General features: G+C 41.6%; 1 protein-coding gene across 2 annotated transcripts; it reads left to right on the top strand.

Annotated features, from left to right (window-relative positions):
* The first annotated feature begins 86,458 nt into the window (after window positions 1-86,458).
* On the top strand, window positions 86,459-143,963 carry pcdh7a (protocadherin 7a). Of its 2 annotated transcripts, XM_033624453.2 has the most exons (6): window positions 86,459-86,916; window positions 87,058-89,012; window positions 90,762-91,938; window positions 98,685-99,467; window positions 136,269-136,470; window positions 139,776-143,963. In XM_033624453.2, the coding sequence occupies exons 2-6, from the start codon at window positions 87,589-87,591 to the stop codon at window positions 140,312-140,314; spliced, it is 4,125 nt and encodes a 1,374-aa protein (XP_033480344.1). In that variant the 5' UTR covers window positions 86,459-86,916; window positions 87,058-87,588; the 3' UTR covers window positions 140,315-143,963. The 2 variants fall into 2 exon arrangements, with proteins under 2 accessions (XP_033480344.1, XP_033480343.1); XM_033624452.2 differs by having other exon boundaries at window positions 86,459-89,012.
* Window positions 143,964-144,179: the final 216 nt, after the last annotated feature.

Here is a 144,179-nt window from a genome sequence, read left to right as displayed (position 1 = left end):
TTTATCAATCAGTTTTTTTTAGCAAAAATGTAAAAAAAAATAGAGAAAATGAATTAAAAAAATACTGAGATCTCAGAAAATAAAGTGCAAATAAAAGGTGTCACTCCTCGGGACTGAGCCTGTTCTACCACACTGGTATCCACACTGTGATCCCATTGAACCAAGAGCCTCCATGCAGCATGGCGGTGATGCGGGTTGCAGTTGAACCAAGAGCCTCCATGCAGCATGGCGTATCTCAGTATCATTAAACATTTGTTAGCTATTCTGACTGTTTTTTTTCCTATATACCAAAGCAGGATGACACTGCTAACAGAGCTAACAGACCGCTAACTCACCAGAATAGTCCAGAAAGATCGGGAAACACTCGTCCGAATTGCTCCCGTGATCAGTCTCACTTCTACCAGGTGCTACCAGGTGAGCTACCAGAGGCAATTGAATTCATGCAGGGAAGTGCGTGCGTGTGTGTGTGTGTGTGTGTGTGTGTGTGTGTGTGTGTGTGTGCTTCATCATCATATTTTTGCTTCATATTTGTGTTTGCTCATTGTTTCATGTTTCATTTAATTGAATGCATGCACCAATGTTTCTGCAGATATGGTGAGTAAGTGAGTGAGTGAGTGAGTGAGTAAAGCCAGCAGGAAGGCTTAAAAGTGTGATGGCAATGGTGTGAGTGTGATTTGATTCACATTAGAATTGAAATTCATATAAGATTGTGTAAAAATGGATTCTTATACTCCAACAATATTTTTCCTCATTACATTTACAGTGATGCCAGGGTGCTTTGGGTGCACAAGAAAATCAAGTGTATCTGCTGTCTATGATGGTATACAGGAGGAAAAATCAATTCAATCAGCCGTATCTTAGATGAAGGCAAAAGTTTGGACTCATTTTGGATTTAATTATCTCCCAAAAAATCTGAAGCTTGGCAAGATTTTTAAAATATGCAGATTTTAGCAGGCGCTATTGTCAGGTTTTTAGTTCATTGTGCACTACAGCAGGAAGGATTTTCTCTTGTTTTTTATTAAATGTAACTGGCAGTTAAACTAAACCAGGGGTAGGCAACCTGTGGCTCCGGAGCCACATGTGGCTCTTTAGCCCCTGTCCAGTGGCTCCTTGAGCCTTTGAGAAAAGAATTCTATGGAAATTCATTCTATGAATCCAAATGTTGCTAAACCTCGATAGCAGTGGCTGGTTAGCTAGGGATGCCAAATCCAAAAAAGTAAATTGAATAAAATAGAGAATGTAGTAGTGCGTGGACAGATTTGTTTGCTCTCACTGCCAGCTCTGCAAAATTTAAGTACCAAATAATCATTCCCTGAACTAAACCATCTTCATCAAAGTTACTGTCTTATCAAGGTATTTATAAATATGTTTACTGTTTAGGTTTAAGATAAGATAATAATGATAATAATATATTTTATTTATACTTTCTCAATACTCAAGGTCAGTTTACAGGCAAAGATAGAGAAAATAACAAAAAGTCAATGAGGTCAGGAATAAAGTAAGATAAAATTACAAATAAATAACAACAGCAAAACAAGTTTACAGTGGATACAATTCTGTGTAAATTATGGATGTGTGTGGCTAGGTGAATGGGAGTCAAACTGAATAGGTTATTTGAAAGAGGAGAGTTTTGAGATCATAGTTTGGGTCAAAAAGGCAACTTTACTAAGGCTAGAGGCCTTCATCATCATGGTGATAATTAACAATAGGTTAAAGGAGCTGTATGCGACATTCAAAGCATATCTATGATTCAGAGTCAGGGGTTAAATCTCTGTACATGGTTCTCAACGTGAAGGTAGCTGAGTGGACAACTAGCAGCTAACAGTGCTCCATAAACAGCACTAACAATGGCAGCAGAGTTGACAGAGCTATCAGTAGTACTGGTAGCTGCGTTGTCTGAAAGGCCATAAATACTAGCCCCCAGGAGGTAAACGTTATTCGACAGAGGAACAGACATCAATACAACACTAGTCCATACCCATTGAGTGCACAGTTGCCCACGCACATGTAACCTTTTCCTCAGTCTACTCGGGTTCTATCAGGTCCTGTCTATTCACTAGGTTCGGGTAAGGAGATTGGCGGTAGCATTGAGCATTAAAGCAACTGATTTCCAACCCACACAACATGTAACACAGGATGTAGTTTAAACGTTTATGTTCAGGTATTCAGTTTCCTTTCTTCAACTTAGAACGTTCAGTTTCCACACATTGAGCGGTTCTTTTTTCACATCAAATGAAATTAAATTCACAGTATGAACTGAAAATTACCTGACCGGTACCGGTGTATTAAGAAAGTAAAGACAAAAAAAAAAAAAAAAAAGGTAAAAAAAAAAAAAAAAAATGTTTCTTTCCCTTTTAATGTGTTAAATTGTCCTTTTTATTCCCGGTTTTCCGTTGTTTACTCAGTTTATTTATTGTCTTCCAGGGTCCTCCAATGAGAAACAGGTTTTTTTCCTTTATCAATCAGTTTTTTTTAGCAAAAATGTAAAAAAAAATAGAGAAAATGAATTAAAAAAATACTGAGATCTCAGAAAATAAAGTGCAAATAAAAGGTGTCACTCCTCGGGACTGAGCCTGTTCTACCACACTGGTATCCACACTGTGATCCCATTGAACCAAGAGCCTCCATGCAGCATGGCGGTGATGCGGGTTGCAGTTGAACCAAGAGCCTCCATGCAGCATGGCGTATCTCAGTATCATTAAACATTTGTTAGCTATTCTGACTGTTTTTTTTCCTATATACCAAAGCAGGATGACACTGCTAACAGAGCTAACAGACCGCTAACTCACCAGAATAGTCCAGAAAGATCGGGAAACACTCGTCCGAATTGCTCCCGTGATCAGTCTCACTTCTACCAGGTGCTACCAAGTGAGTTTCGCTTCACACTCCCGTTTCTAACGACAGTTCTATCACACTTCAACACAAAATATCATCACATTTAGTCACCGAAGAGGACTCTTTGCTCTGCGGCTGCACAAGGTTTCCCTTTTTTCCTCCTTTTTTTCTCTGTCCCTCATTTCGCACACACGGAGAGCTGCAGGTGATGCGTTCAGGTAAGCTCAGAAATTTCACTACCTGGCGAGAAACAACTACGATGCATTCAAAAAACATTCAAAGGGTTCTGGAAATCACAGTGCAATAAATTTAACAGGGTTACACACAGTTTCACATGGTGTGTGTTTGGGATACAGGTCATAGGAAATTGTAGATTAAATAGTCAACTGAACCCATTAAGAAGATCAAGTTAGTGGACTAAAATTGTACATTAGTAGTTGAGGTAGCACGCTGAAAGGCAGATAGTTAAAGTGTTTAATAAAACTGTGGCCACAGGGGGAGCCACAGCGATCAGTCGCATTTTTGCCATTTTTTTCTGTTGTTATAGAAAGTATATATATAGTATATTATATAGTTGCCAATTAGAGTTAAATTTCTCCAGTCACCTTGAGGCGTCCTGTTCTACATATCTACCAAGTTCAGTAAAAATCGATATGGTGATTAGGCCTAGATAAGAAATTAGCTCTCTAGCGCCCCCATTTTGTTTGATGGGGTCAATAATGGAGGGGTCCCCTCAGATTATGTGTGGTCATATGCCTACAAAGTTGCGTGGTGATCGGTGAAACTCTTGAGATGTTATACACCTTTATGTGATGAGCCACGCCCTCCGCAATATTCATTGCCTTATAGAAGCTCAGTTTTAGTAAGTTTTCCAACTTTTGCCAAGAGGGAACTTTAGATATTGGTCCCTAGATTATGTTCACCGAATTTCATGCAGATCGGTCAAACTTCCTAGGAAGAGATCGATTTTAAATGTTTTTCAAAAAAATCAAAATGTAAATTTGTTCCTCATGAGGAGAGGCATCTCTGTGCAAAGTTTCATGTCTCTACGACATACGGGGCATGAGATATGCCCATTCAAAGTTTGCAATTTCAATCAGTTGCTATAGCGCCCCCCTTTGGCCAATTGATGTAATATTGCTTCATTCGCATCCTCCCATGACCCTCTACCACTGTGCCAAATTTCACATGGATTGACCAAGTCAGTGAGGAGAAAAACATGGAACAGACACACACACACACCCACAGACAGAGTTTTCTTCATTATATAGTAAGATTGCTGTTCAGTACATAGGGTGCAGTAAATTCTCGGATGCTGTAAAACAAGCATCGTTGCGAGAGCAAATGATGCCGACCTTTAAGTCCAGTGTGGGGCCCAAAAAGACTTTTTCCCATAGACTTACACTGTGAACGAGATGTCTGTAAATCAGGGGATAATGTTTTGGCGTGCCACAACCCTGATGACTCTATACTACCAATAAAGGCAAAAATGCCCAAAATAATCTTAAAAAAACTTGTTCAGGATCAGGATTTGATCCATTTTGAGAGTCTAGATGACGCACACAATTGGGGTGCCCAGTAGCTCAGTAGGTAGAGCAAGCGCCCCATGTGCAAAGGCAACGTCACGCCCACAACAGCCGCGGACTTGACCCCAGCCCATGGCCCTTTACTGCATGTTTCTTTCCCCCCTTCACACTTGAAACTGTCCTCTCGTTAAAGGCAAAAGGCCCCCCAAAAAAGTCTTTAGAAAAAGTCAAAGCACAATTAAATCAATTTATCCCCATTCAAGTTAGCGGAGGGCAAAACATGATGTCAGCCACTTGGCCAGCAGAAGTCGCTAGTGACTTGCTGTATGGGCCCCATGATGCAAAAGACCTTGGTAATTTCATACCTAGGAAGGCAACCTTTTTTGGCTTCATGGGACACTGAGCAACTTTCATAGGTATGAACGATGCCCTGCCTCTGACACCGTGTTCCTCTCTTTACACATCGATGGTTCTCGCTCTTTTAGCTGGCCAGCCCTGGACTGAACACTGCGCCACTTGAAGAGAGAGTGAAGATGTTCTCACATGATCATTGTCTGTTCCTCCAAATCATTGCATCTGAGAAAGGTGCGCTTGCCTTGACAATTCAGCAGTGTGTGCGCAGGAACATGGACAGAGGGAGAGAGATGGCGATGGAGGCAGTGTGAGAGAAAGAGAAGAGGTCAGTCCTATTCATAGAAACCAGACCTGTGGTGATGTGCCAGAGCAGTCAAGTGGTTAAATCCTCAGCCTCTGGAACCACACTAGAACTCTACTGGCTAAACACTGAGTGTCCTCCCTGATTTTCTTCCTTGTCCTTTCCAGCCATCAGAATAACTAACACCTGCTGTACTACAGGTAAGGACACTGCTTACCAAAACAAAAACCAGGCCATTAAAATGTGTCCCCTTGGAGAAAACTCAGTGTGGGTGCATTATATTAACATGGTGTCCCTTATTAGCAGTGTGACGCTGCCGCTGAAGCAGTGTTACACAAGCTGGGCTATTGCTTGGAATTTAAAGTTAGGTCTTAAGCCTCAGCATGACACAACAAATATGTGTTGTTACCACTGCGGCTCGCTGCTTTGAACCTTATCAAAAAGCCCTCTGTGTATCAGAGTGCATTTTGAAATGACCAGAAATGACTACAAACTGTTCAGTATGCAATCAGAAGAGATATTTCTGAAACAGAGACATTTTGGTAGTAGAGTTGTTCTCTTTCTCCCTCTGTCTCACTCTTTTTAGAGTCCTTGAGACAGTTTAAAGGAGAGTGTGTTATCTCCTGCAGAGCGAGAGGGGGAGATGCTTCTCACTACACCCGTTCTCACATACCTGCCCTGTTTGCAGATAGATAGAAGCGTCTCTGTGTGTGTATCAGTGTGTGTGTGTGTGTGTGTGTGCAATGTGCTCAGGCATGTCTATCTGACTTTCAGCGTATTTAAAGATTGAAAATGAGTCGTTGCTTTGAGGAATGTCTCCAAGGGTGAATGTGCAAGTGGGCAGGCGCACACACAAGATAATTCAGTCTTCTACAGCAGGAAAAGTGTCATAACAAATTAAATTCACCAGAGGCAGAAACTCCTGGGCTCAATTTCAACTCAATCCTAAATCCATGAAGGAATATGTAAATATATGCGCCACACACAGAAATATTACAATGCTACACTGCTCCATCTAGTTGCAAATATACTCGCATCCAGCATCAAAGTGCTTTTAATGCAGCAACCCAATTAGTGTGTGATACCAATAATCGGAAAGCACTGCAGTCATGTTAAGTTTACCATACCACACACAAGATTGTACTTACAAATTCACAGCGGCCCTTTTATGCCCTTTTGTACTTGTTAGCTGTACAACTGCTGCACTTTGAACATTGTTACTCAAGCAGATGGAGACAAATCTTGGAGATGCCAACCCAGCTGCCAGAGAAAATGTTGGCATTGAAAGTTTCTGAAAAACATGGATATAGTACGTTTGCACATTATTATGATACGTTGAAATGTTATGTTTCAACAATGCTGTGGTCAGGTTAGCTTTAGGCACAAAAACACTGCTTATGGTTAGTTAAAGCTCATTTCTATGGCTTACAGTACCCGGTTTGGAGGGCACAGTCCCTTCATGAAAAGCAGTGTTGTCACCACTTTGCATGCCTCTATGTTGGCAGGAAAAACAATGATGTCCCTGCAAAAGACAAGTGCTTTTCATGCCACTATCCCATCAGGAAAAGCAGCGATGTCTCTGTAAAAAACATTTTTTGCAGGATGGGCAGCAATGATGCTCTCAAAAACAAAGGCTTTTCATGCCGCTATCCCAGCAGCATTGGCACTGATTTATATTATACATATATATATATGGGTGCTCAAAACAGAGCTATATAACTGCACTAACATAATTAAACTTAACTACATGGCTGCAAACGGACAATAACAACCCTTTCTAGCAAAATATAGCTGCAGCAGTTTTATTTTGGAAGAAGGTTGTTCAAAAAAAGCAAAACGAGTTAAGTGGCAGCTATTAAATTTTCTCTCAGGAGAAGCTGAACTGGCTAATAAACATCAGCAGGAAAAGCAGAGCAGGACTGGAAAGGTCAGGAGGCCACATAAGGTGGCTCTGTACACACAACAAACAGCTCTGTCCTTGGTCCTGAAATTTTAGCGACGGTCTCCATACACTGCAGTCAGACCTCTCCTGGCCTGGAGCAAACAAAATATTTATCAATCAATTTATCACTAACAATACACACCATGAAATACACTGAAAAGTAATTATCTGTGCTACTGATTTTTTTTAGTAAAAAGGCTCACATGAACATAAATCACAGGCCAAGTGCACAAATCAACACAGACACCCCCGTGGCTGTGGGACACCGCTGCTCTAATACGCTCATACAGAATGCAACATGACATTGTGGGCTACAAGAAGCCCGCTTATTAATAATCCAAACAAGTTATGACAGGCTACCTCAAGTCGTCACACATGCACAGAAACCATCCAAGCACACAAAGTAAAATACAATCAATTACCCATCAAAACATAGCCTCACACAGCTACTGAATAAATTGGATTTGCTTTTCACTCACCATTGACGGAACTTATTTAAGAGGAAAGTGTCGCTCCTTGCAGCTGTGCGCTTTGACCTTTAACAAGTAGCCATGCTCTTTTTTCTCTCAAAGGTGCTTTGGTGCCATACTGTGATTGGCTAGTAAAAGGGGATTTATGGTTGTGCGCAGACCCTGTGCACGTAGCCTACGCACGTCGCCTATGCAGTTGTGAACATTTTTACTTCTGCAGTGGTGTGTCTGTCGCTCTGCAGTTACACCTCCAAAACACTAGTCGGCGGCAGAGGTTTCTGTGAAGTGCTGTAAAGTTTAGTTGATTCAAAACACACATTAAATATGGCTTAATAGAGACAATTTCAAACAGAAGTACACAAATCAGCTTCCCTACAACTCACAGCATTCACAAACACTAGTGTTAATCCAGACACATGTTCCCCACAAATACAACATGCTAACGGTATTAGCACAAGCCTATGGCATTTTACATTGTATAAATTAGCCTAGCAACAACCTGATCTCACAGAAATACGTGAAATGACCACGACCTCTTAACACCGCATTCCGTGATGGCAGCACATAATGGGTTGAAATTACGCACTGCCACCACGAAAACAATGCCAATGTAAAGTCAATTAGGGTCCTCTCCCGTGGTGGACACACGGATTCCCTGATTCAATCACGTCACGTCAACCTCATTTTCCTCAATGATATCTTTAACATTCCTGTATACACACAAAAACGCGGAAGTGTTCTTGATATTAAAACGGCAAATACATTCCCCTGTTATAATTTCCCACCAATAATAATAATAATAATGATAATAACGTGATAGTTTGGCTGTTCTAGATATTTGTTATAGCCTATTCAAATATTCAATCACAAAAACGCCGTTTCTAGAGAACTTGCTAAAATATCTGAAATGAACCATCACGCCTACTTTTTCTTAACATACGTATTTCATCTAGGTGCAGTGTCATTACTAGTTCAGCTTTACTAGACATTTGATATACTCGGTAGATGTATCTTTTTACGACCCTGTTTTACAACAAGCCGCAAAAAACCTACCGTCCCAAAAACGCCGTTTTTAGAGTACTACGATTAGCCAATATCCTTGCTTTTTTTCTTAACATAGTCCCTCTAGGTGCCGTGTAATAACTACTTCGGCTTTAATAGACATTAGATTTATTCAGTAGATCTAACTTTTTACAACCCTATTTTACATGCCGCAAACGAACCTACTGTCCCAAGAACGCCGTTTCTAGTGTATTAGCTAAAATATCAAAAATTAGCCGACATCTTTACTTTTTCTTACCATAGTTCATCTAGGTGGAGTGTAATAACTAGTTCGGCTTTACTTGATATTAGATATATTCAGTAGATATAGCTTTTTACAACCCTATTTAGAGCCCTACTTTGCAAATCAGAAGAACTACAACTATGTTGCTGATATGTATCAAACTGCATGGCGCAGTCCCAGGGAATTGTAGTTTTTTTAAAAATCTAAGTGTTTTTCCCAGATTTGGAAGTTGTAAATATTGAATTGAGAATACACTGTGGACTTTAAGGGGATGGTAAACACATTTGTGAAATCAGATTTTAAATATCTAATTTCTAAATGGGTGAAAATTAATTTTATCCATATTTTATCCATATCTGACAGCACCCACAGTTGTTGACTACACTCACATGATAGCTGAGGTCAAGAGCTCTCTATAACAGTTGGTCCCATGTCTGTACCCCCTTTCGTTGTTGAGTTATAAGCCCTCAAACATGCACTGAGGTCAAGGTTCAAAGGTCAATGGCTGAAAGCAGGAGCCATGTAGAATCTTCATACTGACATACAGTACAGGCCAAAAGTTTGGACACACCTTCTCATTCAATGCGTTTTCTTTATTTTCATGACTATTTACATTGTAGATTCTCACTGAAGGCATCAAAACTATGAATGAACACATGTGGAGTTATGTACTTAACAAAAAAAGGTGAAATAACTGAAAACATGTTTTATATTCTAGTTTCTTCAAAATAGCCACCCTTTGCTCTGATTACTGCTTTGCACACTCTTGGCATTCTCTCCATGAGCTTCAAGAGGTAGTCACCTGAAATGGTTTTCCAACAGTCTTGAAGGAGTTCCCAGAGGTGTTTAGCACTTGTTGGCCCCTTTGCCTTCACTCTGCGGTCCAGCTCACCCCAAACCATCTCGATTGGGTTCAGGTCCGGTGACTGTGGAGGCCAGGTCATCTGCCGCAGCACTCCATCACTCTCCTTCTTGGTCAAATAGCCCTTACACAGCATGGAGGTGTGTTTGGGGTCATTGTCCTGTTGAAAAATAAATGATCGTCCAACTAAACGCAAACCGGATGGGATGGCATGTCGCTGCAGGATGCTGTGGTAGCCATGCTGGTTCAGTGTGCCTTCAATTTTGAATAAATCCCCAACAGTGTCAAAAGCAAAACACCCCCACACCATCACACCTCCTCCTCCATGCTTCACAGTGGGAACCAGGCATGTGGAATCCATCCGTTCACCTTTTCTGCGTCTCACAAAGACACGGCGGTCGGAACCAAAGATCTCAAATTTGGACTCATCAGACCAAAGCACAGATTTCCACTGGTCTAATGTCCATTCCTTGTGTTTCTTGGCCCAAACAAATCTCTTCTGCTTGTTGCCTCTCCTTAGCAGGCTGGTGACTCAGATGAACTTATCCTCAGAAGCAGAGGTGACTCTTGGTCTTCCTTTCCTGGGTCGGTCCTCATGTGTGCCAGTTTTGTTGTAGCGCTTGATGGTTTTTGCGACTCCACTTGGGGACACATTTAAAGTTTTTGCAATTTTCCGGACTGACTGACCTTCATTTCTTAAAGCAATGATGGCCACTTGTTTTTCTTTAGTTAGCTGATTGGTTCTTGCCATAATATGAATTTTAACAGTTGTCCAATAGGGCTGTCGGCTGTGTATTAACCTGACTTCTGCACAACACAACTGATGGTCCCAACCCCATTGATAAAGCAAGAAATTCCACTAATTAACCCTGATAAGGCACACCTGTGAAGTGGAAACCATTTCAGGTGACTACCTCTTGAAGCTCATGGAGAGAATGCCAAGAGTGTGCAAAGCAGTAATCAGAGCAAAGGGTGGCTATTTTGAAGAAACTAGAATATAAAACATGTTTTCAGTTATTTCACCTTTTTTTGTTAAGTACATAACTCCACATGTGTTCATTCATAGTTTTGATGCCTTCAGTGAGAATCTACAATGTAAATAGTCATGAAAATAAAGAAAACGCATTGAATGAGAAGGTGTGTCCAAACTTTTGGCCTGTACTGTATGTCACTCTCCAGGTTGAGACCTTTCCAATGATGTATTTGGTTTAGCTCTACGACAAAGTATAGATTTTTTCATTTTTTGGACACAAGCCATGCCAGGTGTAGTTTCAGAGAGCACTTTGAAGGCCTCGTGTATAAAATGAGTTTTGTTTGTTTCTTTGCTTGTTTTTATCTTTTTTACTGTAGATAGTTACTAAAATGAGTCATCCTCAGACAATACAATACTACTAAAAAGTAAAACCAATAATAACAATAATGAAATAAGCAAAAATAATATTAAAATCATATTGAAATGTTAAAATCTATTTACAGAGTGGAATGGTAGCCTAATAGATAACTTAGATAATATTTATTATTGTTTAGACACTTTATTATTGCTTAGATATTATTTAGCCTATTATTGTATTTACTTTTAGCATGTTCTACTTTTGAGTAATTTCCGAGAAGTTATGATAAAAAAAAATTAAAAATTACAGACTATAGGAGACAACCTCTTCAATGTCTCACGTCAATTAATTAACATTATTTGTCAGCTTTTTATAATGCCTTTTTTTTTTTTTTTTGCTGCTGTCTCCAGTTGAGAGTGGTGATTTGCTAAATACATTCTACAATAATAATTAGATTAACATTTGGTCTATAATATTGTTGGCTATATTACGGATTTTAATTAAAAAAAATGGAAGAATAAAAGAAAAAAACACCGAAATAATTACTTTTTTTTATTGATACTCCTCTCTGACACACACACACACGCACACACATTGAACACGCGATTGAATGAATGAATGAATGAATGAATGAACATTGGAAGTGGTTCAGCCGCAGTCCCGCCGGCTGGCACGGTCACATTGAGATTACATTTGTTTTTTATTACTAACAAAATGTTTTATATTGACCGTATGAATGGTTTTGTTTTCAAATAAATATTTGGAAATGAAAATATACTTTGGTGTACTTTTACAGAGTTTTGCAATATGTATATAGCCTACCTGTATCAAAATGTATAATTTTCAGCAGCGGTTTGTGTGACAGCTGCCACGGTCGGACGTATAACCAGCGGGGCAGCCGCTGGTTCTGTGGCGCTGGCTTGGGGTCCACTCTCCCCTGGTGGAGTGGAGGGTGGCCGGGTTGCCAGGGGCAGACGGCTCCATGTGATGGTGTTTCCTCTCTGGTTCTTCCGTGCTCAGCCTTATTTTTATCTTCTTATTTATTTATTTATTTATTAGTGGCGTTTGGATTCAGTTACGGCAGACGGATGGCAATCTGAAATGGAATGAAGCCCACAGACAGCGGACAGCAGCTACAAAACAGTAGTGGAACGCGCCCCATCCGCCCACAGCACACTGCTCTTAAAGCCCTATGCTATCAAAAGCTGGCAAAATACATTTATTTTATTTTATGGCCTTGACATTAACCTGTCATATTGTTGAGTTATCAATCACGCTTCTGCGTTTTTGTGTGTATACAGGAATGTTAAAGATATCATTGAGGAAAATGAGGTTGACGTGACGTGATTGAATCAGGGAATCCGTGTGTCCACCACGGGAGAGGACCCTAATTGACTTTACATTGGCATTGTTTTCATGGTGGCAGCACGTAATTTCAACCGGTGTTAAGAGGTCGTGGTCATTTCACGTATTTCTGTGAGATCAGGTTGCCTAGCAACTAGGGATCTTTTCCTCTTCTCTTCCTCTTCTCCCAAAACCAGGGACAACAGCAACATTTAACAAAGATAACGGCACACAATTCAGCTCCATTACAACTCACAAAGTTCACTGACAACACAACTATCCTGTACTAAACTCGTTTTTAAAACAAATACAAAATGCTAGTATTAGCACAAGCCTAGGGCATTTTACATTGTATCGATTAGCCTAGCGGCTGGCAATCTTTCCTTCTTCTCATATAAAGCCAGGGACAACAGCAACGTTAAGTTCACTGACAACACAACTGTCCTGTAATAAACACGTTTTTAAAACAAATACAAAATTCTAACGTTATTTAGCACAAGCCTATGGCATTTTATATTGTATAAATTAGCCTAGCAATGAGCGGAGATTTCCTCTTCTTATGTGAAACCTGGATAAATCCCGAAGTATAAATCCCTGAAGGATAAATCACACACAAGACTTAAAATGCTATTTTAGTGGAGGCTTTACTGTCTTCACAATTTATTGTTTCTTATCTGTGAACTCAAAGTAAATACAAGCTCTGTTTCCACTGAGGGAAATGGTGTCAGTATACAGCGACAGACAGGAGGTCTGCGTCACTGTGACGCGTCCAATTCTGGGGAGGTGCACCTTAGGCTACAGTGTCGGTTATGGCGTAGGCTCTGTGTCGACATGGAGCCTATGCCATAGCTACAGCGTTGATTAAACGCAGAACCATAAAATGCGTGTAAGTAGGTTGGGACAAGTGGAATAAAGGCTTCAGCTTTTCTGACATTGATTTTAGACTGTGTGTGTACTCAGCCTTCTCTGTGGGTGCTTGGGCTCCGAAGCACCTACAGAATCGTGGCTGCTATGCCTCACAGGAAAAGTAGGGATGTTACGGTAAAAAACAAATGCTTTCCATGCCCAAAAGGGCACTGGCCATTTTGTTTGTTGGTCTCAAACAGTGGTCTGCAGCTTGGCAGGCTTCTCACCTAGGTGTCACACCATCCGCCTCCTGATGACTATAAGCCTATAAATTATGTCGCTGTAGAAACACTGATATGATATGCATGAAGCGTACAAACATATTTGTGGTATGCAGAAACTACCACATGCTGTTTTGTTGTCAGCTGGATGTCTAAATATATATATGTCTTATGAAATGAATTAGGTTTTCATGAATAAAAAGCAAATGGATTCAAAAGTAAGCTTGTTAATTTGGCTATATTGCTGCATGTTGATATGCCACCTTTGGATAAGTAAATTAGGGAGCTGTCAGTTTTCCCTCCAGGTTAAAAGACACAAGATGAGATGCCATCTCCTTATTATGTAGTAGCTGTGCATTGTTGGGTTTTGAATGCATTAAGCACAATTCCAATGAAGTCTTAAATCATTGCCGTATCATGTTTTCTTAATGACATGAAAAGCTGTCCCCGCTCCCATCTCCATTAATGGAGCAGGCGTGCTCAGATAAAACGTGACGGCGTTCACAATGCAGGAGTGATAAATCTCCGTGAAGGTGGGGAGTCACACTGATGCCACAAACCCAATACAACTGATTAAGCTCACGCTCAATCAGGCACATGTAGACAGGCACACGTGCGCACACACAAACGTGTAGAGCACATGTACAAGAAACACACGCATAAGTAAATGAAACTATAAACACACACAGATCAACAGGCATAAATCCTTACTAATTCCCATTTGTGCTTGTGTTGTGTTCACTGCCCCTGCCCACATTTTCAATCTACTAGCTGCGTGCTGTAAATTGTCAGTTAATCATTCATTGTTAATTGGTAATTAAGCACTAAGATAACACTTGCTGTTTAAAATGTGATTGATATAATTGATGGCATGAATCAAAACCGTGTGTGTGTGCATGTGTGTAAGTGTCAGTGTAGAATTATAACCTGTTCAGCCATCACCGAATGACAGAAGAGCTCGGTGTCTTTGCTCTAATGTTTGTCATGGAGATGAAAAAACAAAGGAAGAAAGAAAAATTAAAGGGGATATTAATGTTTAACACAATGAGAAAATAGTGACAGATTCTGAGACTGATTGGAGGAGTAAATTCAAATTAAAGAGAGGGGTAGGGAGGTAGAGGAGAAACAAGGAGATGGGTGGTTTGAGGACAAAAAGAAGAAGAAGCGGTGATAACAGAGAGGAAAGATAGAAGGACGAGCGGGGGGGTGGGGGGGCGCGGAGAGAAGAAATGAGGGGAGTTCAGCTAAAAGATAAAAAGTGCTGCAACACTTAAAGAGGCAGCCACTGAGCTCAGTCATATTTTAACCATTTTCAGCAGCTGGCGGAAGAAGTGGGTAATTAGCATGAGCGGTGATAGCCACTGTGACTGAGAAGATGACAAAAATAACAACAGAAGCAGAAATTATAAAAGGCAGACTTAGTGTACTGGCTACATTGTGTGATTGACAAGTGCCTGGGACCTGCAGTGCAGCAGAGCACAGGAGCAACACCTATACCAAGCCAGCAGACAGTCTTCAGCTAGTAGACAGTAGTTAATGGTGGCTCTAAGTAATTTCCCTCAAAGGGAGGGAGGCAAGCAGTGGCAGCAATAATAAATAATCCCAAGCTTTGTTAAGTCAAGCAAGGCTGGGTAATTGGTGTGATGTTAATATTTTATAAGCCAGTAAAGGCATCTAAAGTGACCAATGATAGCCACAAGTGCCACTGAAACAGATGGGTCAAATGTGTTCTGGAGGGTATGAAAATGAGGAAAATGTTTCTTCGAAAATGAGAAAGAATTAGGAATAAAATGCAAATGAGGACGTTGTTTCGCTGTTCTTCTTTCAGTGGGATGCACAACAATGGATTTGAACGGATACAAAAGATTAAAATGTTTTTCTCCTTTTAAATATTCAAGGTATTTTCTTCTGTGAAAACTGGCAAGAAGTTAAAACAGTGAGCCTTACAGGTAACTGTTTAATTATTCTAACTTCGGTTGAAAAGTCAAAGTCAAAGCAGTTATAGCAGAAGTACAGGAATAGTAACTTGTTCTTACCAAACTAACCCAAGGTAACTTTTAATGATTTATACATTTAAAGCGAACCTATTATGCTTATCTGTATTTTTTGTCTTACAATGGAGAATATTATATTAAATGTGGCCTAAATTTCAAATAATGAGGTAAATGTATGAAGAATGAATAAAATTTCATAGCCTAAACTGCTAAATGAAGCTGCTAATGTCTGGGAAACATGTAAAATTGGTTGTCAATGTTCTAAATTTCTCCTTGTTTTCAGCAAAGGTTCTTGCTGGAACAGGACGGGCTGTGTTTGGATGCTTTTATTGGGTATTTTTCAGGGTAGAAAGAGCAGCTGTTCTCCAATATAGTTGTTCCCTGGCTGCACACTGCTAATGTAGATGTAGCCACATGCTAATGTCAGGGTAACATGTCGGTGAAGATTGTCAGTCATCCAGGTCATGGTAATCCTAAGTGCTAATTTCGTAGGCAACTGGACTTGCTTGCGTTTCTTGAAGACGTTTTGCGTCTTATCCAAGAAGCTTCTTCTGTTCTAAATGACTGGTACAAAGTTGCAGGCTATGAACCCTGTGTGGGTGGGAACCCTTGCAGAGTCGTAGGGGTCACGTAAGCTCTTAGTTTCAGAGTCGTTAAGGTCACAATGTGAATCGTTGACCCACCTGGCCACCATGTGAGTTGTTAGGGTCAGGTGGAACCAGGGGTGAATGGATGTGAAGTCGTTTGGGGAGGGATCCCAAGACTGCATTGTAGGTGGGGGATAAGTATTGTCGTAAACCACCCCTCTGTTTAACGATGGTCGTTCCAGCTTGACGTAGATGGCTTCTTTTACTCCTCTTTCAAACCATCTTTCCTCCCTGGCCAAGATGTGCACATTGCTGTCCTCAAAGGAGTGTCCCTTCTCCTGTAGATGTAAGTGGACATCTGAGTCTTGACCCGAGGAGCTGGCTCTCCTGTGCTGTGTCATGCGCTTGTTGCTTGTCAGGGTAACATGTAATTTTCGTTGCTAATGTTGTTGATTTCTTCCAAGTTTCAGATCTTATTCCTACTGAGACATATCTGGTTGTGTTTAGAAGCATTTAATATTGAATGGCTGCAGTGGCAATACAGAGATGCTGGGCCTTTCTCAAACCACCCTGTACACCCTCTCCCTACCCACTTTCACTCCATTTCCATTTCCGCACTGAGGGCCATCCCAAACCAACTGGTGAGGAGTGGGGGTGAGTATAAAACCCTCTGATGGCGAGCCTGCATTGATGGTGAGTTACTGACCTGTGCTATGCCATATTGTGTTTGTCATGGAAGACACTATGTACAAATTAAGTTCCGCAAGTACCCTCGCCAGCTGAACCTGCCTAAACAAAGACAGAAATATATACGCTTATAAAGTCGTTAACTTTCTAAAGGTCACATTGTATTTAGGATCAAATATATCCTTCTCTAGTCTCTAGAAAACAGTCTCATTCATTTGATTGTAGCGCTGTATATTTACAAGAAATGTTACAGCTGGGATAGGCTTCAGCCCCCTTGTGACTTCTAACAGGATAAAAGGTTGCTAAGGGGTTAATACAGGTATTCCACCACAGACAGTATGATGTGAACATGTTCTAGTAAAAACCTCAAATACAAGTATGAACCAAAAAATTTGCAGAATTGGTCGTCTTTACATAGAAAAAAACTTTATTGTAAAAAATATACTGATTTAATTCTCTCACTAAATTAGTATGTAGGACAAAATGAGAATTGTGGTCTAGAAATTTAGGGGAAAAAAGCATTTTATCTACAAATCATAGTCTGAGAAGGAAATTTAGCTCTTATGCTTAAGACTATCTCAGCAACAATTTAACCAACTTTGCGAACACCCACACCCTGAGATATTTGATTTTCTGTGTACAAAAACAGTCGCTAATTGGACAGATACAGACACAAAGAGCACCACCTCTGCACAGCGCACAGGAGACAATGAGGCTGTTAACTGAAATGAGTAAGGATCCCACTGATGGAGCTCTGAAGCCTCAGTAGTGACAGACGCCTGTTAAGCAATTGGAGTCAAACATGCAGACGCAACCCTACAACACACACACACACACACACACATTTGCTCATCTCCTGACACTCAAAACACTCATCTGACACTCAAACGCTGCCGACTGACAGCCAAGACACGCTTCTCTGACAGATCAAACCTGATTTACAATGCATGCGTGCCGTGTGTGTGTGGGTGTGTGCATGGGTGTATGCGTGTGTGTGTGTCACTCTGTGAGGAAGAGACGAGCAGAGGGAGTTAGGGGTCAGAATTGTAAATTTAAAAGTGTCACATATCATGCCATTTATCTGTCCTGCACCCCCATCACACACACACACAGCGTATCCACCTCTACCCCTCCCAGCCATTCATTCCAATCCTCGGGATAATCAATCAGCTCCTTCTGTCTTGTTTTGTTTCGTTTCTCTTGTTCCCTTCCATTTGTGGACTGCATCACTGTCGTCCCCTCGTTGTTACACAATGGAGTCAGTCCCAGAGACAATCTGTCCCCACAACCAGATGAATTACAGTATGTGACACCACTGTGCTTCGGCAGTCCCTAAACATAGACTGACAACATAGTCTTCTTAAAATTGTAAAATGTAACGCTACCTGACCTAACTTTTTAATAGATACAATGAGATGGTGTTTGTTAGGAATGAATCTGCAAAATGTTTAATGATAACCAATGACATTTGTTTTCCTTACGTCTGCTCTTTGCAACTAGGGCAAAGTAAGCATTTTAATAGTTGAAGGCATACTATGCAGGATTATCTAAAAAAAATAATGTGTAGACTCTACAAAAGTAATCCCTTTCAATCATCAGTTATGATGCACTTGAAGTGTGTGGCGGTGTATTAATCTGCAGAGACTCTGCCCTCTGATGGTACTTTTTTATTTTATTCTTATTTTAGGTTGTTCCTGCACACAGCATGCAGGTGAGGTTTGGGCTTTATAGAAAGGTAGCCTTAAGATCTTAAGCAGCATGAATCCAAGAGGAAAGTATGAAAATTGCGGACACAGCACTAAGAAAAAAAAAAAACAGAAATACAGAGAGGTAAAAAGTCCAAATAGAGTGGATCTGGGGTTAGCTTTTACTGTTGCTGATGATACCTATATAAACAGTAACCAACAATTTTACATTGTATATCTTAACATTTAGGTAACTAAAAGCACTCTTGGTTAAATGTTGAGAAAAAAAAGTAAAAAATAAAAAAGTATGGCATTTTGGGGGAAAAACGTATTTTCTTCCATTTTGAGATCTACACTGGTTTAGCACTATATGATGCTGTTGGAGTCAAAATAGACAGTTAATCATAACAGACTACTGGCATTTAATGTTTTAATAATTCAGTGCTTTGTTTTTTTTTTCTCTCATTTCCCACATTTATTGTTATAATCCTTGAGTGTGAAGGAAAGAAGGTGCAAAGAACTGAGAGACAGGTACATTACAGACAGCAGAATTGTCAGGGACTGAACTTGTGAGTTGCATTTAGAGGTTGTGTCCCGACAGACTCCCACATTTCCTGCAAAAGTTCGGCAAAGTGTCACAAGAGCCTTGTTTGTGCAACATACTCAGTCCCCTATTACTCAGAAGTTACAGTCTTGTCTCTACTTATTTTTTTCCCCTGACTTTGATGCCGTTATAAATATTTCCACATAATTTGCCTCAAATGGCCAACTGTGAGAAAAATAATCTGTGAAAATCAGTTGGTGTCTGAAATCTTGCACACTCAACTGTAATTCCCCAGCAGACCTCACAGTCACAGATGCACAACAACACCGCAAGCTAATGGCTGTTACACATCGCTGTGTATAGGGGGATTTGTGGAACTGTGACAAGGATCAGACCATGTTTCAGACGGAGTCATACACATTTAGAATTCGATTCATCACAAGCCATGCTTCCACTTGAAAAGATGCAATCCGTGGGTGGTGTCTGAGCTTATGACTAAAATATGAAGCAAGAGTGTTCAAATAGATGATTAGAGGAAAGAATTAATATATTTCTTTAATACAACATACCTTGTATGCCATAATGTGGATCATTCACTGTGCACAAACATGCCGTGGTAAATGGGATGTTAAATGTTCAAAAAGTGCATTGGGCCCGTTCCCTTGAGTCTTTTATGATATTTCACGGCTCATCATCTGGCAACACCACTTGACTTTCTACTGTATGCTTAATGCCTGCAGGAACACTTACAACGTCTTTGTGTTTGAATTTCTAAGAGGCAAGGGTAGAAGGCTGAATTGAGTTAATGCATGAATGTACAAGTGTATGTGCATAGGCTTGAGTAGGGTGTGACTGTGCTGCGGCAGTGCGGTTGAATGTGTTTGTGTGTGTCTGTGGCATGCAAAGCGAAGATGAGAGGCAGAGGTGATGCATGTTTTCCTTTTGGCTGAGGATCTCTGCCTTTAGGGGAATTCCCTCGGCAGCACCCCCTCATTGAAGCCCTGAGGCCACATTTCTCTCTCTCTCACACCCACACACACACACACACACACACACACACTGTTCATATAAGACATGTGTGCACACACACATCGCAGTGCATAAATCCAAACACACACTACAACCCAGACACATAAACATACTTTCCTCCTACTTTTCATACTATTTACTTTTCATATTCTGTTTCAATACTGGGAAACATACTGAAAAAAACTGGATTCGGAGGAGAAATGAGGGTGTGTTTGGGTGACGAAGAAATAAATAAATCCATTCCTAATTATTCTGGAGATCCGGCTAAGCATCAAATATGTGACAGACAGGTGTCAAACTTGGCATTCTTTGACAGCCGACCTCTGTGACAGCTCACATATTCACACAAAGGTTTCAGTATGCTGATCTGACTCTAATTGTTTGGGGGTAGACTTTCTAATATGAGTCATCACGACCTTTGAGACACAAACACACGCCTGCTCATGCTTAATAATTTCTCCTACATGATATGTTTATATATTGCTTTGCCAAATATGCTTTGGGAGAAATATGATTACTGCCAGACTTACTTTCACTGGCAACATTTTTTCCCTCCTAGAATGAGTAATATTCCTACTGCATAGGGAGGGGTAGATAGATGTTACACAAAGCAGGCTTTTGACATTGGATCTGGGGATTGCATCCTGCATCATAGGTGTTGTTAGCATGGAATAAACAAACAAGATATATCATGTTAATTAGCAAGCTTTTAGGAGAGCCAGGTTAGCTGTGTCTCCCTGCTTCCAATCTTTGTGCTAAGCTAAACTATCTTGGTTGCAACTTGAGCAAAAATCTCCCGGGCTGAAAATTTAAGTTTACGTAGGAGTGTCAAAAACTGCAGTTCCTTGAATGGCCACTTGAGGCTGCCTCAAAGCAAGTCAGTTCCTGTAAACACCCATCTTAAAATGTCTAGCTTTACAGCAGAAATAAACATATTTACAGTCTGGTACAAAACCTCACCCATTTACATTCTATCAAGGCTTAAGTTGGCACAAAGGATGTAGCTGTTCTGACAATGCCCTACCACGGCAACAATTTGGGGTAAGTAACATAACCATGGTTTAACCCAGATTCACAGTATATAGGCGTAGTTGTAGGCCTAGCTGTTGGTATGTCAGTGTGTTTTCAGTTCATCAAAGTTAATTGTAACATCTTGGTTGCCTACTATAGCCTTGTTCAGAGTTTAGTTGTACTAAATGAGCCTCCAGTGAGTCAGCTATCCAGTTTCTCTGGTAAGTACACTTTGTATTAAAGGTTTTAAGCCTGATTTTTGCTAGCAAAAATTAAGATTAGCATTAGCATGATCCCAGTTTACCATAGCTGTAAATGCACCGTACTAACCAAGCTAGCAGCTAACATTAGGGTTATCTCTATCTTCTTGTCCAAATAGGGTCAATTCTGGCCCCAAAAGTCAAAGACCAAGGCCAAAACTCGAGGCTTCAAATAGGAGCTCATTAAACCAATGGGTGATGTCATCGTAGCGACATCCATTATTTATACAACCTATACTGTAGCTTCATTTCCAGAAAAGACCTCCACTGATTTATAATATAATAATAATATAATTTTACAAGTCTGTTCACAGGTCTTTAGAAATAGTGCTGCATAGACTTATATTTAAATATATAAAGCCTGTTGTGGCTCTAGAGAGAGAGTTGCACCAAATCTGATAAATTGCCTCAAATTATGCCACTAGAGTCAGATGGGGTTGAAGACTACAAATTTGAAAATGACATAAATCATAGTGGTGTGAAATTGGAAAGAAATGAGCTTACCAGATATCTGTAGCCCTCTCTTCATCTCCGATGAGGCTAGATTAGCCAGTACTAGCATAACACACCTGTTATCAGCTGTTGAGTTGTATTGTGGGTAAAGTTGGCACCAGGTTTTGACAAGGAATAACGTGTGGAATTAAGAAAAGACAGTTTGTCTGATTTATGCTGCATCAATTTTTACTTTTTATTTATTTAAAGGCCTCACTGCAAACTGTAATAGCAGTAGAGACTCAGACAAATTTGAAACAAACCTAAAAGCACAATGCAAATATTTGGCTAAGCATTTTATTAAGACTGGTTTTTATGTTTGATGTTCTTATTGCATAGTTCCAGACACTCCAGTTTCAATGCCTGTCTATCTATAATTGCAACACTAACAGCAGCCTCTTATCTCTGCTTACAGAGGTCACTACATGCAAAAGCTGTTAATCCTTGACAAGGATAAAAACAGAAGGGTTCAGAAGAGACCAAAAACAAAAGGCTAGCAACAAGAAATTAAAACTGTTGATGTATATTCATGTTCGGAAATAAGAGACATAAGTATTTCAATTTTAACAGCTACTGAATTCATAGCATTTAAATATTTTACCTTGAAAACAATGTATCTGAATATATATTTTTTTCTGAATTCACCCCCTTGTTTATTCATGTCCAAAAAGTCATGTTTATATCAAAAATAGAGAAAAAAAGAAAGAAAAATACATTCAGGTTGCTCAGATTTGATTGGTCAAATTCATATCTAAAAAATTAAGTTGCAAAAAGTCAAATTGAACATATACACAGATATAGTACAATCTGCAATTGCTTGTATTTGGACCCACCTGCAGCACACAGGAAGCCAGGAACAGTTGGTAATGACATTTAATGTCACAACTCAGCAGATACAGGGCAAGCACGCAGCTCACAGTACAGTTCAACACTCCAGCAAAGTCTTGGACAGCCTGCTTGGTCCAGCAAGCTGAACCAAGCTGATAAACAGTGGAGTGGGCAGAGATGTTAGCCCAGAAACACACACTCACAGTTCAATAACGGGCAAGCATACTCTGAAGGAGCAGGCAAGAGACATATTAATGAAGGCCAAAGATCCGGAATCAAGTAAGCAAATAGTCCAAACCTGAGACTTGAACTTTGGACTTTGGATGTGAGTTTTTGAACATTGAAAAATATCTTCAAATTTGGCTTTTGAAATTGAAAATGAAGAAATTTCATGTTTTAATTTCAAAAAGGTGAATTACGAACAAATAAATTCAGATTTATGGTTTTCAAAGTATTATATTTCAATTTTATTAATTCAGTGGCTCTTAAGATTCAAGTACTTAAATCTCCAATTTGATTCAATAGAAACTGGCATGAAACTTTGCTATTCCTTTATCCAAACTATGTGGCCTAGTCAATGCTGTTGTTAGAACTACAGCATCTCAACTCCTAACAAGAGAAAAGCAAACTGAAAGGGAAAAAAAAGCTTCTTGCCCCTACAGAAACACCACACTGTTACACAATGAATATTGTGGTGTTGTATTTGAAAGTTTTCTACTTACAAATATTTACAAGTGTCAAGATTACAGCCTCAAGCAGAGAAATACCTACACACATATCACAGATCTCTCATCTACAGCTTCACGCTGTGACTTAGCAACACACAATATTCTCTGTCAAACTAGTTCACAACACTGAAGAGCTCTTGGCACTCAAGCTGGGATGAAAAGTGAAGCCTCGGTGGGGTAGCTGTCTCCTGGTTTTTATACAGGGTGTGAGATGACGTCACTGTTTTTCACGTGATACCACCTTACAGCTAATGAAATGATAGAAATATGACATCAGGAGGAAACAAAAAATATCTTGAAAAAGTTGGGCGCATGAGATTAGTGGCGTTCCCGGGGAACTTTTCATAGGGGTGGTCAGATGGGTCCACTGTAAATCCTGGGGTGGCACACCAAGACCAAAAGCAACTGAATCTGAGGAATTCTTCTATTCAGTTTTGGTATATAGGTTTCTTATTTTACAGTTAGTAGTTTATTAACAGTTAATTGTCCTTTTCTTTAAAAAGGCAAACATTTAGCTTTAATTTGAAGCAGTGCATTGAACCCCATCCTTTGTTTGGTATGCATTTTTTTTTCTCTTAGCTATTTGGTATTAGTGGGATCTGATAAGTCTAAAAAAATAATCATTGTCTTTAAATAGTAATTGCTTTTTGAAAAATATGATGTCCTCATATGAGAACATTTTAAGTATTCACAAGTGTGTAATAAAGTATAAAACTGTAAATTTCAATCCCCAAACATCGTTCTGTAAAAACAAAATTCAATGTTTTGTAACTCTATGGGTTAGGGGTCACTGTTTAGGTCTAAAACTATTCAAAACTGTTCTTTTCAATGCCTGAACATGGCTGTGCAAAACAAAATTGCAAATAATGCATCTAAAAACCTTGTTAACTTCTACATCTGTAGACAAACTGAGTAGAGATGGCTGCTTTTTCACATGCACGAGTGGGCTTACTACCATTTGATGGTGCATAAAAGTGTCCACAAATGAGGACATCAGTTCTAAGTTATGCAGAATAAAGAATAAGGTGCAGGAAACTCCAAATGTAATGTCCTCATAAGAGGACACATGGTCACAGGAGAGAAAGGAACAAACCATTTACTGGGAACAAGTAAGGGCGGCACGGCGGTGCAGTGGTTGGCATTGTTACCTCACAACAAGAGGGCTCCCTGTTAGGGATTGCAGGGGGGCAGTGGTTCGAACCCATGGTGAGGAGTTTTAACCCAGGGTGTGGGAGCCCTTCTGTGCAGAGTTTGCATGTTCTCCCCGTGTCAGCATGGGTTTTCTCCAGATACTCCAGCTTCCTCCCACAGTCCAAAGACATGCAGGTTAATTGGCGACTCTAAGTTGTCCGTAGGTGTGAATGTGAGCAGGAATGTTTGTCTGTCTCTATGTGTCAGCCCTGCTATAGTCTGGTGACCTGTCCAGGGTGTACCCCGCCTCTCGTCCACTGTCAGCTGGGATAGGCTCCAGCCCCCCCTGCAACCACTAACAGGATAAGTTGTTTAGAGGAGATTTGTAGGTACCCATTGAACCTATTTTCATTCAGCTATCTTCACGTGAGTGTTAAGGGACCCTTTTGAAAAAGTCCATGCCAGTTGTTTTCTTGGCAGAATTTAGCAAAAAAATGGAGCATTATTTAGCCCCCTGCCTGACAAGCTATGCTGACATGGTTGGTACCAATGGATGCCTTAGGCTGTCTAGTTACACAAGATACTACTACCTTTGTGATAAAATGAGTGGACCACAGCCTCTTAAAGACAGTAATGTTGGTCTCCAATTATTTTAGCCAGGGGGGACCAGTGGAGGGCCAGCAATTGTATCATGTTGGCCATAGCCCCTCCCATCCCTCTTTGGGGGCTCCACTACTTTAGATCCATCAATGATTTGTGTGACACACTGGGCAGTCAACGATGTGTGGACATTGTAATTTGAGGTCCCTAACACATATGCACATGTTGTTGTTTTTTCTTCTTAGAGCAGGATCTGTCTAATAAAAGTCACACGGACTTCAAAGGAATATTCTGTTTGTCTGGACAGTTTCAGGCTCATTAATCCTGTGCGTCACAGCCTTCTTTCCAACAAAAAAAAAGAAAAATAGGCAGTTCATGTTTTATTCCTGAGATGCATTACGAAGCAAACACTGCTGTGTCACAAGATACACAGTGAATTTAAAACATAAAGTACTATAGAATGACTGAAATAGCATGGGATTGATGCAATCATGTAAACTACTCCACCAAACATTATTATTTATCCCTGTCTAATTAACTGTTAAAAAAAAATCACACCCTCTGCATCTAGCTGCAGATTTGTGGTGCTGTGTATTCACAGCATGTCATTCTGCACTTTCCAGAAAAACAGTATGGTTCCCTGGAGAAGCTTGCACGATTAAAATGGGGCCCTTTAAGCCAAATTGTGATCTGGTCGTAATGAGCAAAAAGACATGTCAGGCGGGTTGGGGGTGTATGCATGTGAAAAATGCAAGATGAAAGTAGAAAAAAATCATATTGCCTTTATTGCTACTGACTTTATGTTCTGCTAATAAGTACTTTGAAATGCAAACCATAACTTATGGTCTGTTTTATTTTAAAAAACAACATTTCAGTCATAAATCCTGAGTGGCTGGAAACTTAATAACCTAGTTTCAACTAGTGATGCAGAAAAAGTTTCAAGTAGAAGGTATAGCCTACAACATGATCCTGAAAAATCTGCTTTGTTTATACACTGCTCAGAAATAGTGTGGGCTGTTTCTAAGCTTGCTTTATTGCTGTTATCAATATTTTATTATGTCTCAGACACAGAAATAAAAATCTCAAATTATTTCCGCCAATTGACCTGAGAACGAGGACGCCACATTGCCATGGTGTGCCAGCAAATATATTGATTCACCCATTTCCTCGGAGCGTGAGCGAAACCATTGTCCTGACTCCTGTGGTTCACTGGGTCTGACTAATGTGAAAGATACTTACAAATGGGAAAAAAAGCACAGATCTGGTGTAAGACAGAACTCTATACATAATCATCGAGAAGAATCAGCACCATTACTCACTAATTAGTTGCTTGGATGAGAATTAGATGCAGGATAACACAGACTGCAAACTGTGTTGACACAGAACACAGAGCCAAGCAATCCGTGGTGATTCTTGTTGTGGTTGTTAGAATATTCATCAGCATCTTCTGTACAGAAAAATAGCCTCCATGCATGTTACTCATCTAGTGAAACAGTTCGACGTGACTTGTTTTCGCTATAAGGGAATTGTTCACTGAATATTTTTCATTTTTCTCCCGTTTGTAAACACATTAAAAAGGGATGTTTTAGACCATTGGTCTGGGTATGTTTATGATATAAATGTGAAGATATGTGGATTCACATTGTGTGTATGGGAGTGCGTTTACGTGTGCATGCAAGTGTGTGTAAGTGCAGTGTATTTGCATGTGAGTGTTTGCTCAGGCTGAGAGATCAGCCTATATTTCTGTCTTCGTCTATTCCCAGAGCTCTGAACAAAGACTGTTAGCAGCCCAGATCAAAACAGGCGTCAATTCCTTTAGCCTGACATTGTATGTGTGTGCATGCGTATCTGAGTGTGTTTTTGGGTGCGTGAGCATGTCTCTGTGTGTGTTTGTGTGCAGGCATGTGTGCGCACAGTTGTCCATGCATGTTGTGCCGTCATGCCTGCTTGCCTGACCGGCCGTGTTCTTTTCAAAATACATATTCAGCACTTTGCTCTTTTTTTTCTTCTCCTCTTTTCGCTTCTCTCCCCTGTTCTCTCCATTTTAGGGTGTTATTAGATAGGACAACTCTTGCCGTCGGCAATTCTCCTCTCAGCACTCTACATCCAAAGGCATGTGGGTTTTGGAAACCAGTGTGTGTGTGTGTGTGTGAGAGAGTAGGTACTTGCGCCTGCTGTGTGTATTAGTGGCAATGTACCAATACCTTTGTGTCTGTGCATGTGCTTGCACATCGCTGCTGTATGTACAGTAGTCTTTGTAAAGGCTGCAGAAATAGAAAGTGTGTTTTCTAAAATCTGCTCATTTAAGGTCAGTATTACATTCCCCTCTTTCTCCTCCTCTCTGTATCCCTCCATCCCCCATTTTGCATTATGGCTCTCATCAAAATGACAGGAGGCCCACTTTCACTTTGACCCCCGTCTCTCTCTCTCTCTCTCTCAACACACACACACACACACACACACACACACACACACACACACGTTCAAGCTCTCACACATAGACCCAGACACAGCCGAGCATGGTGTAAGAGCCTAGGGGCTCCATCTATTAAAGTTCCATCCATCATCACATATAATTTTAATAGGGGAGGAATAAAAAGATGCTTATGTAGCTAAATGAGAAATTTCTGAAACCTGCATGCTGGAGTCTAAGCCTGCCTCAGAACCTCTATAAGCACTTCAATGCATGCATACGGAAACACACTGAACAAGGTCAATGTGCTCAGCCAATTACGGCTCATGAGATGCTGCTTTCTGTCATGTGTGCGTATAGTCTCAGCAGTGTGTGACATGATTACATGAGTATGTAAGGTTTTCTGCAGCTCCCTAGGGGCATATGCCACAATGCATGCATTCAGTGTGTTTTGATCTCCCATTTACTTTTCCACTTCTTTTCACTGTGTTTGTCACCCTTCTCCGTCACTGTGTCCTCTGGGCATGATGGTCGTAGTTATCAGGGTAAACTGCCTCTCAGTTCATGTTTTGCAGCGGGGGATGAGGCAGCACCAGACAGGGTCATCATATATTTATTCAGTTCAAGTCAAATCAATTCAGGTCAAGTTCTATCTGTCATTTAATGCTTAAAATATTTCACTATGGCTATTTTATAATTGAGTCATAATTTCTGATGTTGCTATGGTAATTTCCTTTAAATTAAGGCATGCACCCTATTTGCACCAACCCCCCAGCTGACAGGTAGCCTACACAGTTTGCTTGCGTGGTGGGTGGAGTACTGAAAATGTGTACTCATGTAAAAGCACAATTAATCCCATAAAACCTGACTTGGTTGGAAGTGAAAATTGTCATTTGAGAAACCTGCTCATGTAAAAGCAAAGAAGTACCTGAATAAATTACTCAAAAGTACAGGTTACTTTTGTACACAAGTGTGGGCCAGTGCAAAGTAAAGAAAAAAAACAGCACTTGTTAATAAAACTTTTTTCAATTGGTTAATAATCCTAACCCCTTTTGATGAGGAATAATAAAATCAAAAAGCCAACAGACCACAAGCTACAAGATGGGTTAATGTTAATGATCATAACAAAAAAGATTAACATTACTCATAAAAAAAATATATGTTAACCAGCTAACTACATTTCACCTACAGTTTGTGCAACTTCACTGTACTTGCGGAGTTTTTAAAAGTGATGTCAGTGTTTTCTAGAAGGCACAGCATCACTTCATCATGTAACTGCTGTCCTTTTTAGATTTTGATATAAAAAGAATGGCACTAGATGTGGCATGGGATGGCATGGCTTCCTCCAGAAAAGCTGTTAGACCGGTGTGGCTTTTTTATTTTTATTTTTATTTTAATTTTTTTATAGGGGCCAGCAACAGACGTTGTTTTGATTTTAATGCTAATTAAATTAAATTAAATTAAATGCTAGATTTGGTGTGTATTCATGATTAATGGGGGTCAAAACCAGATTTTTCACAGACTCCCCAAAAAGCTAGAAACAGCCGAACTAGCTGTTGAGATGCAGCTGTCATGGGGAGAGGAGCAGCATGCTGCCAAGGACAAAATGTGATGGACAGATCTCATTGCAGCCTTAAGTCCCACAGGGGATGAAGAGAGGTAAATAAATCAGTAAGTGGTTAACATTAGAAATATGATTTGAGCTGTTGCAGAGTTTTAACTCCTCATAGTTAATGTAAAATTATCATCTGCTCACTCACTAACGTTACCACTAACCTCATTGATTTGGGTTGAATTTCCCGTTCGCTGCAGCTGTCATGAGGTCAAAAAGTGTGTGCAGTGCACCTGCCACACATCAATGGCAGAGGAAATGCACAGCCAAGACACTGTCATGTTACTGGCATGGAAATATAAGACCCAGACAAATGAGCTCTGCAAGATGATTCTGAGGTATTCCAGAAGTAATCCAAAGTATTTAGAATGCATTACTTTGTTTGAGTGATCAAATGAAATTTATTATAAGTTACATTTCAGGGCATGTATTCAGCAATCTGTAGTGGAATACGTTTTAAAAGTAACCCTCCCAACACTAAAGCTTGCCTAGGGCGCCAAATCTACTAGGTCCGCCACTGAAGGTGTGCTTCAAAGTAAAAACACTGAGAAACAGAGCAACAGCTTCATACTGCTCAACTCTGTTCACTTCAGCAGACACCTTGCCCCTTTCTGTAACAAGGATGTTTTTCATATATTTCATGAGGGTAGCAATGAAAATGTATCTTCAGAGTACACTGAGCTCTAAAACTCAATCAATGCTCACTTCACAGTATTGCTAAAAAAAAAAATCCATGAGCTTCTTTTGTCAGTTGACAGTTGATTGTCAGTTGTCAGCAGGAATCATCGATTGTTACCATGGAAACACAGGTCTTAGCTCTGAGATCGCCCGGGGGTTGGTTAGCAATAAGTTTTTGAGTTCATTTTTTATGATTTTTTTTTTTGTTGACCGTCTGACTTGACCACACTGTGACTCAGACTAAACCCAACACTGGCCTAACCAAAAATAGTGCAGAACCTTTGTAAGGCTCTCCTGTCAGAAAGAGAGCAGCTTCCAGATCACACTACGCTGCCAAGACACTATTGATGATGCAGTGGTACAGATTTACAAGTTACTATAGGTACAGTGTCCTCAGCCACTTTATGAAGTGAGTCACCACTCCGCCTGCCTCTTCTCACATTGGCTCCTGGAAGCAATGCTGGCCTCAGCATCACTAGAGCTCAATGCAGCAGCGTGGAGCTCATTTTTCATCAGGACATTTGGAAACTTTAAAGGTTCATTTCAGGGAACTTTGAATTTTCAGTGCTTTGAATTTAGGCCACAATATTACACGTAACAAGGTTTGCTACCAGCCGAGACAGTGGGGGCTGGTGTTGTTTTCACCTTGTGAGTGAGTGAGTTAGTGAGTGTGACATCATGGTAAAATGTGGTCCTGGAGACTACCACAGAGGCCGTTCTGAGTACTTTGCCAGATGTTTATATGTCTGTCAGTCTGTCTGTCTGTCTGTGAAGAGGTTTTGTCACTGCAAAAGCGTCACAACCATGCAAGACAATGTATCCTCATACAACTGTTCACATGATATCCTGTGAATTAGCAGGCTGTTCTCATGCACCAGTCGTTCGTTGATTTCTATGAAAAGTAATTCACATAAATCCATATGTATCCTACATACTGATAAGCCAGTAATTTAATTATGTGACCAATGTGCCAACAGAAGTGTAGAAGGAAGCAGTGCTGAGCGGTCCTGTTTGGTGCCAGGTTGAGGTGGTGGCTGGGTCACAAAACACAAGACTTTCCCACAGGACTTTTCTCAGGAGATTGGTGTTTGTAAGCGTGTGAACTTTGAGTTAATTTGAGTCAGTTAGAGATATGTCGTGAACATGTTTATTTTCCTAAACCTAACCACAGAAACTTTACTTGCCTAAAACTAACCACTGTAACTCTATGTTAAGTACAGAACTTTTCAATGGTATAACATTATTTATGGGGCACTTATTTCCTATATTAAACGAACTGTTGTTTGTGCATTTTTGTAGGATATTATAAAACGTGCTTCATGATAATATGTTGGAATTAGCACTCCACACAGGATGTTACATACTTAACATAGGTTAGGTTTAAGCAAGTAAAGTCACTGTGGACATACCTTAATATGACTCTGAGATCATTCAAAGTTTACACAATTCTCAACACCAGTCTTGTGGGACAAGTCCTGTGTTTTGTGACCCGTCCACAATCCCAACCTCCAGCCTTACAGGACGCCCTTGACATCAGATATTGACACACAATGCACCCTTAAGCATCTGTATGAGACATACCAGGCTTTAAACCAACTCCAATGTAAACCCATCCACATTATGTTTGGACAGTCAGAGTAACGGACATTGTATATAGGGCGCAAAAGTCCGCTTAGGGCAGGCGGGAGGTGAGATGGATGGGTCCAAAATGTAAGGGACTTTGAATCAGCGCCTGGTGTTCATGTCCCATGTGGCACACAGTTATTTTGTTGTTAGTCATGTGTGCCATTAGTCACGTCAGTCAACTGATATGACAAACAGCGTCATACTAACAGCGGGGGGCTTCTGCCCAAGCTGCAGAATATGACTTGTAGGATGAGAGCATGCTGCACAGCTGGTGTGATCCAATCGCAAGATGGTCCCTAGTTTGTTTTTTTTAAACTAAGATACACTGTTTCAAAGACATGACATCCACTTGCTGCTGCAGTCTGGCAGTTTTGTTATCATGAAATTGTAAAATCATTAACTCCTGGAAGGCAGTTGCTACAGCAAGTTAGAAAAACATAAGCATTGTTTTCTCCCAATAAACAATACCTGAGCTTGTGTTAAGCTATTTGAGCTGAGGGATGTGGAATCAAGATGAGCACAGACTGCAGTGTGAAACATACCCAAACAGATCTATTATAAGCCATATTGATCCATACCCAAAGATGGATACCTCGGAGCAGTATGCTGTGTTTCAGCATTGCAGTCCGAAAATGGAATTTCCCATGAGAAGTTAAATGTAGCTAAGCCAGCAAAATGTTTTCACAAGCTTAGCTGCTTGCTACTGATGACAAAACCTCTCTTTCTACTGTGCGATATTGTGCTGTACAGCTTAGATAAAATAAAACTGTGCTTCCCTTGTTACATCTTCTTTTCCACTGTGTCCATTTAATAAAACAAGTTAACCAAGGTCGTGTTATTTATCACAGCAAAATGGTGTAGGAGTGGTTGCAGGAAAAGGCAGTGCAAGTACACAAATAGTCTCAGTTGGGAGGAGGCACAAAGCAAACACACTGCTACACTAATAGCCACTGAGCAGGTAGCACACAATTGGTGGCAATTAAAACCAGTATTTGGAGTCCTCAAGGTCTGCCATCAGTATGTACTGAGAAATAGAAGAATAGCAGGCATTTGCTTAATCCCAGGAAGTATTTAATAGTGAACAGTTACACCAACAGCCTTGGTATTTCAACACAGCAAATAAAGTCATTGGAAAGCCTCTGATTTGATGTGTGAAGATAGGTCATTACATTATGACCTGACATTCAAACGACTGAAAATGAAACCATAAAAAATGACACCTGTGCACTTAATAGAGATTAAAGAATGATATGTTTTCTAAGAGCCAAAGGCAAAAAGCACAATAATCAGGATTGCTCAGGTACACACAAAGCTCACTCAAATCTATTTGACTCAGCTCTTGTCTGCTTTAGTCTTCATGTCTCTGGTTCTAACGCTCAATACACTGGTGAGGTGTTGCTACTTTTTCAACGACACATTACCAACCAACTTTCAATCAGCAACACTACAGTGGGACAGGCTCAAAAGCATGTACGTGTACTCCCAAACTAAATGGTGACCCACAGAACAACATTGCTCCACAGCACTCATAGTGGTCCAAGACTCCACACTGTACCTTTAACTGACTGCAATGTCATAATAACCTCAGTTCCCACTGCAACTTTGATAAGCACACGTTTCTCTTAAAGTGGATTCTATCTAATGATTATGAAATCATATCTGATAATCAGATCTGATAATCTTGAGAAATTTATTTATAACCTAACTTCTTTTTTTTTTCATAAATCACCATTTACATTTGAATGTGGGTTTTTACAGATTTTTAACCAATGAAAAATAAAAAAAAGAGCTTATGACTAATTCTGGTAACTCCATGAAGTGAAGATGCCCGTGATAGGGCATCTTTAGTGCCACACACAGTGGAGCTAAAGGTCTGCTAAAGAACTGGTTGTTTGAATAAGTACAGCGTTTTCTTAACTTAATAAAATCTTTATGAAGACTGATGGTCCATCAGAACAGCTGCCTGCTCTCATCTCGGCAAATAGTCTCCCAGCAGGAAAAGTGAGGCAGGGGAATTACGGGGTGCGCTAGCTAGTGAGCTAATTGTTGTCTCATTTAGCTGATAAACAGAAAGAGAAAGAGAGATTTTGGCCGAATGTATTTAACGACACACACAGCTACAATAAACTAAATATGCCTGTAAGTTGATAATAACGTAATGCTAGGCACTTTCTGCCTTAGATGCGGCCTTTCCAATTAATTACGGATAAAACACGTAGCTCAACATTCGCTGGGGAAAAAACTTGTAATTTTAGTTAAATATTAGTATTATAATGACACGTGCCAGTATCTGAAAAGACACAACATTAACTATGATGAAATCTGGGCAGCAGTAGTTTAGTCCAAAGGGACTTGGCTTAGGAACCAGAGGTTGCCGGTTCAAGTCCCCATATAGACCAATACGGACTACTGCCGAGGTACCCTTGAGCACGGCACAAAACCCCCAACTGCACAGGGTGCCTGTCCAATGCAGCCTCCTCGCTCTGACATCTCTCCATTTAATGCATGTATTGGTCCTGTTTGTGCATGTGTGTGTATTTTGGGCCTGTGTGTATATGACAACAGAGTGATCCCTCAGGGATATCTTCTTCTTCTTCTTCTTTTTCTTCCTCTCCTCCTTGTTCTTCTTCTGTAGTGTTTAATGATGTTAAAACACAGTTTTTTTCATTTCATGAATAGAGGCAGTCTTGTACATATTAGGTTTCCATCCAAATTTATGTCATGCAAAATATTAGCTCATTCTGTTCACTAGTTTATTACTGGTTTGATGTCGAGCTCCACTAGTCAAACTCACAACTCCACTAGTCAATCTCAGCTCCACCACTCAGGCCCTTGTTTTCTGAACTCTTTACAGTGAGCACAGAGTTGCTCACAAGCTGCAAGCTGCTCTGTCTTTAGTCAGAGTCTCCCCCAAGGCTGCCAGCTGTTGTTCCCTAATCCGGGCTGCCGCTTCTACAGTATTCAAAGACATGTAGAATGTGTTTGATACAGCCTGTGAATGGTCCATTACACTTGCTAGCTGTCGCCTTTTGTTGTGTGTGGTTTTTAGCTGGACTGACCAAGGAGGTAGAAAGACACTGGGATGTACACTGGCCACTAAGTGACATTTTTCTACACTACATTAGCTGCAAGTATCTGAGTTAGAATGTAGAGTGTTGTTTCCACTTAGCAGTGCAGTTCAGTCAGTTTGTTACACAATAAAACAGTTATTTTTGCATTTCCACTGTCACAAGTTTTGAATTGTAAATACTGTGTTTCCTTAATTGGAAAAAAACAATGTGGCGGAGGATCACTCCTGTGTGCTCCAGCACGACTACACCTCTGCTCTGCTCTAAACACTCCAGACTGTTCTTTCTTGCTCTGAACCCTGTTGCATGGACAACTGGCAAGGTGCAGACACTGGAACAACAAAGGAATACAGTGTGAACTGGATGGAGCAGTGACATTGTATTTGCTGTCTGTGTGCTGATGATGCAAAATAGATCTATGGTTTAGGTATATGTCCATATGAGTTATGTCAGAGTTCTTCACAGGTCCATTTTGAAAACCTGCACCCGTCCATATTCATAAAGCTTAGTACCAGAACCGACCTGTTACCCATCATTATGTCTAAGTCAAAGTCACACAAGTCAAAGTCCCGCAACCTGACCCGCACCTGTGATTACACGCACACAGGCTACAGTCACACAAATTAAGTTTGGTTCTCCATTCTTGAATTACAAATCCAGCAAAGGAAAAGTCTCGGGTATCAGGATGTCAAAAACATTCTGTACAATCACTGCCAGGTTGTGAAACATTTTAGCATACTCCTTCCACCACTATAAAATCTCAAAAGGATCCTCCTTGGGTGTCTTGAACTTGATGTAGGCTGCCACCTAATCCTCTGGCTGCAAAGTTTCATCACTGGAGTCCTCCACGTTGGTGATGAATGTGACGACAGGGTCAAAGGTTCAACTTGTGTCACTGACTTTAAAAATAAAAGGAAGTACAGCTTGATAATAGTGATTTAGATGTCAAAATATTACACATATACTACATATCTTTTTCATTTGTTTTATTCTAAATGATAAAAGATGAATTTTCTGTTTTCACCCACTGACCACCTGTGTGTTCATTTTTACCTGTGCCCTTGCCCATACCCATGAATTTATATGTATATATATTTTAACCCATTACACAGCTTTTTGTGAGTTACACGTCAGATACCTGACCCAGTGCAAGACTGGTTCTTAGTGTTTGATGGGTGGTATTGTGCTGGTCTGCAGATATTGCAGGATCACCCTGGTCCACTAGATCATTAAAGATTTGGTGAAGGGTCATGGGCTCAGGCAATTTCAACATATTTGTACGTAACTTCCACATCACTGGGAGAACAATATTTTGGGTCTTATTTGGAGGCCAGATTTCATAAGAGATGATTCCCAAGGCTCAAATGCTGTCCTTTGGGACCGCTCATCTTTTATTTGACTGTCTGCTTTTCTGATGGCAAACAAGCCCTCGGTTGTTGTGGCTAGGGCTGGATTGCTAAACAATCTGATTCGCCGGAGACACCTGTGGTGTTGCATGCATGCCATCATCTGGGCTTTGTCTGTTTTACCCATTCAATTTTCCAACCACTTCTTTGCACCTACCCTTGGTTCTGGTACACAAAGATATCAGCCAAACAATTCCATACTGAACAATGGAAAATATTCCACTACCACTTACTGCACTGCCAGCCAGTGCAGCTCTGCAAACAGCTCTGTCAGCACAGCAACATTCAATCACATTCCAATTTCCCATGAAAAGCTGAGTTTTAAAACTTTTTTTTTTAAACTTTCAAGGACAGCTGTGTTGTCCACTGTGCAATGTTTTCAGTACATTACCTCACAAGGCTAGCAAATAGTAGCCTTCCAATGTAATATGCCACCAAATTAGTCACATAAGCCCGCTTTACATTGCAGCAGTACATGACAGAGTCCAATGGGACCCATTATTTAAAGCAATGGTCAAAAACTTCTGGTGTAGTGTGGAAAACATGGTCTGTTCATTCTGAGATGATTGGAGATGACACACTTAATAATGTTTGAAGACTGCCGTTGCTGTGTTTATTTATCTACTGTGCTTGTAATGACTTCTGGCATTGTAGATTTTATGTAGTCAAAGTTATGTTGTTTGTGTGGGGGTGTGTAGGAGCTGGCGGATTTCTGCGTGGTTTATTTATTCTTTGTCTTGTAGCATTTTTTACAAGCTGTGACTTCATATTCACCCTCCTGTCATCGGCATCAGATGGAGTTGGGTATTTAAAACCTACCAAATCCTTGCCTCTGCCGTTGCTTATTTACACGTGCACTCCTTCCTTATGAAATGGGTCAGAATGGTGAAGCCTATATTTCCTTGTAACTGCTGCGTGTGACACCCTCTTCCTTACAAAAATTTTAAATAAACCATGAAGTCTGAGTCGTCCACTGTATCTCTAAGAAATCTGTTGTCATCACTTCCTTGCTTTAAGTAAATTATTTTCTCAAAGCATATCTTTTTTCACTTTATGAGCTTAGATATTCCCTCGCTCCTTTTTTGTATGCAGCTGATGTGGAACACTTTACGTGTCTAAGGGTACTCCTTATTGATTTCACATTTGTTTGCCAAAGTGCATGCCTGTTAAAAAATCACTTCCCCCCCTTCTCTCGTTTCTGTTTGAAAGGATTTATTTATCTCATTTAAGCTTGGGGCACTTGAATCCACCAGTTTAGAAGGGGATACTCGATGTGCATGCACAGTGTGCTTGTCGAAGGAGGTAAAAGACAGAATAGAAAGAAGTCACATGATGGTAACCTGTCATGGTATCTCTCTTTCCTTCTCTCTCTCTCTGCAGCTCTCTCTCCTTCTCTTGCTCTCTCACCATGCCTCCATGTCTTAGAGTTGCTGACTAGGGATTCTATAATGAGAGAATGGTGACGTTGAGAGGGAGAAAAAGAGAAAACTAAGCAGAGAGGGTTGTGGGGGGGTTACAGGAGGAGGGGATGGGTGGAAGGGGCAGGGAAGGAGAGAAGGAGGAAGGAGGAGGAGCGGAGTCAGGAGATCAGGATGTAGAGAGAAGATTCTCGGTCAAGGTCTTTCCTAATGAATGAATTATCATGCAAAGGTCTCACTCCCCACCTCATCCTGCTCCTCCTCTCCCCAGCCCTCCCTCCCTCCTTTCCTTCCTCTCTCTCATTCATTGTCACTCCTTCTCTCACTCAGTCCCCCCCCCCCACCTTCCCTTTGTCACCGTTCTCTCTCTTTTCTCTCTCTGCTTCACTGGCTTGACCTTGGTTCCCACCTCACTCAAATCCCTTGCTCGATGCCTCCCCCTCCATTTCTATAACCTTGTTTATTTTCTGCCGCATTCCTGTTTTCTTTATCTCTGTTGCTTCTCCTCCTTTCCACTGTTTGCCCCCCTTCCACCCTCCCTCCTTCCTCCTTTTCCGAGTTCCTCTAGGCCTTAGGCAGTAGCCTGCTGCTCTAAAACCTCTCTATCAGCACATCCCTGCAATAGTCGGGTCTGACAGCAACTTTCACTGCAGAATTGCCTGATTTGCCACACGCACACACACATGCACTCACACACACCCTCCTGTGTATGGTGCTAACACAGTGTAACCAGAAGCAGCCAGCAAGTGCGCGGGGCTGTGCATGCGAGTATCTTCTGCATCACTAATAACAATATTAGATCCTCATGCATGAATGCTTGATTTTAAATGTGAACGTATGTGCAGCTGTGTGTGGGTGTGTGTTCATCTGGGTGTGTCTGCTCCCCCCCGATTCCTTTCCTCCACCTCTCTTTGCTCGCTCTTCATTTCTCTATTAGCCCACCAGCAAAGTAAAGGTCACACATTGCAGCGGCGTTTGACTCTGCAGTCTGTTAAATAATAGCGTTGCTATTTACTGTTCTCAACCTCGGCCTGACGTCTATGCGCGGCCTGGGGGCTACATCATCTCCACAGCATCGCTCGCTTCAGCGGCAGCACTGCATCATGTCAGTGCACACTGGGCAGGCACATGGTCTGGTACATGTTTTGAACTTGTTCCGCCCCCCCCAAATTAGATAGTATTAGATAGGAAACAAGAGGGGAGTATCTGAGGTGAGAGGAAAAGGAAGGAAAGGAGAACAGCAGGAGACAGGGAACAAAAAAGAAAGAAGGTAATTACACTGGAGTAAAGATGTTCATTTCTGACATCATATTGAGGATAAACAACTTAAAAACAAATCTGCGTGGTGACATTACTTTCTCAGCGTGCAGAGTTTGATTGCTGTCAAGAGAGTATTGACTTTCTTTGTTATATATTGATGCTGTCTTTTATTTATAGTTCTCCTTGTGGCCCTGACAGCAACCTCCAACCACCAGCACAGATGACAGCTGTGTCCTCTATTTCAGTAACATCTGAAGAATTGAGTTTGAGTTCATTCAAAGTTTGAACTGAGTTTGAGTTTGATATCATTTATATCCACTAGACAAAATAATGAAAACAGCAAAAGACCAAATCAATCAGTTATCTGAGGCTGACTGTATTAACCCTGTACTGTATATATGTTGGTTATGTTGAGCTTGTAACTGCTGCTCCTCTTTATCAGTGCAGTATGTCTTTGCTTAGCACATGCTGTCGTGATTTTCTCTTTTCAATTTGGAAACAAAGTTGGGCACTTTTGAGCCAATTAGTTTCCTGATGTTGCCTCTAAACCTCACAGCTGGCAAATTACGGCTAATTGCCACTCCACCTAATATGACCCACCTGTCTAGCATTGTTTGCAGTTATGATTAAGCTACATCAGGTTAAGTCCTTTTTTAATGTATTTTTGTTAAGTGTTTTTGCAGTTTTTTTCAACTCCCTGTGGGATCATTACTGATGGATGGCAGTAAAGTACAACTTGTAATGAGAGTTTACTGAAATTGTTACAGTTTTGGGACATTGCGTATTGGACCTTGAAGTGTACAGGGAGGGGTTTAGTATCTTTATCAAGGACACACTGTCAGAACATTTGTTGCAGATATTAAATACTCTAATTTCTGACAATCAGCTGGCTGACAGTTGCATACTATGTGATATGCTTTCAGACTAGAGAAGCACAAATCCCAACATACAGTGTAGTGCTGTTTATCAGTCTAGATTGTTTTGGTGTGAGTTACCGAGTGTTAGAGATATCAGCCATAGAGATGTCTGCCTTCTCTCCGATATAAAGTAGCTAGATGGCACTCAGCTTGTGGTGCTCAAAGAGCCAAAAAAATACATTTGAAAAACTCAACAGCAATGTCTCTTTCCAGAAATCTGTACCCAAAACTACAGTTAAATTATTCCACAACCAGAAACCATCCAGGATGCCATAAACACACGCACTGCAGCCAGTCTGGAAACACGATTATAGCAACAGCCTACAATGTAGGAACAGGAGGCAAAGAAGACGAAACTGCAATGCTGAAGGTGAAGGGCTGACAGAATTACATTTCACATGGACTTGTTACTTGTGTTTGACTAATGATTGATTGATTGCTTGCTTGGTTACAGGGCCACTGCTGGCCATTTGGGTGCCCTAAGCACAACTTTTTTTCTCCTTCAGTAAAACAGACTGTTTCAGTGCTATCATGATTGCTGCAGTAAATATAAATAAATAGTAAGGAAATTCACACAGAAGAAAAGTCACAAACCTCTACAAACTCTGCAAAGACAGTATATTCTCCACTACAGAAGAACTATAGAACAGCCATTTTTCAGCAGTTGCAGGAGGCTCTACCGAGGGACACGTCTGCATTACCTGGCTGCAAGGTCGTTAATTAGGTCATTATATGACTGCTTCTGAGCGAGTTCTGCACTGATGCTGATGACAGGGGTCCATGTCATTGGTCCGACAGCCCATTGGTTCGACATCCCATTAGACCGACTGTCAGCAGTGCTGAACGGCTCGCGGCGGGCGTATGGTTCGCCGCGACCAGCTCTGGGTCAGCTGGGAAAGGCTTGAGGCGGAGCAGGCTCACGGCTTATGAGTTTGTCACTTTCTTTTTCATTTTAACCCACACCATGATCTTTTCCTGACCCTAACCAAGTGGTTTTTGTGCCTAAACCTAACCAGACCTTAACCACAGGGCATCATGATGATTTCGGAACGGACTTTGGAACAATGTGTTTAATATGGTCGGAACAATGGGATGTCGAACCAATGGGCTGTCGGACCAATGGGCAGTTCCCGATGACAGCATGACCAGTCAGATATTCCTGTCCCATTGCTGAACGCAGGTATGTTTAATGAGCTTCAGTTTCAAAAAACTTTGCTCAGCAGAGACAACTGACAGTATTATACACTCATGTACATACAGTGATCTAAGACAGAGCATTTCTGTTAACATCAAATGCGTGAATGAATGAGAGGAAGTGGCATCGCCAGACAAGACAAACAGTGTCACAGAAAGAGAGCAACCAACGGCAAACAGAAGGAGCCATGCCCGGGGAAAGTCCTCCAGGTTGGGCACAAGAACTCCTAAAGCAGTTTGCTGATGTTAAAGAATTATTTGAACAAAAGTTTTATGCACTGAATGAAAGTTTGATATCTCTGAAAAAAGACTTAATGTGTGCTTTAATTAACAGAGTGACAAATGCGGAGCAGTGAATTCCAAACAAGTGCAACAGTTTAAAACTAGAGTCACTTCCCTGGAATCCCAAAGCAGAAGGAATAGCTGGTGTTTGTGTGTTTAAAGGAGGGCCTGTTCAAGTCCTCTGACCCAGGTAAGGAAATGGCAATAATGCTTTGATACATTTTGGATCTAGATGAGTCTGCATCGGTGGAGGTGGAGCGGCAACACACAGCCCTGCATCCACAGCCTGGACCAGCGGAACCACCGAGGCTGTACATCTTCCACATGCTGAAGTGGAGTGACCGACAACTGAGCCTCAAAGCAGCATGGGGTAAAACAGCACTTAAGTGGCACAGGGAGCCTTTCCACATACTCCATGACCTTCCAGTGGAGATACAACAGCAAGGTGCTGCTTATTCAAACTTGAAAAAAAAAATTCCCTTGGATGCAAATATAGGTTTTGGCTTGCGTTACCCATCCAGACTGCTGGTGACACTGGACGGGTAGAAACCAATAGGGACTACAGGCAAGTGATTAAATACAAAGGCTACACAGTAGAAATGGTGGAATAATTTTGTGACAGTATTAATAACTCTAACATGAATCTATAAGCATGAGGGCAAGTTAAAGTGCCACTGAAGTTAAGGTTTTTGGCTCAGAATATGAGAAAAGGATAACGGCTTTTTTACCATCTTTACCAAGAGTGTCTCTCCGTTAGTTTGGTGCTACAGTATTTACACTGAATCATTCAGCATAACGTTTGCCAACCTTTGTTATCTCTGCGATTACTGATAAATTAATGAAGCTAAGCTCCAGAAGTTAACATTAGCTTAACTAGAGCCCTTTGGACAACAGCTAACAATGATGTTCGATCACCAAAGTACAAAACTAGAACAAAATAGGCTAATGTACTCCCAGCAAACAAGCTGACATGATGACCAATGCAGCTAGGAGCTAACGTTAGGCTAACTTTAGCTAACATTAGCTAGAGATGTTAAAGATAACTTTATATTTCTTTCCAGCAAAGTGACAATATGTTGCCTCAAACACAATGTCGACTTACCTTAGAACAGATGTAGACATCCTTGTTAATATTATTCATGTTGAGTTGATGTTGTGGTCTACCGCAGAACTTTATCCAAAGCAGACACTTTTCTCGGTTGAGATGTAGTTTAAAGTGTAAAAAAATACACCTGTTGCCCAGCCTCTCAGGATACCTTGTGTTAGAGTTGCATGTACCCCATGCACAGCGTTTGACCATTTTTAAACTTCAAATCTCAGAAAAAGCTCATAAAACCGAACAAAACTGACTTCCTGTAATGCATTTCAATAAGGGTTGGGACTCGTTAGGATTTTAACGATTCCGATTCCTTACCGATTCCTCTTACCGATTCCTACATTATATTCATTATACTTGCTATACTTAAACAAGTATATAATAAACACAAATACAATCATACAAATACAAAAACTTTATTCTAACTGTTCCACAGTACAATTAGATGAAAATACACATTTGTGTGTGGTGTGTATTTCAGATTTAGAGCCTGTATCATCTCCCTGAGAATGTATAACAACAAAAAGTGATTCTCTGATTTCTACAGTAACACAATTACCTCAATTAACCACAGCAATGTAATAAAAAAATACTTACATGCATTCATGCTTGGGCACTGTTATTTACGTGACAACACCTGAACATAACACACACAGACACACATTGGCTGTTTGTTTCTACCTCTCTCCTCGCTGGAAGTCTCGGACCTCCAGCCGCCCGCCTCCGCCTTGATTAAACGCTGAAAATTAAATAAAAGAGGGAGAAAGGTGTCTCCTATTTTATCTTATTTTGTTATGTTTCTCTCTCTCCCCTTGCTGGAAGCGTCGGACCTCCCGCCTCCCGCTCCCGTCTCAAACACGGAGGTCTCCCTCGCTGGAGCACCCATGGCACACGCCCGGCCTGTTAAATAGCCTGTAACCATGTGTGACACAAACTCAGTGCTTTAGTGATTAGATAATGTCGGGCTCGGTCGGGTTCCGACAGAAATATGCAGCCCGTGCCGCATTCTAATGGAAATGCACGTGACAGGTTTTTTTTTTTTTTACAATCTAGGAACTGTTTGCAGGAACCGTTACGCCAAATGTGATGGAACCGGTTCCGGAACCAGAACTTTGGACCCGGTTCAAAAAAAAAACCAACCAACCCTAATTTCAATGAACGTTCAGGCAGAGAATGTCCCAGTGTATGGGTATGGCTATACGCACTGTGATTGGCTTATCACGTTTAAGGGCGGGCCATAGGACAATTATGATTGATGATGGTACCCTATGCACAGCATGTGCTGAGCTGCCCTTATCAATGGTGCTAAGGGCAGAGATGTAAACATTAATGGCATTCTCCTCATATGAGCTGCAAAGTTAGCTAGCTTTTTGGTGCTAGGTGAGCTAGCAGTAGATGCATGCTTTCTTCTGCACAGTGATATAGCTGGTGGGTGTAGCTTGGTTAAATGAACATAGTTCTACATGGAACTGCTCACAACAAAGTCTGTGGATTATCTTGAATAGCCAGGTCATAATTTCTATAAAGAGACATTGCTGTTGAGTTTTTCAAATGTATTTTTTGGCACTTTGAGCACCACAAGCTGAGTGCCATCTAGTTCCATTATACTGGAGAGAAGGCAGACATCTCTACAACCAATAGCTCCAACGCTCAGCAACTCATACCAAAACAATTGAGATTGATGAATAGCACTACAAGATAATAACTACTACAAGGTAAGTGGAAAAATACATATTTTTGATTTGGGGGTGAACTGTTCCCCGAAGAAGCATTTGACTCTTACCACTCCAAATATGACTTTCTTTGCAAACTTTTGACCCTTATTAAAATGCATAAACCTGATACAGAAAAAATATATGTATTTGTTATTCTGAGAACACATTTCAGTTACCTTGCAGCATGTTTTCTTTTCCTCTTTTGTGGATGTTTGCATTCTTTTGTGTACTGCTTCTCTTTCAGTGTGACTCTTTCACAGCTACTGCAGATGTTCCAAGGCTCCGAGGCTTCATTTAATGAGCCTTACACAGAATTTAGGAAAAATAATTTAGCTGTAATTAATCACACTGTGTGAGCTCAACTCTGGCATCCTCTGTGCACAAGGTCTGTAGGACATCCATGCCGTTTGTCCCTTTCGCGATGACATCACCGCTCTCCAGTTCTCCTTCTTTAGGTCATTTTAAACAACCAGTAATTGTCCTGTACCACACTGCTTTGGTGAAATCCAAAGGTTTGGGTTTTTTTCTTCTTAGAAACTGGATTGACCTTAAACGTGTTTATGAGATCATGGCATCCGTGTGCAGAATGAAAAAAAAATAAAAAAATCTGTCAGGTCAGATTCGATCTTGGCTTAGCCTCTGAGAACAAGCAGGCTGTGCTATTCACACATGGATAAAACAATGCTTTGGCTTGTTTAGTCTTTCAGTGTGTGCTACATTGCATCCACTCCATATACTCCCTAAGGTTGCAGTTAAATCATTCCCTGTTTAGCCTGCCAAGTCTAAATTGATAACGCAGTAGTCGGCCTAAAATTAGACATAGATATTATGCTTTTACATTTCATCGTGCCTAGCATATAAAACATAGTTATTTGAAAGGGCTTCTAATATTAAATAAATACGCCCGCTTGCTAAATTACAATAGAGGCCAACTGACGTCAACCACAGTCAGATTACTTGTTATGCTGGTGTTTTGTTATTTTTCTTTGTCACAGGCATTTGAAAAGATGGAAATTGCTTCAAAAGACACAATAAAGAGAATTCCCCTTTAAAATGAAATTCATTAAACAGGGATAGCTCCAGTGTAAATATGGTGAGTGCTAAACTGTCCCAAACCAGCCCCAGCCTCCAGGCTTGTCATTTGCCAGTCAAAAAGAGTTATTTTATCTTTGTTTGAATAGAGCTCTCTTGTTCCCCCTCGCCTCTGCTTCCGTATGTCTCAGCAGCAGCCTCAGTTCAACATGTGTCGTGTCTATGTTATCTTAAGTGCCTTTTCTCCCTGGGGCTTACGAAAAGGAAGACAGAGAGAGACAGGACCTTTTCCCCTCTAGCCAGGGAGAAAAAGAGGAATAAATCAAGGTGTGTGTGTGTGTGTGTGTGTGTGCGCGTGCGTGCGTGTAAGAGATCATCTGTGTCAGCGTGTGCTTAGGTGTCCGTCCATCTGCATGTGGGTGTGTATGAGTATCACAGAATCTTAGTGTGTGTGTTTGTGGTTGTGTTTGTTTGCACGCATGTGTATGTGCACATGTGCGCAAGAGTGTGTCCATGCCTTATGCTCCCTGGCCCAGATGACTCTGGGTAATTGCTCCTTATCTGGTGGCCTGTCAGTTCACATCACTGTGACTAAGGGAGGGGGGCTAGAGGGGCGATTTATTCCACCTACCTATCTCCCCCTCTGTCTCCTTTTAATGATCATTATGAATGATTTATGCTCTGCTGGCATGTTTGTGTATGTGTCTGCATGTCACAATGAGAAAATAATGTGCATGTGAGCGTGTGCTGCAGACAGAGTGAGTCACTGACAGACAGACTGTGTGTGTGCGCGCCTGCTTTGTGAATGCACACCGGCTCACCTCTCAGTGTCCTTGGTTAATTCTGCATTCATGGAAGACACTTTTTTTTGGTAAATATTGTTTGGGAGCAGAACATTTGGTATGTGGGTCTCTGCGAGTGTTACTGTGAAGCCTTTTGGGATTTGGTGGAGCTGTAAAAGACAGAAGGATTATTGTGTTTGTTAAGAAACAGAGAAATAAGGATCAAGAGACACACACAGACAGAGCCAGTGAGAGAGATGATAGTGGAAAAAGGAGAAAAGAGAAAGGGTTAAAAAAAAAAAAAAGTGTATGTAGGTGGGCATAGTTGGTCGAGCGTGCGCCTGCTGTTGACGCCTGTTCACGTGCACGCATGTGTGACTTTGTGAGCACATGTGCACACTCTGTCTCTGTGCATTGTTTCCTTTGATCGAACCTTTCATCCGTGGCTCAGCGGCAGTTGTAATTGGTCTCTGATGGGACTGACCCACTGGGTACTGACTGAGTGAAACAGGCTTTGGATGGCTTCCTTAAATATTTCAGCCCAGCCAAACGTGAGGTCTCCCTGCTTTCGCCTCAGGCTCAGCCAACACCACCACTTAGCTGGATGCCCTCGCCTGTGACAGAGAGCAAGGAAAAGAATAAGAGCCCAGTAGACATTAAGAGTGAGCCTGATGAGGGTTACTGGTTAATAGGTGTTCCCGGCGCTCACCTTTTGAGAGTGTAAATGCGAGTGTGGCATAGTTGGCAGCATCCATCTGTAGAAACCGGCATATCATTATGACAAGTTGTCATTAAACCGCTGTCTAGAGCTGCATCTCCAACTCACTTCAAATGGAGTTTCCTGTTTGTGACAATGAACCACTACCTCATTATAGCATCTTCTCTCTGCACCTTGTTAAATGGACATCTTATTCTGCGCTCCAGGACTGCAGCATTCTGCATTACACCAAATATTTGTCTTGCTAGTGCTTTACCAGCACCTCATTCCACCTCTTTTTCTCTCTCACTTTTCTCTCTCTAACTTACTTCCTGTCTGGCTGTCACTCTTCCTCTTTTCAGTCACTATTTCCCCCTCTGTCTACCCACTCACTTTCCTCTGTCCCCTTCTTCCTCTGCGTGTCATTTTCTCTTCCTTTCTCCCTCTCTCTCTCTCTCTCCATCCTATTCATGCGCCTTCCACAGATCCGAGGCACAGTGAAAAAGATAATTCCCTGGTTCTCTGCAAAGAGACAGCAAGTAAAAATAGAGAAGGTTACCTTTCATGTTCAATTTTAAAGGAATGTTTGAGATTTCCCCGAGATGATTAAATAGGAACGCTCCTGACAAGGTCACACAGGCTTACACGTATAGACACACAGAGGCACGTGTGGAGACACTCACGCAGAGAGCTTGGTCAAAACACCTCTGGGAAGTGCTGCAAAGCAAAAACTGGAGAAAAGAAGAAAACATTCACGCCTGGGTGGGAAAAGCAGAGCATAACCAGGACAGTGTTGCCGTGTTTGCACCGCTCTGGTTGCCTGAGACGCTAAAATGCAGAGGCAGCAGAATTGATTGACTTGTTTCCCTATTGCTCTGGCATTTATCACCTTTCATTTTTGTTGTTACAACACAGACTTAAATGATTTATATCCTTGTTTGTGCGTACGCGTGCTTGTACTTTGCGTGCCTCAGTCTTGCATACGTTTGTAACATTTACTTTTTACGTCCATGTGTGTGTGTGTGTGTGTGTGTGTGTGTGTTTACAGCCTTATTAAGGTTTAGCTTTTAGCTTTAAGCACCATTGTATCCCTGGAGACCAATTATCTGACAAGGTTAAGGAAACTCTCTGGTGTCAGAGAAGGGAGATTGTGGGGTTCTGACAACACTCCAGCATGTTTCCCTGGGCATGCTGAGTGTGTTTGTGTATGTGTGCATCCTGTGTATGCATGTGCACATACGTTTATTATTCATCATCAGAAACCCCACCAGCTTACACATTAGTAAGGAACATGGCTTCGCAGGGTCTTGCTCTGATCATGTTTACTGCCCCCAAAACTCGAACAACATCACATGAGGAACCCGCAGCGTGTAATGTGGTGTACTGTATGTGTGTGCATGAGAGTGTGTGGGTGTCACATACTGCAAATTGCTGTCAGTCATGGTGTTAAGGTATTCTGGATGTGTCCCAGCCACTTGGTAACTATAGCAGAGACTGACAGAGGTGCTGTGGGACAAAGTGGAGTTGGCGTTTTGAATGAGTTATCCTGAATTCAGACTGCGTCCGTCTCCAGAGGCATGGATGAATGGCCTGATTCTCTCTCTACCTCCCTTTTTCTCTCTGACTTTCCAGCCCTCTCTCCTCCTCTCCCTCTCTCCCTCTCTTTCAAACTTTCTCGCCCTCCTCTCTCCCCAAATCCTTACATTGTGTCCCTTTCTTTTTATCGCTCTCTCTTCAGCCTCCCACTTTGGCTGTCCCTTTTTCCTGTCCTCTCTCCTCTCCCTCCCTCCCTCTTTCTTCTACTCCTTCATCTCTCTCTGCCTTCATGCAAAATTCTCTTCATTCTCCCATTTCCCCCCTCAAGTATTTGAGTTGTTTTTTTTCCAACAATGAGCTGCACTCACTGAGCTCCAACCTTGTTTCCATAGTGAGAGGAGGTCCACTTGAGCTCTTCGCTAGCCCAACTTTCACCCGTGACGGAGTTTTTCTTTACACCAGGCCCCTCTGTCTTTCTTCATCTTCCTCTATTCCTGCTGCCTCTTTCCTCTCCCTCCTATACGGAGGAAAATATCTGCCTCGTGTTATTTGCAGATATTTGAATGCTTGAGTGTTTGCACAGTCTGTATATATTAATCCAAACAGCTGGTATATCAGCTGGATAGATGTTAGCTGTAGCTAGGTAGCCACTTTTGGTTTTACCATGTGTGTACTGAGTGTGAATTTGCGTTTTCTAGGATGGCAAAGGCATGACCTGCTCTACTCTGCTTCTGATTTGCAAGTACATGTTGCCTTTTTTGGTTGAGTTAGACTAAGGCAAGAGGAGTGAGACTGGTTAAGGTTAGGGTAAAAACGTCAGGGTATGCCAATCAGAAGCAGAGTAAGGCAGAGTAGGGCAGGTCATGCCTTCGCTATCCAGGAAAATGCAAATTCTCATACTGAAGATTAGAGTAAGATTGGCCTTGGTCTGGAGATTGGTCAAAAGATCACTGTTGTAGGAATATCAATTGGTATATATTAATTGGTCGTGTCTCAGTCTTTGTATTTCAAGACTGGTCAAGACTGCAGTTGTAGGAATATCACTAAATTGTCTGTGCCAAAAAGGAGCATTGAATAAAAATGGTTAAGTTGATTTCACCTCCTTATTGTTTGTATTCGTTTGCTCATAGGAAAAAGGCAAAATTCCCATTCATAAATTTCACCTCTGCAATGCCTATTGATGATTTTAAGACATTTCTAATAGTACCTGTGGTTTACATGTTCCACATTTTATTGTAAGTGTGTCATGTCATGTGCAAATCTGGTCTTGGTCTTGACTTGGTCTCGAGTTATGTGGTCTTGAATACAATGCTGTTACAGAGTGACTATAGCCCTGTTTATACCTGATATTAACATGCATCATGGGTGATCCAATTACAGCGCTAAATACAAGTGTAAACTATCACCATGATGCATTGTGATCCTATCACTCCAACCACTTGCTGAAGTGGTATGCAATGCATTTGACCTTCTGTGGTGTTATGCATCCTGGACAATGAATGGTAAATGGACAGCACTTGCTTGTATAGCGCTTTTCTAGTCTTTGAACCACTCAAAGCGCTTTTTACACTACGAGTCACATTCACATACACTGGTGGCCGAGGCTACCATACACGGTGCCACCTGCTACTCAGTAACCATTCACACACACTCACACACTGATGGAACAGCCATCAGGAGCAATTTGTAATTGAGTATCTTGCCCAAGGACTTTTTGAGCGGAGGAGCCACACCCCATAACTTTTACAACAAGTTGGACAAAGTGTTGCATGACAGTCCATCAGTTTGCCTCATGGGAGTAGGCTTGCTGAATTCTACTTACAGCGATATCTGTAGCTGCAGGCTACAGACACAACAGCTAATGTCAATGGCGAGCAGCTAGCAAGAGTGTGGACATAAAAACTGTACATGGGGCCCTTTGACCTTCCGGTCAAGTAAGTGTCAGTAACAAAATCAAGTGATCAGCTGGAGACGCACAACAGACACAGCTGGGTGTGGACAGCAGTGTGTCCCTGTTGTCCACTTGTGTTCGGATTACCAAAATGTATTTCAATACCAGGCATGTGTTATTTTCTTTTTTCTTCTTTCCTCTTGTCTCTGTCCATTTTTCAAGTGGCATAATAAACCTCGTAACTACAGAGAAAAATGATTATTTGCTCAAACTGAAACATTTCAACTCATGGGGAAATGTCTTTGTCTAAGTGCGTCTCGCCCAAGGTGAATATATATACATGTACCAACTGCATCTTTACATTTTCTTTACATGTAATGGTGTCAACTCTAAAATTCACTTTGCGTTCACACACCTTAGAGCTGTCAGTATGCTTCAGAGGAGGCCTTTTTGCCGTCTCTGAACAGAATCTGATACCTCCTCCCCCACACATCTACCAACAATTTCTTTAACTTTCCAAAGCTGACAGTCCGACATGCACACCCACTTCACACAGCGATTGGCTGTGGAGGAAGTGAGAAAGTATGCGATTTGAACTTCTTTCTCAAGCCTTCCTTTTTCATTTTTCACACAATTACTTCCTTCGCTTTTTGTGTGTCTGACCAAGTGCAACAATGCCTTCGAGGAGATTACTGTATGAAAGTGTGTGCTGTTGTCCCTATTGGAGTGATTATTGCATGGCCTTTCTCTATGACGGCAGGCTTTTTTGCTCCATCTTTGAGTGTCACCATTCGGATCACCTATACTGACATGTTTGCCGTTAGAGGTGGTTGGAAGACATTTTGTACCAAATGGTTTCAAGCAATCCTCAGCTGCTCTCTCCCTATACTCCTAAGTGCTGCTGCTGCTTCGTCTTCCCACTCTCCTTCCTCTGTGTGCATCACTTTCTCTCTTTCCACTTTTTTCTCACCTCTCTCTCTGCTTTCACCTAAATAACCCCCTTGAGTCCCACTTCCTCCCCTCTCCTTTTCCTCCTTCATCTCCCTCGTTCCTTTAAGTCTCTTCCCATCTCGCCACACTCCCCCTCTATACTTTTCTCCCTCTTCTCTTGTCCCTCCCCTCCTCCTTTCTTCCTCTCCTCCCAAAAGTCCCATGGATAAAGACGATTCAGTCTGTATTTTTGGCCAGAGACGGGGATTAGCGATGAATAAAAAAAATAAAAGGGTATGGCCCAAAGTGACTCATGTATCCGCAGAGACACATGCAAGGCAGCAGCCACATGCAGCCATATGCACGTACACTTAAAAGTCGATGCATTACACATGCAAGCCACACAAAGCCTATATATGCATGGATGTCCCTCACACAGCAATGCCTGTTTAAACTCTCCAGGGACGATAAAAGCTATGCAGGAAAGGACACACACAATCACATACCAGTCAAACAAGTTCACGTGTGGTCTATAATTAGAACACTGGTCAATGTAAAGCTCTGCAGAGTCAGCAGCTTAGAGAGAGACACGCTGTAGAGAGGCCGGCGCAGGAGGAGGGAGCATTATTGAGTTACCATTATGCGACTTCTCTGTTTTCTATCAGTAATTCCCTCTCTGCTACTAGAAAATAGAGACAAAGAGATCGTATTTGGCTGCTATCATGTGACCTCTCCAGTTTCTTTCAGTCATTGTCCCTTTACTACAAGGAGCAAAGAGGGAGCTACTGTATCTACTACACTGTTGTCTTTATGTGTCATTGAAATCACTGAAGACTCCCAAGTGCAAAGGAAGCTGTTTGTATAGTCCATTTTATGGTGGATTAGAGGGTCCATTGACAAAATATGGTTGTTATGAGGTACTTGATATATATGGTGTAATAATAATAATAACCTTTATTGTCTCAGTTAATGTTCTTTTCTATCACTGTGTCCTTATTGCTTGTTTCTGGATCTACCTGATTTTGTCCTGATGTTCTGCAGAAAGAACATGAATATTATCATATTTGGTTCCCTAAAAAGTGTGTTCCAAATTACAGTTATTTTTACTACTGCAGCTAACTGTGCACCTATAATGTCACAGCTCCTTTCACTCATTTGCTCTTCTCTGCAGTGAAAGTTAATCATGTACTGGATGAGGTTGAAGGCTCCTTTCCTTCCATTAGACAAATAACTTTATGACTAAGACTTTACACCGAGAGACTGAGAACAAGGATTTATTTAAAAAACAAATACAGTGCCCTTAAGGAGAAAGACATTTGGATAAGGATGGTGGGATTTAATTAAAAAGTACCAGACTAAGCAGTATAATAATTCATGGGTGAGGACAAAGGTTTCCTCAAAGAAAAATACATTCAGCAAGAAACTGTATTTATTAGTTTTCTTATTAAAGATCACTTTAGCAAACAATTAGGCAAATGAGTCTGTTTCATTAACAGAACTAAACAGAAAACGTATTGTTTCTGCAGTAAAATATATAATTACCCTCCTCAGCCTCCCATAATAGATACATCAAAGCTGAATTATCTGAACTGTAAAAGCTGCCGTCATCCAGTGATTTGTTCTTGTAACAGTTAGGTATTGTCCTCTCACACTGATCTAGTTAGGATGAGAAATGACGGGGCATTGTGCTTTCTCCTGGCGGAACTATACCCATTTTTTTTAAGAACATAAAGTGACAAAGATGAAATGTGTACAGGGCCAAAACAATTCTCTGATGCCAAATAACATGACACTTGAGCTCCAGAAGCACCTGCTCCAAACTGAGACTGACTTGGGTTAGTGTTGGGATGTGTGTGTCAGGGTTTGGGGTTAGGGTTAAGGTTTGTACAAACTCTATATATTGTTTGTACAAGCAGCTTATTATGACCAATTTTTACATTTTTTGTTAGGCATCAACCTCTAGTGACTGTAGTGATTTTGATGGGAGCAAAGGAGGATGTCAGGTGATATATTAAGAGCGAAAATTCCACAAAGGGAGAAGTTTGGGTTGTTGGATAGGTTGAAAAACACAGGAGTTTGAGCCAGGAGATTGTAGTTTGTGTCCATTTTTTTGAACTAAAAGTCAAAGTTGAGTCATTTAAACTTACATATGAAACATCACATTACGTATTTAGCAAAGACACTTAAGAAGTGCAGTGGGCTTTAAAGCCAATTTTCATAGTGGCCATACAGTGGAATTACGTCCTTCACCTGATGCCATATGGCCCAAAAAAAATTTATTCCATAGACTTACATGACAAAAGATACGTCTGTAAATCACTGGATACATTTTTTTGAGCGGCACAACCCCCGCAAAATCACTCATTTAGCAATCAGATTTCAATCCATTTTCTTTGATATTTGAAAAGTCTAAAAGAGCTGCTTAATTAGATTTTATTCTCCTTCAAGTAAGCAGAGCACTTAACCAGAAATAGCTGGCTGGCCCGGCAGATTTCTTTACAGTGCCTGCTCTACAGAGCCCCCACCGGAGGGGTAAACAATTCATTGCTCTCCATTGACTTTGTTTTGTGTGAATGTCTCTCCTTGTCATTTACGTCTGCTAGCAAACAACTCAAAATGCCTTAAAGCTGCTTTGTGGTGTAATGCACTACCAACAGGGTGAAGAAACCATAGGAAGTTTTTTCAAGCTGCCGAACTGAAAAACAGAGCTTTCAAGCAGTAAGGTGAGAGGCATCAGCAGGAAGATATGGGAAAACTGTGGGATCCTGACACTCGGTATTCATCAAACAGCAACTTTCAGGACTGAAAAATGAAGAAACAGGGAAGTGTCAAAAACTGCAGTTCTTTAAATGGCCACTTGAGGCTAGCTCCAAGCGCCAGACAAGTCACAATGACATAGACACTCTTGTTAAAATGCTCAACTCTACAGCAGAAATAAACATGTTCACAGCCTGGTCCCAAAAACAGTTTTCATCTCTATGGCTAATTTCAATATTAATGACAAGGCTTAAAATTACGCATAATTAAGGGTGGGTGTGCTTTTTATAGTGTCCTTGGCTTCTCAGTCAGATCCACCCCTCAGTCCTCTATAGCCCAAATATGGTCACTTCTCGCTCCAAAAAACCAAGATAGCGACGGCTGAAATGCCGAAGTTGAGGCTTTAAAAAATGAGTTTGCAAACAGACTGGTGATGTCATGTACATTATTTTTATAGTCTATGGTATACGCACAGCACACATTTAGCTAATTTGACCAGACAAATTAGAGACTGAAGGTAAATAAGCCATGTTATACATGGTTTTGATAGGTTAGGTTAGGTTAAATGATGATCCTACCAGGTGATTTGACCAGTATAATAAATATCAAAGTATGTCACTACTGGCCATTCAGTGGAATTGTTTCTCCAAAGTAAGGAGAAGTGACACTGAGTTTGCCAATATAACTTTTCCTCTCTGGTAGACTTAGGGTGCTAAAATAATTCTTTGACTAGCTGAAATCTAATGTTTTTAGCCAGCATTCTGTTAGTATTTCAGCCCTTGGTTGCATATTGTGGGGCGACAGATTTCCCCTCCGTTGGTCGTGGTTATCAGAGTATGATGCATTGCGCTGTCTCTCAATGAGCCACACAATGCGGAAGCTGTAGAATGTTTTTTGGCCTCATTCACCACTAAGAAACTTTAATAATAATGAATGGGGCTCCTCTCCCACTGAGGTGTCCAGTTCTCGATCCATGACTTAACATCATGTTATCACATAACGTTACGTTGTCTTGTACACACCTACATAAGTGTCACAAGCTGATATTAACCCAAACCTTAATTTTCCTTCAATGATTTTTCAATCTAACCATACTGGTAGGGGCACCAAATTCTGAAACTCACCTGTGGGTCATGTTAGAGGGCAGGAACAAATAAGCTATGGGCTCATATGGGTTGGAGGACTTGTTTGCCAAAGTAATGGTGAAAGAGCCTAAAGCTGAACCCTCAAAAATCTGCCAAAACCTGTGGGCTAGAGAGACCAAAAAACAGAAATGCATCTACAAGATTAATGGAGACTTTTTTTTATGATGTCACAATAAATGTGCAAAACAAAATTGCTGCTTTAAACTTGCCCAAAGTATATTTTAATACCTGAAAGCTCACAAAATGGAGAAAAACATGTGAGCTGAAAAATCTATCGGCTGGCTATTTTCATCCTAGGAAAAAAAAAGACACTTTTCACTTTGCTTTGCAGAAGTCACATGCGTCACAGAAGATAAGTACTGTGTTTTCAGTGTAAACCACACTGCATATTTTGAAATGTGTTAGATCATATTTTGCTTAATGAGTTACATGTATGCCTACTTTTAGAATCATCAGTCACATTCAGAAAACTTCCAGCAATATTCCCATATGTCCTAACTTAGTTTGAAAAGGAACTTTACCCAGCAACACTGAAGCAGCAGGGTAAATGTGTCAAAAGTGCCATTCTATATGTCATCTGTGACTTTTTTTTCCCCTCACTTTTGACCGAGATGAGACGCGGAAACACTGTCTCAGCATTTTAGCCCAAAAACTCTGTCTGGCACAGGCACCAGCTCTGAGTGGGAACATGATTTATAATTTATCTCTACTTATAAGTAGACAGTCTGTCAGGGTGTGTTGTGTGTTTGTGTGTATGTTGTATGTTTTTGTGTGTGTGTAGGTGTGTGTGTTTTCACACATCTTTGCATGTTTCTGCCTGAACAAAGTCTAAAAAAAAGTGAAATTTTAAATCATCAGTCACACTGTGTCCTCAGAAAGAAATCTTTACCATCATTTATTTGACATTACTTTCCCAATATGTACTCTGTTGCCAGCAGTTTTAGGTAGTCATGGCAATGTTGTTACCATGGCTTTTGTAGATATCATGGAGACAGAGGAAAATCAACCTGAAGTGTAAAGTGTTGTTGTGTGGCTCACTCCTTCGGAACGGCATTTAGTCGACCTGTGAGTCGTGACGCATTATTGTTTTGTGTTGAGAGGATTGTACCTGTTATTGTCTTTTTTTTACAATAGGATAAAAAGCAAAATGCGTTAAGCTCTTGCAAAATCATAAGAATTACAATAACAACAGACAAGTGCAAACATTTAGGCTCATAATCCTCCTAGGAACAAAAAGAGCCAAAGTAAAAGTCTCTACTAAAGATATGACTTAGCACTCTTGACGCCACCTTAACTTTTAATTTGCTCAGGAAAAGAAAGAACAGACATGTTTATGAGTGTGAACAGTAGGGCAGAACAGGGTTGATTTGAATCCCTCAAAAACTGTATCCTTAATTGATTCCCCTTCAATGTGTAATGGAGGCCTAATGTGTGCGATAGGAATGAAGTAATATGAAATGTCAAATACATTGTGTACTTGCGACAACATTCCCCATTGTTTGTGTGTGTGTGTGTGTGTGTGTGTGTGTGTGTGTGTGTTTGCTTGCAACTAATTCTAAACTAACTCTTAGCCCAGCTAAGAAAAACAACAACAAATCACATACTTCTGTTAGTACATGTCAATGTAGTACACTATATAGACTACGTACTTACAAGTACACTGCTTTTCCCCTACTATGCAATGTGAAGGCACTTGGTGCACTGGTGCACTCAAAATATTAAGTGTTTAGTACAGAAGCATGCATTTGAGACACACTTTAAATCACAGCCTGGTATTTGGCTGTATGAAATGCTGGAGGGCTTTTACTTTGGAACAAGGACTTTTAATTTGAAACAGGAAGGGGTGACCTATACTCAGTCATGGACTTTTGGCATGACTCTGGCTTATAGTGCTGGCCCTGTTGTTGCATTCAAGCCCAAAATTTCATGTAAATATGTGTTAAAATGAGGAACACTATTCTCATACACAGTCACACAGCAGAAAGAGTTGCTTTCTCTGGAGTTATATCCACTGATCATTGAACTCAACCCTCCTCTCTTTAGCTCTGGTTGGGAATATACTTCTCCACTTGCCTGGTGAGGCTGTGCAGCCATCAGCCACTATATCAATAACAATAGTTTGTGAATCATCTGATCAGTAGCGATTACCAAAAGGAGCATTTTGTATAGTGGTGGCACTTGCTCCAACATGTAATATTCAGTCTCATTTCCACTGACTCCTCATAACAGTGGAGGCACCTGCTCTAACACTCGTAACATTAATAGTCAGTCACGTTTAAATAAATTTAAAGTTGTTCTTCAGACAAAATGATGAGGTGATCCTCTCTGTCCTCCTTCCAAAACTACCATTTCAATCGCTGGCAGCTAGTTAGCTAGCTAGTTTGCAATTTTCACTATGCTCCTATGCTAACATTACAGTGGTTACAGAAATAAGCTGAACACAGTTGTTACTCTACTGATGATAGCAGTGCTTTCCCACGCTGTGACAAGAGCAGTGGATGAATTATTAAATTTCTATATTTTGCACAAGTAGCAGCTTGCTAATTAGAGAGCTAGCTTGTTAATTCCACCATGTTATCATGCTAGCCTGTCAGCGCCAATTATTTTAAAAGAGCAACAGCCAATGGGGTAACACCAAAACTCCTATCATCAATTACTCTGACTAGAGATGCACTGATCTAGCTTTTTCAGTTTCGATACCGGTCCCGATGCTGTGGCTTTGAGTATCAGCCCATACCCGATACCGATCCGATACCGTGGTTGACCTAAAAAGCTATACCTTTACATGTAGAACAGAAAAGACTAGAGGCATCAGGCATTGATGACTACACAGTTCTTTCCTAAGATAAAATGAAACAAGATGAAACAGATTAATGTAATGATGAACTATTTATTTTTAACAAAAATAAACAATTGTGCAACAGCAGTTGAAATAGTGTGAAATACCCCCACACAGCAGATTCTCTCCTTTGCTCCATGATGTATGACATAGCTCACGTTGCAATAGATTTAAAGGGAAAGGATCGCCTCAGGTATAGGTTGCATTTTCCGATACCAGATCCATCCATTTTGATGATATCGGGGCCGATATTCGATCCAGATATCGGATCGGTGCATCCCTAACTCTGACCAATAGCGATACTTAATTACTCACTCAGTCACCCATTCACATGTTTATAAGGCCAGCCTCACATGCTGCAGTCCAGACAAAAAAAAAACTACCAAACAAAAAATTCAACTATAGCTCCCCCCATACTTTTTCATAATAACTGTTTTATTATAAACCCATTGTGTAAAAGTGTAGAAGAGAAACAGGAGAGCTGGATATTTATAACAGTCATCTCACCTCAATGTTAAGTGTCTTACTCCTTAAATGACCAGGTATGTGACCTTTTACCCCCTGAAAAATTCAGTACCAACATTTTCCAACAGCGGCCTTGTCAGAGCAAGATCTTGAATGAATGTGGCAACCACCCCATGTGACAACTGACCCTGTTCTCCCCTATATTCATATCTGGGTGTATGCATCAGCATGCAGATTTGTGTATTTACTGCACATGTGCCTGCGAACATTTCTGTGTGTGGTAGGCAAAGAAAATCAGAGAAAGAAAGAGAGATAGAATCCAAAACTCCTTTGAAGTAGAAATAGTGGGACAGAAACTGTATTGATTATCAATAGAGTGCTAACATGTCCAGAGGGCCTTCGAACATAGAGTCTCAGTAAAAGTTGCCCTCCACACGCTGAGATAAACAAGCCCACGCAGTTATGAGGTCTTAAACACAAAAAAATATATATTTTCATAAAAACACCTTTTAATTATTAATTTAATCATTTATTTATAATATCGACGCACAGATAAAAAACAGTAACACAATAAACATGGGTAAGCAGCATGCTAGGTTTTGGCTGTATTTTTACAGCTCTGCTTTACTTTTTTTTTCCCTCACACTTTCTTGTTATCCACACTGCTCAGTCACCCCTTTCTCCATCTCCACCCAGGCTACAGCCCTTGTGACACACACACACATCCACACAGGTATGCACACATCAACACAGGCTCAAACCCATGATGCATTACCACTCCCCCTCCATACACACAAATATACACACGTGTGCACAAACGATTGCATGCTCGGCGACAACTATCAAACCCAAACTCTCTCTCACACACACACACACACACACACACACACACACACATACACACACACACAACCAACACATAGACACACTGCTATAGGGCTATTCATCTGTCTGGAGCAGTGGCTTATGAAAGGTCAGCCTTTGAGTTATGACAGAATCTCCTGGCCACAACAGCCCGAGCGTGGGTGGCGGAGCAGTGACTGTGTGTGTGTGTGTGTGTGTGTTTGGTAAATGTCCGTGTCCGTGTGTGTGTGTTTCAGAGAGAGAGAGAGAGAACAGGGGCAGGCCTGTAATGAGTGTGTGGTGCTGTCGCAGGGCAGGAAAGGTGGAGAAGGAAGAAAATGAGCATCGCGTTGGAGAAGTGGGTCGACAGATACAGTTTACCTCAGTGCGCGTGATAGAAAAGGACAGCTTAAAGGAAAGACAAATAGAGTGGGGGGCTGGAGAATTGAATATGAGACTGAGAGAAACAGCTTATGGAGGGACAAAGCCATGGCAGATATGGAAGAGGAGAGACGGAGAGAGGTCAGTGGAGTGAGAGAATGCCGGACAAGCGCCAGGAGAGAGGATAGATTGGCGTGAGGGACAGGGGGCCGGAGCTAAATGAGAGATTGTGAATTATCAAGTGTGTGTGTCAATACATGTATGTCAATCTGTGTGAGTGTTTATTCAAATCCATGCATCTCAGAGTATGTGTGTATGTGTGTGTGTGTCAGTCTTGGCAGCAGCTGAGGGGCAGATGCTGCCTGCGCTCCAGGCCTACTGCTTTACGGCCTTCTGCGGAAATGTTGCTGTGCCAACCTTAGCTCTCATCCGCAGCCAATCACACGCCTGGGCCCACGGTAGAGCAGAGTTAATGCATACACACAGACACACATGTATGGATGCACTAGCAGGAATACACACACGCACACACACTTGCAGGAGCACACACACACAAATTCCATAATGAGAGACAAGGGTAATAAATGGAAAGTGTGTGTGTCAGTGGTGATTCTGTTCATTAAGGTGCAGGGAACAGTGTGTGCCTGTAATCAGCAGGAGGCTTTTGGAGCGCACACACACTGACACACTCACACACACTCACCAGCTAGGAGGGCTGCCTAAGGAGACATTTAAAGATGCTTTATGACAGGCAATATAAAGCCGTTCCAACCTCTGAACTTTTCAGAGTTGTAGCAGCGTTTTACGAGGAGAACTTTGCATACGAAATTGACCAACTCTGTATCTCTCTTACCACACTCTGAGACTATTCTGAAAAAGCCTGTCCCCTCTCATTTGCTGGAGAGGTCGAAGCCGATCCTACATATCGCTCTTGTTAAATATGAGGCTGTCACTTGACTGCTGCCGCTGCCTCGCTCTCCCAACAGAACTCCATCAAGAATTGGACAGGGAGTACTGTCACGCAGCGGCCCATAACGGGAGGCTGACATCCCCTCGAAGACTTTCTCTTCCTATGTATCACCAATACCCACTATTTATCCTCTCCTCCACTGTATTCATCTTCACAGCCCAACTCAGCCTTCAGAAAGAAAATAATGTGACTGAACATAATTTTGAGATACTCTAGTATTTCCATTTTTTGCTACTTTATACTTCTACTCCTGTACAGGGATATTAATGATATTGATAATAATAATATTGGATTTTTTTTACTCCAGTAGATTTTTTTGATAACTTTGGCTTCTTTGCAGATTCACATTAACCTTTTCTCTACCAACATACAGTTTTTACACACTCAAAGACTGCCGACTGGGGTCCCTGGGGACCCCAAAAATAAAATACTGCAAGACACAAATAGCCTGGTAAGACCATCCTGATGACGTGAGCTCAACATTCTGTTTTGCTGGACTTTCAGTAAACATCATTGCATGTTATATTTATATGGTGACACCAACCAGGGTGATTTTGACCACAATATAAAATAACTAAAATAAACTCACAGTCATTCAGAACTCTTTGTCTTTCAAGACAAAAGTAGAAAACAGAAACCCTGCTCTCAGTATGACCCCCTGCCAAAATAAAGGTTGAATAAATGGGATTCACATATAGATTTTTCAGTTTGTACATGATGTAAAAGTGAATGGTGTTTACAAAGAACTATGAACACCACACACTACAGGCAGTTACAGCTCATGATGTGGCCCATAACGATGCTCAGGGCATACTGACACGTGACAGGAGGAGCAAACATTTGCTGCCTTCCTGTCTGTGTTTGGGAGCAAAGGACACACCTTTTTCCAGCCGAGTTTTACTTGAACTGATCAATTGAATGTGATAGTCATAAAATATATCATTTTAAATTATGTGACCTATCTGACTTTGAACATCAACTTAAAGATGAGCAGTATTTTGGGTCATCGACAGAGCACAAGGAAATCTGTTTCTGTCTGCTTCAAAATTACTGACCTGAGCTGACTGACAGATTGACCCTACCTCTCCTGATAGGACCCATGGCCCATCTACTAAAACTGCACAGGTGGAATTAGGTGCTTTTGAGTAGGGTCCCCCAGGACCTCAACATGAACAAATTGATTGAAAAAGTCTTGAAAACTTGGAATGATAGAATAAAGCACCTGTGAAATATGACAGGAAGTGTACGTCTGGAGTCTGTAGAGTCAGTAGAATGAGGGTAATATGACAAATCGTAATCAACAAACTAATAATTATGGATTAAAAATAAGACTTTAATGATCCCCAACTGGAATTCATAAGCTAAGTAAAAGTAAAATAAGCCCCATCGTTACTAACTGCAACATTAAAGTGATGTATATATTAGTGCATCAATGATCTCTATAAACAGATATCTGCATATGTATGCGGACAAGATTTTGGAATCAGAAGCATTTTGGTTTCTGTTTGTAGTCTGAGTGGTATTGACCACTGGCCCAAATGCACTCTCAGAACCCATCAGCCATCATCTGGCAACAATTTAAATTTATATAAGCTTTTTTTTTTTTTAATTGATCTGCATTCATAAGCAGATCATTCTCATGCTGGAGTCATCAAATACTACCACCACTTTGTCAGTGATTTTGGCATCACATACTGATGCAAAAAGGCACCTTTCACGGCGGTAGGCTACGCCGGCAGGCAGCATCAAATTGTAATGCGACTGGTAGCTGGAAAGTCCCTATAGGATGGGTAGAAGGGAAGACGGATAGGTCCAACAAACAGAGGACTTTCACCCAGAAGCCTGCCGTTCACTTCCCCTATGAATCTTGAGCCCAACCATGATGTTTTTTTCCACGTGCTTTTGTTGCACAAGGAAATAAATGTAAACACAGTGAGTTTTACTGACGTTGCAAGTTTATTTTGAAAAAGACATCTAACGAGTAAAAACTGTACATTTCCTGTGAAAATGAAAGTGTATTTTGAAGAGACACAATGCATGTGAAAAGAAAAATTGACACAGTGTCCCAGAATGTTAAGAACAGACGCAGGAGGATACCTAATGTGTCATATGTGGACATGAAAATCCATTGACCAAACGGTGATATTTGATGAGTTGGGATGAAAATGAGTTGTCATCAGTGGTTATCTGTTTACAGATTAGCTGAAATGAGCCGTGCAGTAGATTAAGTCTTCGCCCGGATATGCACTGGTAACACCAGATTTCAAAAAATATTGGCTGTTGCCCCTAAAGGTTTATCGCCATCAGGCTGATAGCGAATGTGTCACGAGATTGCTGCATCAATAATTATCATTTAATAACTTTTTTTGAAATTCTTCATCAAGAATACTTTTACTTTTTGAACTTTAAGGACAATTTAATACTAATACGTTGGTACTTTTACATGAGTAAATTTTAATGTGGGACTTTTCCTTGTAAGTGATCTGAATGCTTCTTCCACCTCTGCATAAAGTACCTTTTATGGAAACTACACCTCTGTTTCAATGTTTCATGCCTTTTTGTTTTCACATATCCTTTATCTTTCTCAAGTAAAAGCCAAGATTTGAAAAAAGGAGAATCGAGAAAGTATTTTAAGAAAGGGCTGAGAGGTGAAAACAGCCAGAGTGAAGCCAGAGATTGAAAGTAATGCAAGAGGGGAAAAAAAGGGGTGGGGGGTGGAATGGCTCAGAGGGAGGGATGGAGAGGGCATCGATGGAGAGAGGCAGGAGGATGCTGTGGAAGAAAAAACCAAGGAAGCGGTGAAAAAGACAAGATAAGAAGAGAGCAACAGAGGGATGCAGAACAGAGGGATGCAGATGAAAAACTCGGAAGAAAGGAAGAAAGAGAGTGAAACAGGAGAGGTTGAAGGTTGAGAGGTAGACAGACAGATCACAACCAAGCTGAGACTAGCCGACAGCTGTGAGAGCAGAATTTGATACTGCGGCACGGACACACAAACACAGACGCGCATGTATGCAGAAGCAGACGCGCGTATATGTGTGCGCACGTGCACGCGCACCGACACAGGCTTACGGGGGCACATACACATGCTCACACTATCCAAAAGAGCCACATTACACATGAAATATTAATGGTGCAAAGCAATCAGCAAAAATGGAGATGGGGGAGACAGGGGGAAGAAGAGAGGGGGAGACAGAGAGGGGGGAAGTAAGAAAGACAGATGGATGAAAGTAATATGTCTTTATTACCAATCCTGGAGTGACATGTGGACTATCAGCAAAATGATATGAATTTTGAATCATCACTTTTACCAGGAGCATGATCAACCCACGGAAACAACTTTCTCACTGTGTTTACTCCATCAAGCAACAAAGCAAGGTCATCCCGAGTGCTAAAATACCCTAATGCAGATCCATTCTGGCAACAATAAGAATATAAAAAATGCATATGTGTGTGTGCGAGTGTGTTTATCTGTATTTAATGCTGTGTTAGAAATGCAAAGCTTAATTCAACTTCTTAAGCATGGGTGGCTTGTGTGAGTCTCAATAAATCATTAATGAATAATTTTCACAGGTGATGGAGTGTGTGCGAGGAAAAGCTGAAAACAAAATTGGGTGAGAACATACTGTCTTCCTTCACTAAATGCTAATGTTTCCAAAAAATATTGCATATGTTGGATAAGTGTGTGTGTGTGTGTGTGTGTGTGTGTGTGAATTTGAGTGTTAATTCCTGATGATAAAGCACAAACAGGCAGGTGTGTTTGTTCTCTTAAGCACCTTTCTGCCCCTTAAAAGCTTCAGGTAATAACACCATCCATCACCAGCATGTGTAGACATGCGTGCACGTGACATGTGTCTTTGCGTGCGCGCGCGCGTTCGACAGAAAGGTCAAAAACAGGAGGAGTTTGCAGAGACACGGGTGGTATCGCTTCACCGCAGGAGTTTAATCAGAAGGAAAAAATATGCCGGCGTGCACACACACACATTTGCAGACACCAAGCCACACACACAAACAGACACAAAACGCCCAGGACATGAACATCAGCCGAGTACATGCATTAGCGCACAGCAGCAGCTCCTTACTAATGAAGAGGGGAAACATTGTGGAACGGCATGTCTAGGCAGGTGTGAGGAGAAATAAACAAATAATGAGATCAACACTGCCAAGATTACAGCACATTCATTACGCCGCTTAATCTGTTCCCTTCAACCGCTGACTCTTTTCTTTTTCTCTTTATCAGACATGTCTTTCCAACATGTGACTTTCCTCTGCAACTCCCATCTTTTTTCTGTCACTCCACACACACTGATGTTTGTTACTGCATCAATACAGGACTGTAATCACCTATTTAACATTGGCAGGGGACCATTTTCACCCAGAGCGGTATGTGGGAAATTCACCTGAGGAGAAATGTTTCGAAACTTAACCGCGAAACTGTTTTTAGAGCATGTTGAAACAATAATTTAAGATTAGGAGTTCTCAAAGTTTTGATGACTAAGTGCTATTTTTGGGAGCCAGCATGTGATTGAGGGCCACACAATAAAAGAGAACACTGACTTCTTTATGACTTTTCTGGATGTATTACACTACGACATTTTTAAAGGTCCAGTGTGTAGGATTTATGGGAATATAGTATTGGCAGAAATGGAGTATAATATAATATGTATGGTTTCCTTAATGCATATTCACTTAAAAATATGATTGTGGTGTTTTCGTTACCTTAAAACAGTGGTTCCCAACTGTTGGGTTGCTGTCAAAAAGTGGGTCATGGGTCCATTCTGAATGGTTAAAGTGACTTGCATGTCAAGTGTGTAAAAAAAACAAACTTAATTTTTAATTACAGTGAATTTCTGGAACAGAGCTTTTATTTTGAAGTGCTGTTTCCTGATGTAGAGTAAGTTACTAATAGTTAGCTACTTGACAGAGACAGTGAACTAGCTCGACAACACGGCCAACCTCAAGTACGACACTGACTTTATTAAACTGTGTGGACCTTGAAATAATGAAAGGAGAAATCTGGACCCCATGGCTGGAACAGCTGGGAACCACTGTCACAGACTGAGCTCTTTTTATCTACAGAGGCAGATGGCCCTCGTCTACAAGTTCACCACATTGCACTAGCATGTTTCTACAGTAGCCTAGAACTGACAAACCAAACACTGGCTATAGACAGGGCAATTTGTGTTTTCATGCTTTCATGTTGCCCACCATAGTTAGCAGCCCCTCAAAGTATAATTACTCAAGTAATGTACAAATTTGAGGCACTTTTAATTTGAGTAATATCATGCCACTTTCTACTTCTACTCCACCACACTACAGCAAAATACTGTGCTTTATACTCCACTGCAATAATCTGATAGTTTTAGTCACTTAGTATTAATACTTTTACTTACCTTAAGGATCTGAATACTTTAACCAACACTGTCTTTTTAGGTGAAACTGCTTTATTTAGTGTTTTTATGGGTTTAAATCACCGGATCTGTTTGTTTTGAAGAGAAAGAGACCTATATGGATAATTTGGCTCATGGTAAAAACCCTCTGAACATCTGGATCTCAAATTATAAGAGAAAAAAGTTGACGACAGATTAGCAGGTGGTAGGCTAGCATTTTGTGTCCAACATGCCAAACAGCGTCAGAACAACATTGATTTGTAATGTGCAACAGCTTTACTCAGTGTTTTTGGTGGTTTAAATCACCGGGTCTGTTTGTTTTGGAGAGGAAAAGACCTCTGTGGATAATTCAGGCTCATGGTAGAATCCTCTTGAACGTCTGAATCGGAAATAAGGTGAGCACACATAGCAGGTGCTGGGCAAGTGAGCCGCCTACGAAATGCCGAACAGGGTAGGAGAAACATTGATTTGTAATTTGAAACTGCTTTATTCAGTGTTTTTTTTTTTTACTGGTTTAAATCACCTGGGCCATTTGCTTTGGAAGTGAAGAGACCTCTGTGGAGAATTTGGCTCTGGGTTAAAAACCTTCTAAGCAATGAATACTGAAGGAATTGACATACCAACACTTTATCAGAACTATAACAGTCAACAGTGATGCAGCCTACACATCATTCATATTCAATTTTAGTTTTCTAATTTGAAAGTAATGAAAGAGAGAGACAGCACAGTCTTCGACAATGATTGTGCCCACAGCAGTTGAGCAACTACTTCTGCTGGAGTACAGCAACACCACTTGAACAAACCTCTCACAGAATTTCAGTACACCATAAAACTAGAACCTAGAAATTTGTTGATGATTGTTTCGGACCGCGATGCATGGTTGCCTGTCATAGCATACCAAAACCCTTTTTTTTTGTTGTTGTTGTATTTTCTATCAGTATACTGGGGGAGGCATTTTCAGCATATTTGAACAGCCCTCCAGTATATATATTATAATTACTGCCTAGCAACACTGACTGCAGTGTCATGTTTTGCATCTCGTTTCCTCTATGGCAAACAGGACCTGGAAGCAACACTGATGTTCAAGTGCAGAAATTCAAGTCATTCAAGCTGACTTATAAAAATCTGACACCAAAGCCTCAACCGTCAACAACCACACTGAATATCAGCCGGCTGGTTGCCAAGTGTGGAGTCACATTTTTCACAAGTATCTGGACAAATTGAAATGAAATCCATTGCATCTCCAGCTAGGCCAAATGTATCAGCTGCTGCTGGCATAAAAGAGAGCAGGAATTTCCGTCGTAATCTGCATTCTTAGACGATCCTGCTACTCAGACAGTTTCCTCTCTCTAAACATTGTCCAAGATTTATGTATGCTGCCTGACAACCGCGCTTAGTTTCTGCTCCATGCATGACTGAATCCGTGACATATAGTTTGGTCTGCACACAGTGTCGGAAATTCAGAGTTTAACTGCAACGTGGTTTCATGCCTGGGATAATATTTGCGCAGATGTCAATAAATATTATTTGCAGCCAAGTGTACACAGTTTCCTCTTGCCTCAGGGGATTGTGGCTACAGTAAACTATGTTTTCTGCAGCAAAGGATATCAGCTACAAAAGATTTAGAGCCTGCTGATTCTTTAATAGAGTCTTTTCTGTGCAATTTCTCCCTTGGTATTACTTTAGCGGTCACTCTGCGGCCATCCTCAATGGTTTGACTCAACAACATTCTTATGAGATTTTGAACAATGCAAATCAAGTACCAATATTCGTGGAGGAGGAAGAGGAGGGGGAACCTGTTCTGACAAATAAAGGTGAAGTGTGGAAAGTAAAAATTTGTTCTGGTCCTGCCTTTTATTTGCCGACGGTCTGTAACTTTTTGACAGCTAGTGCTGTAGCAGTAAATTTCCAGTGGGGTAAGCCTATGCTGTCTGTGCCAGCATGCTTGTTATTCTGATGATGGAGGGAAAGGAGGAAAGGAGGAAAAGCTTCCTGATCTTCATTAAGAATGACTCAGCTGCTTTTTCAGTCTGTCAGCATTTCCAAAGCTGATGACGTTCCAGGGGAGAGCTGCTGGGAGAGCTATTCAACACAGGAACTGAGAGTTTAAGACTAAAGCTGCCACTGCTTGAATTAAACTATTATTGGCAAGGGTGAGAGACATTGTGTGTGTGTGTGTGTGTGTGTGTGTGTGTGTGTCTAAGACTAAGAACTTGTCAAAAGCGCTTTATATTAATATTCTTAAACAGATTATAAAAGAGGCAAAAGAAGAGCTGAGACATAATTCAACCTCTTTATATAAATACCAATTTTAATATGGCAGAAGGATTTCTGATAGGCTATGTAAGTATGTTATTGCCATTTTTTGTTTTTCAAAAAAAAAAAAAAATTATAAATGTTTATTTACATTGTGTGTTTTTTCTTAATCACATTTGTAAGATTAACAAAAACAATCTTGGTGAAAATTGGAGTGCAGTCTATGTACTTTGATTATTTAGTGTTTATTTCAATACCTAAAGGGATTCTGGTGTAGAGGATTGCATTGGGACAGGGATCCTTCAGGACCCAACACAAATCTTACAGGAGCAGACGGTCAAAAAATAAACTGCAAGTCCTGTGATTATGATTATGTAATAATAACCATTTCTGGAGTTATTTACCTTAAAACATGACTCAAAATGTGATAAACACTTGCATATTTTGTGTAGGTTAGGGTTACTGTTTAAGGCAGGACTTTTGGGCCATTATTTCACGTCAGGGCCCTGTACACATGGTTTGACCGCAGAATGGGGCACAGAGTTGTCTTGCCTTTAAGCCGACAGCAGATGTAGTAATGACACCAAATCAGTGGCTGTGTGTAAATGGAATGGCCAGTAAGACAGGGCCATAGACAGGACAGGTGAAATATTTTTGCGACGTGTTATGTGTGCTATCCACCACTGGGAGACTTAAAAAGCAGCCAGCTGCAGTTAGCAGCTAACTCAAAGAAGATGAACAACAGGCGAAAATGTCGAAAACAGGGAAAACTGAGGTCCGGAAGCTCCTTACTCTCAGAGCAGAGGATGACAACAGGGCTGGTAAACAATTATTATTGCCATGTTAGTTTTTATAAAGTGCAGCAAACACCAATGTCATATGTCACACTAGAGGCTAATGCTGTTGTGTTAAATGTCATGCCCGTAATGCCTCTTTTGCTACAGGATGAAGGCATGCTATCTATAATCACACACTGGAGTGCTACGATGCTGCCATTGTTTGGTTCTGTGTAAAAATGCAAAAGGCGGCTTAAAGAAGGGACTTCATAGTGGCCCTATAGCGCGATCTGTGTGAAAAAGGCTACTGACTGCTGTGCGTGTGTAATCAGCCCCCCACCCCCCAGTGAAACTCTAACTGTGGGAGCAGAGAGGGTGGGAGTAGAACACGCACACTGCAGGAGCGGGTGGGAAGAAAACAGTCCTGCACAGGGCTCTACTCTGGTGCATATCCAGCATCTGTGTTTTCTAACTATTTTTCTCTTTACTTATTGGAAGTATTTTGTGAGCTGCAGGAGCAGCTTGTTAACTGTATGATCAGTGACTGCTTGCAGCAGGAAACACAACAACATTTGGATGTGTGGGACCAAATATTTGGGTGGAAATCAGATGAAAATGTGGGCATTTCTTTTATGAAACTGTTGGGAAAAAAGCACGAGTCTTGTGTTTTCCAAATTCTTTATCTGCATAAGGATTTTTTTTTTGTTGTTGTGACTGACAATTATTTGTGTGTTACTGTGTGTTATTCGAGTGTTAATTGAATAATTCAATCATTTGCTAATTTCATTGACTGAGCAGTTGTTCTAAATAGACATCTCAGATGGTGTGGAACTACAGGTTTATATAAAATACTGGCATAGACTGGATTTTTACAATAATGCTGACAGTTTTGCTCAGCATTATGGATGCTTCTTTTTTCCTCTCTTTCCACTGCAGCAAAGCTGGCTGAATTGTAATGCATTAACAAAGCAAATGGCCACTGTAGAGGATCAAGAGGGATTTCTTTTATTTCTTTCCTTTTTCAAAGAGACATAAGAGCTATGGTGTACTGTATGTGTAAGCTTAAGAGTAAAGAGTGAGACAGATATGTGAAACCTTTCTCAATTTCTTGTCAGAAAAAGAATGAAAAAGAATGGAGACATCTTTATAGACAGCATAAGAGAGGGTTAGGAGAGGAGCCTTGGAGAGGGATTTAGAGAGATGAAGGATCACTAGGAAATAAAGCAAGTAACTGACTTTGGTGTGTGTGTGTGTGTGTGTGTGTGTGTGTGTGTGTGTGGGTGCGTGCGTGCGTGCGTACGTGCGTGCACATGCATTGTGCATAGTCGCTGCTCTGTCGAGACCTATCTGCTCGTATACCTTTCTTCGAGAACTGACAGGTGGGAAGTAAAAAGTAGTAATAGAAGAGAGGATGTTTGTGTTTGTGTGCGCACGCGTGTGTGTGAGTGTGTGTGCACGTGTGTCTGTATGCTTGCATGTCTGACTTCAGTAAGTGAGACAGTAAAAGGAAACAAGAATAGCATATGTGCAATTATGTATGTTGTGGACTCATACTTTAGACCACGTTTGTTTTGTATGCATGTGAGGTGACTAGAAATTCCACTTCCTGCATCGTGATTGTGTCTGTGTGTGTGTGTGTGTGTGTGTGTGTCTGTGTGTCTGTGGGTGGATGGATGGATGGATGCGTGCGTATGGAGGTGAGAATGCCTGAGTGAGAGAGAAAGGAAAGTACAGACATCTCTCTCTCTCAGCTTCAGCTCTCTTCTGAGAATCCCAATACACAAATGTGGCTGTGAATCAGAATCACACTATATATTGCAGTGAATTAATGAATATAGTTGATGGGATTTCTGGCATGTTTCTCAAAACACATAAGTGAAATATCCCCTGCTGAACATAAAAGAGTCAATTTTAAAACTTATGAAGATGGATTTTGCACTTCTAACTGCACTGAGGATCCGCTCCAGTACTGATATGGCCTTGCATAAAGATCTAAAAGATCATTTTACTGAAAAAATTAAAAATTTAAAAAGCCTCTGTGAACACAGAGGCAAGAGTTAATTATTCAGCCCTGTGGAAATAAATAATATGATAGTCATGTAGAATAGAGACAGTGGTGGTTGAACTTAACAGTAAATGCTTTTTTTGTAGTTTTTTCCTTTATTGAGGAACTTATATTTCAAACAGTCCAATACCAATGCAACCAACTTTGATCATGAAAGCACAACTCTGTTTAAAGGATTTACAACAATAATAAATAACTTCAGTACAGGCAGAACAGCTACTCTTTTTCACCTGATATCTAATCTGCAGTTTTTTATTATCTGGGCATTGACAAAAACTCCCGCTATCACTGAGACTGAGAAATTGAGCTAAACCATGGCACAATCAAGCTGCAAATGTCACTGTAGAGTCTTGTATTGTTCCAACAACAAGCCGATGCAGGCTTATTTGAGTTTCCACAACTTTCCATTGGATGATGGATTCCAGACTTGCTGGGTTACAGCAATCACAAGAGACAAGGGTGCCACATTCAAAATTCTTCATGAGAGCACCTATGTCCGAGTCTTCATTTTAAAAAGGATGACATCTATTAACCCATAAGGCTTTAGACATCTTAAAAATGTGGCTGTTTTTTGAGGCTTGTTTTGAACAACTGGGGAAGAAGCCAAAAACAGCAATCAGTGTATTAGATCAGTGACTTGGATTTCTTGGATGTCAGGAGGATGTTAGCTCACAGGCTGTTCTCATGTACTGTTTATACGTATACCTTGGAAAACGAATGCACTACAACTTGTATAAGCAACGTAATCATAAGCCAGTAATTTGTGTTAAACCCAAGTAATTTGCAAGACTGCGATCAATGACCAATGCTTTAACGGGAGTAAAGAAGGAAACAGTATTAAGACCGAAAGTCCACATAAGCAGGCAGGTTGGGGTGGTGGATGGTTCAAACAACACAAGACTTTCCCCCAGGAGTCCTGTGTTTGGCTCCCTCGTGAGAGTCAATATGATAGGCTACTAAACTCAAAAAGGAAACTTTTTGTAATACATAATAATGAAAACTTGACTGTGTGCTAACTTAGTTTTAGAACACTTGTACTTGCATGCAACACTAGCATGCACAAATACTGCAATAGCCTGACAGAAATGTGTTGGAGATTCTGTTGACATCAGTTATTGTAGTCTTTGGTAGGTTGTGTAGAAGCATGGTCAAAATCATTTTTAGCCTCTACTATCTTTAGCCCCTTTTACACTACCAGATTTTCCGTGAATGTTGGGCCATTTTGCCGGCAAGCTGCGAGCGTTTAGACACACAGAGCCGGATTGGCGAGTTGATCCGAGGTGCCCAATTTTCCGCCTCATAGAGTAGACATATTGGCGGAACCCTTTTAGTTTTAACAGACCGAGGCGGCTTTCCGCAACAGGAGGGGTTGTTGATGACTTGTGGGAGGAGCTGTCGATGACGCCGCATGTGTGAGCCACTGGTGGTGGATAAACAGGAAACAGCTGATAGCAGGAATTAGCGAGCAGCTAGTAGCAAGAGGGAAACACAAACCTGACAGACACTGTAAAGATGAGCAACTGAGGAGACAAGGAATTGCGCGCCCTCCTTGCCCTCACAAACAAAGAGGCCATTAACTGTCAGATGACGGGGACGGTGAAGAACGGCCCAACTTATGAGAATCGCCGAAGGACTGACCAGCCGCGGCTTCCCTCCCACGTCACTGTTTACGTCACATGCTGAGCTACACGTTTTGTTACTTGCTCACGCCCCCCATTGCCCCAAAAAAGGTGCATTCTGTATAAACAAAAGTAGGTAGGCGGCATTTTGCCGCACTCCCAGATTTTGTTTTTATACTGCCAATGCTGAAGAAGACTGATTGGGCTTTCCTGCAAATTTGCACAATTCCTGTTTAAAAAGGGCTTATGTTTTTACAGACCGAGAAGAAGATAAAAGTAAGTCTCCACTGCCTTTGCCTACTTCCACTCTCGGAACACACAGCATGGAAAGCCCCTGTTTATAGCCAACAGTAGAGATATGACAGGAAATGTGAGGATAAAGTGACTGGAAATGACAAAAGTCCAACATAAGTCCGTGGCCAAATGCACACAGAGTATATTGCATTTTTGCCTTTATAGATAGGACAGTTAAGTGTGAAGGGAGGAGAGAGAGAGGGGTAATGACATGCAGCAAAGGGCCACAGGCTGGAGTCGAAACCCGGGCCGCTGCGGCAACGGCCTTGTACATGTGGCGCCTGCTCTACCACTAAGCCACCGACGCCCCTAGTATATTGCATTTTAGGCCACTAAGATGCCCATGAAATCAACATTTTTTTCATGAGGCTATAATTAATATTTTCATATTAACAATGGACATGACTACTACAACATTACTTTTATAGCTGCTTAAAGATCTAGTGTTTAGGATTTAGGGGGATCTCTTGGCAGAAGTTGAAAATAATATCCATAACTATGTTTTAATTAGTGTATAATTTACTTGAAATCATTGTGTTTTCATTACCTTAAAATTAGCCGTTTATATCTACATACAGAGTGGGTCCTTTTCATGGATGTATAAGAGACCTGGATACAGGATTGAAGGCGCATCCCGTTCATTCCTATGGAAGTTGCTCAGTAGCGCATGAAACCAAAAAGCATGTCCGCACTATGATGTCACCCAGACGATCGCCACTGCTTCAGCATCATCAAGCCCATAGAGCAGGCATACTGGAGACTTCCCTCTGGTCAAACTGGCTACTTCCAATTAAGTGCTCCTCTAACTTGAATGGGGATACAATGATTTGATTTTGTGGCTCTTCTAGACTAGAATTGATTGATTGATTGACAAAAAGTTAGTGAAAACAAGTCATTTTGTGGGGGTTGTGGCGCTCAAAAAAATTATCCACTAATTTACAGACAACTCTATACCAATGTAAGTCTACAGGTACAAGTCTTTTGGGGCCTAATGGCATCATGTGACTTACTCGGGCGTTGTAATTCCACTGTTTGACCACTATGAATATTGGCCTCAAAGTCAGGAGCACTGGAGGCCTGGTCCTCTTCTATGGAGTTCACCGTATTGTTTCTACAGTAGTCCATCACGGACAAATCAAACACAGCAGCTCTATAGGCACATTAGTGTTTTGTGTTTGCCGCTGTAGTTCGTCTACAGGCTTGCCTCATGGGAGAAATTTCAGTTGATTGCAATCTCACCTAAACCTTACCACTAAATGCCTCTAAATCCTACAATCCAGACTTTAAAGAGCAAGACAGTCCCTCAAAAGTTGGTGGAACCCAAAACAGGGCTAAAAGGTAAGTGAATACTGACCATTGGATGAATATTGAACTTACATTCATCAGCTTCAAATGAATGCTAATGTTCTATATCTGCTGGTGGTGTAAATAGGCAACTGTTCACTAACCAGTATGACCACTCAGACAGACCAAGGTTCAAATCATATTTTGCCAGCTATTCCCAGTGTTATTATCAAGAGACAATCTTTCACTGACATTAAAACAGGAATTTCACAGGGTTTCACAGGTTCTTCACTTTACAGTACATCGAAGTGCACACCTTTCATTGAAATACAAACACCTGCATATATCAAAAAGTGTTGGTGTTAGGCCATTTAAACATTCATCAGTTATTTTAGCAGCCTAAAATAGTGAAGTTGTCGGTGATAAGAATCTGGGCTGATACACAAGGGTAAGTTCAAGACACTACATATCCCACCTGACCCAGTATTCCCCATAGGGATTGTTGGAGTCTATTCAGTCATTCTATCCTGCCAGTGCTGAAAATAAATCCCAAAGGGAAGCTCCACATAAACATTCACAGTGGTCACAGCCACAGCAGATTTGTTCTGTGTCTCAGTGCAGATTGTTTCTGATGTGTCCACTGGGAGAAAAAAAAAACACATGACAAAATAATAACCAAAAAATGTTCTCCAAAAACATAAAGGTAAAACAGTGAGTACATATGTGACGTTGCCAACTAGAAAACTATACTGTATGTGTCCTCTGAGGCAAATCCACAGTGTATAGATCAGAATATAAATCAGAAAAAGAATCAGAGCACTGTTCTGCTCCACCAGGCTGTGGGAACAGCACCCTTAGGTTCAGTTACTATCAACTCAATAGTAATGTCATTTTTCCTGTGCATTTTTGCTGTATTATTGAGTTGGTGAGTGCCTGCTTACAGGAAAAAATAGTCTAAGTGTGTCAACTCTGTTGCACCTTTAACCCATTTGACCTCACTTATCTAGTCAGAAAGGTTGTAAAAATGAAGTAAAAAAAAACAAAGTTAAAAATAAACTATATAATACAATATATTTAAGCCACAATGTAATGAATGTGTTTTGTGAATGTGTTTGAATTTTAGGCTGCTGCCGCTGTGGTCACAACTGCCATGACAATCTATAGGGCTGAAAAATGAGCCAACACAAAAACTGCAGTTCTTTAAATGACCACTTGAGGCTGGCTCCAGAAGCTAGTCAATCCCCACTGACCCGCATGTTAAAATGCCCAACTTCACAGCAGAAATAAACATGTTAACAGCCTGGAACAAAAAACAGTTTTGGTCTCTATGGCTAATTTCAACATCCATGACAAATGTTCGGTGGATGAATTTTTTTATATCTCACATTTTATTAAGGCTCAAAGTTAGGCATAATGAAGGGTGGGCCACTTTGAGTGATAAGCTATCTGCTGATAATGCCCAAGGTTTCTCAGTCAGATCCAACACTTGCTCCGGGGGGGGGCCCGGGGGGGGGGCCCCATGACAGTCATCTTAAGTTCATCTTAACTTAAGTGGAAATGTTATTCCAGACCCAGTTTTTCTTCTGGTTGTCCTTAAAAGTTGTTGTGCCACAATTTGGGGTATTCAGACACCAACATTTTCAGCTCCTTCATCTTGTCCTCTTTCTGTTTCCACTATTTGATCGTCCAAAGCCAGCGGCAACTGCCAGAGGTTCAAGACCATGAAGTCTTTGCGGCAGAGCAAAATCTGTTTGTGTTCATGTGGGTGGCAACCACTTCATACCCCACAGCCTCGTTTGAAACCACTCTCCCGCTGCCACTGTTCCCCCATTGGAGGTAGAGAGTTACTGCACAGCAGTGTGATAGCCCCTTGAGCTGCATTCAAAGTCATCACTAAATCATTACACACATTTGAAACATTTACAGGCAGCACAGTGGTGCCACCACTGTCACCTAAACAAAATACCAGGTTTGAACCCACTTGCTGGCTTGGGCCTTTCAGTTTGGAGTTTGCATGTTCTCCCCATTTTAGCATAGGTTTTCTTCTTGTTCTCAGGCTTCCTCCCATAAATGTGAATGTGAGAATGAATGGTTGTCTGACTTTTGTGTCGGCCCTGGACAATGGATGGATGGATGGATTTAAAACATTTAGAGCCATGTAAAATCCCTGCATTACATGTAATTATAAACATGAAAAATAAAGAAAGTACCCCAGGCTAATAATACAAATAAGTTAGGGGGTTACAGAAATGCAGTTAACATCTTACTGTAGTAGCATGATATGCCTGTGCTTACAGTGTCAACAGGGGTATAAGCATAACAATAGTGATGTAAATATAACTATATAGGCCCACAGGGGCATGTAGGGACATTTGCACAAGAGGGTTGAGCTAGTTAGCAGTCAATATACAAAAACAAATGCAAAGTGGATGCAGCAGTACACGATGAAGTTCAGTTTAAATGGATAAGAAGGGAGAGACACACTTTAAAAATATATATTTTATGAAGTCATTGAATACTACAACAATTAGACATATTATGTTGCAGGACAATTAGCAGTATTTGTCAGCCCCCTGTACTGTAAATGTGTCATATCCCTGTTGCTTAGTTTCAGCTTGCAGCTGCTGTTCCTCTTTGTCACTGCAGTTTGTCTGAGTTGGCATATGCTATCACGATTTTGGAGTGTCATCCCTTGGACATAATACATTTTTTATCAGTTTGTTTGACTGATACTCCGGCAGTTAGAGCGCAAATGATTTGGCCTCTTTAGAGCTCTGTTACAGTAGTTGTTTCATGTTGCTTTGAAAAGACATCAAACTGCGGATTACTAGGTCTTTATCTCACTGACAAAACCAACTAATTGGCATTCGACCTAATATGGCCCACCTCTGTAGCAGTGTTTACAGTTGTGATTAAGCTATTACAGAGTCTAATTTGATGAACTGTTTACATGGGAAATGCATACAGGAAATATTGTAGACCAAATGTACATTAGTATAAAGGAGGGCCAGGCGCTGATGCTGCTTTACTCTGTTGATTCTATCACGAGGATAGGGGTCATGCAGGATTGATTTAACCTTGGTCCTCATCCTACTCTCACAAACTACCTCTAAACAATCTGGACTCAGGCCTACAACAGAGCTGGTGTTCTTGACCAGCTTATTGAGTCATTTACCTTTACCAACCTTGATGCTGCCTCTTTAGCACATCATAAAGAAGAGTGCATCTGCAACTGAGTGTCCTGTGTGAAGGTATTGTACACAGTGAAGGACATGAGCCTCCTGCCTACTCTGTACTTTTCTTTCTGTGCTGTTATATATTGCAGAGGATAATAAATTGGTGCAGTCCAATGTTCTGTACAGAGACACAGTGTAATGCAGTGTAACTGTTTGACAATAAACTATTTGTCAGCTATTCAGTTTACCATCACTCCAGACTAACTTTTTGACAGCATGTATGACAAACTTTTTCTCATGAGGGATCCGTTTGTTGCACTGTGATGTAAAGCACTTGACGAAGGGAATTCAAGTATATGGCAGCATGAGGGATACTACTTTTACTGCTACCTAGAAATGTGACTAATACTTTTCAAATTATAAAACCTAATTACAATTACTGAAATTTACATGGGCTTGTTACTTTTGTCCTGATCATAGCAGACAAATGCAGCCTATTCCCAGACTTTTTCAGGGTTGCGATCTAACAATACCTGATTTTATGGTGGAGCAATAAATGACATGAATCAATCAGTCAGCATTACGCTACATTTACGTGGATTTAGGTAGGCGGAAGACCGACAACAGCTTCTGGACAGCACGGGAAAAACAAACAGTCCGATGGATTGGTAGGACAGTAAAACAAAACGCGCAACAATATGTTGCTATGGTGATGTCGTATTGTTAGCAAAGAATGAAATAAAATGTATTTTTCAAAAATTATTTCATGTCAATTACTCTATAGACAAAGGGTAAAAAAGAGCATTTAAACTGTCTTGAGTTGCTTGATTTGAAGGCCTGTCAAGGCCATAATAAATAGGCCTATCAAAACATATCTAGTTTGTTTTATTGTTCCGCTTTTCATCATTGTGATAATGGGTAAAGTCATAGATGAAATTTGACAGTTGTCTGGTCCCACACTGTGCCACAGCAATACTTCCCCAATATGTGTGCACTAACAAAAGAATTGAACCAAACATTTAAAAGTAATGTAAATTTACTTTCTCAAGTCACCAACTATGGTAAAACTTTTTTTGGGTAGTCCACCTACAGATAGTTGATATTTGTAACATTTCAACTGCTAATTCGTTGAGATTCAACAATTTAAGCGATTATCTATAGAGTATGTGACAATTAATGAACACACCTACATATTTTCAGAATAATTTAGTTGAACTTGAACTATTTAGTTGAAGGAGCAGTTTAAGTTCAACTAAATCATTCTGAGCATATGTAGTAAATTGTCACAAAAACTCTAGGCATCTATTAAAGATGTAGGTAAACATCTAAAGACAAAGCAACAGCAGTTGAATTGCTGAATCTCAACTGTTGAAATATTACAAATACTCCATAAACTATCTGAGGGTGACTATAATTTATGGTGGAGCAACTTTTATTATCAGCTGACTTATGGTGAGGGGTGGGGTACACCCTGGACTGGTCGCAAGATTACCTGCATGTCTTTGGACTGTGGGAGGAACCCGGAGTACCCGGAGAAAATCCACGCTGACACAGGAAGAACATGCAAACTCCACTCAGATAGGCTACCCCACCCTGGGTTCAAACCAGGAACCCTCTTGCTGTGAAGCGACAGTGCTAATCACTGCACCACCATGCCGCCTAGTAACTAGCAATGTAATTCAGTTACTTTTAAGAGAAGTACCTAGTAACTATCACTAATGGCAAATTTTTAGTAACTTACACAAAACTGCTTATTACTGGTTTCATCCCTTATAAATCAGCCTTACCCTAACAACTGTCTTAAATCCATTTCTCACTGCTTCTGTAACCTTTTCATTTTCTTTTTTCCTTGGGAAATTTGGCCTGAAGACTTCAACTGGGGACTTTGCCCCACCCTGAGTTATATCCCTCTGATCTCCATCAATACCTGACCTCATGATCTCCATACCCCAGGCCTTTTTTTTTTAACTTCTATACTCTTTAGTAAAACTGATAATAGGCTCTTTGTATCCTCTTTGGTGACACAGCCATACCAGGCAGTTAGACAGAAATGGTTAGGACAGAATCACTAAGGCCCCAGTCACAATGAGACGTGTTGTAACAGACGTGGCTGCTATAAAAATGTCTTAGCAAGGCGTCAGGCATTGCGCGAAACAGTGTGGTGTGCCTGAGGAGCAAGGCTGTGTGCACAACCGGGCAATCAAATGTGATCAGTGGAAAAACCCACCCCTACATGTTGTCTTTCTCCCAAAGACAGTTACCTATTTGAAACTATCATGACATGAGATATGAATTCCCCCTTCCTCAAAACATACTCTGTTACTCTCTCACAGCTAAATAGTTAACTAGCTAGCTAGCCTATTTATCAGCATATTAAACACCATTATACTCCCCAGAGAGATTTACCTTTGTGCATGCATCTTCTTGCATGCAATCGCCCATCAGTGTTTGAATTATACTGTAAGGTGACCATCGTCATTTAATACAGCCAATATCCATGTTTCATCTGCAGTTGATTGCCCCACTGTTCCTACTACATCTACCAGCATCAATACAGTAGCAATGCCCACCTCTTGTGACACTGAAGAGTAATGCGACTCTGCATCTTGTGTTGAAAAGTTGAAAATATTTTAACTTATAGGCGCTTCTACAAATGCTAGAGTAATGTGACATGCTGCACAAGGAATGAGGAGGCCAGGCAGGATGCAGGCTAGGTGTTTTTTTTCGGCTACATGTTTTACTGGCAACATGTTTCTAGCGATGGAATTCTGTGTGATTAGGCCCTTATTCTGTGTAACCAACTGTTATGTCTCCTCCTTTGGTACAACAGAATATTCATAGACTTCTACTTATCTCGGAGTGTGGTTAACAGGAATTCGAAGGTCACCACAGCCATCACAGTTCCAAGTTAAAGGCATGCAGAGACACTGTTTTGATCACATTTTGCTCATGGTTGGTGGGGTTGCCAAAGCTGAAAGAGTGCACATCCCTGGGGCTCACCACTGATGATTGTCAAGGTATTTGATCTGGCTTTTCCTAGCCTCATTTGCTCTCTCCTGCCGATCAGAAAGCTGCTGATCCCATGACAGGTGGAGGCAGACACGGTGAGTTGGGAGAGCTCAGCGTAAAGCAGTTCATGGATCAAAGTGGTGAACACTGAGCTCAAGTCCACCATCAGGCAGGATCATTCCATATATCCTCAGGCTTGTACATGTATCTTCTGGTCTGGGTAGGAGGTGACTTTCAGAGGATCCAGTGGGTGGCCTGTGATGCGATTCAGGTGAGTCTGCACAAGACTGTCAAAGGGCTTTTTGACCACTAAGGTCAGGCTTGTAGTCATTAAGGCCTTTGATGCAGAGTCTTCCATGGATAGGACTGCTACGGCTGAGAGCAGCTAATTAGAGGTTCCATCATTAGTGTTAGTGCTCTAACAACCAAATGCGCCACAAGTACACTACAATTAGTGTTGTGTCACTAGACAGCCCCTCCGATCTTTCGTGTGTGCCTGCACCAAAATAGAAATCAATAAACAATTTGCAGTGCTCATTTAAACTGTCGACTGTGTGCAAAACATGAGAAACCCAAAGAATTTTCAAGGTGAATAAAGGAGCAGTGCAATATAGATTGTTATAAATGTAGGTGAGTGAACTTTTTAAGATTTGGTTGAGTTTAAACTGAGCTGGGGCTCTGTAATAAATTCTGGATGAAGTCAATTGTAAAATAACACTCACTGGAATCTAAATTAAAGGGATTAAACATCTTTCACACATGCCACTTCACACTATTTCCCACTGTTAGCCCACTATTTCCATCCCACTGATTAGTTATTATTAGTTTCTCTTGACCGCACCTCCAACATTGACAGAATTCAGTTGAAAACTTTAAAGATTTTAAAAAATATTCTTGGGAATTGGACTGGGGGACAAATGATTAGTATTCTCCAAGATTGCGCACTCTCCAGACTTCATATCCTGATGCTAATTCAATTAAATTTGCTGGAAAGCTATTTTAAGTGGGGGACCTAGCAACTTCCACCTTCTGTGATGTTTACCCATGTGAATACTCCTCAACTCACCCAAACAAATAATCACTTAAATCATATGAATGACATAATGACATAATGACAGGATAAGACATTCTACATTCTTATTTTTGTCAAGAAATTCCAGTGTAGACCAAAACCAAATGGTTGAATTGAGTGATATATAATTTGCTTTGAGTCAATCCCACATACACCATCCTGCTGATGTCAATACTCACTAAAAACACCAAATGTCAATCAATCAATCAATCAATCAATCAATCAATAGGGCGGCAGTAGGACTTGGGTTGGGAACCGGAGGGTCGCCTCTTCAAGTTCCCGTCCGGACCAAAAATATGGAGCTTGGACTGGTAGCTGGAGAGGTGCCAGTTCACCTCCTAGGCACTGCTGAGGTGCCCTCGAGCAAGGCACCGAACCCCCCAACCACTCGGAGCACCTGTCATGGGCAGGCCCACTCTGACATCTCTCCACTTAGTGCATGTATAGGTCCTGTTTGTGTATGTGTGTGTTCGGACCTGTGTGTAATTGACAACAGAGTGAAAAAATTGAATTTCCCCTCAGGGATTAATAAAGTATTTTAAAAAAAAATTAAAATTAAATAAAGCCATTATTATTTGTCATATGAAATTGTACAAGGTGTAACTACAGCAAAATGTGATCCTGTCAGCATTCACTGCTTTATAAATGTCCATGTTTTCTGGATGGCTCTGGAAATCAATGGATTCTGGTTGTGAAACGATTTGTCTGTCCACACATCCTGACCTAAACAGCCATATGGCTGCTCCACCCAAACACAGGCAGTGACACTGCTCTGCAGCCAGCTCTGCACAGTGTATAGCAGTGATCCACAGCAGGAGCAGGACAGCGCCTCACATTCCCCGTGTCACACCAGTCCTTATTCTCCACAACACACACACCTCATTTCCTTCTCTTGCCTGAATCCGCTGGTCTGTCAGATTGGCATATAGAAAAAGAGTCATCTGGTTGAGTGGCACTGTCTAGGATTTAGCCAAGTTATGGTGAATCAAAGGACATTACAGTTCATGTCCCGTAGGAAAATGATGCAAGTTTATTCCAGTCCAGTTTATTCCCCAATGTCTGTGCAACAGGATTTTAGTTCAGCTGGTGCCCATTTCTCTTCCATTGTCTTTCCTCAGTATTTACTGATACATTTAAAAAACCTAAACTTGGCTAGCTAGAAGTCAACAGAAAGAGATTTTACAGACTGGTGAGTTGATTTCCGCATCCCAGTGAGTAACTTGCAATCACACACCACAACTGTCCAAAGCCAACCACAAGTTGACAGAGAGGCAACTGAAAGGTTCCATGCTCAGATCATACATGTTTTGATCTGCAGCTGAATGTAGTTAGGTACAATTACAGTGCCAAGCTGTTCAGGAAATTACACAGCCTTTTGTATTGTAGAAAATATGCATTTGTGACCATCTGTGTTGTCAGGTCATGAGCCCTGAATGTTTTGAATGCAGCCCAGAATATAAGTTTTAATGTAAGCCTGTGAAGCTTGAAAAACAATACATGCTTTTTTTAATGTATTTATTTATTTAACCCATATTTAACCAGGTAACTTCCACTGAGACCAATGATTTCTATTACAAGGGAGACCTTGCCAAGACAGCCGCATAAAAAGTTAAAAACAATAACCACAAAAAACACAGAGGATATAAATTAACATCTCAAGATATTAAAATACCTATTCACAGTGACAGGTACAGACTGGTTCATTCACCCTTGTGCTTATGAGAGCTTTGAAATCAGGCAGAGAGACCAATTCTCTTAGTTTCTTTGACATTATGAAGGCTATTCCAAGTGAGGGGAGCAAAGCAAATAAAAGCTTTCATTTTCAGCTAAGTCTGTGCACTTGGAACAGACAACAAGACCACATCTTGAGATCACAGAATATATACAGTCAGATCTCTGTGCAATCAAAGTGCAAATGTATGAAGGAGTTTACCCAGCATAGCTTTATAAATGAATAAGTACGAATGACTCGGCTGAGCTGACCATGGCCAAGCAGCCTTGGAGTAAAACGTACAATGATGAGTGAAGGCTTCACAGTTTGTAGCAAATCTCAGTGCACTATGATTATAATTTGCGGTATCTAATATGTGAAAAAATGTGCAATGCATTCATGTACAGCAGATCACAGTAATCAAGAACAGGTAAAATGGTAGCAGAGACCAGTCTTCTTTTGGCCTCAAAGGAGAAACAGGATTTGTTTCTGAAATAAAACCCTGATTACAGCCTCAGCTTTTTAAGAAGATTATCAACCTGAGGTTTAAAAGAAAAGCTGTCATCAAGCCAAATACAGAGATATTTGTAACTGGAGACAACTGCTAAAACTCCTTTACCTGGGCAGTAATAATATCCAAGTGTTCACGGTGTGTGTGAATGTGCAGTCCTCATAACAAATAAGCCTTTCAAAATAAATGCATAAATAAAATGGGATTTTTCCAACAGAGAAGGAAGGGTAAGTATTTGACCACCAAATACTAATGAGTTCAATGTTAAGTCAGAGTGGACATTTGTGCCAAATTTGAAGAAATGTCCTTGTGGTGTTCTTGACATATCGCATTGATGAGAATGGGACGGACAGACAGACAGAACATAAAATATAACTATATAATATAAATAAAAAATAATTTCTGTCCATTCCGACAGTCACTATGTCACATTACGCGATTGTGGCGTCATAAAATCGTGCCATGACTTGGCTGACAGACATGACACGCTACATGATCGTCCACACCAATCATCCCTGGTCGTCTTTCAACACTCATTGTCGTTCACGATCCATGCTGCGTTGGGCTCGAATCGGGCTGATATCGTATAGTGTGTACCAGGCATTACAGTCACAACAAAGAGAGAGAGAGAGACAGAAGGACAGACAGACAGCAGCACATGATGGAGAAGTGAACAGTGGATGCACTGCATGAACTGTATCTTAAAAAATGAATTGTGTGTATGTATGTGTAAGAAACCCTTTTTAATATTCCAACAACATAACTACAATTAAATGTTTTTCCAACTCTTGTCAATAAATGTTTCATCAGTTGTGAAGTATTCTGTTTCTACTCAATACTAACAACTTTTAATATTTTTAAACATGAGAATTCATAATCTGGAAAGTTGACAACATTTCTGAGGTATACATTTCAATTTGTCAATGGTTATGACATGTAGGTCTATTCTGAATATAAATAAGGTGCCAAAGTTGTTTTTTTTTAAATGGATCAAAATAGATAGGCATGAAAGTAGGATCCCCTGTACCCTCCTAGGTCTGGGCTGAGCTCCCAGTGTCTTTAAATCCTAGATCACCCCTGTTTGTGAACTGTTTTCAAAGACCTACACCTTCAGTCAGAACAAATTATCTTATGGCTGGGTGCCACAGATTGTTGATCATGTGATTCAGTGACAATAAGATAAATATAGAATAAAAGCAACCTTATTCTTTAAGTTGAAAGCATAAATGTATTTGCATAAAGGTTGGCTCCATGGAAACTGGATGGCAACATAAAATGTCTCATTGCTAAATGACTAGTGCTGCTATTGGCCAAATATGGAAGTTGTTTTCTTTGTATCAGCAGTTCAAAATAAGGGTACTGAAAACTAGAAAGTGTAAGATGTTACAGGTGTGTCTGAGCTGCTGTGATTTGTATTCTTGATACCCTGTCAATGGATGGATGAACAGTCATCCACAGGTTCATTATCCCAGACCTGTGCCTACAAAGAGCCTGCGGAATGAGCACAAAATGCCTTCAGGATATCTGACAAATTTGATCTCTGATACTTCACTTGAATAACAGTTGCCAAATGCTATCAGATATGCAGATTGTCTTCATTTTGTCCACAGTTATCCTTGTAGACCATGTGGTGAAGCTGTGATCTTCTTTTGTGATGGCACAAACAGTAGATTAGGCCTTTAGGCTATAACGGATGTCAACCCAGGTTATGTTTCTCCAAAGAAGAACATCCTGCCTTTAGCTAGAACACACACACACGCGCACACACACACACACACACACACACACCAGTTCACTTTTCATTCAATATGCAAATTGAAACTGCAGCTCATTTGCTGATGAAAGAGGATTCATGCTCAATTATATCTTAATGGGTTGGATATAACAGTACGCTCAGGCCAACAGATTTATTTTAGATGATTTTTTTCATTAGGTCGAATCTGACTGAAATTTTTTCTAAATCAACTGAAGTAGGGGGAAAGTGAACTGAGCTGACCCAGGGAGCAAAGACACACACACACACACAAATACACACACATACATCTCTCTTTCTCCAAAACTTTCTCTCAATTGGAATTCACACGCATGCTAATGCACGCGCGCACACACCACGGGGCGAATCCCCGACTGATTTCGAGGGAAATAAAAGCGCGCGTAGGTCGAACGACAGAGGGCGTGGGTGCGCTTGGAGCGGACGCGTGCCGATGCCTTTGGAATGCTAAGCATATTGGCCCATAAACACACACACGCACAAGTTCCTCCTGGTGCAGCTGAGAGAATGAGAGATGCAAAGGGAAGTGAGAAACATAGGGGGAAAGTCGGGGAGACAGGACTGGGAGATGGGGGGCATACAAGAGAGATAAAGATACATGACCTCTCTCTGCAGTTGGTCAGTCTCTGTTTGCTCTCTGTCAGACATAAACTGTTCACTAATAGCCGGTACACTCTCTTGGTCAATAACATTATTTTAGGGAGGATCTCCCTACTTTCTAGCCAGGCCGGGTGGCGCAGACAGTTGAGTCCTGACTGGCTTGGAAATCAGAAATGCAGAGGGGGTTTAACAGAGCAGCAGCGTGGAAGCCCCGGTAGTGTTCAATAGCAGCAGACCGATGCTGCATTGCGCTCCTCACCGAGCAGGTCGGTCCGCCGAGAGACAACATCCTCACGGCAGTGTGTGTGCATGCTTGTGTGTGTGTGTATAAGGTGCAGGTTACTGCCAACAAAGAAACGCAGAGCATGTCTGAGTATCATAAGAAATAATAAGAATATAGAGTATGTATATGCTTTTATTTTTGTTGTTATTTATTTTGCCATTGCAATATTAGTTGTAATAGTGGGATATAAATGACCAGTGGATTATAGGCATTAGGCTAGACAGTGTACTTTGTGTTCCACTAGCCTACAGTATAAATTACTGCAGGCCTTGAGCATCACTGTAATTTCCCATCAGAGTATGTGACCATTTCTGTCTCCTGCAGAAAAGAATGAATGAAGCCTTCTACACTTGCCCCAGCAAAAAAAAAAAAAAAAAAAGCTGCACCAGCAGAAATGTGACTGAGCACTGAGCTGACTTGTATTAAAGCCAGATCACTCTCTTTTCTTCCCCGTCTCTCTTTGTCCTTTGTATGAATGTGTGAATAAAGATATTTTCCCACCAGGAGCTGTCAGCAGCCGGGACACCAAGCCATTTAATCTTCCTATATGACAGGGGGAGGTGAGGTCTGTCCCCGGTAACCGACATACACACACGGCGACCCAACACCGCCTCTGCTGCCTCTCCCGTTACAGCTCAGCGATCGAGTTACGCGGCCGGGGAGAAAAAAATGTTGCAGTAGCGAGGAGAGAGAGAGAGAGAGAGAGAGAGAGAGGAGGCAGAGAGACTGCAGCATCGCTGGAGACCGGCAGCAGCAGCAGTCCCAAGCAGTGCAGGTGAGAGGGAAAAAAAGCCAGAGGAGGAGGAGGAGGAGGAGGAGGAGGCGCATGTGGAGGAGAGAGCGAGAGAGAGAGAGAGAGAGGAAGAGAGAGAGAATGCGGGACTCTTGGAAAAAGACGCATCTACACTCGGTCCATCACCGAGACATCCATCCCGAACACAGGCTGCATAGGATTACGCTAAACTGATGATGATGATGATGATGATGATGATGATGGTGATGTCGGAATCTCCATTTTTAGCCCATCAAGACAGGCTCTGATTTTTTAGTTTTATTGAGGGGAAAATATATATGAAGAGAAACTCGCTCTGAAAAGCACTCTTGTCTCCTCATAACTTACGTGAAGGAATCCGACGGCTTGGCACGTTGCTCCACTGCGGGAAAAAGAGGAAAAAACGCAGCTGGATCTGAAGGTAAGAAAAGATCCAGTAGCATCATCCCAAAGACTTTTTTTTAAAACTGATTTCCTCTTTTGGGGGGGATGAGTTAATTTTCCTCGGCGTCCGGAGAGCTGAGCAGTGTTGTGTTTTTTTTTTTTTCTTCCTTTTGTGCAGTGCTGCATTGCAGTTTCTAACTGTGAAAAACGCGAGAAAAGCCGCTGTCCCGAATGTGACTGGAATAAAAAGAACTTACAAATGGCATTATGAACTGATAAGCGTCCTCGGGTGACAGCGGGATAGCTCGCCGATTTACGGCAAAGAAAGAGTGAAGTGGATTAATCAAAGGCTGATGAATTAGTTGTTCCCTTTTTTACGCAGCAGGATGGATTTTTTGATATCTTCGTGGCATGAACAGCCCAGCAAGAAATTATTATTATAGAAGTTGAAAAAAGCACTGCAGAGTATTGGAGGGGAATAAAAGAAAAGGAGCCTGCACCGCTGAAGTGAACTACAGTGAGAGTGCGGAAGCTTTTCCCCGGACCTCAGGCGGCAGTCCGCAGAGAGCGATAGGGAGAAGGTAAGAAAGGATAAATCAAACACCCACGCTGTGAGCTACACCAGACCACAAAACACCAATAAAGAAAAGACAAACCGCAGCTCAGAGGCAGACAGCGGGAAGGAGAGAGGCGAGAGGAAGAGGGAGCCATGCAGAGGCTTGGTGCAGTGCACTCCTCCGCGGCGCAGGCTCTCAGCCTCGTGGTCTTAGTGCTGCAGCTGCTGACTCAGCTACCGGGTGCCGACTCAGCTCTCCGGTACCGGGTGGCGGAGGAGGGCCCACCTGACGTCAAGATAGGCAACGTGGCCGCAGACCTGGGCCTCACGGCAGGAACGGGCAGCGGGGATGTCACCTTCGCCCTGGAGAGCGGCTCAGAGTTCTTCAAGATTGACAATGTGACAGGTGAGCTGACAACAGGCCCGCGGCGCATCGACAGAGAGAAGCTCCCACAGTGCCAGATGATATTTGATGAGAATGAGTGTTTCTTGGACTTTGAGGTGTCAGTGATAGGGCCACTGCAGAGCTGGGTGGACCTGTTTGAAGGCCGGGTGGTCATAACAGACATCAATGACAACACACCTTCCTTCCCCTCACCTGTGCTCCAGCTCTCAGTTGAGGAGAATCGCCCAATAGGAACCCTTTACCTGCTGCCCACAGCGACAGACAGGGATTTTGGGCGGAACGGTATTGACCGCTATGAGCTGATCCAAGATGGTGCAGCTGGGTCAAGTGCAGCAAGACGCACAACAGGAGGGAACCCCATTGCTAGAGTGGATGGACTTGGGGACCGGAGGGGTAGAAGTGGAGATAATGGAGGAGGACCCAGGAGCACTGTGTTCGAACTACAAGTTGCAGATATACCAGATGGTGAAAAACAGCCACAGCTCATTGTGAAAGGCACATTGGATCGTGAGCAAAAAGACTCATATGAGCTTGTTCTCAGGGTTCGGGATGGAGGGAACCCACCACGTTCCTCCCAAGCCCTGCTTCGTGTTTCCATCACTGATGTGAATGACAACAGCCCACAGTTCGAGAGGTCCACATATGAGGCAGAAATGGCTGAAAATGCTCCTCCAGGTACACCTGTCCTCCAGGTCAGAGCGTCAGACCGTGACATTGGAGTCAACGGGCAGGTGGAGTATGTCTTTGGAGCGGCCACTGAATCTGTCAGGCGACTCCTGCGGCTGGACGAGGCGACTGGATGGCTCAGCGTCCTTCACAGGATTGACAGGGAAGATGTGGCTCAACTGAGGTTCACAGTAACGGCCAGAGACCGGGGTCAGCCACCCCGCACTGATCGCACCACTGTAATTTTGGCTGTCCGGGATGAAAACGACAACGTTCCAGTTGTAGAGATCCGAAAGATTGGAAGGATCCCTGTTCGAGATGGAGCAGCGTTAGTACCGGAGAATGTCCTGGTGGATACGCCAGTGGCTCTGGTACAGGTATCAGACCGAGACCAGGGAGAGAATGGGGCAGTGACGTGCACAGTTGTAGGAGATGTCCCATTCACACTGAAGCCAGCTGGCGAAACAGCACTCCCACCCCTACCTGCAGATGAAGCCTTTGACAGGTAAGCCAAACTAAAGGTAACCCATCACAGTAAGCTACAGAGATGCTCAGTCATTACTGCTTATAAATAAGCACTTCCTAAATTACTCTGAATAAGGACTACAATTAATAGTTAGTTTCTTGAAAACAGACTGCTAGATACTGATGAACCTGTATCTAATAATCAGCCCCTGTCATTTGGCTGGGATGATGCACTACTTTTCTTGAGGGAACACAAAATGGTTAACTAATGATGAGGTAATCATGAAGTAATGATGCATTTTAAATAGGAGCTCAGTATAATGCACCACTTTACCTAAGGGGGGGACAAAAACAACAATGCACATGATAAGCAAATATTATTTGGATATGTGCCATTAAGCACCAGATTCACAAACCCAAGGAACAATTCATTTTAAATGGGTTATTATTCATTAAGGAAATGGCCAAAATGTTTAGACACTGGTTCATTAACATGACATTTAGCAGTCTGTTCTTAAATTCTCTACTAGACTGTCCTTAATTCAGAGATATTCAGGACCTATACACTGATTTGAAGAGACTTCTTGACTCATTCCTAGGTAGCTTCCCAAGTTTGTATAATGTTTGTGAAGAGTTAGCAAATGTAAAAGTTAACATTATTCACAGACGAACCGTAAGTCTTTTTACCAGGGGCTGAGACTGTTTTTATACCGTATGTTCTCTGACCTTGACAACTTCACATTCATCATACAGTTGCTTTAAGTCTCACCCACTCTACTGCTCCAGGAGGAATTACTACAATTTCTATTTTCCCACAGAGAATTCAGAGAAGTGTGGAGTGTTGTTGCATGCAGATTTCATTTAAGCTTGGTTCAAGTGGTGCCACTCATTCACTAAGGCTACAGAGTAGTTAGAATACAGTCTGTAAACTTTGAGCAAATATTCATCTAAGTCAAGGGCTTTAGACTTTTTAATAATAATATTATTGCCGTGTAGGCTGCAAATGTCAGTACTCTTCAGTCAACTGTAAAGATACTTCCTAAAGCTATTGAATGGACAGAGTAAGGTAAAATAGTGAAGGCCATCTTAGGATATCAGTGTCACTGCTTATGACACCTGTGCAGTAAGGCTGGTTTGTTGTAAAGCGCTGTCCTTGACTAAAGGAATTTTAGTCAAAGTAATGATCATGAGAGCTCTTCAGCAAATCGATCAAGAGATTTAATTAAAAAAATCTGTCACAGTTTTTCCACCATTATTGTCTCTCTGCAGATGACTGCAGTCAATCGGGGAGATCTCTTAAAATCAAGTGTCTATTAAAGACCAAGGCATACTAGAGCTGAAATGATTAGTTGGTTAATCGATTGGTCTATTGACTGAAAATTGACTGCCAGCTATTTTGACAATCGGTTCAGCGCTTCAAGGAAATATTCCACTAATTTTTTGGGTCCCTGCTTCTTAAATTAAATTGGAGATTTTGTTGCTTGCCTTTGTATCAAATTATTGTAATCTACATATCTCTGGGCTTTGGACAGTTGGTTGGACATGGAAATAAGGCATTTTTTAGGATGTTGCCTTGGCCCCCGTGGAATGAAAATTAGAAATTTTCACTAATTTGTGATATTTTGTTAATATATAATAGAACATTCCCCATAAAAAGATCAGCACAATGACTACTGGCAAAATATTAGCAGTAATATTTTCTATGACTACTTTGACGACAAGATGTGTAAAATTAACATCTAGGGCTGCTAATACATTCATGAAATATATTTTCTAATTATTTTCACAGGAATAAGAAAAAATACTTCTTACATACTTCTGCCTTGCTGGACTACGAGGCCACCAAAGAGTACAGCGTTACCATTGTGGCAGTAGATTCTGGCAGCCCCAGTCTGTCCAGCAACAGCTCACTGATGGTGCGAGTGGTAGACATCAATGACCATGCCCCAACCTTCGCCCAGGGTGTTGTGGAGGTCCACTTTGCTGAGAACAATTCACCTGGGGAAAGGGTAGTCACTGTGGTAGCCACGGACGCAGACAGCGGCAAGAATGCTGAGATTGCGTACTCCCTGGACCCTGCTGGTAACGGGCCATTTTACATAGATGCAGATAATGGAGATATCCGTGCCACCGGGGTTCTGGACCGTGAGCAGCGAGAGAGATATGAACTCCGGGTTATCGCCAAGGACAAGGGTACCCCCTCTCTGCAAGGCTCTGCAACTGTTGTCATTCAGGTGACAGACCGAAATGACAATGCACCAAAGTTTGTTCAGGAAATCTTTACATTCTACGTGAAAGAGAACCTGCTCGCCAACAGCCCAGTTGGCATGGTCACTGTGACTGATGCTGATGAAGGCGAGAACGCAGAACTTAGTCTGTTTGTGGAGATGGATGGAGCTGACGAGAAGAAGACAGGAGAGAATGGAGAAGGAGAAGATGGCGAGAAGGAGCGTGAAGAGGTGTTTTCCATTGAAAACAACACAGGAACTATCTTCTCTTCTGCATCATTTGACCGTGAAAAGCTTTCTACCTACACCTTCCGTGTCCGGGCTGTGGATGGAGGGGAGCCTCGCAAAACTGCCACTGCCACTGTCTCGCTCTTTGTAACTGATGAAAATGACAACGCCCCTTCAATCACCTCTCCAGCCAATGAATCCTACACCCTACTTCCACCTGCAAGCAGTGCCCGCACCATCGTCAGGACTGTAACAGCTGTAGACTCAGACACCGGCCCAAATGCAGACCTTCGTTATGCTCTAGTGGGGGGAAATCCCTTCAGACTGTTTGAAATTGGCCACACCAATGGAGTGATCACCCTGGCAGAACCTCTTGAGCGGCGCCACAGAGGTCTGCATCGCTTGGTTGTCCGGGTCAATGATAGTGGGGCCCCCTCTCTCTGTGCCACCGCCTTGGTCCATGTCTTCATCAACGAGAGCTTGGCCAATGCCACCCTAGTGGATGCACAGGTAATCTTTATATGTAAAGATATATATTTCAGCAACATCAAAAAATACCTTGAATGAAATACGTCTGAAGTAGAAAAGGTAATGAAACCCTCTGTGCTATTTTGATGTGTGCAGACCTCTATTAATCAACACAGTTGGTAAATGATAACCCATAATGACAGTGATGATATTGTCCTTTGATCCATTCAAATAATGGCCACTCTGATAACACATTACAATGGAGGAGGGTGGTAATGACAACTGATTGTGGCTGTTTAAACTAAAACTGGTAAGATTATTTTCTTGATAGAATGAGATAAATGCACAATTTCTACAGTCTGCATGGTGTTGCAATTTTCTGCCCATTTTTGAGGAAATAATTGTGTCTATATTTGTCCCAGATAAAGAAGCCCTCTTTTGAAGGCTATTGGCAATGCCTGCTTCTTTGTAGTTTGAATGTTCTTTGTCCAGAATGCATTCTTATAATGACTATGTGGTTAAAATAACTGTTATTACTGGAGTGGTTCTTCTTTTATGGTACATTGAACTCAGAGCTGAGAGCATTAGGTGTGTGTGTGTGTGTGTGTGTGTGTGTGTGTGTGTGTGTGTGAGAGAGAGAGAGAGAGAGAGAGAGAGAGAGAGAGAGAGAGGTAGCGAGAGAGCGAGTATTAAGGGTGAGTGTGTTAGAGATGTCCCAGTTCTGGCCTTTCAATACAGAGTAGGTTGAAGTATGTTCATTTGAATAGAAATTGTACTTTAGCAGTGTCTCTTCACTATATGCCTGAATATTGATGAGGTTTGGGAGTTTTCATTGTGTCAGGCAGCCCATTCTGAGCAGAACAAGTGGTCAAACTTAGAGGAAAGTAACTGAAAGCCACTATAATCTTTGAATGAATAATGTTTACAGGGAGGGAATAAAGGGAGTGTGAAATATGTGTGTACTAGCACATTGGCTATTATTGAATGAATCTGTGTGATTTAGATTAGAGTTGGCTTGAAAGATCCACATTGAAGTGAAAAGGTAATTGACTAGACTCAAAGGCATTACCGAGATACCAGAAATAACATGAGTTCAAATTTAGCGTACGTTACACTGGCGGAAATCTTCCTTTCTTCTCTGCCCTCAATGTATTAATCAAACGAACTTCCCATTATGCTTTAAAAAATGTTCAACTGAGCCATAAATGTTGGCAGGTAATAATTACTAAAACTTGGTCTCTGGTGTGGGTAAAGTAATTTGTATTGACTAATAATTAAATCGCCTCAGTGGCCTTGTGGTTGCAGCGTTTGTTCTGAAACTAACAGCTTGTGGTTTTAACCCCCCACTTGAAACTTGGTTTAGAACACATTCTCATATTTTCTCTGAGGAAAAGGTCTTCAGCTGTCAGGTCTGTGCATGTAACGTGACGTAAGCAGTGGGAGCCTAAGTTAGCTCTGAGACATTTAAGAGGGAAAGAGCAGTCAGACAGATAAGAGATGCATATCTCCAAAAATGTGTCAAACACAGATTGTGTTGGTTGCCCAAAATACCATGCCATCCCGCCAACACTCGAAAAAAGGTGTTTTATTGCACCTTGTCTGTGTGAAAAAATCAACCGAGGACTGTGATCTCAGAGGACACACCTTATTGTGCAGATGTTTGGAGGAAAAGTGTCTGTACTGAAAAGTTTGCATTTCGTGGTGCCTTCCTAGTTGTTTCTACTAAAAACATGTATGATTTCCAAGTACATAATGTAAACTTTGGCTCATTTTTCATTTTCAATTATGTTACTATATAGCCATACTAGAGGGTAGCATAGCAACTACAATAACACTGTGCTCTGTGTGCCCCTTGAGTTCTCTGCATCCTTGTTTTTGAATGGCACTTAAAGCTAAATCTTGTGTTTTGGTAGGAGAAAAACACCTTCTGTATAATGACAACCTGAGAGTTTTGACTCACCTCATATGGAGGCAACCTGGCCTCCAAAAAAAGAACGCTGTGTGTCATTGCAGTGATGTTTTTTTTGTTACACAAAGACGCACGACTGAGCACAGATAGAAGGTGTCGTATTTGAGCGCCAGCCGGTATGTAGAACACCTCATGAATGTAAGGCTTTCACTTAAGGGTAGAATGAAAAGTACAAATTGAACAATCAAGGGGGTGAGGATTAGAACAGAACACTTGGTAAGCGGTGGAACAATGGTGTTGACGGGTGGAATTAACTGCAGTGTGCCTAAATGACCGGGGCCATTGAATCGAACAATAGGGTGTAATATGTCCAAGCCCAGTATAAAAGCCGTCTTTGATTACAATATGCGTAGTTTAGTTTGATTGTAGGGAGGAACTTGGCGGAGTAATTGAGTAGAAGTCATTGAAGAGAGAATACCTCCATCTCATAATGAAGTCAAACTGAGTGGTGGATGGATGCCAGATGTAATTAGGGAAGGAAAACGTCTGCTTCTGCTGCAGCACCGCGGCAGAAAATGACTCCAGTCTCTTCTATCCAACAGTACTGGGTGAACCACATGTTGGGTAATTAGCTACAATATGATACTGCAGAGTTTGAGCTCGAGAAAGAATGACTTAGAAATAGTTGTGGTATTTTAGACATGGCTGTCATTTGGAGAACTTTGTACATGAGAAGTACACTCCATTGTGAATCTGATTAAGGCTCTTGGTGATATTTTCACATTCTTACAATTTGTGTTTCATCTCATATCAAGAGGGTTTTTTAATCTTGATATGTGGAATTTTTCCATGTCTTTAAATATGTACAGTCAGCCTTCTGTGAACATGAATAATAGCTAACAATTACCAAACTGCGGCTCTCTGTTCTGTGGATGCATCGAGCTACAACTAAGATTGGGCACCTGGGTCAATAGTGTGGTCAGGGGAGAACTCCTCACCGTGGTCGCAGCATCGGCATCTGCAGTGACATGCAGATAGCAGAGTCCCTGGAGAGTGGAGCAGATAGATGGTGGTGTTAAGCCCAGCCGGAACAAAGCTCATGCAGCAGAATGGAAGATTCCACTGGGAGTTTGGGATGCGTCACAGGGATGCACTCCAACACGGCGGTAGAGCTGGCTGTTGCGCTTATCCTGCTGAACACTTAACAGTCTTGCATGCACCCGCCCACGCACATGTACAGTATACACACCTGCACTTGGACGACTATACATAGCTTGCACTTAGCTTGTAACTTGACACACAGCCATACACCCTACTAATGCCTCTCTCCGTCACATATGCCTGCATGCACACTCCCAACACACAAAAACTTGGCTGTTCTGTCACAGTGTACACACATATGGCACTGCATCGCTATTTTCTCTCTGTGTTTTGCACACACAATACGGCAGACAGCGTGGGGATGCGCTAAGCCAGGGAGATGCCCAGCAGAATGAGAATGGAAAGGAATACTGCAGGCAAAAGAAGAACAATGGGGCTGAGGAGAGAGCGGAGCCTGGCGGAGAGGCCCTCTGCAGTAGAAGCGGAATAATGGAAAAGAAGCAAACACAACTCTGCTCAAAAACAATGAAACTTAACCCAGAGATAGATGGTGATGAAACAATGAAATATAACACAGCCCCGTTCTTAGCTCGGGGGTAACGAGAAGTGCGAGTGAATAATGTGGCTCTATATGAGAGAGTCTAATAATATGCCTCGGATAATGTAATAATCAAGTTACACAGTGCAGTTGTGTGAGCAGCACTCTCTGGAGTATTACCAATACTCCAGGTGATACTGTAGTTTTTTTGATTTGGTTATTGCAAACTAGGGCGAAAGAGAAAATGACATTTTTGACAAATCATCAACAACTTATCAGTAATATGTATATAATGACTAAGTGAGTAGAGGTAAATTATAGATCAGTATGGTCAATTCAGAAAATGACATTTTACTGTAAAGCAACCTTTAAAGGAACACTTCACCAACAAAATGACCATTTGTAAATCAGTTGGTCATGCCGTGTTACCTTGAATTCTCGAAGAAAACTCTGACTGTCTCACATGCCTCCATGGAAAATGGCGAACATATTGATTTATTGATTGATTGGGGTCCACATTAAGCAACAGCAAAACTATATCAAAACATCCATTTACAAACTTTCACACAATCCATGCAGTATAGTGCAATACTAAGGGTTTTAAGTAAAAATGCAGGTGTTTGTCAAGTATTGAGCATACTGAATAAATGGGACTTAGTGGGAGCAATAGTTTTGCTGTTGTTAACCATTGTCCTCAATCAATCAGTAACTCAATATGCAGGGTTGGGGAGTTACAGAATATAAGTAACTAAGTTATGTATTTAAAATACAAAATATGAGTCACTTAAGTCCATTACATTTACAGTTTTAGTTGTTTGTTTGTTTTACAGATTGTTTTCTTTTTTTTTTTTAGGTGAATGTGCGAGTTGGCCATGAGCAATGCAGCGCTGCCATTTTGAGCTGAACTTTTGGCGGAGACCTTGTTTCTGTTTACTCCTGTTGCTCGATTTGAAAGCTCCGCAGTGGACGAGAAATGGCTGATTTATAAAGTTATCTACACAGCACCTCCTATTTTAACTATAAAAACCTAAACAAAGTGGCATCTGGCTGTAGAGAGATCGCCAGGGGGCTGAAAGTTTCTGGCCAATGATTATCGCTAATAACAACCTGCTTTTTGTTGGCTATATAGATATCACAAATTAAATGTATTTTATGTTTTAAAACATACAAATGTAGAAAGATTCTCACGCATCTTTGAAGTGGTTACATCTCCAGTCGGGCTCACAGCTAATAGATGACCCACATGGTTTGTTTGCATGATGTAACAGAAGTGCATATTTAATGGATTCACTGTGGACAGAGAGTGACGCTTACTTGCTGTTAGGACACGATTTATGTTTCATATGAGGCACGTATTTTCCATTAACGTTTTTTTTTTTTAAATAAGTGTGTGCATTGCAGCTGCCAGAGGACAATGACAAAGGAGATGTACAGCCAGGACACTTGGAAATATAAGACCCAAACAAATGAGCTCAATTTTGAAGTATTCCAAAAGTAATCCAAAGTGTTGAGAATACATTACATAGTTTGAGTAATCTAATGGATTACATTGCAAATGACATTTTAGGGCATGTATTCAGTAGTCTGTAGTGGAATGTGTTTTAAAAGTAACCCTGCCAGCACTGTTAATATGTTCACCATTTCAAATGAAGGCATGCAAGAACAACAAAGTTTTCTTCCTGAATTCAAGGTCACACGGCATGACTAGCTGATAAACACATTGTCATTTAGTAGGCGAAGTACTCCTTTAAAACCAAGGAAGGGAAACAATTGCGATGTTATGATATGCAAAATCTAAGACGATGTCTAGTCTCATATATGATATAATAGTAAAATATTGCCCAGCCCTATAGCAAACCGTATGGGCTCAAATGGAACTTTTCTCTCTCCTCGCTCTCTGTCTCTCTCCCGTTCATTCCTGCGAGCCTTATTACCCACCGTTCTTAAGGCAGCAGGGATTACACGAGTATATAATTTGCAGCCTTGACAGGCCAAAGGAATTGTCGTATGAGCTCTGAGACGAGGTGTCAGGGCTGCAGAATGAGTAGTCTCGCTAACGGACAGCTTACACAATGTGTGGGCTTGTGTCAGAGCATTCATACATTTGTGTGTGTGTGTGTGTGTGTGTGTGTGTGTGTGCTTGTGTATATTTTGTCAGGTCTCTGCGTAATGATTCTCCCAACATAGTTGCTATGCATTGATTAGCTATATTCAGATTCATGGCCCTGCCCCATATTACCACCACGGCTCTGCAGACCAGAACTCCACAGCCTCATTGTCTCCTGTAGAGCCAGACTCCATAACCAGTAATGGCTGTGTTTGTGTTTCAGCATAACCCACTTTCTTGTAATGATCCTTTTATTAGTGTACAAGCTCAGAGCATGTCTGTGTGTGTATGTGTGTGTGTGTGCTCTCAGCCATGTATATGTGCTCATAACAGGTTATTGTTTGTCTCCTCTATCTTCAACCCAAATACAACATATTTTATAAGTGTTATATAAATTGGTTTAAACAGACCATTGTGGATTTGCCTTTCGTCAGATAAAACTATTATGCTAACAGAACAACAAACTCAAGACCCTAAAAGGAAGAGAGAAAATGTCTCTAAAATTATTCTGTAGAGCGCACACATTTACAGTAGCCCTCTATCTGTCTATCCACCCAATTCTCAGTGCAAAAAATTGTGATAGCAAATCCTTAACAAATCCACGCCTACGCTATCTTTTACAATAGGGACATTGTTCATTGATGAGACAGTAGATGTGTTTGTGTTCTGGGGATACAGTTGTAGCATGTCTTCTGCCTTTATTTGCACATTTATTGACTGTTTCTCCTACTTTCCCTCTTCTAACTGTTTCTGACCTTAGGTTTTCCTTTTATTCTTTTAATCAGCTTTAAACAGCATAATCCCAGGCATTTCCTGCACCAGTGCAGATGATGTGAGATCACAAATGGAGAATTACGACTTGAAATGCTGCAACTGAGAAGCAAGAGCAATTATATATTTAGTGACATTCTATGTGTCTGGGAATAATAGAGGAGCTCCCCCACTAAAAGACGGTGATGAGTTTAATTAAATGGAAGATGCTGTTTGATGTGTCTTTGTGGCTCACACCCAGTGTGTCATCTTTTACAGTTGCTGTTTTGGACTTTTTTCTCATTGTCTCTTCTTGTTTCTTTCCCTCCTTTACTTGGCATCTCTCCCTCTCTTGTTTGTCTCCTCTCTACCTCTCACCCCAGGTGGCCCGCAGTCTGATGGCTCCGCTGTCACTGGACATTGCAGGGGACCCAGACAGCGAGCGTGCACTAGGGAAACAACGCCTCAGTGTAGCTATCGGTGTCCTGGCGGGAGCCGCAGCGGTCATCCTGGTTATCCTCCTTGTAGTCACAGCTCGGCAGTGTGGTGCTCAAGGCAAGAATGGCTATGAGGCCGGTAAGAAGGAGCCAGAGGAGGATTTCTTCAGTCCCCCGGGGGCTCAGCCACAGGCCGGCCGCAGCAGGGGCTCAGACCGCGGACGCAAACCTCGACGGGACAAACGAAATGGAAGTGGTGGCGGTGCAGCTGCAGGAGGAGGGAAGGCGGACAGATCGCTTTACAGCGGTATTGTCACGGTCAACGGGCTGCGACGCCATGCCAATGATGATGATGAGGAGGATTTGAGCAGTGCTAGTGAGCGCTTGGCAGCCCGCTACTGTGCAATGGACGGTGACCCTGGCAGCCCACGGATGGGCGGCGGCAGGAGGCACCAGTCGAGCCCAGATCTGGCCAGGCACTACAAATCCAGTTCACCTCTCCCCGCAGTCAACCTACAGCCACACTCCCCTCCAGCTGAGGGAAAGAAGCACCAGGCGGTCCAGGACCTGCCTCCCTCAAACACGTTTGTGGGCAGTGGGGGTTGTGTGGGGAGCGCCGGCTCCAGCAGCTGCAGTAGCGGGGGCAGTGGTAATGCAGATGCCATGTCCCTGGGATCTGACCAGTGCTCAGAGTATGGCTGCCAGACTGGGAACAAGTACAGCAAACAGGTAGGAGCTCTGGGAAGGGACTGGGATGACTTACTTTCTGTGGATCCTCAATTTTTATCCCTCCGTGCTAGTGATAACTTTTGCCAGAGGCATTATGTTTTTGGGTTGTCCAGTCATCTGTATGTATATCCATCCATTTGTCTCATTCTCGTGAACACGATATCTCAAGAATGCCTTTCTTCAAATTTGGCACAAACATCCACTTGAAGTTCAAGGATGAACGAACTGATTTGAATTTGTTGGTCACAGGTCAAGGTCACTGTGATTTTGCATCTTTCTCATTCTGGTGACCGGGATGTCTCAAGAGGGCCTTGAGTAATTTCCTGAAATTTGGCACAAATGTCCACTATGGATGAACTGATCAGAATTTGGTGGTCAAAGGTCAAAGGTCAAGGTCACTGTGACCTCACAAAACATGTTTTTGGCCATATCTCAAGAATTTGCTCACTAAGTATGACACAGTTTCACACAGATATCCAATAGGATACAAGGATGAAGTGATGACATTCTATATTCAAAAGTTCAAAGGTCAACTGCATTGTGACATCATACTGTTCTGCAAAAAAACACTTTTCTGGCCATTACCCAACATCGTATCTCAGGAACAGAAGGGGAGACATTTGGTCAGGTACTGAATTGGTGACACTAATCTCTGTGCCCACGCTGAAACTGCAGTGATTGTTTAGATCTTCTGTGTTGCCAGGAGGAAGCATCCGTGTTTTTCACAGACATGGATGTAAAAACTGTAACTGCAAATTAAGTGGTTTTTAGAGGCATACAACCACATGAGGGTAACTCTAGTTTTTGTTTGCTCTGTCCTCTTTATTTAAATCTATCTTTAAAAAATCTCAGTCAGCTCTTTGTGACACTTGGTCCGCTCTCTGACTCCTGATCTCTGTCTCCTCCTCCTCCTTCCCAGCTTCTTTTCGCACATCTGCTGACATACTCTTCCGCACGCCCCGTCGCTAACGTCTAAACACCATTTTATCTCCACAAAAAAGCTGACAGTGTGTGCGCACACACGCCCGCACGCACACTCGTGTGTCTTTGTCAGCATCCTAAGCCTGTGAGCAGTGTGACGGTACCCTGCTGTCAGAGTGTGTGTGTGCTCCGTGTCAAACATCAGCCCACTGTTTAGCAAGATCTAATGCAGGGGACATGAGTCAACCCCCTACTGTAGGCGAATAATATGTGAATGTGAATCTGTGTATACATGCATGACTGCGTGCGTGCGTGTGTGTTTGTAACACATGTTTACCGTGCGTGTAAACCCCTGAGGAGTTCAGTTGGAGTAAGGACACGGAGGGGGTGGGCGAACAGTTGCCTCCAACAGGGTAATTGGTCATTTCGTGTTTCAGTTTCCCTTGTCAAGCTGTTATCTTTCTTTCATTTAGCATATATGTTTATTCCGTAAACAATATTAGTTGCACAGATAATGGATGCGCTGGCTTTGGTGTTTGCTCGAGAAGCTTCAGTTAAAAGCCGGAGTCCTGCTGACAAATAAATACTGCATAGAGACGGTCACTCACCCCTCCACCCACGCACACATACTAATATTCACACACACACACACACAGGCACCATCTATCATCTTGGACACACTGACACAGCAGGGTCTCCCTAGTCCATGGCGAGTGCTCCCAGGAGTGACGTTTGAGTGACAGCTAACCCTTCTTAAAGGGGCGGCGTCTCATTTCCGTGATGGACAGCTCTACATTTATCCTCCCCGTGGTGAAAAAGTGCTGATGTGGTCATTAAAAAGGAAGGAGAGGAGCTTCTTAGGCTAATCAATTCATACATGGGCTCTCTGATCCCGCTCAACACACACACACACACACACACACACACACACACACACACACACACGGGAACGCGCACGCACACACACACTCCAGAGGTTAATCCATTACGGAGTCAATCCTCTTAATCTGCCGTTCCCAGGGAAAGAAAATGCTTACTGGGAGAGTTTGGTGTTCATGCTTACGTGCACTCAAAACATGCCAGCACACATACGGAGACACGTAGACCCACGAGCTGACAGCGTAATGAATTATTGATCGTATGGAGTAATTAACTCCTCTGCTGCAGTTGAGTGTGCCCCCCCGCCCTACCCCACCCCCCACCCGCCCCACCCCACCCCCCACCCGCCCCTTTTAAAAAAATATCCAGCAGCTAGTGGTTTCACACACAGGTCTGTGTGTGTGTACGTCTGCATGTGTGTCTAAGACTTTGGGTGCTCGTGTGTGGCTGCGTGTCAGAATTTGTTAACTCGAACAGTTTGGCGACACGAGCAGGTTTGTGTTGGTGGGTGCCTGTCACTGCGCTCAAGGGACTGCTTATTTCATGAAGACATATGCATTTTATATGTGAGTGCAAGTGAGAGATAGACTCAGGGAGTAATAGGTGGTGAGTATGTGCCAAATGTAGGAACTGGGGTGCTGACAGAATTTAGAATAGCATTAGATCAGGAGTGGGAGAGAATTATAGGAGGTTAGGAGGGGAGGAAGATGGAGTAAACGAGATGGGGAAGGGGGGGAGACTTTGAATTTCAAAGCTACTTTACTGGGTCAGTGAAAACTCTAAAAACTGTTTATCTGAAGTCAGCACATCATCAGACCAACTAGGGTGCTCCAAATAGGGAAAAAACGAACGCAAAAAACAGCAAGTAATAAAAACAGGGCGTCATGGGTGAAGAGCAAGATTGCATCAAAGAGGCAACAACATGATAAAAAAGCTCAGTCAACAGTGTTGGGCATTTTTTAAATCAAAGTTCTTCACCAAGGAAAGTGAGAGGAGAGGGAAGAGGAGGAATATCAATATCAGTGGGAATGAATGAATACAAAAATGAACAGGGAAAAAAGGAGAAGTGTGTGAAAGAGTGAGTAAGAGTGTGTACTCAAGAGAGCATGGCAGCAGGATGGAGAGATAAAGGTTAGCTGAACGGGTAGAGAGGGGTAAAGATATGTGCAGTGGAGAGAGGGGCATTTTGATAAGGGATAGGTATCATCTGATATTAGTGCAAGTATCATATCCGAGTTTCAGTATGACTAACAAAATTATTCTTCTTTTTTAGAAACCTTATGCCTGCCATACATTAGAAGGTTTTGAAAAGACTTTCAAAGACACCCTTTCACATCTAAAGAAAATGAGATTTTGCAAAAAATGGGGAACTTGCAGGATCACTTTTTGCAAGGCTACAACTAGATTCCTTTTGAGATTATTTCCCATCCTGCTCTTAGTGGAAAATGTAACGCCAAACCCCCTTTAAGAAATGGCATATGAACAATTTACTATGTTTCCACAAAAGCACATAACTCCAGAAACACAAGATAAAAGGCGTCATATGTCGACAGTTTTCTCATCAATTCAGCATCAAAGTGATCACAAAGATAAAATGTAGAGTGTACAAGCTTTACATTTTGGATTTAGTTGCCTCAACTCAAAACCAGCCCCTGTTGGTTAGCTGCACTATTTCAGTGGAGGGTAGACCATGGGAATGAGAGGCAAGTCATTTTAAAGATTAAGATTTCTCATTAAAAATAAGTGCTGATTGGTGGATCAGATCACGCACTCTTGTTCACTCCACAACTAGTTTCTCCTCCTTCTCCACAGTCCCCGAGAACCGAGACTTGTTCACATTCTTGCTCCTTTCCTCTTGTTTAGTGCTGGAGAGAGCGAAGCTATTGGTTGTTTGTGTCATTGAACTTCAGTATTTGCATGAGCCAAGACTAAAAACTTGCAATCTTATTTGACATGCTTGATTTTCTCAGAACGTCAAAGTGAGAAAAAGACTGACTTCACACAGCTTGGATTCATTGATGGATTCCTGGAAGGGCCTACTGGGCACAGACCAAGGGGCTTAAAGTGTCAGGTCCCCACCCTGGCCTCCAACTGCAAAATGTCACTCAAATTAACATGTATTGACCAGGAAGAGACTAAAAATTATCACAAAGAGACACAAATACACCACAAAGAGATACAAAGAAACTGCAGAGACACAAAATAAGTACAAAAATGGGAAAAACAACCACAAACAGACACAACACAACTACAAAAAGATGCTAAACAACCACAAGGACACACAATATGACAACAAAGTGAAACAAAACCACCAAAAACATACACAAAATTACCTCAGAGAGCCCCAAATGACTATGAAAAGTCACAAAACAATCACAAGGGAACAAAAATGACTACAAAGAAACACAAAACACCAAAAAAGACCAGAATATTTTCTCAAAGAGGCACAAAACATCACAAAGAGACACAAAATGACCATAAAAAATTGCAAAACCACCGCAGAGTCTGTGTGTCTTGCTCCTGTATAGGAGAGGTGTTTGAGCCCTTTGCATATCTGTGCCCAGGGGCCCATTGTCTCATATTTCACCTATGCTTGAAGTGAGTTTTATGACCACCTTACATCAAATGATCGACTGCAAATTAAGTTAAGTTTGTCTGCAAAAATCATTTCTTTAATTCAATGTATATTGGATAGGGGCACATACAATATGCACAGAGAATTGTGTGACAGTTACGCAATGCATTACTTTGTTTCTTTACAAAAAAACCCTGTTTGTTTCATTCCATAAAAGAAGCTAAAGTTCTTGAAGTTAAATAAAGTCTAGAATGAGCAAAACTGTGACTCAAAACAGTAAATGTTCAATACAAATAATGACTAAACAAGTCAATTTATACCTGAATGAACCTTCTAAGGGTCCACAAAATCAGGCTGTCATTCATTGTCTATGAAGCAGCTCCAAACTTTATACCAGTGTTCCTCAACTTATGGCCCATGGGCCAAATCTGGCCCGCAACAAGGTGTTGAGTGGCCCACTGACCATTTTCTAATTCATAATGAAAATCATAATGAAAATTTGTTTGTAATGTGAATGTAAATAAGGTGCCAGAGTGCATTTAAAACATGAAAATAGAACTTGTTTATTAAGTAAAAGTACCAGGGGAGGATTCCCCCCAGACCCCCTGACAGAGGTTGAATATCCTTAAATCATTAAAACGCCCCTGCGTACACCTGACCTTTGCATGGCTGCTGCATCTAGCTGCACGGGGTTGGCTCAACTGGATTTGCCTCTTGGCAAAAACGAGTTAGGGCAGCAAATATCAAAAGGTTGAACACAGGAATGTTGTTTATTATATATACTGATAAATCATTTTCATGGTTGTTTGTTAACTGGCCCCTGGTCATCTTTTATTTTGCAATTGTGGCCCCCCAGAAAAGTAAGTTGAGTATCCCTGCTAATACATCACAGGTTTGAGACTTACTTCTCTGGTTTCCAGCTTTGAGAGTGAGTAGCTAATGTTCACAAACATTAATTGACTTTTCCATGGCCATGGAAGTAACATATTGGAATTCCTAATTTGGCTGAAAAGACGCCTACGTTGTCAAAAGTCAAGTATTGTCTAATTGTAAGAGGAAAAAAATAAAAAATAAAAATAAAATAAAAATAACTGTAATTTAAAACAGTAGATGTTCAAAAAATGATGAGTAAACAAGCCTACAAACATTTGCTACTTGACTGTTTTTGATACTCAGTGCCCCAGACACATTTCGGTCGGCACCAGAGAGTATCGAGGTTCGATACCCAGCCCTGATGCTGATGAAGGAAGTGTAAAGGAGAAGGTTGGAGTACGTGCTTCCAAGTGAAGAGAGGCAAGGAGAGCGAGAGAGAGAGAGGTCTGGTTTGGGAAGCAGCCAGAGAGTGAGAGTGGACTGCTGAGATGTGGGTCATCAGGATACCCGTTGGCATCAGGACACATTAATGATCACAGCAGTCACATGGCACTGCAGTCAATATGGGCAAAGTGGCCTCGTTCTACCCTCTAACCGCTACCACACACACACACACACACACACACACACACACACATAACTCACACTCCACCACAAAACTGTTTTTTTCCCTGTCTGCTGTCCTCAATCAACCACAACAAAGGTCACAGTGGCTGTTTGATCTCAGCAGGTTTCTTTCACTTTTCTCAGGTCTGGATCGTTTTCTTTTTTTATTACAGCGAGTCTCGATTTGCACTTCGCACCATCCTTTTCTTTGCTTTTCACCTCCCCGTTTGACTCGCACCCTTTTGTTCCTTTTCTACAGTTATCCCTGCTTTCTTTGCCGTATGTGTGGTCATAAATCTAAACACCCAACCGCTGCTACCTCTGCGTCTTCCATGCGCCACACTGACCTCTGAGAATAAATCGACTCAGCGTTTTCACTAGTGCGACTTCTTCTTTTACTGTAGTGAGCACTTTCTCTCCCTGGACCCAGCGTGTGTGTGGGGGCGGGTGAGAGAGTGCGGTGCCATGAAGGCTGAATCGAACCAGACACACACACACACACACACACACACAGATCCAAAGCCTAATCAATGCACCGTTAACAAGGCCAAGACTGCAGCACAAACAGGTGGGTTGACAGCGCAGTTTTTTTTTTTGTGCATTGCACAGTTTCACAACGCTTTGTCAAGGTCAGCATTGGGCTCTCACGACACAGGGTGCCACAGCATTTCGACACAGCAAGGACAAGCTATGGAGATGACTTTGTGGCGAATAGGACTCATCCGGCCGGTTTCGTCCATCTAATTGGACTGTATGGACGGGCACTGGCGGAGAGATTAGGTCTACTGGATTATAAAATTGAAAAGCAGCTTTTCATTTCAACGAAATCCCTCCAGGATTAAGTATGATGAGCGTCTGTCATAGACCCACACTCACCCCTCCGCGCAGTCGGGCTCACCACATGAACGCATCCACTCGTACACCTCCTGTGATTACATGCAGCGTGCATTAGGGTCACAGGGGTGAAGGCACTGTCAACCAGAAACAAAACAGAAACACACACCAAACTCACCCCTCCCTCTTTCTCTCAGTTACACGCGCACACACTGTAATCGACCCGTGACCCCTGTCATGATGATACCAAAGCACTGATGTATTTATTAAAAGCCACCGCGAGTTCAGGTCGTGCTGCCGACCATATGCTCACGGGGTAAGTAGGTGGGGAGGTGAGGAGGTGGGGGTAAGCGAGAGGTGAGAAGGACGAGGTAACCAAAGCGGGGATCACCCAACGAGCCAGACTGAAAACTGATCTACTGACCTGGAGACAAAGAGGGAAGGGGAGGGGGCAGGGAGGAGGTGAGAGTCAGTGGGCATCGGGGAGGGAACATGAGCCAGAGAGAGCGAGTGAGCGAGGTACAGATGATGAGAGGAGACGAAGAAAGGTTCAAACATTACGGGAAAATGGAGACAGATGTGTGTTTGTGTTAGATGCTCTGCTTGTGGAGATGGAACACATGCTTACCCTGTAAATATTGATTTTCCACTTGACCAGGATTGTATGGAGGCCTTAAAAATAGCTGTGTTTAAGGGTGCAGATCAGTTCCATAAACAAATCATCAAACATTGGTGCCATTTACTCAGAGTCTTTTTTGTCTTAAAAGTATACAATGCAGGAATTGTTGATTATTGTTTGTTAACAGTCTCAAAAGCCAACTCCAGATTCGCTCTCATGAATCAAGCTTTGTACGCTTGGCGTTTTGCCTTGCTATATTTGTTTTATCCGACGCTGTGTCTGTGATTCTCGTAACTCCCCTTTGGATATGTTCTGCTTATGGTCTGGCACCTGGTTGCTACCTTTAAATGAAGTCCCAACCTCACTTGAGTGCTGCGCCCAGGAACTTTCTGACCACAGCAAAATAAGAATAGAATAAGACAGTACAGGCAGAGGGTTCTCTGCAGACAAATACACCGCCACACACTTCTCGTGAGTCATAAGTGATGATTGAGAGGGATTACTTTTGTATATGCATTGTTTTATAGAAAAATCCAGCATAGCATACCATTAAACTTGAGCCAAGATTATTAAATCACTTTGAATGACCTGTCATCCTGCAGCACTATACATTCTGGTATCTGACCACAAGTCAAGTTGCCCTTTGTTGCAGCTTTTGGCTTTATATATCCTCTCTGGCTGTCACAAAGATCTTAACTTTAACAAAGTTTTTAATGAGAAATTTTAGAGAAAAAATGCATTCATGTTGCTATGGTTACCAAATAATCTTTGGTAACTGTGTCGGAGAGGGATAATTGCTCATTTGCTAGGATCAGCAGATAAACAAATCCTGTAAATCTGTTTAGTTAAGCTTTTTAATATTTATATTGATGTCACATACTGTATCCTCAGCCACAGCATCTGTGAATGAACCGTGTTTCATTATGGTTCAAGTTAACTTCATAGATGTCCACTTGTTTGGTCTGCACTGAAAGTCAAATGATGGTGTTCAGTAGAAATGCCATGATTTCAATTTTAAGCCAGAAATTGACTGAAATGAGCCTAGCTCACTGGTAGCCTGCAGCTGCACTCCACACCATACACACTATACACCGGAAGTTAGTGATGTGCCAACATGCCCTCTGAGTTATAGAGAAGGTTGACAGAAAAACTACAGTTTGTAGACTATGCTAATGAAGTGAAAGTGATCTAATTGCTTTTTTTCAAGTCAAGAAACTCAGGCTGTTGTTGCAAAGTACCCTTTGGCCATCACTGGCTCTTCTATTTGTACCCAACTGACTGGTGAAATAAGTTTGCCTGGTTACAGACCTTTGAATCCGCCCACTCCACCGAGCCCAAGCAGATTGTTTCTTCCTGCGTTGTGACCAGATATAATAAAAACAGCTAAATAGTGCTGCAAGGGAACTCCATTAGCCAATCAGTGCCACCTATTGGACTAACTTTGTTGTTAAGTTGTTGTTAAAAGTTGTCAAGTGGTGAGCAAGAGCCAGTGAAGAGTAATAAAAGCAATAGCCAGAGCTATTGACAAGATAAACGCTGCCATCAAGGCTGTTCTAAATCAACATTTTCCTCTCAAAGTTGCCCGACATCATAGTTTGTTTTACTTCACTCTACTTCAATCTTAAAACTCTGGCAAAATCGCTATGTTGGCATGGCTACACATCAGTATGGACTCAAAATGACATTAGATCCAGGGGAATATGTTGGTCTCTAGTGATTGGTTAGGGAAAATTGAATCCCTCTCTCCCATGGAAATTAGCTCAATGTCAAACTGAAGATGGAAATGGAGTATTGACAGTTCTGTCTGATATCAGGCAAGAAATAAGTTACTGTTTTAAGTCAATTATTAAAATTTGACCATATGACCTTAATGTGGTACATTCCGAAAAATATGGCATAAAACCAATGATCTGCTGATCTTAACAAATTGATCTTGTCTGACAATGACATAGCCCCCAGTGCTGAAAAAAAGTCAAATCAAGCAGTGACCTCGAAATCGAAAGGCAAACTGAAGCATGGATTTGGAGAATCTTGACACAGTAGATAGTGTAAAAAGCCCAAAAACTTCCAGCACACACCAGAATATCAGGATTGACAGGAGAGAAGGGGAGGGGGATGTGCCAGGAGGGGTGAAAGTGGCTCAACTTTCACCCCTCCTGGCACATCCCCCTCCCCTCCTCTCCCTGAGTAGACAGGAATGCTTGAGCAGATATTGTAGATTGTGGTATAACCTTTGTAACTTCTGGAGTATCTCCTCTTTTGTTTATATCTCTTATATTGGCCCACTTGTTTTTGATATGTATTTCTAAAAAAAATCTGACTATTTGACTATTTATACTGTACTCACTCTCCCCTGTTTGTATGAGTTGGTACAGCCAGATTATGTATTTTGCATTTATATCTCATTATTGCAATGGGTCTTAACAAGTATGTCAAAACATTTTTTCTTCCTTTTTGATCTATACTATTTATATGGTTCACACTCTACCTCAAAATTAGAGTTGAGACTTGTCAGATGATGAACTGTGCAATTGTAAAGTATTTTCTTGTATCACTGTTTTGATATCTATTTCTATTTATATTGTATGCACTCTCCCTTTAATATTACAGCTAGGTTATGTATTTTGTATTTGTTTCTCATTGATTGATTGATTGATTGTCTGGTTGTTACTTGCCCTGACTATTTACAGCACACACCTGATGACAATCAAGAGCGAATCTGATGAAGCAACATGCGAAACGCGTTGTTCGCTCCTTTTGTTTTTAAACATTTTTGAATAAACTCTGTGTCAATCCTGATATTCTAGTGTGCGCTGGAAGTTTTTGGGCTTTTGACTGTGATTTGTCCTGCACCAGCTGGCACCTAGAAGAAGCACTGCGCTGCTATGCACAGGGATTTACCAGTTTTTTTACAGTAGATAGTGTTTTTTGCTGTTCTTCGTGACGGATTTTACAATCAGGGCATACAGTTATTTCTGCACAAAGCTCAGCATTTATCAATGTGGATACGCGCAACATAGCAGAGGCTACGATCAAATCTCAAGCCAGGTCTCAACTTGTGTACTCAAATTTGAGTCAGTATGGACTGGTGGTGAATGAGCATCTTAGTATTTGCAGCCACGTATTCATCACTTAAAAATATATAAGCGCATCATGAACACGTGCTCTCTATTACAGCTCACAGTTGCCTGGTTCTGTGGGACTGGCTCCAGGCTGACCGAAGGCTGACCACCACTGATGCCCATCTCTAATTTATTCATTCATTTATCATGAACACTTATCGTGTTGGGGGTCGCAGGGGGCTGGAGCCTATCCCAGCTGACATTGGGCAAGAGTCAGGGTGCACGCTACACAGGTTGCCAGACTATCACAGGACTGACACATGGAGACACTCACATTCACACCTACGGCCAATTTAGAGTCACAAATTCACCTAGTAAGCTGCATGTCTTTGGACTGTGGGAGGAAGCTGGAGGACCTTGAGAAAACCCACTCTGACACATGGAGAACATGCAAACTCCGCACAGAACTCCCCCACCCCAGATTCGAACCAGGAACCCTCTTGCTGTGAATGACAATAATAACCACTGCACCACGGTGCTGCCATATCATTAATCTTTAAAACATCATTAAAGAGAAAAAAATAAACCCTGCAGCAGTATTATTCAAAGACTAGTGGGCTGTAGTCCAGCTCAGACACCGTTGGTGCGCCTGTGTCTCCTCTACTACCTGTTGTGCCTGAAATGAAGCAAATCCAATACATGCAGTCACGTGCTCCATGGTGTGGGTCAGTTATGAGATTTTCTATGAATATTACAACAATAGCAATATTATATAATAAATAGGCCAATATTAGTAATCCATGTAGGTTAGTACATATCAATGATGTATAAATGAAATATTCCAACCTCAGCTGGAGTGTGATAGTCCACTGCGACACTGTTGACCACAGCAGTGATTTCATTCCATACTGCGTTATTTCGACTTCTGTTGATGCCACTTTACAGGCTGCCAAACAGAACCAATTAGTTAAATTGGACTTGGGAAGTCAGCGCTTCCATTTCTAGCTTCTTGGCCGTATTACATCTCTCTATGTCGTAAAATCTTGGGGCGAGGCCTCTAAACCTAGAATATATTGGGAAAGGATATGTTAATGACAGTTGTTATCAGCCCGCATGTTTATCAATGCCCGACCATTCCTACGCTGTGATTGGCAAGAGGAGAATGTTTCATGAATCACACATGAACTTTATCCTAAGATGATTTCTCTGCTCAGATCTATGTTGGTTCATTCATTAGATTGATAAATGAGGGCCGTTGTGTATTGGGCTGCTTTCAAGATCTTTCCGATTGAACAGAGGTGCCGGGGGTGAGTGTGGAAGGTGACGAGGGACCGCAGCTACTGTTGCTCTGCTGACATGCTGCATTCACTATGCAGCCAGAGTAGACGAGGCATAAGTTCAACTGTCGTCAAAAATTGTATTTTGGTCACCCTCTCTTTAAAGCTTTTGGGTGTTCATAATGGAATTCAGGTTAAGGTAAGGGGAGGCATGTAGCGGCGAGGGCTGAGGTTAGTTTTAAGAGTCATGAAATGAAAGTCAGTGCAAAATCAGAAATGTATTAAATCAAAGATGTGTGTGGGTGTGTTTCTATGTGTGTGAGCTCAGGACAAAGACAGACAAAGCGAGAGGAGAATCAGAGGGAGTGAGATTGTGGTAGGCAGAGGGAGAGAAATTGTCTGTTTCCTCACACATCAAGGTCACCCAAAGCTGGAATGTGATTGGAAGTCCCCTGTCTGTCTTGGCTGTTTACCACACAAGATAATACAGACTGGCTGTTCAGCTGATAATGTTTCTGTGTTAACAACTCCTCCCTTCAGCTTTTGTTTCAAGCTCTCTGTGAAATGGCAGGAATGTGGGAATGTCATTCCGACACGCACGCTACGCAGACAAGCCGAGGCAGGGACGCGCACAGCAGACGCTGTCAAACGTGTGATTTTAACACACACAGACGTGCCCAGTGAAACACGCTCTTGTGTGTACATAATAGCACATAATTACACACCCTCCCAGATCCTTATGCATATACACTTTTCACCGCGAGCAGACGAACTCTGATAAGAATATGATGACACACGAGCAGAGAGGAAAGTTTTCCGGCTCTTACATCAGTTTCTTCTTCCATTCCCTCTGGATCGAATCACATGCACAAACCCGGGCACACTCTGTCTCCTAGAATCACACACATCCGTAGAGGCTTGCAAACACACTAACTCTTAACTCTGACACACACACACACACTCGAACACACACAAAGACCTACATAGCAAGCCCCTCGCTGAGATGCTTCCTTTTATTTGCTTCTTGAAGACTCTGCTCTGTATTGAACAGCTCTGCGTTCAGCTCATCTGCCTTCCAGCATTACCTTAATGGCTGTCTGTGGGTTGAGCAATTTTACCCAATATTGCTAAACAAAAGCTCTCTTTCTCGCACTAGACAGGGATTCAAGACAGCTTAGCAGCCCTGTGACTGGCTTTATCCACCTACACAAAAGAATCTTCAGTGCATTAAGTGGTATTGAGCCGGGTTGAATTAAATTGACTTGAATGGATTTTGAATTGAACTGAATTGGACTCAGCCCAACTCAGCTCAATTAAATAATTCAAATTGTGTGTGGAATCAAGTCGGATTGAGTCAACTCAAATTGAATCAAACTGAAGTGAAGCGAAGTGAAGTGAGGTGGAGTGAATTGGTTTACCTTGCTAGCAGATGCTGCAGGTATCAGCGCACAGGGCAGTATGGGAATGATTATTATTGTGGATTCATTTTGTTAAAGATTTGCTGAAAACAAAGTTTTGCACTTGTAATCTTAGTTTTATATGCTTGTACATTTAAGTTCATTGCTGTGAATTCTGCTCTGAAAGTTTACATATTCAGGTCTGTGCCTGCGGCTTCATTTTTTTGAAGCCTGAGCATTAAGGTTTCTGTCAGTAAACTTGTGAGTTTGTGCAGCCGCCTCTATGGCTTCAAGCTTAATCTTACAAGCTGTGCTGTAAAAAATTACACAAGTGCTCTGTCCACCACTAAAGGGCTCTGCATGCCTGAAGCAAACTGGGTTGTACAATGTCTTGGTCGACTACGTCTAAAGTCCAAATCGTTTACACTGTACCAGGCTGTATACCACTGTCTCACAGAATCCTCTCCAAGAACTCTTTATGAAGCTACACACTGAATCTTAAAATGCAGATAAGTGTGCACATTTTCTGAAAGTCTCTCCTCGAAGGAGACAGAATTCAGCTTGACAGAGAAGTTCAAACTAGAGGTCCCCATGTGTCCAAAATGACGGATCCAAACCCAAATCTGTTGCGAGATCTGGTTGGGGCAGATGATTTAAAAATATATAAAACCCAACCTGTTTGTGCCCAATATATATAAGCATGTCCAAGGTGAGAGAGACCCAGGACTTGGACGGGTCTCAAATCTTCGTACTATTTTATGGAATGGACAAAGCAGATGCTGTTCTCTTTGTTGTAGTGAGCTTCACCTGCCCGATGACCAGTTTGCAATAGTTCTAAGCAGCTTAGATTGCATATAAGTATGCATGTTTAAACGTTTAAACGTAAACATGTTTAAAGAGACATGCTACACATTGTTAGATTGGGTAAATTGTCCATTTGTCCAGTTCATATTACAGAATCTATGAGCACCAAAGTATAATCCATGCAGATTTACTGACTGCATGGAAAACAGAAGAGACAGGAAAAACAGTAGTGACTTCCTTCGTTTTAAGTGCTTATAAAGTCAGAATATGTGTCCATTCCTCAATTATTTATATTCCTTTTGTCCGTGAGGGTCCACCAATCAAAAATTCAAAAGGGTTTTTCTACAAGTTGTGAATATTATCGGGCTCACTATCTTTCCTCCATTCTGCCTCCAATTTTTTTTATTTTTTTTTGGTCACCTTACTTTTGCTCTTCTAATCTGATCAGCTTAATCATCACATACATTAACACACACAGCGCTTACGTGTTTCCCTCTTGTTCAGCACTGATCACAGGTTTTCTTAGATTCACTCAGGTATTAGACATAATGATAAACAGACCCAGGACCTGCAGTAAAGGACCTTACCCAGATCTGATTAACCATAATAAAACATCGATCTTAACCCATACAGGTCCTGGGTCTGGTCTTGGTCCCGAGGGTGCAGGTAGACCCATGAAGACCTCTAGTTCAAACCCTGCCTTAGATTTTGATTTACACATACCTGACTTATCATTACGTACAGTGGGCATGATTGTCAGGTTTTCTGCCTTGAAAGTTACAAAACAACAAACCAATTAGCACTTCATTTTACAGTTAGCATACTGAGGCGTTGATTACCTCCACCAAGGAGGTTTTGTTTTCGGTTTGGTTTGTCTGTTTGTCAGCAGTCTTCCAAAAAAAACCTATTGGCTCCATTTCCATAAAACTTGGGGAGAGGCTGAAGCATTGGCTAAGGGATAATCTTATACATTTTAGAGTGGATCTGACTACGTAAATTATTTTTCACTTTTGTTAACATGGTGATATAGGGCATTTGGCCCATATAGGTCCCTCTTTTATAGGGTTTATACACAAGGGATCCCTTCAGGATGATTCAAGACCTGCGTCACACTGTCAGGGTTCATTCCATAATAACCTAATAATAAGGACTCAGCAAAGCTGTATAATAAGATAGGTACATCACAATTAAAGTTTTTATGCCTCTGCACCGGTAATAGCCGTGGCTGGAGGCAATATGTTTTCGGATTATCTGTACATACGTACAGGTATATGTACATACTCTGTCCATCTGTCCATCCCATTCTTGTGAATGTTGTATCTCAGGGACACCTTGAGGGAATATTTTTAAATTTGGCACAAATGTCCACTTGGACTCAAGAATGAATTGATTAGATTGTGGTAGCCAAAGGTCAAGGTCACTGTGACCCTGCATCTGTCTCATTCCCCTGATTTGATATCAAAAGAACACCTTAAGGGAATTTCTTCATATTTGGCACAAATGTTTTGTTGGTTTGGTCAAAGGCCAAGGTCACTGTGACCTCACAAAACATGTTTTTGACCAAAACTCAAGAATTTATATGCAAACTATGACAAAGGTTCACATAAGTGTCCGTTAGGATAAAATTATAAAATGATGGTGTTTTATATCCGAAAGGTCAACTTCACTGTGACATCATGATGCTCTTCAAAAACACTTTTCTGGCAATTATTCAACATCATATCATATCCATGTTTCATGCTCCAACCACATGCTACAAAGAGTCTGTGAAGCAGGTTTAAAAGAAATCGCTTTGCTCTGCCTACGAATAGCACAGTGTCCTGTTCCAGACTCAGGGGGTGGAGAGGGATGGCAGGTTAACAAAGGGGATGCATTTTGGTCATTTTGCTAACAAAGGGGTTGGCATCCCCCCTCAGATCACCTGCAGCCACCTAGAAAAAAGCCTGTCAGGAGTCTGTGAACATGCAGACAGACACCTGCTCATTATTTTGAGAAGAAGTTGTAAAAATAAGCTTGAAGCCATGGAACTGAATGAACAAATTTGCAAGAGATTATACAGGCAGGAACCTAATGTTCTGACTTATAAAATTAAGCCCACAAGCACATGCAGACGCAAACTTTTTAAAACAGAGTTTACAGGTACAAACTCAAACATACAAACTTATAAAACTAGGATGACAAGGGGGAAAAAAACTTGATTTTCAAGCGCACCATTAATAATGATTGAATATTCCATAGATTAGTCGCCTGCACTCTCTGCTTCTGAACTCCTTGCTCTGTAACTCATCCAATAAAAAAGCATCTCTTTCCAACCCTCCATCCCCCCCAATGTCTGTCTGATCCCCCCTCCCACTCACACACACACACACACAGACACACGCACAGACCCACACACCCACATCCTCCTCCGTCTGTCTTCCCTCTGATTGATCTCTCTGTTCTCCCTAAGTGGTTTCATCTCTTTTCATCACTCTCCATCTGGATCCATCTTTTCAAAACCTGTTTTTTTAATGGTTCCAAACTTTTTCTTTAATAACACTTAATAGTTTCTTTAAATTTTACAAATGGCTCTTAACAACCCACTCCATTTTCCACTCCCCTTCCTGCTCTGTTTTAGACCGTAGTTAAAGTCAGCTTTAATCTTTGCTTTTCATTTTTTCTGATTGGATAAAATTAAGCATGCTACCAAGGAATAAGCCTAAGGTGTGAATATCTGCACTGTGCAATATGGTTTATGCATTTTTGCTACTGGCGAATCGGAGCACATTTCTCGCTGGATATCAGCTTATTAGATCTTGCGTGAGTGTGAAAGACTGGCCCTGGTAGTGCTGTAGTCCAAAGCCAATGTTTTTGCCCCAGGCGTGGTGTAGCCATCTGTTTTAGAATTGTTGGTGGAAGATAGATAAATTGGAAGATCAAGATGAAGATAGAGGAAGAGGGAGAGGAGGAGACATAAAAATGAGTGGAGGAGGAGAAGAGAAATTCCTGGTCAGTGCCCATGGCTTAGAAGAAAGAGGATGGTTGTGGGTGGGGAGAGGATGGGGGTTTGGGGTTATGAGAGCTGGGCAGGGAGATGAGGAGAAATAAGGCAACTGGGAGAAAAGACGACACTTTAGTGAGTGGTAGGGGGGAGATGTGAAGCTACAAGATGAGAATGTGTTCATAGGTATTGCCTAGGGGTGCAAAGCTGATGGAGAGAATGGAGAAGGAGGAGATGGAATGAAAAAGATGAGGTATATGGGTCTAGGGTTAGAAGAAGACCGGAGAGGGGAGGAGAGGGGGGAGCTTCACTCTGCGAGTAAAGCCAGCTCAGACTCTTCGGGCTATTTTGGTGTGAGTGTGTAAGTGTGTGTGAGAGAATGAGAGCTTTCTACCTGCCCTATCGAAGAAGTTACATAAATCTGAGTGGGCTGGCCCCTGCCTGCAGCGATGCCCCATATTATACCACTTTCAATGTATGTGTGCATGTGTGTGTGTTTTGATCCTTGTTCAGCCCCACTTGCCTGTTCATGTCAGAAATAGACCAGATAAGAGATGCTCACCTATACACGTACACACATACACACACGGAGACAGGTAGAGCTGAACTACAAGAACTAGCCGGTCAAGCCGCCAGAGAGAAATTCCCTTGGTGCCTTCAAACACAGGCATTAAAATAGTTTGACCTGTTTGACACACACGTACTCACACAGACTGCATAATCACACGTCCACACCGCACTGCTTTTAACTCTCTCCCGTGGCCATAACCAATGAATATCTTCCACAACAACCATCAGCCGCAATATACAAGAAAACATATTTGTTTTTCTTTTTTTACCCATCTACATCCAGACACTCCCAAACCAAAACAAAGGGAACTTTGATGAATTAAACTGCACTTTTAATCGATGTGTGCTCCTGATACAGCGCAGTAATTGCACAGCATTACACTAAAGCTGGCTCTTAATGGGTCAACACTGCACAGGTACAAGTCAGACATGCATTATTTAAGCGACGCTGTTCTCCTGTTTCACAAATACAGAGATATTATGAAGATGGCAACAAACAGCGCTTGAGAAAAAAGAGAAATGAGAGAAGCAAAACAACACGCTGGTTTTGAACATAAACTCAGATTCACAGGCACAGACAAACTTAAACACGAGCACACACACATACAAAAAAATTTAATCAAAGTCATGCAAATCTGTCTGCCAATTAGAGACCCAAACAGGTTTCCATGGGGATGAAATGGCAAACTCTAATTGGCTGGATAAAAGAATGCTCACATCTGAGCCGACAACCTGAGATGGTTTGGAAAATATACACACCCCCGTGCGCATGCATGCATACATACAAACAAACACACAGCGTAAGTGGGGATCACTGGCAATTTATGCATGGTTGGGGGAGTCAGGCACAGTATCGCCGGTAAGATGAGAAGCAAGGATAGAGTGTGTCGACATAGATATGGCGTATTGTCAGGTGCAGGCACACACACACACACGCTCATTGAACGGTCAGTTGCTTTTAAAAGCGTGAATAAAGCTTTGGTCGCGGTGTCGTGTTAACATGAAAGCTTTCACGGCTGTTAAAAAGAGCAGGCTTTGATTAGAATTAGATGTGTGAGAGTGTTTCTTAATGCCGGCCCTTGCTGACGACAGGCCTTTTAAATCCAGCAGAGCCATCACAGGGAGCCTTCCATCAAAAATATGTTGAATCGACGATTTCACCTCAACATGCTCTCCATGGGTTTTTTCTTTTTTTCCCCCTTTTTTTCAGAATTTTCTAAAAGGCGGGAGTCAAGCGTGCAGCTTGGCCACATTTTAAGTGGATCTCAACCACAAAGCAGCAGCAGCAGCAGCCGCCGCAGCAGTGGAGTTTCAAGGGTGATCAAACGTTGAATTCAAAATTATTGACTAAACTACTAATTGAATATCAAAGAAGCTGGTGTTATTTTGATGTGCGTGTTGAGGAGCTGCTGCCGGAAAATGGCTCTGTGTGACTTTTACAAAGCGGTGTTACTCTCACATGGCATGATCATTACGAATGGTTTAATAATTCATTCCCTACTCCCATATGGGGCTTTATGTAGAATGTGAGTCTGAAATCTGGATTGTTAGGGAACCAATTTACACACAGCTTGTTCTGACTTGTGTAGATATTAGCTGATGAACTTGTATCTACAAAGTGCTCCATTTCAAAGATTGACCTTTCACTACAAAGAGTTAAATTATGCAAATATTATATAGGCTACATGAGAGATCTTGTTGCTGTCCCATCAAAACCATATATCTTGGTGAATTTTCAGTTCAGATAAAGTGAAGGATTAATGGGTTGACAACTGCTCAATTTTCCCTTTAAAAGCTTTAAAAAGTCATTGGTTTGTCATTGGACATAGAAGTCATTTGGACAAAATTACATGGTGTCAAAACGTGAAACAAGTCTGTATTACAGTTAAAGAATAATCAACACTTTGGAGATACATAGTTTTCACAGCACTATCCAAGTGTAATAGTTTCAAGCTTAAATGATTGTTCAGTCAATCGATTATTTCTTCAACAGAAATTCAATTTTGATAATCAGTGTTTTGTCATTTTAGAAGCAAAATGGCAATAATCACATTAATATTTTTAGAAATTGTATAATCTTCTATGATTAGACACTCAATATCTTTAAATTTTGGACTGTTGGATGGATACAACAAGCATACGTTTATACAACATTTACCCTCAGTATCATAGGCTTTGGAGAATTGAATTGCATTTTTTTTAAAAAGAGGGGATGGCAGGTTAACAAAGGGGAAGCTAACCTACAGCAGGATAGCATTGGCTAAGTTTACATGTTTCCCTGACATTAGCATGTAGCTACATGTAGCCGTGTACTTGCAGCCAGGAAATGACTGTAACAGAGTATAGTGGCTTTTTCTACCTTAAAAAGTCACTAATAAAAGCTCTTAAACCAAAATCTTAACAACTGGACATGTTTCAGTGGGAATGTGATCTGAAATCAAGGAGAAATTAACATCTGCAAGATTACATGTTTTCCCTGATGTTAGCACATAACTACATGTAGCAATGCATCTACAGCTGGGGAAAGACTGTAACCTGCAATGGCAGCACTTTCTATCATGAAGAATCCTCAATAAAAGCTTCATAACTAAAATCTTCACAACTGGACCTGTTCCAGCAGAAATACGATCAGAAATCAGGGAGAAATTTAACACTGGCAACCTATGGCTGCACGGTATATGCGGTAGATGGTAGAAATGATATAAATTTGGCCCACGGTAGAGATTTGCGCTCTACCGTCCTATCGGCGATGACGTCATCGCACCTGCCTCAGTGTGAAAATGGCTGCGAGCACAGAGACAGCGGAGCAAGAGGAGCTGGTTCACGTCTGTGATTTAGCGTAGCACATGCAACATGTGTTGCTGGAGAACTTGTGAGTGAGTGAGTTAATGTTTTATGAACAGCCCCGGACTTCTCAGACTCTTTTAGCGACTTACCGCTCAGAGGGAACTCATTCAGCGGCTCCTCTGGCAGCAGCACAGCGTCTCTCCCTCTCCTTTCCTCTCTCGCCATGCGCACACGGGAGTTGGTTTTCGGCAAGAAAGTTTGTCAAAAAACCTTTGGTAATGTAAACCTATGTGACGTTAGGGGCTCCACAAAAAACTCCATATGTGAATGTGTGATAGTTGTGGTATCATAACAGCCTGTCACAGGTTACAGCGTGATGATTAGAGGAGAAATGGCAGAGCATAAAGGTCCAGGTGGAAAAAACACAACTCAGTCATTTAGGATTTTGCTAAAAGAAGGAAATTACCTTTTGATATAGATCCCAGGGGACATTTTACACCATAGAGTGCTGGGTTTTAATTTTGAGTTTTGAGATCTGCATTCTGCACAATAAATGCTTTAAAAAATACATTATATCTTTGCTTTTGTTGTTGGTGGGTTTTTTTTAATCAATTTAGCTTTGCTAAGGGACTACAAACCCATTCAGAAACACTTCTATTATAACTTTTACACTTAAATTTATACCGCGATATATACCGTTACCGCGAAGGGATTCGATTTATACCGTGATATGAATTTTAGGTCATACCGCCCAGCCCTATGGCAACCATGATTATGCTACATGTTACAGCTTGTTCCTACATGTAGCAGTGTGTGCTGACACTTAAGTTAGTGTCACCCTGGTTTGGTTGTCAAAAAGTTAATAGGATTTTTCAAATACATTTTGGATGACAGCAGAAAATTAGCTCTGTGGCTAACAGAAGTTAATGATACTTACACATTTTGCTTAGATGTGCACCACTTTCAAGATTTTTGAATCCTCAATACAGTCGCCAGAAGTAAAAAGCTAATGTTTGGCAATAAACAAACTACACCTTGGTCTCATGGCTCAGCATTCTACCATAGCGAGGTTGTAAAGACAAGGTTGGCATGATGCTCTGTAGTCTCATTTCGCCAGTAATTAGCAACTGCTGTTTTTAAAGGGCCAGTGTGTAATATTTGGCATGGTTTATTGTCAATCTGAATCTGAATCTGAATATTCTACCCATTAATATGTTTATACAAGTGTATGATCACTATAAAATAAAATTCGTTTGGTTTTCGTAGCCTTATAATTATGCTTTTATATATATATATATATATATATATATATAGCAAGGGCCTTGCTTTAGAGAGGTCGCCATCTTGCGCCGCGATGTATGTACGGCAGACCGAGCGGACAATCCAGCCAGCCAGAGAGCGCGTTTCGCTTGTTTAAATGAACCAAGGAAGACAGTGGAAGGAAGGAAGAAGGAGGAGGAAACAGCAGAGAGTGTTAGTAGTTCGTCGATAGAGAGTAGTGAAAAGTTTTTTTAGTTATAAAGTTTGCGAATGGACCACACTTACCACGCAACAGGAGAGAATCAACCCGAACCGTCATCTGCGTGGAAAAGAAGACGCAACTTCACTCCTTGTGATGCACTCTCTGCTGCGCTTTTCCTCCTGGTGATATATCTCCCAACGATGGTAGCAGTAGCATCGAATCCCATTCTGTGCATTCAGCCTCTCTTCTCACCCGCTCAGCATCAAACACATGGAGTTCCTCATCTGTATGCTCCGGCTCAAACAGGTATGGCTCTGGGTCTGTGTCCACTACAAGAAACTCTTCAAAATCGCGTTCAAAGTCGTCCATTGCAGCTGCTATAATCCGGAGATATTGCTAGGCTAAATAAACAGCTGAGCTCTGTTTGCCGGCTACCCTGTCAGTCAGTGTGCGGGCTGGAGATTGGCGAAGCAGAAAAGGGAGGGGGGTCCCCACTCAGTATCGTAAACGAGTATGTGTGTAAAGTTATGAAGTGTGTCTGTTACGCTAGAAGAGTCAGAGTTTGGGACGGAGTGGAGTGTTACCAGAGTTTCTGGAGTGCTCAAATAAACGGGCCTTTTTCCCGAACGCTCCTCTGGTCTCCTGCTCGTGAGGGATTCATTACAATATCGTAACATGGTTTAGATTTCTAAATAAACATTCACCTCGTCGCTAGATAGACCTACTCCTGAAAAAGTCATGCACAAGGCTTTTTGTCCCTACGAGGCCACCGTCATTTACCCGATGGGAGGGGTGAGCGAGTGAGCCCTGCAATCTAGAATTTGACCACTGATGTCACTGTTTTCAACGGTTTTCAACCCATTTTACACACTGGGCCTTTAAGACACCTACAAGCTTCAAAATTCACAAGTGGGCACAAGCCTGTGTTAACCACAGACCTTATTTCAGGCATCTAACCAAAAACCCATTCAAAAAACTCATTGACTTTAAGACGAGAGAACCAGGAGTACTAAAAAGCTAACTTATGGGTTTTAGGACTCAGTCCTGGGGTACTCTATGTAAACACTTGCCTGGAGCAGATGACCATTCAAAGAAATCCATCTTGAGCTGAGGTATTAAGAAAGGTCTGAAGTCTGAGGTTTTTGCTCAGGGATTACTTTTACATATGTTTACCTCATTATTTGAAACGTACATTTAATATGAATGTCTGACATTGTAACGTTGGAACAAAAAAAAGCACACTACGTCCCCTTTAATGCTACATATCCCCAAATGACCCCCATAAGGTTCTGCTAACAGCTGAGGTAGACATACATTAACATACTGATAAGAGAATATACATTTACTCATTATAAGTCAGTAATTAGCGCAGTATATACCTTTAGTTTTAGTATGCAGCAAACATGTTTTCAGCTGCAGCTTAACTTCTTTACCGCAGTAGCTGTGGAATAATTTGCATTTTTAAACATTTTTTTTTTCTTAATGCCAGGAGTCGCATAATCATCAGGCCGACTCCTCAGCAAAGGCTCAGCTCTCTGAAACTCTGCTGGATATGACTTCACTGAAGTCATTTCTTAACCCTAATGCTGAACCATAATTTTCAAAGGGGACTGCAAATATGGAGCCAATGTACGTATATGCTTGAAGTGTGGTGTGGGGTTATCGATGGGAACGGGTCGGATTCTCCCCTGCTTTCTCATTAACTCTCTTCCTTCCTTCTCCTTCCGCTCAATGGCCCGACTCTGCACTTGGTCTCTGGTGTATCGAACAGCACAAACACACACAATCACACACACGCACACACTGATCCGCACGCTCACATGCAAGAAGTCTGTTTGCATACCAAAAGCATACTTCATAGCTCAAAGAAATTGAAAGCCGTATTAATTATACAGTCTGCGCTTGTGCATGCACACACACACACACAAGCGCAGAAAAAGAGAGTGAGAGAGAGAGTGAGGGAGCAGTTGTTTTATGTTTTTCCTCTGCGTCAAAGGAGACAGAGTGTGAGAATGATTGAGTCTCTCTGCGTCAGGGAGAGAGGGAATGAGAAATAGTGCAGAGGGAGAGAAAGAGTGCACTGTCTTCCCTCTTTAATGTTTGTGTGTGTGTGCGTGCGTGTCGTCTACCCAGCATAACGCCCCCTCTGTGTCCCCAAGTCACTCTCTGTCACTCACACACACTGAGACTATTGTCAAGACATTGGGCGAGGCGCCCCAAGACATTTCTGTGGCACTGTGTCTGTCACGGGGGTGATAGGGCTGAGATGGGGTTCACTCACACACGCACAAACACACACACATACTCAGAAATATCCAATTCTCATACACAGATATGCCGTATTACCATTTTAGGTCATGTAGGTGGCTGACTTAATGCGGTCTTCTCCTGGAGTGCAGAGCGTGCACGTGAGTGCACTTTATGGCTTTTACGTGCACTTGTGTGTGTGTGTGTGTGGCAATAAGGCCGATGTGGCGTACGTGTTTGTTTGTATCTGACAGCACATTAGGCAAAGCTATCTTTAACCTTGTAAAATGAGTGACACTGATTCTAAACTGACAGGATGGATTTCAGTTTGCCGTGGCGTTCCACCGTGTCAGCCTCTGTCAGCTCAGCCCCGTCCGCCCATTTTACAAAAGACAGGAGTGCCACAAAGGAGACTGGGTATATGAGAGGAGAGGAGGTAAGAGGAGAGGAGAGGAGAGGAGAGGAGAGGAGAGGAGAGGAGAGGAGAAAGAGGACAGAGACAACAAGAAAATGAGAGAGATACAAAGCAAATCAGGGTCAGATAAGGTAAATAAAATTGCTTTGAAAGTGGAGGAAAAGAGCTGTTTTTGTTGCGATAAAAAAAGAGAAGAAAGTGTGCAGGATGTAGAAAAAGAGAAAATATGGAGGAGGAAACGGAGGTGGAGGTGGATGTGGAGGGGGAGTGGAGGGATAGAGACCTTGCACTTGTATCCGGATGTCTCCGAGGTCCTTTATTGACTCTGTCTATTGTTCACAGCAGCACTCCTAATCACTCTCAACAGGGAGGTTGTGTTTCTATGTGTGTGTGTGAGTGTGTGTGTGCCTGTCCGTGTGTTGTAAGACTACGCATCTTTAGCCTCATCCTCACTTTTACTCTTTCATACACTGGCCCCCACAGTGAAGCCATTGTTCACTCTCCTCTGGTCAACCTTAATGGACAATAGCAGTGGGTGGGAAAAGCCTGCTCCTTACACGCATACTATTAGTCTAATGGTCCACACACACACACACACACACACACACACACACACACACAGAATGGACAGTAAAATGCCATCTAAATAGCATGCATACATATGTATGGTCTCTCTTACTCACGCACGCACACAGAAGGCCAGTTGTACGCCACCATCCTGTTTGCATCTTTCCAAACAATGGCTGCTGTCATGGATATTAAGAGAGATGACTGTTTTAGGGACTGGCAGTGGAAAGCGATGAGCATCACGATCACACACACAAATACACCAACAAAGGGGCTAATCTGAATCATGGGCATTTGTCCGGTAAGCCTCGCTTTACGTCTCACTCTATGAGCTTTTTGTTTCTGTTTTGTTCATCCCCCTATAGACAGCCACGGCCACACAAAAGGATAAACATTTCAAAGGCCCCGATGCTGTGAATAGAGTCAGTGATTTTCAATGTGTATCTGCAGGGTGGAGAGCCCAGATGGAGGCAGGGAGAAGGGAGAAAGCTCAATGCCAGAGTGGACAGCTTGATGGTAACAAAGCTGTGGTGGATGGCGATGCAGTAGACCCGCATGCGGTGAAGCGCTTCTTTCTGTCTGTGCCTCTCCACACAAACACACATACCTACAAGACAAACACACACACACACACGCTCGCAGTAACTAGTTAGGAAAATGATAATGAGAAGTGGCCGCAGGGTTTGCCTTTAATTGCTCCCGGTAAGAGAAAGTGATTTATGGACAGCAAGCTCCGGCAAATTACATACATACATTGTACGCCGCAATAACTGTTTATCGGACCAGGCGTGCTGGTGGACAGCGTGGTAGGTAGTTCCGCTGGCGTCCACGGGGAGGCCGACAGCAGACTGCAGCAGTGTGAAGAGGAGTAGGAAGAGAGAGAGGGACCGCATAGTGCCGATCAGATGACCTCGCTGCTGCAGTTAATGTTCTCTGGCGCTCAGACACAAGGCTAAGGCTCTCCCTCATACCGCGGGGCTGCTGTACTACAAGCTATTGTGGTGGTAGGGGTGGTGTTGTTGGAGTGAGTGTGTGTGTGCAGGAGGGGAAAGTGGTGCTTGTGTTAGGGGAAAGAGGGTGCATGACACCGAGGAGGTATATGTTACTAAAGCAGTGCTCGGTTTCTGTAATCCTCTCACTCTTTCTTTGTACCCTCTTTTCTCTTTGTCCCGCTCACTTGCCCTCCTCCCCTCACCCCCTCCCCGCTTTATTTTGCCCCCTCTTTTCTACTGCCGCACTTGCCCCCCTTTCCCTCTGTCTCATGCCCCCTTTCCCTCCCTCTTCTCTCTCTCCCCGTTTCTCCCTTGCTCCCTCTCTTCTTTCTCTCTCTGCAGTGCAGCACAGTGATTATCATTCCTCTCACAGAGTCAGGCCTGATAGTCAGATACTGCTGAGCACCCTTCTACATCACCTGCTTCTAGAGGGAGCAATGGAGAGAGAGAGAGAGAGACAGAGGAAAGAGAGAAGGGAAGGGTGGCAAAGAAGGGGGGGGTGGACTGCAGAATAAGAGGGATGAAAGGAGAAAGAGGAGAGGAAAGGGGAAATGAGAGAAGGGAGAGTGAACGAGGGGTGAGAGGAAGCAGAGAAATATGGGAGGGGGGAAAAAGCAGAAGCATGGAGAAGGGAGGATTGCTCTTACTGCAGAGGTGGTCCCACTGCAACATACACGCTGCATAGTTATAAATGTGCGCGTGCACACCTGCAAGTGTGAGTATAAGCAGAGCAGGTGTGCCTAATGTGTGGCTTTACCATATCTGCATGGAAGCTGTGTGACTGTTTGTGTTGTGGTAACAAGGCGCCTTGGCTCATCAACATCTGCGAGTCAGACAGCTGAAGAAATGTTACTCATATTGCTTCATCCCTCCCCGAGCTGAGTTTCAACCTGCTCAAAGCCATTTTCTGCATTCTGCAAATACCACCATAGTCCAGCCCCTCTCCCCTAAAGAGCATTCTTTGTCTTTTCATTTCAGCTTCAGACAGTCTGTGGTCAGAGTTTTACAAGTCTGTTCCTCTCTTCCTAGAGCATTTGTACCCTGCCACACATACTGATTAAAAGTCCTTTTCTCTTTTTTTTTGCTCAATCACCCATTTATCAGTTGTTTTATTCATCAGTTGTCGCCCTCTTTCTCCCACTTGGTCTCCCGACACTTGTCTCTACCTGTCTGCTTGACCCTAATGGGTATGCCGTGTAAACAGGACGTCTGGTCTTTTCAGTATAGCCTCGGGAAACCGCATTGCAACACCGCATCCGTCACCCCACGTTACAGCACAAGATTTTGAACGTGGTTTTAGATCAGTTCTATATTTAAATAACCAGTGTAAATATATCATCGTCAAATGAATTGTTAACACGTCTGTCCTGTTCACACACAGCCCCTGTGAGATGCTTTCTGTCAGCATATTTCACTGTTTCCCTCGCTCGCCTTTGATGCATAACTTAACAGTCGACAGCAAAGGGTTTCAAAGGATTTTCAAGCAAACGTTTCAAAGATTTTTGGGCAGATGTAACCTAAGAACAGAGACATCTGACCAGTTGACTCAATCGCTTAGTCAAAGTTTAGTTTTATTAATTGGCCTCATTAGCAATGTGACGAATCACAGAGGAAATGCAATAGAAAAAAAGTGTCTTGCTGAAGAACACTCACGATATTCATGTGATGTTTCACCACCAAAGTTCACACTTTAGGTGCGTGTAAAAAAAAAAAATCTGTTAAAATGAAGACATCAGGAGTGTATTTGAGAATCTCAATGGCAACACAGTTAAAATGGTAGAAAACAATAGCAAAGAGCGGCAAGAACAATCACACTTTGGGTTAAGTGCAAGTAATGAAACATGTCATTAGTAGAGCCACTTAGACCTTTCACTTTGAATATACAAATTAGACAATAGTGTGTAATCGATCTATGCAGTTAGTATCACCACACAAAGCGTCTTTACATGACAGTTTAATCATGCAAAGTGACGGCATTCCTGCTGTCAAACTGCTCAATAATTTGCATAGAAAAACAGTCAATACAAACTCATTATTTTCCAATAACATTTGATATATAATAAACTTGTAGTTCACTTATTCATTCCAACACTTGCTCCACTCTGAGCACATACACATTTGCTGGCTGCATTAGCACTACACGATTTCTAAAACAAGAGAGCAGAGGCAAAGGTCATTTTGACTGATCAGCATTCCAGATATGAAGTCTGGGACTATACCCATGTGGTGTCAACAGAGGCATATTAGTTTTCATTGTGTGTTGTGGTAGCAGAGTGCAATATCACCTTACATATTCTGCACAGTTATAGCTGTAATATGCAGAAGACTTGACATTTTATCAGCTCAATTATTTTTAGGTAGTAAATAAGCTATCACATTATGAGAAACAGGATGAGGCGACATAATTTGATGATATAAATAGTGATGTCAGACTGTTATATTGATCATGCATTGCATATCAGATATCTCTTCGTCGAGTGCAGTTGAGATTTCCTGAAAGCTACATCAAAATGTTAAAACTTTTAGTCACTTGTGTTTTGTGTGTTTTTAGTAAAGTAATGATTTACTAAAACCATATTTTGTGTGTTAATGCCAGGGGTGTTTTAAACATTCAATATGTCATCCTGCCCACTAGAGCTGCCAAGCCACTTAAAAAATTCCATAAGTCTGCCCTTTACTTGAGACTTTCAGCATCCCGTGAGGGTCACACAATCCTATTTCTGGCATGAAAATAATCACATTTAGAAATATTGACGCTTGGCATTAAATATCACGCACCCACAGGCTGAAATCGCCAGTGATGGACCACTGGCAGGGATATTAGCACGCAAAGCTACACCCCTCAGTCAACATTAGGAAAATTCCAGGTGTCTGGAGGGAGTGATTACAAATTGGATGTCAGGTGTCTCCTTGATTGACATTTTGCTCACAAAACTGTCCGACGTCTGCCTGCCTCAACACAAAAACATGACCATCACAAAGGAAAGTATATATTTTCTGCCTCCACTTGCTCATTTCAGCACAGTTACAAATGCAAACATGCAGCAGCGAGGAGGGAAGCAAGTGAAATGTACTGGATGAAGAAATATAAAAGCATAATCTATCACTTGTGATGCTGGCAGACATGCATCAGAATGGCAAACGACATCGTAACTGATGAACATTTGTGAAATATTAGAAAATATCATCCCTCATTCTCGGTCATTAAAACGTAGGAATTCCTTCTGCCACAGTCTGATACATTTTAATAAAGAAAAGCAAGCAGGCAAGAAAAAACACATATTTTATGTAATTAAAATCTCAGAGCTGTTTAGTCCAAATGTAATTATTGAACAGCCTCTGTCAACTAATTTGGTTACATCCACTTTATCAAATATCAATTCAGGAGCAAAAAGCTATCATACACTGTCAGTGGATATTGATTGTAAAAAAAAAATGTTAGCCTTAAATAAGCTGGGTTTTTTTAGTATGGCAATGTTGACTGGAAAGTATATGTAGTGGTATATCTAAAATGGAATATGTTGGTCTGTGCACTTTAGCCAGCTATGGATTATGCATGACATCCTCTCTCTGCTTGCATGCAACATGACTTTAGTGATTGGATGAACAAATAAGTGCCTGCAGAGGGGATCTTACCTCCATTCTGAGTGGTGGTATGACTAAAACACTTGTTACCTATGAAAAGTAATGCACTATAACCCATCTAATCATGAGCCAGGAGGCTGTGATCATATGACCTATGCACTGCAGACTGTCATCTTTCATATAAGAGAGACACACACACACACACACACCTTTATTACTTTCTGAGGACCACAGTCTTTTTAGTATATGTGAGGACAACCAGTTCTCATTTACAGGGTGTCAAATACAGCAGTTTAGTCAGTGGCTTGCAGCTTCTAGTAGCGACACACAAGGCCAATGTCAACCTGTCTGTGGCAGTAACGTAGTAGACAGAGTGAGAAAGTCCAAGTACTTGCCATTGGTTGGGGCAATCAAACACAGGACCTCCGCCCAGTAGACCAGGCTTCGTGTCGTGACTCCTGTGTGAAAATAAAAGTAAATGTTGAGTTATTTTAAGTTACATAAAGCATGTAACATGATAACACCCTATCATATCATCTTTTCCTCAACCTAACCTAACAAGTAGGGGTGCTAATTCATAAGATATCATAAGAACCATAAAATATCACACAAACTGTTGTATGAAGATTCGTTGAACAAACTAATAAATAATAGAATCAGCCATTACATAGTGGCTCTCTCCTGAACCTAGATGATGTCAAAAATGAATGAGACTGAGCAGACAGTCAAAGAGAAAAGTGGCTTTAGTCCTACAGCCATATTTGTAGCTTTGGTTTATGCATAAGCTGCATCCTGTCAATTCATTATGCAGACCAGAGTGTAGCAGGACATAGACAAATACGAACACACTCACATCCACATGTGCTCACACATGCACAGATGTGCAGATGTTGCACATGCACACATGCACACACATGTGTTGAATATGCAGACACATGTAACGAGAAGAGAGGGAGACTGTTAATTAACTAGAGCTCGTTAATTCTCTTTGAACCGACAGCAAGGAGGTTTACACACTAATTACCTTGATGACTGAGCCAACCTGCACATGCACACACACATGCACCTCCTCACACTGCAAACGCACACGCACGTGTATTCTCACAGGCTGACAGAACACATCTTGCAGGCTTTGAAAGTCTCACACTCATACACAGCCGTAAAAAAACACAAACATAAAGGTGCGAAATCTCACTCATAAGCATAAGCATATGCACACACAAGCGTGCGCCACAACACACTCTTGCCCTGAAATGAAAGCTATATTAGGAACTCTTTTTTTCACAGTTTGTTCAGAGCTGCAAGATTCAGATGGTTAAGTTTATTCTGAGTTCAGATCCATCATGCATCTGTTTGATTCATACCTATCTGCCAGAAATAACTTCACAGTAACTCCCATACTGTATTAGGATGCTCATATCCTTGTACAGTACAGTTGCATTACATGCACACACATACACACCCACTCAAACACACTCTCTATGCCTTGCAAATGAGTGAAGCTCCCATGTCAGTATTGAACTGTAATGGCCCGTGTCAGATTAAGGGGAAGGTTTTTTATGTCCTCCGTCAAACTCAATTAATATTCCATCAGGCATGAATTCATAGGCCACACTGGACCTTTGCCAATTCATCCATATGTGTCTGTGTTCACAAGTGTGTGAGTGAGTGTGTGTGTGCTCACACATATGAATGTGTGCCCACATTCAGTAGATATTTGGGATATTCAGTAATCTGGGCTTTATTGCAATTGTTCAGCCAAACATGCTTTGTGCTTTGTGAGTCAGATTGGAAAACATCAAGGGGCACTTGGGTGCTGAGAGGGGTTTTTTAGAGGAAGGTAGAAGCGGGTAAACAGAGAGGAAATAAAAATCAATTTAAGGTATGAGCATCGAAGACAGAGATTTTAAAAGCTGAATAAAGACCAAATTGATAGGAAATGTTAGAATGAGTATTGAGTGGTAGCGGTATAAGTGAAAGAAAAGTGAAACTACAATTATATGAGGCCAGAGGGACAGGGACAGAATGTGTAGACTGCACAATTAGTAGAATTTAATGACTAAAAGATGCCAAAATGTGGGATTTGGCAAAAGAATACTAGAGAGGTTTGTCAATGAGCAAAAGACTTTTAAATAGAGAAGACGGAGGATGAGAGAAAAGGAGGGGAAAAGGGGGTTAGAGAGTGTAGGGGAGTTATGGGTCAATAAAGCCTGCTGTGGGGAAGAGTAGAGGGACCCATAACGAGGTCAAGGACACATCATCGATCGCCACATCATAAAGCTGACAAGCAAGAGAAGAGGGGATGGGGAGGAGGGGGCGGAGGAAGTGAGAGTGAGGAACAGAGAAAAGAGGGAGAGTTGCAGCTGTGAAAAGCAGAGTTGACTGCAGGATCGTCCGAAGGATGGGAGGATAGAGGAGAGAAATAGAAAATAAAATTATTGGGATAAAGGAATGAAAGGGGGCAGCTCTGGCCAGGAAGAGGGTTAGGGGGAAATTGAATTAGATGGAATCATGGCTGAACAGATGAATTTTGTAATAGAACACACACACACACACACACACACACACACACACACACACACACAGAGCAACCAGCAGGCCTCCAATAGTAGTGCCTCTTCTTGTCTGTCAGTCAAGTTTGGCCCTGTGGCGCAGGCTGGATTTCTGCATTAGTATAGTAATCCTGTATCCACAGTTTGTGCCTCTCATGTATTATCATTACATTTGAGTCATAGAGTTAAGCATCCATTATTCAGAAAAATAAATACTCAGCAATTTTTGAAAAATCCAGATGGCTTTTAGACATGCTGGTGCCATCATCAGGACAACATCTCAGTCTGCCTAATACTAAGGCAGTTTGAGAGGGTGACAAGGGGGGACGCCATCCCCCTTGATAGCAGAATGACAAAATGCATCCCCCTCATTCGGCTGCCATTCCTTTCCATCCCCCAGATGCAGATCCTATCCTGACCTATAAGCGATAATTTTTTGAGAATTATTCATTTTTGACAGAGCTTTTCTATGATATTTGAATCAGCACAGCATTTGTAGCACTGTCCATCCCCCCGGTTAAAAATTAACGAATCACCTACTGAATACTAGTACATTCCAAATTGACCTTAGCTGTAGTCTACTTTGTGCTGACAGAGAAATTAGCAAATGTTAGCATGCCATCAGGCTAAACTAAGATGACTAAGATAAACATGGTAAACATTATACCTGCTTGGCATCACCATTGTAAGCCTGTTACCATGCTGGCATTAGCGCCGCTGTGCCCAAGTACGGCTTCAGAGAGTTGCTAACATGGCTGGAGCCTCTTGTTTAATAGAACTTAACGGCTGCTCTGAAGGTATTTCCAGAATCCTCACAGACTCTTCTAACCATCTGGATGAAAAAATATCTGTTGCACAGTAAAACATCTATTCATCCTTCACATATTTTCCAGGTAGTGTATTTCCTATTACAGGTAGCTTAAAATTACACATGCCCTTGCTGTTTTTGTGAAACACAATCAAGTATGAATGTGTTATTTTGCATTTAAACATAAAATAAAAGGGACTTTTCTGTGTAAATGTGCTAAACAGTCTACCAAACAAAAGCACATGGCTAATTATTATGCAGAATGATGTCATCAGACCTTCCTACTATGGCAAAGGCATGACCCACCCTACTCTGCTTCTGTTTGGCAAATACTTGTCGCCTTTGTTGTTTGGGTGGGTTAGACTGAGGCATGAAGAGTGAGATTGGTTAGGGTGAGGGTAAGAATATCAAGATAGGCCCATTAGAGGCAGACTAGGGTGGGTCATGCCTTCTGTGGTAGGACATTAGATGACTTCATCCTGCATGATTATTAGCCATGTGCTCTTGTTCAGGACCTTCACAGCAATGCCATTTGTTTTTGAGATACCAAGCAGTCATACAAATGGGCTTTTGGTCCAGTGGGACATTTTCCAGACTATTGGAGCCTTGGAATTATTAGTTGTCTGAACAATGGCATGGCTCCATAAAACTTGAGCAAGGAGATGACATTTCCAGCTATTGTCTTTGGTTTAAAAATGAGGCACATCTCCAGAAACTGGTTAAAATTATGGAATATCATTTCCTCCAGATGGTTAGAAGAGACAGAAACGTGTGTGGAGAAATAATGTCTCTTGTTGTCTTGTGATCAGAAATAATTATCATTTTACACCATCATCATCATGAAATAATTATTCTGTGAACATGAAAAAACATTCAGCCATGATGTTGAATTGTCATTATGCTATGATCATAAGAACAGTTTTGACAGCCGTTTAAGTCAAGAAATAGAGGATTTATTTGTGATGTCATCATCACTGATTTCAAAAACTTATTATGGTGAGATCACACAATTAAATTTCTTCTCATCGCATGACAACAAAAATGATATTTACCCGTGCCCTCTCTGGCCCACTAATACTCAGCCCCTTATACTTATTCACCCACTTTTTCTTCTCTGTGCCATCGCCCCTGGTCTGAACGAGTGGAAAAGAGGTTGGGCTGCTTCATCTAAACTAATGCTCTAAAAATACATTGCTCTCTCTGTGGAGAGTTAAGATGAAGCCACTGAGATTCCAAGAACTGCTCCTTTTCCATTAGAATCTAATATCTCTTCCTCCTCCTCGGTCTTGCTTGTGCTCACAATCTTTGCTGTCTGAGTCACTTTCTCTCATCCCTTTTTCATCTAAGCCTTGTCAAGAAATGGCGGAAGAAACAAGTGCTCCGTTAATTTCCCCTCTCCTGCTTAATTAACTTTGCTGTGTTCCTCTCTCCTCCTGTCTTGCATGTTCATTAGGTGAAATGTTCAAATGTTCCCTTTTCTTTTGGTGTTTGGAGGAAAAAGAAGAATTGGTTCAGTTTGGTCTTTCATGCCAGTCGTCCGTCCGTTTCCCTACAGATTATCCCGAGGCGACGTTCCGAGCTGAAGTTTTTACCGCCTTAATCTGCGTCTTCCCTCTGTTCCCTCACTTCCTCGCTATACGCCGCGTGTTACAAAGCAGATCTAAATTGAAAGGGTTATAATTTTGCAAGCAGATAAATGAGTATGAGAGGAGATAGGAGGGGTGTTGTATGGAGACAGGCTTCCTGGTGCAGAGTGATCCCTCCAGGCCAGATGGAGTCATTTAACTCCCTCAGATATTCTCTCAGCATGGACTTATTACAGTCCCTTTTTTTTCTCTCCAAAGTGAAAACTGGTCTGCTAACTAGACTGGGCTGATTTGTGTGGTGAAATCACAGCAGGTGTAATGCTCAGTTTGAGTGAATGATGTGATTTGTTACTGAATCACCACCACTTCCACTGCAGGATTGGGATATTTGTCAGTGGTGGTAGATGGCCTGTTGCTCTGTGTTCACAGTGATGGGTGCAGCCTGCTTTTCAAAGCCACATGGTTGCACTTCAAGCTTTCACAAATTGTATTATTCACATCCCAGTTGACTTCAACATTGCTTTAAGGAATACCATCTGTATATCAATTACTCACCAAGTGTTACCTGAAATTTGTGAAGAAAACTTTGTTTTTCTCATAGGCACACAAGGTGAAAGGAGAATCCAAAAAGGCGATCATTCTTCATAAATTGAAGTAAACAGTGACTGCATTTAACAACAACAAAACTTTCAAAACATCAATTGACAAACTCACAAACAACTTGTGCAGTATAATTCATGTCTCATTTATCCAAACGTACGCTCAGTACTTCCCAAACACATGCATTTTTATTTAAACGTTACGATTTGAAATATGCCAGTACAAACAGTCTCAGGCAAACTCAGATCAATCTACTTGTAGGTGCAAGTGTTTTATAATGTAATGTTTTTGTGAAAATGCATGTGTTTAGGAAGTACCGAGCATATGGATGGATGAGTGCCGGGCCAAAGCTGTATGCATGTGCAGCATGTGATGGCTGCCTCGCTGAACTACTGCTGCTCACACGCTTGCGGTGTTCACACAGCGTGTGAGTGCCGATATTCCACTCATTTATGGAGCCATGCAAGCAACTTACTGCACTGTTAACAACACGGTCATGCAAATATTTCACAACAAAAAGCCTTGTCGTGAAGGCAAATGAAGGGATTCTGTCCATAGAAACGTTGTCAGAGCGCTTTTATTGTGAAACGGAAACAGGAAAGGTTGAGTAAGACAGAAGTGTTCAAATTTCTTGATGTCTGTGAGTGATCTAGACATTGAAACTGTAGTGAAAGGTGATAGATGAAAGGTGGTATAATGTAAATATGAATATCAAAAGACCATTTTCGTTGTCTATTTTTGTTCACGTCACACAGAAAAAATCAGTGAGCCTCCAAATCTCTAGATGTGCTACAGCTGAGCAGCACTGCTCATGCGGGCATTGTGGCTGCTCTAACCTGTCAACACAGGCCTGCACCAAAATTAGATTTTAATTATACTGTTCGAGTTGTTGCAAAGTTTGTAAATGGATTTTTTTATATAGTTTTGCGGATCCCAATGACTTCATTTCATGAAGAACGTTTGCCCTTTTCAGATTCTTCACTCACTGTCGAGGTATGCAGAGAAAAATATTCTTTATTTCTGTTGTTGTTAACAAATTCAATGAAAAAAGCAAAACCAACAATGCAATAATTCGCCTCCCATAGTTTCCAACTTTCCTACCCTGTCTGTGGCACTTAGCCAAAAGCCCATTTGTTCCCTCTGAGGATGTAAATCTGTAAAAAGAGGTCATAAATACATAGTTGTGAGTGACTTAAAATAGACCACAGTGTCTATGTTATCTTTTATAAAGTAACATGTCATCCATTGCCACAGTATGGCTCATTGATGTGTGTTTAATTGACTATGATGGAGCTATATCAGGCTTTGGATACACCGTCAAGTCTTGTTAATAAGATCAATGCGTTACTGGTTTTGTTCTTTCAGCAGGATTTGTTGACTGTAATAAAAATATAGAATATCACCAGACTTTTCATTTAACACCTTTCACTTATTTTAATGGAGCACCAAGTAAGTGTTTTTGAGAGTGGAGTCTATTACCCAGCTGCTGCTACTGGGCGCCATTCCAGATGAAAAATAAGTGTCTCCAGGCTGGCCAGAGGTTTGTAAACATCAGCCATGTCCAGCAGCATTAATCTAAACTGGGATTAAAAGCCAACTGAAAACTTTGAAAGACCTCCGTGATTGGTTGATGACTATTACTCTCCATTGTAGCAGCTAAGCTCATAATCAAGGCGAACACGATCAGATAATCTCAATATGTCTTTGCAGACCCCTGCCCACCAGCCTAATCCCCAGATTTAGAATCTCAGATTAGGAATGCAGGATGATTAATCCCATATTGTGTTTGTATGTTCCCCGTAGGGGACCCTTCGCCGGGTGACCTTCTCGGTAGTGAGCCAGCCCCAGGACGGCGGTTGCTATGACAGTGGCCTGGAGGACTCGGAGACGCCGAGCAGCAAGAGTTCATCTGGGCCGCGGCTGGGTGCTCTGCCGCTGCCCGAGGAAGGCTACGAGCGGACCACACCGGAGGGCAGTGTGGGGGAGGAGGAGCATGTAGAGAATGGTTAGAGCAACCACACACACACACACACGCACACCAATACACATACACATCATACAGTAAACAGCCAATAAAATTCACTGAACTCATTCAGAGTTGTGGTCAAGAGGCTACCACACACATTTGCTTTCGTATTATGTCTCTCAAGGCTTTACTGTATGTACTGTATTCTCTGAATGCCATAGACGTGTTCTTATCATACGCACACTCTCAATCACACACACACACACACACACACACACATACACACACACCTTTGAAACCTTGACTTGCTGTCAAGGTTTCAAGCCTTTTTTCTCTTCTCTTTTATGAATAAAGCAATTGTCCTGTGTGTGTATGCATGTGCTGCACATATGTTTCTTTGAAAGCTTGTGTGTTATGTGAAAAGTTTCTTTAGAAAAGCTAATGTGCGGCAGTGCGTTGTGCCAGAGGCTCATCAGTGGCCTTGCTGTCAGTCAGCAGCCCAAACTTTCCTTTTTACCAATGAAATTGTATTTTTACCTTTTCCAACCGGGTCTCTGTCAAGGATGGAGAAAAGCAAAAAGAAAAGGTTTTTTATTATATCTTTTCTTTTTATTTGGTCTCGCCAAAGTGGGAACAACTGAAGCAACACACCAAGGTCACTATGACCTTGGGGACTGTGATTGACTGTACTGCGGGGTTAAATGCTGCTTTTTGCCTGATGTGGAAATCTTGAGGATGTTTGTGAGGTTTAATGCATTTTCTTCACGATCAGATTGAGAGAGGAATTGAACAGAGAATTCATTGTGTTGGTTATAATTATACTGTATAATGATGTGCTTGTTTGGTTTCACATGGATTTGCTGCTGCTGCTGCTGCTGCTGCTGTACATAGGCACCTAAACTGAAATTAGTTGTCAGAATACAACAGGAATATTTAATTTCTTGTGTTTAATTCAAGTAAGGCAGAATTTAGAAATTCAAACAGTGGATAAATGCATTGTTTTTAGTTTCTCATTAGATGTGCATGGAATGTTTAACTTTAACTATCTGTTACATGACACCGGCACAGTTTCTGTAATTGACAGGAAAGTCACATTTACCTCATCTATCATCATTATATGTCCTGTCTCCATTTAACACCATGTCAGTACTGATTCATAAATGACTGATTTACATAGATAATAACCAGAACCTTTGACACTTGCCCCTGTAGATCATCAGCATCAGCATCTCTGTTGGCCTCACTCACCTTTTGAACCAACACTTATGGCACTTAATCCTTTCCCTGTATGTGAAGAAATTTAGATTTGTCACTCAAATTTCTGACAATTATCTTCAGTTTGGCCTCAGTAGTTGTTTGCTTTGACCTCACCTTTCACCTTTCGTGTAATGCTGAGCACAGCTGCTATTTTTTTTTCATAAACATTCTTTCAAAGTCAGCAATTTCCATTTTGCTCTACCAGCATTTTTCTTGCCATTCTTGCTTCCCTCAAATTACATCCCCTCCCTTATAACCTTTGTCCCGTTTTTTTAAACCATTTTTTCTTTGTCTTGTCTTCCTCAATGTTCAGCTTATCTCTTCTGTTTGTACTCTGTCTGCTTTACTTTCTTATTCGACTGTCCAGGGTTCCCATGGTCATGAAATTCCTGGAAAAGCTGTGAAAGTAGAATTGTTTTCCAGGCCTGGGATTGTATTTGAATAAATAGATTGTTTTGTAAAAATGTTGATATACATTGTTTTGGCTATTGTTTAAAACAGTGGTTCTCAACCAGAGGTCCTTGAGGGAGTTCCAAGGGGTCTCCCAGGGGGATATAGTTTATTTTCACTATTTAATTCACTATAGAAGTGAGCCCAATATGAGTAAGAGTCACAATGGTGATGATTCTAATCATAGGTTTCACTTCCTCCACACTTATCTTTTCAACTGTAGTTGACGACTAAAGTATTCTGGTTTGAATCTTGTCAGACAACCCAAATATCTTCAGATGAATGTCCATGAAGCGATGTCTTGTCACCTAATGTGTATCAATTTAGGGGACCTTGACACCAAAAAAGGTGAAGAACCACTGGTTTAAACTATGTCCATAAAAATCCAAACCATGCCTAACATTATGCAAAATGCATTCCTGGTATTATACTTATTTAAAATCTGGTACTGCGCTGTGTAACCATTGAAGCATCATTAGTATCAAGTGACACATATACCAGACCAGTATTGTGTCATTGCCAAGGCTGCACCTCTTAAGGGGGGAAGAAACGCTGTCACATCAGGAGAGAAACAAGAAAATGCTTAAAAGCTGATGTGAAGTGGGTTAACCAAGGTTTTCAAACTGAGATCTTAGCAACAAAATATGCATGAATATTCACTGTCACTTAGGTAAATGGCTAAATGATGCTGGTGACAGTTACTACTAGTGGATAGCTAACGTTAGCTTGAGTAAAGTCATTCAGTATAGCAGCATCAGACTGTTAAAATCTCAGTCTATAGATCAAACAGTTGGCTGTTAACATGTTGGTTATTTACAGGCAACACTTAGCCAAACGATATCTGGTGATCCAGTCAAATATACATATTTGATTGAATATCAAGGTATCATAATTCAGCCATCTTTATGTGAAATTTCAGGCTGGTGTGTTAGGTCACTGATCCACTTGGACAGTGGAAGCTTGAAGGGGCATGACAATGATCAGTCTTAATTTATCAAGGTTTATTGAAGGTTTGTTAATATTCTCAGATTCAGGCAAAGTCACAAAACAAGATCAAGAAATAAATGCAAAAAAGATCAAAATTATAATCCAAACTCACATCAAATTGCATTGATATCATTGGTTTTCTATCGCCAAAAAGGGGCAAGACCTTCATTTTATGAAAGTACCCTTATATGCCAGTCTCCTCTATTGTTAAATGCACCTAGTTGGTGGCAGGAATGTCAAGCAAGTGAGTAAAGTTAGCAGGCTCTAGCAGTCTGCTTATCTGCAAATGCCAATGGAGTACATGTTTAAAATGTATGGCTGCATCATTATATAGGCCTACCCATTTTAAACTACTTAAAAAAAAAGGTCATAGAAATGGGGTAAAATATTGTGGGAAAGTTATGGAGACATTTTGAATATTGGTAAAAATGTGGGGAAATCCTGATTGTCTCTTCTTGGATTGTCCTGATGGTTAGAACACATACTGTGCAACGGCAGCCTCCCCACTGGATCCTGCATGTGCACCTTAGCTTCATGTCATGCCCTCCCCCCATATTTCCTGTCTGTGTCTTTACTGAAAACTATCAAATGAAGGCAGCAAAAACCCTTATTTTTTTCTCTTCTTTTTACCCCTCTATCCCTCTATCCAGATGCCAGACAGCTGCCAGACGTAGCTCTGACAGGAAAGTGTACCAGGGAGTGTGATGAGTTTGGCCACTCTGACACTTGCTGGATGCCCGTCCGCCCCTCACCTCGCCAGCGCCAGCGCCACGGCAGCGATCCCCCACGGCTCTCAACTTTCGCCCCCGGAGACGATAATAACAACCTCCGTGGCAATGACCATGAGAGTGACAGCGAGAGTGCCGGCAGCGCAGGGAGCTCAGAACCTGGGGTGGTCGTCAGCGGAGAAGGTCAGAGATTACCCTTAACCAATGGGGATCCTCTCGGCACCCTGGGTAGCGGAGACCGCAACAGGAACATGGGCGATCACAACCGTAACCTTCTGAACCGCAAGATGACTTCAGCATCCTATGACACGTTTAGCAGCGCAGGCTTCGGAAGGCGCCAGCAAGAGGAGGAAGGAGGAGAGGGCCAGAACCCACCTGAGGTCATACCACTGACGCGGACGGGAGGGGACTACAAGACTACTTCCTGCCTCACGTTGTCACGCCGAGAGGTCTACCTGTGACAGCCTCGCAATGGAGCAGTCATCACCGCACCACTCCCTTTTCTGAAAAACAGGGAGGATTAAGACTTTACTGGAAAGTCATCAGTTTGGAAGGCCTTTTAAACCCGCGAAGATGTGAAAATGTCAGAAAAGATGTTTTCCAAAAGCTGTATATCAAATTGGAACTCTTGGATTCTGATTATTATTTATAGGCACCTAAACTCGAGTTAGTGAGCAAGTGATGGATCGACTCTTTGGAGATCTCTGACCAGGAGTACTTTCTAAAAAAATGAAGTCTTTTTTAACTACTAGTGAAAGTTGCCTACAGGCAAATATCCTATTATGTCCATGTGGAGGAGGACAACTTCATCTCTTCTTCTTTTTACCTGAATCCAATGCATGCCTGACCCTCTGCCACAGAGGGATCTGTGTGAAGAAGAGAGAGATTGAGACTTAGTAAATCCTGATGCTATAAATGCCTCGGTGCATATAAAAACTTTCACCGAGGCTACAGCAGGCAAGATTTGGACTCAACTGGTGAACCATCTGCTGAAAATATCACCGAGGTCTTAAACAGCCGAAAATAGATGAAAAGAAGTAACGGGTCTTTGATTGAGTTTTTTGGATCTAATTCAAACCAATCAAACTTTGTAATGTCTAATTGACTCTATCGTAACACAAGGCGGGGATATTAACCAATCAAACTGCTAATCCCGTGAGAATCTTAACAAACAGAGTATCAAAGTATGGACAAAATTGTTCTCACTGTACAGTTACACGGTAGAAAAAAATGTGCTGATCTCTAAAATCAGGTATCTTTAAAAACATGAACAATTCAGAACAAACTGCAACAATGTGAAAATGTGTTTTTTTTTTACAGTAATCAACTGTAATTCTGAATACATGGTTCTCATAGAGTGTCAGTAGTGCCACAGAATTCCGGCGTGTGTGAAAATACGTGTTTATTATTTTGGCCTTCACACCCAGTCTGTATGTATATATTGTATGTGTGTATTTGACGAGACGGCAGTGTTATCTCTCTGTGACCGTTTCAGAGTAGACTGAGGTGATGAGTTCACTGCAAACCTATGGTATCCTAACAGTGTTTCATGTATCATAAATGTTCTTTCACACACATGCACACACACGCATGCACGCACTGACACACACACACAGACCTAAGCATGTAAACACAAACTCATACAGTGCATTTACAGAATGTGAACATGCGTAGGGCCACAGTTTATGACATGATTCAGTGGCCATGTAACATAAAGTATATAATAACTTGCATTAACTTTCATACAGAGTACATTAAGCACACACACACACACACACACACACATTCAGCATATTAAGACCTAAGTAAAGACACAACCCCATGTTAAGATGTGCGCAATTCATATGCACTATGTGTGTATGTGCTCTTAATCATAATTTTTTAACATATTGCCTCTCATTGAACTAGCTGTAGCATTTTGCCTGCTCCCCCTCCAGCCAGTATTTAAACATGAAATGTATTTAAATAATAATTACTCATCTCTCTGACTGATGCGTGGGGCTCCATTAAAAGGAATTTCAGACATTTCATCTATGTAATGATAGACAATGTGGGAATATGGGATATTCTGCATACTGTAAGTAGGACTCATAGAAAAACCAAATTTCTGTAAGAAAAAAAAATGGACACGAAAAAAGGACTCTGCATGAAAGAAAGATAATGCTAACTTTTTGTCTCACTTTTTTAAACCACACGCCTTTTTTGGATACAACGCCTATTTGGATAAATCTGTATTATATGTGTGTGCTTATGGGGACATGGAGATAATGATGGCAGCAAGGGAGTTAGCTTTAGTGGATTAAACTGTTCCTGCTTTATCGTGGAGCGAGTTTGGGGGTAACCTTGGGCCTTTTCTCTCAGTTTTCCACGGCCCAAAGTTGGTACAAAAGGGTGCTGCAGGCTGTAACAAAAAGGAACACAGTGTAGTGGGAGCGCAGAGTACTGCTGCACCCCATTTCACCGCGCAGTGCCGACCTGAACACGCCCATACTGCTGTGCTGAACTGCACAGATAACAGACTCCTTCACATTCGTCCTTCCCAGCAGCTACTGCACGACTCCAGACACACTCTGCTGCACTGGGCTGAAGAGTGGGTGTGGATCGAGGCCAGCACATCTTAATTCCCATCATCAGTGTGTGGTTCAGTGGTGTGATAGGGATAATAGGGTTAGGTCGTCCCTGTGGTCTTAATGAGTTTCCTTTCTCCTCTCTTCTCCTCCCTTGATCTGCACTGATCTCATTAATGTCTGGATTGGCGAATGTAACACTGCTGGAAATTGCCAGTAAGTGTGCCTCTTCATTTTTCTGCTTGTTTTGGATGAGGTGAGGCGAGGGAGACATGCTTGTTAAGGATGTGCTACAATTTAGTTCCTAGATTCTTGTAGAGTTAGAAAGAAGAGCAACACTCAGGTAAGATGTGCGACAAACTTGTTCACTAACTACTTGTGGTTTTTGGCCACACACAAACCCACACACTGTTGCTGCTTGACTGTCCCCTCACTGAAAGGTAACCCAACGTGTGGACACAGTAAAGTACTCCTGTACATTCGTTTTACAATGGTTATCGTCCTGACAAATGGGTGTGCTCCATGTGTGTGATTACACTTTGTATACCTGTAAATACCTTCAACTTTACAACTCTGACTGACTCCCTCTAGCTTGTTTTAGGCCACTGATGTACTTACTCCCTAAGCCTTCATTACCCCCAAATCCCCAACATGGCTGTTTACTGAGCTCTGTCATTGATGGACTGTGGTGAGGATGTAACCCAACGCATGGAGTTAATCTGTTTATGGATAGTTCACGTTGAAAAGGGATTGGTGAAAACAATCACAACATCCTGCGGAGTTCATACACTGAAAGACAGAAGGACACACGCTGTTTCTCTGGGAGAAAGATAAGTGTGTCCCAATCCCTTGGACACCAGAAGGGTCTTAAAGAACAAACGTCTAGTTTGGAAGCTTTGGAAAGAGACTCTTGACACAGCCCTGCCCCTTCACAGTGGCAGATATTTCTTCAAACTGCTGTTTTATGGCAGTGTCATTATGGCACCTTTCAGACCCTCCCATCCAGATTTAAGGGAACTTGCTGTACATGAATCTGTGTGGGTGTGTATCTTTTTTTATACTGCACGTTTAAACATGAATATCTTTCAGTCTACTGCAAAACAGAGAGGGGAGACAGACAGAGAAGAGCGTACCGTCTGAGATCTACCATCACCCACTAATGGAGACATTTTTAAAAACAAGACACTTCAGCGCACATCATGTACCTGTCATCCCCCTCGTGCTGTTACCCCTTATAGCCATGTACAGATAAAACTACACTGTAGAACAGACAACTGGAACCCGTAACAGACAATGGCATGCCTAAGGTCTTCGAATCTGCACTTGAGAAAAAAATGAAAAAAAAAAAAGTTATTTTTATTTTCCTCTTGTTTGTTTTCTTTTCTTACGGGGGCTGGCTCTGTTTTTTGCTGCTCCCTTCCTGTAATTACATAATGAACTAATTGCATTTGCTATGATAAGGAAGAGGAGCTGTCGACAAATGGTTTGGTATGAAGATGAATCATGTAAAGGTTTGACTTTGACATTAAAAACTTCAAACACTCTTGTTTCTCGTTTGTCTGTTAACTTGTAGAGAACTCGCACAGTCAGTAAGTATGACATAAACAAAAATCATGAGAGTTTTACCTCAGTTGGTGTGCACTTTCAGGATCTTGATCATTTGGTTTAGGTGGTCATAAAACTCAGCCGAATTGTCTTAAAGCTGTAGTTGATGACTTTAATGAAATCCACTTTTTTCATATTTGCTTAAATCTGTCAG

The sequence above is a fragment of the Epinephelus lanceolatus genome, chromosome 3 (genome assembly GCF_041903045.1).
Source record: "Epinephelus lanceolatus isolate andai-2023 chromosome 3, ASM4190304v1, whole genome shotgun sequence".
In the NCBI taxonomy this organism is placed as follows: Eukaryota; Metazoa; Chordata; class Actinopteri; order Perciformes; family Serranidae; genus Epinephelus; species Epinephelus lanceolatus.
This window is presented reverse-complemented; position numbering and strand designations above follow the sequence as displayed.

Bases quoted from the DNA above. Each gene is read 5' to 3' on its own strand.
- pcdh7a (XM_033624453.2), top strand. From the start codon at position 87,589: ATGCAGAGGCTTGGTGCAGTGCACTCCTCCGCGGCGCAGGCTCTCAGC. The intron at 89,013-90,761 runs GTAAGCCAAACT...TTATTTTCACAG, and splicing joins GCAGATGAAGCCTTTGACAG to GAATAAGAAAAAATACTTCT. The intron at 91,939-98,684 runs GTAATCTTTATA...CTCTCACCCCAG, and splicing joins CCACCCTAGTGGATGCACAG to GTGGCCCGCAGTCTGATGGC.